Source organism: Ctenopharyngodon idella, chromosome 16 (genome assembly GCF_019924925.1).
Source record: "Ctenopharyngodon idella isolate HZGC_01 chromosome 16, HZGC01, whole genome shotgun sequence".
NCBI classification, from domain to species: domain Eukaryota; kingdom Metazoa; phylum Chordata; class Actinopteri; order Cypriniformes; family Xenocyprididae; genus Ctenopharyngodon; species Ctenopharyngodon idella.
The window spans coordinates 10,633,461-10,777,639 of NC_067235.1; the positions used below are offsets into that span (position 1 = coordinate 10,633,461).

Here is a 144,179-nt window from a genome sequence, read left to right on the forward strand (position 1 = left end):
CACTTCCAATTTCTCCAACCAGGAACAAGTTACAAATCACTTCACACATGCTTGGTTTAGTCCCTATAGAGTACCTCAGGGATGACGTGTTTTTGTAGGCAAAACCCGGAAGCGAGTTAGCATTTTAGGACTTCCGGTTCCATCACCCTAAAGTCTATGGGTTTTTTGCTAAATCGCCTGAAATAAGGTCTGTGGTTAACAAAGCCTCTAAATATTTTCACGTTTTGATCTATGACATAAAACACACCAGTTATAATCCGCTTGAGATTTTTTAAACCTTTATTGTGTCTTAAAATGGCAGTTGCTAACAAATTGCTAAAAGGGACTACTTCCTTTGGTGGGGACTTTAGACGTCATTATGACAAACAGGACATTTGGACAGCATTTCTCATGAAAAAGTGGATAAGTATTCATACACAGCGCAGATCATAATCAGCGAGCATGTTTTTAAATAAAGTTGTTTTTTAAATAAAGTTTGAGGAAGCTTGGTGGTGGCGACGTTGATCCACGACCATGGTGTGCTATAGTCTGTTTATAGCCTACTGTTAGCTTTTTATATCGACTTTATTTAGGCTTCAAAATGTATAAATGTTGTGTTAACTTGTAAAGATTATCTTGATAGACAAAACGTGTAAGTGTCATAACCCTTTGTTAAACACAGAGCTTATTTTTTGCGATTTTCCAAAAGTCTATGGGAAAAATGCATAGGCTTTCGATCGAGGGAACCCGTGCGCCGCTAACTTCCGGGTTGGCCTACAAAAACATGTCATCCCTGAGGTACTCTATTCCACATGCGGGAAAGAGCCCTGTGGCAGACACAGCAGATTTTAAAGGAGAAAAACTAATTTTGATATAAGAAAGTAACTTTTTTTTTCCTTCATTTATTTTTGTTATGGCGATTCCTGCTTTGTAGTTAAACTCATCAAAGTTAAATTATGTTCATTGTGTGTCTGTATAGATATTTTTCATGCAAGTTGTTAGTGCCAATGCTTTGGCTTTTAGCTGTAAGGTGAGCTAGTTCATGGCTACAAGGTTAGACTATGGGGTGAATTGTAACATTTCACATACATTTTCTGTTTGTGCTACAAAGATAACAGCTATGTAATTTAATAGCTGACACTTGTAACTAGTTTTAATCACATTTTGAATGCACTGGCTTAAAAGAACTCCAAGATACAGACAGAAATGTTAAAAATGTTACAACCATCCCCGGTCTCCCCCTATAACAAAGCCTTGAAATTTCGACAGATTTATGCAAAAGATTAAGAGTAAATGTGTGTATTATAGCCTATAACAAATACTTCAAAATGAATTACTTTACAATTCTCCCCAATTAGATCTCTCTCCTTGGTTTGGTTTGACATTACAGCCTTGAAACCCTTGGCGAATTAGCCTTCTGGCAATACAAATTTGATGTCATGAACGGTGGGCAACACACAACACAAAAAAACGGTGAATATCAAAACAAACAAATTTATGAATAATACATGTCAACTTGAAAATGAAGGGCAGGGGCTTGTGCAGCTACGCTCATGCTTATGCATATATTTTCTAGAACAGTTGTGGACAGGTGTTGTGACAACAACTAGTGTGAGGTTCTTTTGGAATAAAACAGCCTTTGTGACAACTTGTGCGTTTAGTACATTTTCCTGTCAGAGCTTTAACATCTAGGGATAAATCCCAGAGCAATCTTCTTCAGAGGTGTTACATTTCCACCACAGCTTGTGTTTGATGGTCCAAAGAGAGCTGAGAGACACTTGGCATGCATATTGATTCATCACGTACATATTCATACACACACATTGAACAGTTGAGGATAATCTCCAAAGAGAGGTGCACAAGGTGAATTCAAGTTGATGCACAAGAAGCGGAATTAAAATACCATGAGAAAATGTTTATTCAGTAGTGTTTTTTATGAAATACAATACTGTTTCTGTAATTCTGTGACATTACCACTCATCACATTCCTCCAGTTCCAGCTTTTAACATCATTCCGATGCACAAATGTCCTCAAATCCCTGTAGAACTGTTTCAGAACAGTAGGCACTTCAAGGGCTTCTAAAACATTTGTGAATATACATTTTCATAGATTTTTTTAACTAACATATTACATATAATATGTAGTATATAAATAATTATATTCTATAAATTATTGTATATTAACATATACAGAGACGTCGTTGACTCTAAATGGTCAGGTCTTTAAAAGAAACATTTGAAATGCACATGAAAAGAAGAGTAAAAATGAGCAGATGTGATTCATGTTATTAATCATCATCACTGTTAACAACACTGTTTGAGTCTTTGGAAGGTCAGAGACATTCAGCAGAATATGCTCGAGTCAGAAACTAAAGAGAAATCATTTTAAAAGCTGCTTCCACATGAGGGATAATATTATGAAATAAAGAAAAATGGCCTTCATTAGGGTTTCAGTCAACAGTGAACGTTGAAAAAGTGTCGATTGAGAAGAGTGTGGGCGTAAAAATCAGTAAAAATGCAGACTTTTACTGGGTAAATGACATTAACCTGTCATGGAAGATTCATTCTTGGACTCACTACATTTGTTCATAATCCATATCTTATTCAAATGAACTTTTTTTCCTTCTAAGTGTTGGGTAACTAGATATCAAAATGTTTTTTTTGGTCGGGGGGTGACCTTGATAAGCTTGTGTCCAATGTAGACTTATATCATGGTTAAAGTAATTTTAATAATTTAAGTCATTTACTGCGGTATTCAAGGATGCTATGAATGGAGGCATGGCAGACTTTGATGAAACAGTCTACTGATTTTCCTAAGAGACAGAAAAAGAGAGAATGAAGGAGCACAAGTATTGAGGAATGTGTTCTTGGGTTTAGACAATGTAGAATTTGAACTTTCAGGGACTTAACACTGTACCAACTACATTAGAATCATGAAAAATAACAAAAGACATTTAAACATTCTGTAGTATGCTGTGATGTTTGAATGATTTCATATTGGCCAGACGAAAATACACACATTCAGTTTGACTGAAGAACATAAGGGCACAAGGCAAAGGAGAAAAAAACGTTTACAAACATGATGAGATGATGAAAATGAAATTATTGATAAAGTCCACACTGAGATAAGTTACTGAAATGTAATCAGTGAAAAAAATTAAAGGTCTCAGATATAACCCAGGATTTCCACCCTGGAATTGTCTTGTTCTTTAATAAAACATACCTCTACTGTTATAAAGTAGTCAATGACTAAAACCTGTGAGAAATGATTTACTTTCATACACTGACAACAACTGTTTTCAAAAACCATAGAGAAACAATCTTTGACATTTTTTGATCCCAAAAAAGAAAATACAAGCCCCGTTTGTGAAGCAAAATTACGTTTTTGTTACATTTTTAAATAAGTAAAGGTTCCCCGTAAAAAATCCCCTCGATGTGCTACCGATCCACCATTACTCTCGGAGAGGAGTTGGTTGTCATAATGATGTTACTGTTGGCAATGATTGGTCATTCAGGCGTAGAACTCTTTACTCGGAGCCTTCTGATAGGCTGAGCTGGGTGGCTTGCGCTCTCCAAGGTCATAGCTGCCCTCATCCTTCTTTCTCATACGGTACACCAGAAGGAGGATCAGGAAAATGGCAAACAGGAAGCCAATCACTCCACCCGCTATAACCGCTGCACCAAGAAGAAAGACACCATGTCAAACAAAAATAATATTGTTTACGTTTATAATATCTAACACATAAATCATATTCAAGTACTTCAACAAAGGCTCACAGCTACAAATGAAATGAATCAAAATATCAGTGAAAATGAACACAGAGATGTCTGAAATGGTTTGTCAATTTTTTAATTTACAGAAAATAGATTGGGTGATTCTTCAATTATGGGCACTTTCGATTACTTCAAAATAAAAAATAAAAATCTTCAAAAAACTATATTTAATCTAAAAACATTTATGTCGTGGAATAAAGCTCACATCAAATATTGCCCAATTAGGTCATCTAAAATTTTTTCAATGAATTACGTTTCTATTTGTTGTGTTGCTCTGGCAGAGATATGCTTCCCCATCACTTCAAAATTAGATTTCTATCATGACAACCCTCAGAAGATTTTTAGCATGGTAATGTATATGACAATGTTAATGTATTTGGTCTTGTTGGAATAGATCTGCTACGCTTCTGCTGTTGCTGTTGATTATTGCTGCTGCTGCAGAACAAATACAGGAATTTGCTACTGCTAATACATATGCTGTGCTATGCTGCTGCACAAAGAGCATATATATTAGTGCTGTCAATCAATTAAAATTAATTAATTTTTTTTTTTTTTCCTGTAATCATGATTAAAAACATTGGAGTTTTTAATCATTTTATATTGTAATGATTTCACAGTTATTCTCCAAATTAATGTAGAAACAACTTAAAGACAGTAGATTTTAAATATTTGTTTAATGGCATCTTTTTATGAATGAAGGCCACTGATGTCTCTATGAAATGTATTTTTTTCTAAACATTAATTATGGACATTCAACATTACAGTATAACTAAAAGCTATCAATTTCAGCATTTATTAGGCTTTAAAAAATTACTACTTTTAATTTAAGTGAACTTATAATAAATGTCATATTTACCTGTGGCCTTCCTACCCATCTAACAGAAAATATACAGAAATTGAATAAAGTTACCAAACACACAGTCTTCACTGCATACATTATAAATTTTAAATTAAATATAGATTAATCCTTATTAAAGATACAATTTTGTCTGTTACCTTTGATCTTTGATTAACATTAATGACAGACATCACAGCAACTGGTTTATTAGGCTGCTGTGACTTTAAGACCTGCCGCTTGCATTAAATATTTTTAACGCGTTAAAAAGAAAAAATTAATTGCATGCGTTAACGCGTTAATTTTGACAGCACTAATTATATATATAAATTACAGATCTACTGTATACAGGTGGAGCTGGGGAAGGTGGAGGGTTTCAGAGGAACTCTGAAAGCGCACTGCAAACTGCTATAGTGATTGCTAATCAGCCATTTAAGTATGAGCTGAGCTTCATCAGAAACAAGAAAGTCATACACCTAGGATGGCTTGAGGGTGAGTAAAGCTTGGGCTAATTTTCATTTGAAAGTGAACTAATCCTTTAACGCTGAGAATATCATCAGTTTGCATTAAGGGCCCATCAGCTGTGTCATCTAGAGTTTCATGACCGAACTAGGCATGAAATCAAAACTAAAACTTTTTTGTTTGTTTTTTTTTTTTTAGAAAATTTCTCTAAAATTCTATGATTATTTGGAAAAAAAAAATTACACATAACAAAAATAAACTGAAATAAATGTGCAAAGTAGAATTTTTCTGATTTTATGACCTTTAAAAAGTCCAGATGAGGACAAAATAGAGGTACTGTAGCAAATATAACATTTAAACAATATTGAAATTTGAGCAAACAGTCATTTAAGAGGCAAATTAAAATTAGAATAATTGCATTTTTAAAACATTTTGTCTTTCAAGTCTTAATATGGGACTGAAATGTTGCCCTTACTGAAGAATCACCCTTCTGAGTGTTTTTCATTTTGAACATACCTGCCAGCACTTCTGTCCTTTGGAAGAGATTTTCTGTTCGAACCTCATGAAGTGGGTCAGCTTCTTGTACAACACTCGGTGAGCTGGTGGCTTCAACAGTGACCTGGGGCTTTTCTGTCGGATAGTTAGAGATCTAAAAAACAGTGAGAGAGAAAGACAGCTTAACATCAAAATTGCTGACACAAAAAACAATTCAGCTTGTAGATAGTGTCGGAAAAAGTGAAGACATTCAATAACGAGATTGAAGGATCCAACATAACAGTGATGTTTAGTAAAACTGCGAGAGACAGCAGGTCAGTGTATGCCTCAAAGAGGGGCAATATCAAAAGTATCACAAGTTGTCACAGTTTTGCAGGCTGTGCAGGTTTTCAGAGCAGTGGGAGTCAGCAAAAGCTTTGATAGTGTCAGAAGCAGTACAACTGAAATGGGCGAGCAATCGCACCTCTGGTTCCGTGTCTGACTCGATGACTGTCTCTTTGCTGAATTGGTCTATCTCTTTGGAAATGGAGGACTCCAAGCTGGGGCTGCTGGTGTAGACAGGCTCCTGAGTAGACCCCGCATTGAATTCTGGGAACCGCACAATTACCGTGGAAGTGTCTTCATCATCATCTGTGTCACTAAAACCTAAAGTGTGAAATAAAGAAATGAGATAAATCAGCCATTAGAATGTTTTCCATATACAAATGAAACACAATTTGTTGCAGTAATCCTTGAATTTGATTGGCTGAGCAGAATTTTTTACTCAGCTTGTTTTTTTTGTGCATTCCAACACGTGACCTACTAGCGTCATTCGCGTCGCTTCACTGTCATTCACAAATCCTCTCCCGTGGTCTCATGGGATAGTAAAATGTCCAAGGTATGCACACAAAAAATGAAAATTATCCAAAGATTTACTTACTCTCAAGCCATCCTTGGTGTATATGACTATCTTCTTTCAGACAAACACAATCAAGAGTTATATTATAAAATATCCTGGCTCTTCCAAGCTTAGGAGGGTGGCTTGAGGGTGAGTAAATCATGGGATAATTTTCATTTTTGGGTGAACTATCCCTTTAAGAATCTTGCCGTAAGTAGTTGCCTACTCTTTTATGAGTACTGTGAACATACTTCTTTTATAGCATACTGTATTTTGCCCATAATATATTAGAGATGTATGCGATTTCGGATGCAGCCACGGATTCATTCAGGAATGAAACAAGTGACTTCATGAGTGAGTCACTGAATTATTCACTCAACTGTTTCATTCAGGAATTAAACTACAACTGTCTATTACCTAAATGCATGCAAAAGTTAATTCTGCTGTGGCTCAGTTTGGAACAATTTTTCATTGACAGAGCCAAAAACAGATAAAGTCACTGTCATTGTAGTGTCTAAAATATAATTTCCTCAATATAATTTTCTTATATTTACCTATGGTCAAATCACAAATTGTGCTGATTTTCAACAACACTTTTGTTCGTACGGTATTGCTTAAAGTCTCCCTGTAGTCAATAAATTTATCCCTTAAAACTCACGTTTGAACACCAAAATTACATATTTAAAAGTTTTTTCCTGTGAAAAAAAATTCTTAATGCCTTAAAATAGCTTGAATGTAACTCTACATCCTCCTTGCCTCATTTAATATACACGGATCTATGAATATGATAATTAGCCCCCGCCTTCACTCACGAGCTCAGACGAGATCCACTCGGTCAACTTACTGAGGTAAACGCTTGCACGTTGGTATTGCTTTTTACATCGGACACATAACGGTAATTAATATGATTAGCGTTTTGCTTGTCTACGTTATCAAACAGCTGCTAATAACGTGTTGCTAATATTACACAAACCATGTTCACATTCACGAGTCAGACAGCTGCCTTCTAACAATCAGTATCCTTACAAACGCTTTGAACAACTCAGAACGTCAGTGGAGAAAGGCATATAGTTCATCATAACATCGTAATATGCATCATACACCCGCCATATTGCTAAATCTACCCGTTCTGTTTGAATGGCCCCTATAAGAAATACAAGGCTCTTGAGACTGATTATGCAACTAGTCATTTGTAAGACGATTTTGAAAATATGAGGTTTTGCACATGTTGACCTTTGACGTTATAGAGTGATGGGACAATAATGACATCCCAATGGACTGAGCTTTACTTTGAATATTCCAAACTTCTCTCTTTCTTGGAGTCTCAGTTCTGTATAAATATAACGATACAGAATGGGGATGCAAGATCAGCACTTTTGCTTAAAGTGTTTCCAAGAGAGACAGATGAAATACATAAAATTTATAAATATTTTAACTGTTCTCTCCATTTTGCACTGTAATTGTGCCAGGTACAAGGCACTGTGGTACAGCAGTAAGAGGTAGAGAAATGACTTATTAATAATGCAGAGATTCTGTATGGAGCAGACATCTGCTGAGTGACTATGGTGGTCTTGGCTGACCGCGTTTGACTGCAGGTGAAACATCTGTCCGCTCGAAGGGTGGGCAGCATTGTCTAGCAACCACCTAGCAGCCCTTCTATTAACAACGCATTAGACAACCTTTAGCCACAACAACACTGGCTCTGTAGGTTGTAAATACTTCAAATACTTCATTAAATAGTTTTTTCTAGTACATCTACTATACATGCTACACTACTAAGTAAAAAAGCAGCTTTTAATGATTATAATAACATTATTTCATTTTTTTTTGTAGTTGAGTGATTATAGGATAAACATTACAAGACTCTAACTAGACTAGACTTTTCCATTTTTTAAGGAAATGTCAGTTTTACTTGATGCAAAACCCGCAAGGGTGTTTTTGGTTGATTGCTGGGGCATTGCTATGCAGTTGTTAAGATTTTTGCCCTGTCCCAAATGGCACCCTAAACACTCGCGGTCTTCCTACGAGTCTTCCTGCTGAGCCCCCACAAAAGTGCACATCGAGGGCACATATCAACCACAAAGGGGGCGCTCACGAGCACCCTTCTGAAACCTAAAATGACAAATGGGACACCCTACGGTCTCATGGACTTAAGGGACACGATCACTTAGTCCACAAGTATAAAAGTGCATATGAAGTGTGCTATTTGGGACAGTGCCAAGGAAATCAACTTTTTGATATATAAGAGGTCATTGTACTGTAAGAATATCCTGTAAGTTTCGGAACTGAAAACTTCCTTGTTAGTCCAGTAAAAGCTTTTATTGACACCAGGCACAGCGGACAACTGATCCTGGAATGAATCTATAGGTGAAACGCCGCCTCTGCAGAAGAAATCAACGCCTACTTCATCATTGCAACGTTAGTCCCGCCCACTGGTGTCTTAGTGAGATGAGGAGAAGAGAAGAGCGATACAGGACAAAAATAACATTACCTTTCAAAGGATCCTAATGCTAGGAATATGGTTATATATTTTCAACAATGTGAATGTCTCAGTTGAGCTTTATTTATTTGTATTCGGTACATTTCACTGTGGATTCTTTGGTAAATCAATTGCATTTTGGTGCAGGCTTTGCAAAAAGACTTTTATGATATGGACTCGACAGTAATGCAACAACATGTAAGTAACTATGTTAATTCTAATGCCTGATCTGATATGTAATGATTCATGTACAGTCAGATGTTCTTTGTCTATGTGTCAGTAAATCAAACCAGTAACTAAACGGTCAACTAAACATTGTTTCTCTTAGTAGGATGAAAATAATCTGTTATTTAAATGGTGATTAAATTATATATAGAAAACGATCAAAGTACGCTCCCTTTACAATCGCTGGAGCTGTCAATCAAACAGCATTTGTTCATGATCCCTTTAAGTACATTGTCTACAGCTACTTGGACCAAGTCGAAAGAGACTTCCCACAGGTTTCTACGGTCCTATTCCAAATGGCACACGTTGTCAGTCATGTGCTAGTGTCTGTGGTGTCCACAAGACCAGAGGGTGCCCCATTTGTCATTGTAGGTTTCAGAAAAGTCCAAAGCAGACTACTACACAACAACAGTGACATTACGTCACCAAAGTGTGGACTTGGAGGATAAACACAAGGGCCACATTAGCAAAATTTCAGCAAAGTTTTGAGGGCAAAAAAAATGTCCATTGCCAATAGTGTAGTCTTGTATAAAGTACAGCTCACACAGAAGTCACTTTCAAACCAAGCAGCTTTCTGTTGGTCAACTCGTGAATTTATGTGATCGAACATGAGCGAAATATGCATGGGAACTTTTTCGCCCTCACACGAAACCTCTGATCATGTGGTTTTCTATTGGAATGACTGAATTTTCACTGAGCAGTGGTAAACGTGACCTCACCTTTAGACTTACATTTGGTACAGCACCTTTGATATTTTGCCACCAATGATCTCTAGGATCAACCAGTGCTTTTGGGAAACATAGCCCTGATCACTTAGGGCCAAAAGTAGCAACAAACATCTCCTCAAAAATGAGTTATGTGCCAAAATGGAACACTTGGTGTTAGGGGTTTGTTGAGTAATAGTCATAATATCATAATCATGGTCTCTTGAGAATGAAGATGCCTCAGAATAGCAACAGTAATAAAATGGGATATTTTAGAATCAGTAACAGTGGTATAAACAATCCTTACCAGATCCTGAACCAGAAGTGAAGTCATCATCATCTAGAGGGTAGTCACCAGACTGCTGGTCATCCAAATAGATGTCATCAGCTGAGTCAGGGGACTGACCGGAGACCAGTACCTGCACAGGTGAACACAAGCAGAACTTTCATTTGAAATGTATATTTGAATATCTAGTAAACTTTCTTTAAAGGAAAAGGTTTAGTCATTCCCTTAGTAAATATGAAATTATCTCAAAGAATTCTTCAGTTACTGAAAAAAGAAATGTGCACCACTTAAGTACCATTAACATATCAAACAAAACCTTTTTTCCATTTCTAAACAACACAGAAGAAAATCTTGGCTGATTTTGTTTTATGCTGAAGACATAAACAACAAAAACGCCTGCCCAAGGTTCCTCCCACTTCTGTTTCCCTGGAAACTACCTCAAAGGAAAGTAATATTTGATTCTCTTCCTCTGGAGAAAACTCTCTGAAAGCTCTCTGACCCACTAAAACGGCGCTAAAAACCAATCTAAAAGTCAGCATCTGTCATTTCTTTGCACATTGTGGAAGTAACAAAAGGTTTATCGCTCTAAAGTAATACTTCAAGGTTGAGGGCTGGCGCAAACGGACAGACACGGTCTAGCAAACAAACGCAAGCTATCATTGTTGTCAAGAGAGGGGCAGATGGACCTATGTCTATTTCCAAAACCTATGACCCTTTCTTTTTCACCATGATGGTATCACATCCTTCAGCGACTTCGTCGTCTCCCACAGACTTTTCCATTCACGCTTGCTCGAGCTCAGCTGTCTCTGATCTTCTCCATCCATGTTAACCCTTCAGCAAATCACAAAGCAGCATTCAGCAGCCATGCTTTGTGCACCTATGTGTGATTGTATTTCTTATAACGCGGAGGGCAAACAATGAAATAGTGCATGAAAGCACTGATATTGTCTGTATGTGTGTGTGTGTGTGTGTGTGTGTGTGTTTGATTAAAGTCTACAAGAGCGGCAATTGATCTGACAATGAGATTGGATAATACTCCAAGCACCTTTGTGGGTAATCTGAATCCTCCTATTCACCCGGATGATAAATAATGGCATTCAGGTGATAAGGTTCAATTTTATAGCGGTCACTCATGCGGGATAAAAACCCAGGAAGAGTGAAGGGGTTGGATTCAAAGCCTGTACAATAACAGGAGGCTGGAGCAGGCACTGTTTTCAGAGGCACTGAGGGGGAGATTAAACGGGACTTGAAAGCCAATGGAAGACTAAATAAAGCCACAGAAGAGCCAGAGCCTGTGATCAGCCGTGGGTCCCGCTCAGGACACCTCAAACATACATCAGCCTCTGTTTGACTCTTCACATTTTTCACAGTCTCCTCACAAAGCAAAGGCTTTCATTAGCCGTCATTGCTCATCGTGACAGAGAACACACAGGAAGACGGGATACAAAAACCCTGTTTAACCTAGACAGCTTACAATAACTGAACTTGAGTGACATAAGGGCTGTGTATGAAACCTAAGGCAGCTGCCCAGACAGTCAATGACTAAACAGCAAGTGTTTTTGTATGAAGGTTCCTAAGCAAATTGGTTTCAGACAGACTTCAAAGGCACCATTAATGTCATCTCAAATGATCTAGAACAGTGTTTCCCAACCTTTTTTCAGTCATGGCACCCTTTGAAAATTTTCAAAAATTTGTGGCACCCTACAATAATGTCACAATACTGGAATTTCTCACTGAAAAATATAGCTATTCGACACCATGGGGAAGAACCGCCATATATACTGTCATATAGATCAATTTAATATTATCTAATTTTTTGTCCATCCATTGAAAGAACTGATTTTTTTTATCTGAAAAGATCACTTTATATGATGACATGATTTTAATTTAGTATTAATATAAACATTGCTCAATTACAATTACAACTATCTCATCTAAATGTTTGCTCACTCAATGCATTTGTTTTTTACAATGGGGTAATTTTGTTGCACAAGATGGATTGATTTTAAACTTTGAATTGAATTTGAAGACAAGTAAACAGTCATAGTAAAACAGTAAAACATTTATTCAAATATATTAAGGTAGGTTTAACAGTAGTAGGGCTATTCAGGTAAGAAATACTAGAGAAACTGACATAATTAAATGTAAAAAAAAAAAAAAAAAAAGCAAGCCTAGGATAGTCTTCATTGTAAAAATGAATCAAATGCAGATAAACTCAGAAGTTACAAAAGTTATTCAGTCAAGAGGAGTGAGTGATTTTCTCTTTGTCTTTTGCAGTTTGATTAACATTAAAAACATGGACAGCAGCATGTTTATTAGGCTGCTGTCACTTTAAGACCTGATACATGGATCCAGTATACTGTTGTGCATGTGTTTTCTTTCCGAACTGTTGGCCACCCAAAAATAAAAATTCTGTCATCATTTACCCTCCCTTATGTCAACCTGTATGCATTTCTTTCTTCTGCAGAACACAAAAGAAGTTATTTTAAAGAACGTTGGAAACCAAACAACATTGAACCCCATTAACATCCATTGTGGAAAAGAGAAAAGCATTTCTCAAAATATCTTTTTTTATGCTCCTCAGAAGAAAGTATGTCAGGTCTGGAACAACATTAGGGTGAGTAAAAGATTATAGAAATGTCATTTTTGGGTGAACTATCACTTTAAGGAGCTATTTTTTCAACCTGATCTGATCTTTAAAGACTACTTTTGTTGGTGTAACTTAATGTAGTCAGGTTGATTCAATGGTATGTTCCATATGAATCATGTTTCAAGATGTTACTACTTGCACATTTTACCTTACAAAACATTTTTTAACTGCATCTCTTTCTACCTTTCATCATATTTTTTTCCTTTTCACCCTCTCTCTCTCTCTCTTTCTACCAAATAAAGAACATAATATAAAAATGGTAAATGGTGTTTGATCGTGTGAAGGTTGCTGACATGATGCTAGATGCAATGCTATTCATTTGCAAAGGTGTTCTGAATGTTTTTAGTGTATTGCTTTGTGGTTGCTAGAGTATTGATAAGTGGTTTCTAGTGTGTTCTGGGCTGCTTTTCCCAAAATCATAGTGAGCGAAGTTGATCTTAGAGACTTTTGGCAGCAATGGTTTTACGATCTACTTAGGTTTACAATGCTTTTGGGAAATGCAGCCCTGGTTGGTTGCAAGATGCTTACTGGCCAAAAAGTCAAAAGACACAACAACAACCAAGTCAAGTATGATATTCTGATCCCTAGATATGGCTCCAATCCCTCTATTAATGCAAGTCTATGATAATTTGTATACTACACCTCTCCACAACAACCTGCATGGTGCATTAAGGTATCGTTCATGTTTGTACCATAAAGTTGAAGGCGAGTTGTGCACCAAAATATTTGTTCAAATCCCTAATTTGAAATGCCTGGAAACACTTCATTTTCCGCACTCTGTTCCATCCGGCACACAGTTGAGTGTGCATGCTGTTCAAAGTTTACTGCATTAAGTGCGGATAGACGCACAGGGGAATGTGCACACTATGTGGACCGTTCCTGAGCGCTCAAATCATGCGCATATGCTTATATTCAGAGCTTTACAAATCTTTTGTTTTGAATTAGTGATTCGGATCTCCTATCAAACGGCTAAACGGCTGAAATCACGTGACTTTGGCACACCGAACCACTGATTCGGCCATCACGAGATATTGTTGAAAAGTCGTTATTTTGTTTTTTTGGTGCACAAAAAGTATTCTCGTCGCTTTATAATATTAAGGTTGAACCACTGTACTCACATGAACTGTTTTAAATATGTTTTTAGTACCTTTATGGATCTTGAGAGGTTCAGTGGTTTTGCTCTCAATAGAGGCCTCACTAAGCCATCGGATTTCATAAAAAATATCTTAATTTGTGCTCCGAAGATGAACGAAGGTCTAGCGTTTAATTGAATGGGAATGCTCGGAAGAGCTTCAGTGAAATTGCTAATGGGATGAAGGGACTAAAAAGTCACGAACCGAAAGAAACTACTGCAGGTGGAGGAGTCAGATCTCAGATTTCAGACTGAAGTCACTTTATTTTCTTTACTTTGAGGACGGCCATGAAAGAGAGAGAGACATAAGTGAGGAAAAGAGAAAGAGTGAGAGAGTGAGGAAAGAGTGTGTTGGATAATATCTCTCATTCCAAAACAAACTCCTGTCAGCCATATGAAGGTGAGAGCCGCATTCCTGAGTTCCCGGACTGCAACACAAGTGCTGTATTGTGCGAGGGTCTGAGTCCCTCTCTTTCAGCCCGTGCCAATGATACAGCTGGACAGGAAACTCTGAAACTTACAACCAGCTCACTCTTCTCACTCAAACAGCCTTGCCAAGTGGCCCAGCACTCTCTCTCTCTCTTTCCATAACACCCTCTCTCTCTCTCTCTCTCTCTCTCTCTCTCTCAGCACACCGTCACCAACTCGTATGTTACACACAGTGTCCAGCCAGCTGTACACAGCTGCCAAGTCGCAGAGTTGAAAGCAGAGAGAAAGTACTGACACATATGCTGGATTTGGCAAACAGAGGTCTAAAGTACATAAAAGGAAAACATTTACTGCTGACCGAAAATGAGGTGAATAATTCAAAGACAGGAAGCAACAAGGGCAAGAAATTAGAAAGCTGTCTGTGCCAACATTAAAACATCTACATCTATATTGAAATTTAATGTGATTTTAATATGATTTCACTTGGCCTTCACATAGAGAATGACAGTGGCAGAAGCTAAACGCTAGTGGCAGTTCTCCAGGTGGCTCTGTCTGTTTCCACACCCTGTGAAAACCTGATTAATTAAGTCTACTCAGGCTTCCCTCACACCCTTACCACAGGATACACAGTACAAAATACACAAATACGGTAAATTGAGCTAGCAAATGTAAATGCAGCCATTTTCCATAAGCCATTTCTCTCAAGTCAACAACTTCTTGTAGAGTGGACGGCATATCCATAGAAAGACTCCCGTCTGAAATGAAAAGCAGTTCTTTCTTTTTGTCTAAATCGCTAATGTTAGTCTTAACAGTAAGAATGTAAATCTGCTGTGAAGTCAGAAAAAAATTGTCCACCTACAATAGTCTGTAGGTAATGACTGCTTTCCCTTACAAACTGTACTGTGGTGCTTCCATGATTTAGTAACAGTATCAGATGGTATAATAATAACAAATTATCTTTACTTTTTGAACACATCAAGTCAAATCAGATAACGAACTGGTGTGACATAATTTCGAACAAAATAAGGCCAAAACGATGTTCATTTGGAGTTGTGTGAAGTATTGGCAATTCACCTTGTTGTTTTGCAATAGAGGGTATGCACGTAACGTCAAAGGAAAAGAGAAAGACTGCTGTACAAATAATGACAGAATTTTCCTTTTTGGGTGAACTAACCCAAACTAACTGTCGACGAGTTTATAGCTGGCTACCTAAATAAAAACAACCTGTTTAAAGTTGCGATGAAACAGAAGTAGTGACAGATCTTTTCTTCCATATTGTGACATACTGTATATCCGAGTGTAACAGATTATCGAAATCTAGGTGGCAATTTGGTTCTATCTATCAGATTAAATTTTGATTAAACATTACAAGGTCAAAAAATGTTTAAAAATTAAATGTACATGGATGATTCGTTCACAATAATATCTATATCATGCATTTACAAAACATATAGGGCCCTATCATACACCCGGCACAATGCGACGCCAGGCACGACGCAAGTGTTTTTTGCTAGTTTCAACCCGAAGCAGTTATCATTTTCACATCCTGCGCCACGTTGTTTAAATAGCAAATGCACTCGTGCCCATCTGTTCGCCCATGGGCGGGCTGGTCTGAAAACAGGGTGTGTTCAGGCGCATTGTTGTCGCATTGTTTTGTCTGACCAACAAAAACCTGGTCTAAAGTCAATGGCGCAGTATTTTTTTATTGCACAACTCACGTACATTCTGTTTTTACACACACAGGGACGCCTAGCAGCACACAAGCATTTTTAAATATTAAAAATAAAAGGATTCCTCTCTGGAGTTGTGTTCAGTCTTTCTGTTTGCAACTTCCGCCATGTAAATAGCGAATCCGCCATGGTGCAAGCGCTTTTAAAGGGAATGGGAGATGACACTTTGATTGGTTTATTGTGCTTTACAACCAAAACACACCAATGACTCATTGAGACACTAGGTACAACCCTTTTGGACCATGCGCCTGGCGTGCCGACCATTTTTCGGTCGTTGAGCTAGCAAAAGACGATTCAGACACATTTGAGTACTGAGGTTTGTTACTGGCGCAGTAACACAAGAACACATGTTCAATGAATGTTCAAAGGAACCATTTGCTTACAATGCGTCTGCGTTTGTGTATGTACATCTTTCTGGCCTCATGAAGACTAGAAGATGCTTTATCCTTAGAGGTTAGCCAACTATTTACCAAACACATAAGTCAATCATTTCCATCCAAACTGACTTATACAGTACAGTATATTTGTCATAAGGACAGTCCTCCGGGAGTAACCAGGGGTTAAATTAGTTTATTTAAGTGCTGTATATCACTGTGGTGGTCCTATTTACATACAAATAAAAGAAATCTGTGAGTTAGGAATGCAAATACACTGACTAACATAAAAGAGCACAGACTACAGAGCCTAACAGGCTTATGAAAAGGAGAAAAATACAGCAAAGAAGAGAGTAAACTACCAGTTTAGAGACTGAATTGAAGACACTGAATGCACAAGACAAAGCAGGGTTTTTTTTTAGCTGCTGGGTGAAGCTGAAGCTCACACTGCCAGACTAATATGATTATTACACTCCGAACGGCCCCTTTACACATTCCAGACTGCATTCGGTTCCCTTAATGTAATCTCAATATGAAGCAGACTGCTGTGTTTCCTTTGAAATTCCTCTCTATGCCCCTGAGGCCTGGCTGTGTAATTTCACATAGTCTGCTGCTCCGCTCCAGCCGCAGGAAAACGTGGTGTGTTTTCCTAGTTCAGACTGACACCTATTACACAATGATGCCATAAAGCCACCATCTTTCCTGGTAGAAAACACAGGCAGAGCCAGCATCTGCTCTGGTTCTCTCTGATCAGAGGTACAGAACAAATTACCATTGGACACAGCTAAATCCAGTATGACCTCAGTTGTCTACATCACTTTAATTAGCAGACATACAGTACTTCAAGATTTACATGTGAAGTTCCATTTAAATTATATGTTGCTTATTGCAGACTGTAATAGCTTGTTAGTTGAAAGTACACTTATAGGCTTTTCCCACTGCAAATAACTGTGAGTTAACATCGTTTTTAACCTCCAGGCTACTATTAACCTTGGGTTAAGCAATGTTTCACACTTTAAATTTTGAATGGGGCTTAGCAATGATTTTTTGCTATGGGTAATGAAGCCCTGTTTAATGTCAACAGATTGCCTACAGTCTGTTTATAAACTGCCTGATGCATATAGCACACAAAAATGTCAATAAATAAATAAATAAAAATAATCTCATCTCACTCATGCCAGTTTTTCCAGGTGGCATCAAGTCTTTGAACAATATACTTTGAAAGAAGTTTTGTTTGAGGTAAGAAAAAAAAAAAAAAAAAAACTATCCAAGAGCACAATAAAGTGCTAGAACCTGGAAATAAGCATTTTTGCACTTATGGCACAACACATAACACATTTGGGTTAGTTCACCCAAAAATGAAAATAATGTCATTTATTACTCACCCTCATGTTGTTCTACACCCTTAAGACCTTTGTTTATCTTCAGAACACAAATTAAGATATTTTTGATGAAATCTGATGACTCAGTGAGGCCTCTATTGCCAGCAAGTTAATTTACACTTTCATTGCCCAGAAAGCTACTAAAAACATTCACGTGACTACAGTGGTTCAACCTTAACATTATAAAGCGGCGAGAATACTTTTTATGCACCAAAAAAAAAACAAATAATGACTTTTCAACAATATCTAGTGATGGCCGATTTCAAAACAAATCTTTGAATCTTTTGTTTCGAATCAATGATTCGGAGCGCCAAAGTCACGTGATTCCAGCAGTTTGGCAGTTTGACACGCGATCCGAATCGCTGATTCATGAAGCGGTGTTTTGAAATCGGCCATCACTAGATATTGTTGAAAAGTCGTTATTATGTTTTTTTGGCGCACAAAAAGTATTCTCATCGCTTTATAATATTAAGGTAGAACCACTGTAGAGTGTAGAACGACATGAGGGTGAGTAATAAATGACATTTTTTCATTTTTGGGTGAACTAACCCTTTAAGGTCTGTTGTTTTGTTTTATGACATTACATCAGCAATATCATGATATTTTAACATTTTTACATGTCTCGCTAACAAGTGGCCAACCTGTTCATTATTCTGAACACAGAAACTCATTTACTCACTAGTCCGCTTTTACAGCCTTGAAAAAAAACATGTAAGAATCGTCAACTTTTGTTGGTCAAAGAGCTTATGTTCAGCAATAATAATCAAAAAATGCAGTTGGCTTTTTGTCGAGGGGACCAGTGTTTCATAAAACAGCAGACAAAAAAAAAAAAAGTTTACTGCTTGCACCAAAACTCTGAAATGTGCACCATGTAAGAGAATTTTTCATGTTCATATATGTAGGGAACATCGACGTGAATGACATGAAAACGTTCTGCATCAAATGCGGTACATGACAGTACATAATTTTGGATAGTAGTTTTGGAAGTAATATGCAAGTCAAACAATTCTAAACTAATGCTTAGCTCCCTCAGATGCCTTTTTACAGCATCTGGGAAAAACAATTAAGGCAAATACTTCCATTGTAATAACAAAAAAGCATTTCCGCAGATGGAGAAGCAGTTAGTTCCTGATATTAACCTCATAAATATGCAAATAAGAATACTAATGCAGTGTTTAGAAATGTACAGTCAGTGTGAAATCTCGAAACTACCCAGGATAAAAAACAGAAATAACCCAGGATTACAGTAAAGCAGGGTTAGCAATTTAAATATGTAGTCTTACGTTAAAGAACATGTGAATACATGCTTTTTATACGCTTATTACACATTGATGAGGTGGTAATGTCATTCATATCATTGTCAACTTTTTCTTTCCACACATTTCACTTTTCAAGCCATTTCTTCATTGAGCGTTATGTACATTCAAGACATTGCAAGACGACACTAAAGCACAAGAAATTCAATAGAAACATCTGAGTCATTCACTTGTGCATTGAATTTAGAAATGAATATGAATCAATTTTACAGCACAAGAAAAAGAATGAAACAAGAGAAGAATAAAAAACAAGAGCAAACAGTAGGACACTGTGTAATGACTATTGGCTAATGAGCTGAATGTGTTGAAAGCTACAGATGTTCTTCTGTCAGCTCATGTGTGCAGAGACAAAAACTTTAACAGCACACAAACAAAAGAAACCAAATTAAGTGAGAAAACCACCTTCAAATGGAAAGTAAAATTGGCTTTTTAATGTTTCTATGTTTGAGCTTTAGCTAATAGATGATAACTGAGTCTAATGAACCATGAAAGACAAAAAAAAAAAGCAGTCATATTACTACGTTTAGATCTTGTCCTATATATATATATACATATATACATATACACACAGTATATATTACAAGTGCACATTCAAAACCGTTAAGGGTACAACTTGCTATTTGTATTTGTGACATTTGGTCTAAAGACCATTTTAAACTAAACCACACACAGCTACTGTGTTTGTGAACTAAAACCTTAAGGTTTACAATACTGTAGCTGTCAACTCTGAAGACTGACTGGAAGATTTGCGACCAGCGTGCATGTGTCAGGCCTCCAGGGCTCCGGTAATGATCAGGTCTACCGGACAGTGTGAGAACGCAGCTGTGACCGTGATATTAACCCCAACCGGCTGAGCTCTCGACGCACAGATGATATAACGCCTGACCAGCTGCGGAGATTCAAACACACAGTGCACACACAGACTAAAACACTTACACTTCACTGCACATATACACAACATCCATCAGGCTGCCATAACTGTCCAGAATATGCTGGATGGAAACTTGGAACCAGGATGAATACTGTCCATTCAGACCACAGGCATGTCTGGTATTCCTAAAATGCCTTCTCAAATACAGGTGCTGTCGGGAGTGGATAGAGAAAAAGAAGCAAACAGAATGAGAGAAATGAAGGGTACAGAGAAGGTTTGCAGGAGAAAGAGAGATGGAGAGGAGATGAAAAAAGGCAGAGAAGACCAAAAAGAGGCTATACAAAACAGGGTGGAATCTGTGCCATTTTTGCAACCCTGTTACCAATATTTGAGACTAAATACATTTTAAAACCTAGATTTTTCTGTGTTTTTTCTAGTAATAAGCATTAAAGTGCCCCTATATGCTTTTTGAATATTACTTTTCATGCAGTGTGTACTATAACTCTTTGTGAATGTAAAAGGTCTGCAAAGTTTTAAAGATCAAAGTGCACAACTGTCTCCTGAAAGAACCGATTCTGAGCTTCAGAAATGAGTTGTCAGTAATTCCAGTCTCATTTCCTGTTACAAACCTACATAGGATTATAACACATTTGCATAATGCCAGCCTATGGTCTTCATTGGCTGCTTGCGAACAACGTCTACTACTACCCTCAAATACTGCAGTTGTAGCTGGGGCCTGGAAGAGTTTGGTTCATGTTGTCATCATGTCAAGAAGTTTTGCTGTTTTGATACGGTAAAACCGACACCATCATTACTGTTCGTGTATCAAGTGTTAAGGAAGCCTCTGGAACTGAAATTCAGATATGGTAATGAATGTTTCATTTCCAGCACATGCCGTAAATGGACCAGTTACAGACCAGACTGGGCCATCTGACCAATCAGAGCAGAGGAAGCTCTCAGAAAGGAGGGGTTTAAAAAGACTGGATCCTTTGTCGAGCCGTTTTAAGACACTGTGAGAAAAGAGATGATGCTGCAATGTGTATTATGAGAAAATTAAAGTGTTTTTTGACTTTGGATGCATGTAAACCTATTGTAGGAGACCTCCAAAACTAAATTAGGAACCTTTAAAAGAGCACAATCGGAGCACATTCAATAAATATCAAAATTAAATATTAATCAGATAGAAAAAACAAGGGTTGAATAATTTATCCTAAATTATTATACACAGTAAAAACATTTTCTGTGTATCAGTAGGGGCTAATTATTTGATCCAAATATTTTTAGGGGCAAATTAGTAAACACTACAGTTTGTGTAAAAAGTAACAAATAAAATTGATTTTGTAATGGTGGAAAATTATGTGAAAACAGGGTCGCATGCAAAATGTGCAGCATAGATGAATATGAATTGGATAGCAATTTTGCAATTTTAGCAATTTTCTCGTTATCATAGACACAGTACTTTAAAACCTCAATTTTTGTGATATCAACTCCAAATTTCGAACACAACTTGGTTAGACATATGGATTTGAGTTTCTAGCAACTTTAGAGTCCAAATTATTTTGTAATATATATATATATATATATATAGTATAAAATATAAAATGTTTAGTTCCGTACATTTTCTTTACAGTAAACATAAACATCTATCACTATTTTTACACTTTTATTTTTTGAAAGTGCTTTCACTTCTGCTGAGTGTCTTCTGTAAAAAGAGACCTTAGGTATGAATTCCAAAGCATTCATTAATTACATCCATTTAAAATCAGATCTATACGCTCAAAAAGGGGGATGAACAGGTTAATACTACTTTTTGGTAACACTTTAGTATGGGGAACACATATAAACTATTAATTATGACTTTTCCCTCAATAAACTCCTAATTTACTGCTTATTAATAGTTAGTAAGGTAGTTTAGTAAGGTAGTTAGTAAGTTTAGGTATTGGGTAGGATTAAGAATGTAGAATAAGGCCATGCAGAATAAGGCATTAATATGTGCTTAATAAGCACTAATAAATAGCTAATATTCTAGTAATATGCATGCTAATAAGCAACTAATTAAAAGACCCTAAAATAAAGTGTTACCTACCTGCTTTTGAACTTTCCATTTGAGCAGCAAATCAGCATATTAGAATGATTTCTAAAGGATCATGTGACACTGAAGACTAGAGTAATGATGCTGAAAATTCAGCTTTGCCAACACAGCGTCACGTAGGTAGTGGTTTTAATAAGATACACGACGAAAGGGATAACAAACACGGAAAATTTTAATAAACGCTAGAAGAATGCACCAATAGTATAATCACCACACTACATATAGATGTGAACAGACAAGGGGCTGAACAGAACAGGGAGAATATATACACAAGGAAACACAGGTGAACATATTCAGACTAACTAGGGCACGATGAAGACTAAACCAAAAGGGTAAACATGAAATCAAGATACGTAAACAAAAACACAACTAAACAAGACAAAACCCTGACACACAGGAATAAATTACATTTTAAAATATATTCAAATAGAAAACAGTTATTTTAAAATTGTAATTATATTTCACAATATTACTTTATTTCTGACCAAATAAATACATTAAAACCTTTTAACAATAGTGTATCTAATAGAGATCACAATGAAAAGCATTTGTGCCTCTAATGCTTTAAAAATGTAATGGAATATCAGACTTTACTCTATTAGTGGAAAGTAGCACAAGGCTTTATACATTTATATTGCTATAGACTGCTGAGTTATAATGAAGGAAGGGAAAAAATGACGGTTAAACAGCATGTGAGGTCTACTGCATCTGGAGAACAGGTGAAAACACACACACACATACTGCATATACTGTACAGATATGAAAATATTCCAGGGTCTTTCCAATAGACTGAGAGTTTATGACCTGGTCCGTGTACAGTTTTAAAGTGACGTTACAGTTCACCTTTTCACAGCGCATAAATACACAGTAAAATTTTAAAGGCGTTCTCTTGTGATTTTATTAAACATTGGACTAACCACTAATCAGTCTATTTAACTTGAAATTTATTTACATTTTTAAGCTAAAACGTCATATAAGTCATGTGAAGCACCATGAAGGTGTTGCCAGCTGGTATTTTTTAACGATCTTTAGAAACTCATGGCATACTGTCTTTCAGAAACTTAAAACCTCCTACCTCATTTTCCAATTTCTACGCACAGTATGTACCATTGTGTCGGTGCACACCTGGGGCTCATGTGGGCTCTTATTTGAGAGTCCTCTGGAGAGCTCAGGTAACCCATTGGGTCATGAAGTGCACACCTGGTTATTCAGACCACTGATTTACAGCACATAGTACACCTGAGCTCTCACATACAGTAAATCTGTTCACATGAGTGGACAATGAAATCCAAGACTTATACAGAATTTAATAAACTTATATATAAACACACTCCAGACCAAGTCAAAAATGGCAAAATATTTAGTGGTCTTTTAATGGTCTTAACCATTTTAATCACAAATCACTGGTCAGGAAATTACTTAGCATGGAATAGCCTTTTAGTCTTTGTTTTCTTTAAATGTTTAAGCCGTGTGGGTAAACTTGCTGACAGCTTCTTACAGGAAGAAGAGTCAGTGTTGTTCTACTCAATGTTAATGGCTTCAAACAGTTCATGAGTAGTTGAAAAATGTCTGGACTCTGACCAGGCCAAAACATGAGCCTGATGGACTTGTTCTCAAGCCACTTCTTGGTTGTCTTTGCAATTTTGGCAGGAGAATTGTCTTGTTGAAAAATAACATCTGATCATTCCTCTTTAGATAACAACTTTTCACTTGTGGGAAGCAAGGCATTCTGCATTATTCTCCTCTTCTCCAAAGCAGTAAATGACTTTTCACAGTGAAGTAGCTCAACAATATCAGCAGCTAAAAAGGCTCCCCGTGCTTCACTGTGGTAGAGATTAATTTATTATTATATTTCTCACCAGATTTTCGAAGACACCACTCTGGAGCATCACCATGCAACTTGAGTTTCATTGTGATTCATCACTTCACACACAACTTCCCATAATCTGCCAAAAACTTTAACGTCTTTGATGTTTTTCTGAGACAGCAATGTTTTTTTTAAGTACATTTGCTTAATTTTTGCTAATTTGACCAATAATTTGTGGTTAAGACAATTAAAGTGTTTAGCCATGTTGGGCTTGGCCCTTTTTTTTGCCCAGGAGTGTTTGTGTATACTAAAAGAATAGGCAAAACTACGTTGCAAAGTATTCTATTTAAGTACTTTTAATTACCGGGGACCTATTACGCCTCTTTTTACAAGATGTAATATAAGTCTCAGATGTCCGCAGAATGTGTCTGTGAAGTTTCAGCTCAAAATACCCCACATATCATTTATCATACCATGTTGTAAATGTCCATCTTTAAGTGGAAGGAAAAACATGCTGTTTTCGTGCATGTATCTTTAAATGCAAATGAGCTGCTGCTCGCCGCCTTCTTTTAAAGAAGAGGGCAGAGCCTGTACAGCTCGTGCCTCAAATACTCTGCCAAAAACTAACAAAATATCTGTCAATTATTCATCTCTATCGCAGCCACGCAGTTCTTCATGTATCATGGAGTTCTTGCAGTTCTTCGTCATCATGAAAGTTAATTATTTGCGTGCGTTTTAAAGCCATAACAGTCTAAACTTCTGATATATGGTTTTCTGAGCGCACACATCCGAAGCACGCGCACAGAAAGCTGACCTACTGTGAAGTATTAAAGGATTAGTTCACTTTCAAATGAAAATTTCCTGATAATTTACTCACCCCCATGTCATCCAAGATGTCCATGTCCTTCTTTCTTCAGTCGAAAAGAAATTAAGCATTCCAGGATTATTCTCCTTATAGTGGACTTCAATAGACCCCAAATGGTTGAAGGTCAAAATTACAGTTTCAGTGCAGCTTCAAAGAGCTTTAAACGATACCAGACGAGGAATAAGGGTCTTATCTAGGAAAACGATTGGTCATTTTCTAAAAAAAAAATAAAAATGTATATGCTTTATAAACACAAATGATCACCTCGCAAGTGTTTCCGCCTTCCGTATTCTTCAAAAAGCTTACGCTGTATGTCCTACACCTTCCCTATTCAACTTACGGAAAAAACATTTGGGGTATACTGAAGTCCACTATAAGGAGAATAATCCTGTAATGTTTTCATCAAAAACCTTAATTTCTTTTCGACTGAAGAAAGAAGGACATAGACATCTTGGATGACACGGGGGTGAGTAAATTATCAGGAAATTTTAATTTGAAAGTGAAGTTCTCTTTTACAATAACATGTGAAAGAGAACTTTTAAAAGGATTAGTTCACTTTCAAATTAAAATTTCCTGATAATTTACTCACCCCTATGTCATATGCTGCTGTCACTTTAATACACAGATCTAATATAGGCCTAGGTGTATATTAGATCTGTGTATTAAAGTGACAGCAGCGTAATATACAGTACCTACTGCTATATATGCTGTTAATATGAATCAAACAACAAAAGAAAAACAGAAAATCACTCACTGCTCGACTTTGACACATACAATCACACCTTACTTTCATGTATTTTGGGAGAAGTAAATACATTTACGTGTTGTAAATCCAACAGATATGATTCTTTGAATTGTGGTGTGAACTAACATTGCGCCACCCATCGCGCCTTATAGATCAGCTAACATGATCAATATAAAGGTTTTTAAACAACAAAACACATTCACTTACACTATTTGAGAATCAGAATGTCAGGTAGTTGATGACATATGTAGCTCGCAAGTTTGTGAATATTATGAATAAAAAAAGAAAAACTAAATAAAAGCGATACATCTGTCATACAGCGCTATTGTGGCTGCGGTGTGTCACGTGACAAGCATGACACGTCGCCATGGAAATAATAAGGTGATTCGTTCTAAAATAACGGTCGCCTTAAAAAACTCACGCTGGGGGCTCAGCTAGATTATTTTAAACTTACATGTGAAAGGGTTACATAACTTTAGTAGCTTTATAAGTGTACATTTCTTACATGAATGCTGCTGTTAAATGCTCTGGTGAGGAGATAAACATGGCGGACTTTGTACAGCTCATTCAGGAGGGGCTAAGCTAATAGGGCAGATTCCGTCAGCAGTCATGGGCAGGGCTTCCCCCTGAAAATCTGAAACAGCTCATTTGGAAAGGCTGCTTATGATTCATGGGATTACAAAAAAAGGAGTAGGAGGATTTTTACCATTATATGCTGGTTGTTTACCCACACTGTGCATATACATCTTTGTTCAGACACCTTATAAAAGTGAATTCTGCATAATAGGTAAAAGGTAAAGTATTGTGTTCTTTTAATTAAGCTATTTTTAAACTTAAATGCCACAAAAAAATTCTAAAATAATTTAAATTCAGAAAGTATGTTCATCATACAAGAAGTGTCACTGTATGTATGAATTGGATTTTTATGTATTTTTGAACAGATTATTAAATCTGGACAAAAAAATGAGTGTCATGTCATTTACTGTGGAATAATGAGAAAATGGAATAAAACAATATAATATTGCACACAAAAAAATGAATTTAGTCATAATTTAGTCAACACATTCAATTAAAAACATTCCAATAACTGCCGTGATGCATCTACTGTAAGTTTAAATATGTGCAAGAAACTCAACAGCACCAGTCCTCCATTATATTCATTGCACTTCTTCTTTTGTGTACTCAAAGGACAGAGTAAATTAAGATTTTTTTGAGATCCTTTAACAAGGTGTAACATTTTAAAGAAAAAATTAACTTGGTGCAACAACACAGCTTGACATCATGCAGTTGATCAGCACCTTCAAAAAAGACAAATCTGAGGCATGAGCCTCCGTCATTCTAAGCAGCGTTCCTCCGTCTGTGCTGATGGAGGCCAGCCAAACCAGCTCTCTCTGGAAGGATAACCAGGCTCAAATTTACTGCTTACTTCTAAAAACCGAGCAGACTTTGGTGGAGTCTTTCGTGGACTTTTCTCTGCACTATTCCAAAATAGCACAGTCTCACAGTCGGTATCAGACAAACTTTCATGAAACGTGCAGACTGTAAACTGTTTTCCTGTATTCCAACATTACTAAAAGAGAAAAGTATTATCTCCAAAAAACATAGGAAACTGGGGTAGAAGATTCTGGAAATTTGCAGGAAATTATAAAGATGTTTTCTGTAAAATTCAAAGAAAAAAAGGGGACAGACATTTTACTCTAGTCCCAAGTGTACACTCGATCGGCTAAAGGTATTAATGTTTCAAATACTTTTATAACTAATGCCTTCTGTAAGACACAGTCTGCTGTTTCTTTGGAAAATATGCTATGAAAAATCTCAAATAAATATCAGAAAAGTAAAACTGTAGAGAAAACAACTTACAAATTCTTCACTTCAAATAAAAATCCACCTTAAAATATAAAACGTCAAATGCTTGGCCCAGCAAAGAAGCTTGTTTCTAAAAATATGCTTCAAATTCCAAACAGGCTTTGCTTTGGTAGATAAAAGTGGAGTGAGGAGGGAAAGAGAGGGTGAGGAGTGAGAGAAAGGTGGATGAAAAAATAAATAAAATCAGATCAAGCATTACGATATGATATGTCAGCTTAAACTCTGATAAAATGTATCGACCACATGAAAGCCTCACTATCTAGGGGCATCTTTCTTGGTCATGCCCTCCATCTGCAGGGTGCTATCTGGCTAAATAAGGTTCAGCAAAACAAACCTAAAGGCAAAAAAGAGATTGCGAAACTTTACAGAACCCAGAGGGCTTATTCCCCCACCAAGTTTAGACTTTCTCTGTGGTTGTACCATATGTTAAATGTTTCCCGAAGTCCCTTCAGAAGCTAAAGATTATGAGTGATCAGATTCTCATGATGTGGATTTGACATGTTAAAGGTGCTGTATGAATTTTTTTTGACTGTACTAAAGCACAAAAATACCATTATATTTTTACAGAGATTTAGGAAACATGCTAAGTTAACATACTGTTTTTCCAGAAAACAATGCTACAGCCAGTACTTTGAAATGTGTGCTCCGAGTCGGAATGTCTGTTTTTGTTTTGGCTTGTGTGATTCTGCCCGCTGCCAATTTACCCAATAGTATTTCGACACCCCAGGTTGCCATTTAGTGGAAAACAGATCGTATTGCAGACACGGAAGCCAGCAAACAAACTAGGTCTGAGATCGCAGATTCTACCCGACCTAAAAAGCCTCAACTTCCATCTAAAACGCTTGTTCAGAGGCATATTAAAATGCAGAGAAATCAACTCATCAACTTATAGTGTAAGGCTCGTCGCTTTCCATTGTCAGTTTGCGCTCGTTCCTGTTGCGGGTCCTCAATCTGGCAACCCGCGTGCGTTGAGTCTGAGGAGGAGGGGGCGAGAGAAACAACCCTCTCCAATATTTTGAATTTGGACTGCAGTACCCATTTCAACCACTAGCTGTCAGTTTTACATACTGCACCTTTAAAATGCCTCCAGATGAATGATGCTCAAAAAGGCTAAAACACAATGAAACCAAAACTGACCATATTTACTTTCATAATACATGTTTCTAGGCTTACTGTGAATGATTAATTTAAAAACAAATATACTTATTATCTTTTATCAAAATGTAACAACTTGCTTCACCTCTAAAACAACTTTCCTTTACCGATGATATCACCTAGGCCGCATACTTGATAATGTTAACCACTAGACAAATAGCTATTTAGGCATTGTTTGAGCAAATGCACTAATGCTCATTTCTGGTAAGCAACACCTATTTTTCAGAATCCAATCAAATCTACAAACCCTACATTTTTTTTTTTTTTTTTTGTATTTGCAGTTTCACTCAGAAAAAAACATTACATAACAGAAGTGAAATGGGCTGCAAATGTTTCATGTATTTTCACAGCAATGCTCATTAAGGATGTTGCTGGCAATCTAGAGGAGGCAGATTTTAATGAATCCTCTGTGTAGATTTCCAAATATAGCTTGATATATATGATAATATGCACATGAGCAGTCCTTAACAGCTGTTTTACATTGATGATGCATCTTTTGCTATGCAGTGTGTATCTGATTGGACTTTCTATTAAAAAAAGTTGTTATTTATAGGCATATATCAAATATAAATATAAGTAATATATCACTGTAAGTAGTAGATATAGATTAATCATATATATATACATATATATATATATATATATGTATGTATATAATTATATATATATAATACATATGTATATATAATATATATATATACATATATAGATATATATAATTTTCACAAAAACAAATAGTACTAGCTTAAGAAAATATAAAAAAATTTAAAAAACTCAAGCGTACTGAAGACAATTGAACAGTGATAAAACATACTAATTAGGAAAACAAATACAAAGTACATAAATTGTATAAAGTAATTGAATATATAAAAATACTGCATAGTCTTTACTGTACAAATTAAATGTACATTTATTCTTATTAAAGTTACAAAAGTTACTCAGGCAAGAGCTCTGAGAGATTTTTGTTGTTGTTTGATTAACATTAATGATACAGACGACAGCAGGTATATTTGGATGCTGTCACTTTAAAGGGTTAGTTCACCCAAAAATAAAAATTCTGTCATTAACTACTCACCCTGATGTTGTTCCACACCCGTAAGACCTTCGTTCATCTTCGGAACACAAATTAAGATATTTTTCATTAAATCCGATGGCTCAGCGAGGCCTGCATAGACAGCAATAGTACTTCCTCTCTTAAGATCCATAAAGGTACTAAAAACATATTTAAAACAGTCCATGTGAGTACACTGGCTCTACGTTAATATTATAAAGCGATGAGAATATTTTTTGTGCGCCAAAAAAAACAAAATAATGACTTTTTAACAATATCTAATGATGGCCGATTTCAAAACACTGCTTCATGAAGTTTTGGAGCTTTATGAATCGAATCAGTGGTTCGGAGCGCCAAAGTCACGTGATTTCAGCAGTTTGGTGGTTTGACTCTGAATCACTAATTCAACTCAAAAGATTCATAATGCTCCGGAGCAGTGTTTTGAAATTGGCCATCATTAGATATTGTTAAAAAGTCGTTATTTTGTTTTTTTGGTGCACAAAAATATTCTCGTCGCTTTATAATATTAAGGTTTAACCACTGAACTCACATGAACTGATTTAATTATGTTTTAAGTACCTTTATGGATCTTAAGAAAGGAAGTACCATTGCTGTCTATACAGGCCTCGCTGAGCCATCGGATTTAATCAAAAATATCTTAATGAACGAAGGTCTTACGGGTGTAAAACGACATGAAGGTGAGTAATAAATAACATTATTTTCATTTTTGGGTGAACTAACCCTTTAAGACCTACTGCACAGATCCAATATACTCATGCATTTTCTTTCTCAACTGTTTACGTTCACTTAATGATTGTGTTTACTTGCAAAGACATGGTCACTTTGACACATAAGTATGTATGTGTATTAAACTGTTCAAGCCCAATTAGCCGGCAAAAAGCACTCAGTTCAGTACTCGAGTGCGCGTCTCTCAGACAGCGCTCAGAAACAATCTCTCTGACAGCGCGCATATAGCAAAATGAGTTGTCTTTCACTGCTTACTGCGCTTTAACTTGTTTTTAAACCACAATGCTTAAAACGCTGCAAATGATATGTTTTCATGACAGCGTAGCACAGTCCAAAATCTCTACCTGCTGACAATTTTCTACCAGTTAATCGTGTCTACCGATATCGCCCACCCCTATTGACAAATTATAATTATGCATACATTTTGATTACATAATAGAATTTAGCACAAAAAGTACTCAGAGGGATTCACAAGCAAATAGCTAAATGCCCCATAACCCAGCTGTTCTCGCACTTCCTCTGTTTACGGCTTTCGCCGCTAGTAATCCATAACACAAGCTACTCCCACAGAGAGAGCATAGGAACATCTGCATCTTGTACATAAAACATCTGGCATAGATGTTTCTGCATTCTGGACAATAAAAGCACATCCATCTATGGGATTTACGCAAGGCTGGGGACTCTCACGTTGACGCATTCCTCCAAAGTCCTGCAGACAGCAGCCTAATCTGTCTGCGGTATGCAGGATCTGCTATGTCAACACACTGGCATGCCATGGAGAGAAACACCTATGGAACCATTTATCACTTCAAGACAATATCCTCCCTGGTTTTATCAGATGTGCTATGACAAATACAGGCACAACAACATTCACCTTCATCTGGACAGACCTTAATGAACCAATACTTTTTTAAATTGCAAACTAAACACACCTACACAACACTGATTGACAATGCTCCAGATTTAGAACTGCTTTTAATGTCAGTGGAACCCACTTAAAACTGTGGACAGACATGGACAGGGAACAAATTTACCCAGTGTTACGTATCTCTTTCGCTAAAAAGTCTGTACGCTGTAAATACAGATGTGTTTCCTAAAGCACACTCACAACAGATGAGAATACCACATGCCTCTGGCAGACACACTGCTCTTTTCAGATGCTAAATTGGTCTTTAGTATGGATAAACAACACTTGGACTGTTGGCACATTTTTTTAAGCTTGTACATTAATATATCATTGTGACATTGTGATAGAATAATGTTCCAAAAAGTACAATTATCATCTATTACAGCTTCTGTAAACACTCATTGCAGATATATTCAACTTAAAAGTGAAGTAAATTCACTATAATTAAACTTAGCCTAAATCAAAGAGGCCAGAATGCTGGTTACTTCACCCAAAAAATGAAATTTCTGTCATTAATTATTCACCCTCATGTCGTTCTAAACCTGTAAGACCTTCGTTCATCTTTGGAACACAAATGAAGATATTTTTGATGAAATCCAAGGTTTTTTTTTTTTTACCCCATAGAAAGCAACGTAATTACCATCATTCAAGGTCCAGAAAGGTATTAAAGACATCGTTAAAATTGTCAACGTGACTACAGTGGTTCAACCTTAATGTTATGAAGCGACAAGAATACTTTTTGTGCGCAAAAACAAAACAAAAGTAACAACTTTATTCAACAATTTCTTCTCTACCCCATCAGACTCGTACGCAGTTGACGCAGTAAACGCAGTTCAGCGCTTCCGTGTTTATGTTCGAATGCCGTCTCAGTATTGGCCCGGCTCCTGCGTCAGCATCACACGCAAGTGTCGTGCTGCTCACGTGAACGGCATCGGCCAATACTGAGTCGCGTTCTGACGTAGAACCTGGAAGCGCTGCAACGCACAAAAAAAAGTATTCTCATCGCTTCATAACATTACTGTTGAACCACTTAATTTGTGTTCCAAAATGAACAAAGGTCTTAAGGTGATGATACACGGGGCAACTTTTTGAGCAATGTCGCCGGGCAATGTCTCATTCCCATTGAGAATGAGCAACAAATTTCTATGTGGATATTTTAGATCGGTCGTGGGCAATTTTTTGAGATCCTCCAATCAGAATGCTAGCAGCCGATCGCGTGACCGGCTTGGATATTTAAAAAGAAAATTCAAACAAGATGGTGGCCTCTCAGCAGCAGTGGAGCGAAGAAAAGGAGCGTGAACTTATATCTTTTTACGTTGGTAAGCTGTCATGTGTCAACCCAAAACAGGGAATTTACCTCATTTAATGCTTAAAATACCAACAGGTCTCCAATTTAATGTGCATAGGCTGTAATTTAGCCATTGAATGTTTTCAGTTAAATACTAAAAAGACGTATTCTGGTCAACATCTGTAGTGGCGTAGGATGTAGGGCCTATTGCTCGTGAAAATAGCTTTTAATGCGATTGGCACGGGTTCGAATCCGCCTTTTGCCAAACTCGCTCTTCTCCCTTTTCCTATCACAAATCAGATTGGAAAGGCATTTATATTTAATAAAAACGAAGAAAATATTTGAAATAAAGTGCCTAACAAGTATTTATAATAAAGTATTTATTGGGTTGGCAATAGATTTGCTCCTCTCTGATTAGTTGCTGCCAACATGCCCTAATTAGCTGCCCTATGTCTCAACAGGTTGCCTATTGACGGCAACATTTCCCGGCAACATTTCTCAAAAAGTTGCCCCGTGTATCATCAGCCTTACAGGTTTGGAATGACATGAGGATGAGTAATTAATGACAGAATTTTTTTTTTATTTTTGGGTGAACTAACTCACTAAGTTCTTGTGGTTTGCACTGTAGGGATTTACTGCTACGTGTTATTCACACTTTCACTCCACTCAGCCCACCACCTCTGCACAAAGTTTCCCCTATCTCTATCTCTCTGTTTTTCTCATGTGTTAATGATTGCCTGATTCATCATAGATAGATAGATAGATAGATAGATAGATCAAAAATGTTCCATTTGCTAAGCTAATTGAGGGGATCAGAAATACACACACACACACACACACACACACACACACACAGACAAACTGTCTGACAACATCCCTGTTCCATGACTTCCTCTGCCGGGGGTTGTATATGCAGTCATTACACAAATATTGTTCAGATACACAGGTGTTCTGAGTGGGAGTCTGTTTACGCCCATGAATTAGGTGTCAGCACAGTCATACGTCTGTCATAGCATGTTGTCTTGGCAATAGGAACAGTTTATGTTTGGTTACATCATATTACGACGACATTATTTTGTGGAACAGCACAATAAGAAAGGTCATAATAATCAACACTTAGTCCCTAACAGTAAAATGTTACATTGTGCTATTTGTCCAAGAGGCAGCTGGGTAACTGGTTTAATTCAGCAGTTTTGCTGTTACATTTTGTCTGTTTCCAAGTTAGACCAGACAGTTGTGGCTTTGGATCAGGCTATGAGGACTCAAGGCTTCACATTATGAGAATCCTCACTGTTGAGGAACTGAAACCTCAAATACATTCAAAATGGAATGAAAAAAAGAATCATGAAATAACCTATTAACCTTTTAACTTCTGATTTTAATGAAAACATGTTAGTGTTATAAGTAAAGCATTAATATTCCATTCCTTCTATAGATATAATGTTAAAATAAGATGTCACCTTTTGAAACAGACTGGCTAATACTTAAATAAGGTTGAACAGACTATTTATTCACTATGAATGATTAGCACTGATAAAACTGTAGATGTGGTGCAACCTGAACTCAGGGTCAAACTGAAGAGTTTTTAAAAATCATTGCCAAGGTTAAAAAAAGGATAGAGAAAGACCTTATTTCAGAACGTACTGAAAACATTAGGGCAGTTGCTTCACTCACACAACAAATCAATAAACAGGGTATTAGCACGACTGCGCAAAAGCTTTTAACAACTTCCAAACATCTTCCTGTAAAATTACACTGCAGTGGCTTTATTTTATTGCTTCTTTGTAATGGGCTTCATCACAGTTGAGAGCTAAAGGTAATTAACACATACAGATCTGCGTCCTGAAGCAACCTGCAAATTGCTTGACAGCACTTTGAAAGCAGTGTTGCTATTGGGAATCGATGTGCTGCGTTGCTTTGCAGGCTAGTTCGCACACAGAATAGTGAGACCTGTGGATATAGGAACAATCTCTGATAAGCAGGAACTGAACCATGTCTATTTACTTAATAATTTTATTTGCAGCACCACAGTGGTTTTCAGTTTCAGAACTGAAAAAGTCAACTCATCTGAGTGTAAAACTGGCTGAGAAATCTTCAAGTTCTCTCAGGAGGAGATCAGGTTTCCTCAGCTGGTTGACTAAAAGTTGTCTCAGTGGGACACTAAACATGAGCTCCGGAAGACTAATACATTTATTAAGTGACATTGAACTTTTTGAAGAATTTTTTTTTTTTTTTTTTTTCAGAAGTTTAGATATCCCTGTAAAGTGATGAGCATTATCACTTCACATCACATCACTGATGTTGTTATACAACAATATCATAATATGATCACGATGGGCTTTACAGGTTTTCCCAAGACCAAGTTGACACTTTTGCTGAAGCAAAATATGCATGTTAAGAGTGATTAAACAGTATAAAATAAGCATATATGCATTATGTCTGTCATAACAACACTACACAATATGTGTATCACTATATAGGGTACCGCATATAGGAAGTATGTACCATCAACAAAAGTAGATCGGCGCAAAAAAAACATGAACTCTGCTCAAACTCACCTTATCGCTGGACAAGCAGACAGCTGCTGAAAGTGTCAGGAATATCCAAATGTTCCTCATTATTCCTCTTAAGAAGTCTTTTGGAAAGAAATCGTGGATGGCACTCGTCTGCGCTCCTTAAACCAGCTGCTCTCTTCGTTCTCTTTTACAGCTTCACCTAAAACACACACGCAAGATCCTTTTCAAGAGATGGTTGGCGTTTTGATCCACCTGATCAAACTTCTCTTTTGCCTTTCCAAACGAGAACTACTGAGAGAGTCTTGATGCGATGTTGATGTCTCGTGTCCATGTGAGGCAGCGCGGCTCTGCTCGGATAGAGGATGAGAGAGAGAGAGAGAGAGAGAGAGAGAGAGAGAGAGAGAGAGAGAGAGAGAGAGAGAGAGAGAGGAGCAGACGGGGGAGGATTTTTGCGTCACAGTTGACGAATAGCTACTTGGACCAGACTTGTCTCAAAACCTGCTAAACTAACAAAATGAACATCATTTTGTCGCAATTTCCGGTCAAAAAGTGTCTGTGTAAAACGTCAGAAACGTCAACATTTCAATTACAACCCCATTACAGGCAGTGCTAATAGTTTAATAAAATGTACAGTTTATCATAGTTATTGTTCTGTTTATTTGCTTGTGACAACTGTTGCTATAATCACCCATAACCGTGGCAACCAGCCACCACTGTCATCAACAAACAGAATGGCAAAGATTATGAAATGATATGATTTTATTCATGTTTTACAGTAGTAAAGCAGTCCTAACTATGGTATTTTAGCTCATTAATCACTGTAATTTAATAACTTTTCCCTTTAAGTAAAAAGTAAGAGATTGTTCGTAATTTTCTGTAATTTAATTAGTTACTTCTGATGTAATTGCATTAAATACAATTCTATATAAAACAAAAGTGCATTCAACATCAAAATTGAATGTCTATTGTTAAAATATATGTTTTTGATGTAACCTTTGGTCAGTTCAAGAATAATTTATACAATTTTATATCATTTATTTGAAAGAATTTAGTTTCATGTCTATCCTTGTACTGTTTAACTGGTCGAGACTGATATGGGATTTAAAAATTTATTAATAATGCAATACTTTTTAGAAAGAGTAATTAGTAATCTATTACACTGCTGACGATGTAATTATTAGTAGCAAGTAGCTAATTCGTTACTTTTTTAGAGTAACTTACCCAGCACTGGTTATTTCTATAAAAATACAATCCCTTTAAAACACATTTCACCTTTTACTGTAGATTGTATTATTTTCATTAGTAAGATAATGCTCGTAATGTTACCTTCTGGGATATACAACCTGTGTGAATCAGTTCTGAGTGGGGGTTTGTCTCCCCCTGCTGTTCTGACCTGATGTAAGCACACAAAATCCAAGTAAAAGCACACTTTACATAATGCATTACACACTCCATTTATTGAGCACTATTATGCAAATAGAGGTTCAGAGAATTTTAATAAGAAATCAAAATTTGAATAATGTATACACATGTGCTTTAGTGCTGCAAAAACATCAAATGTTTTATTCTAAATCCCTAAAATGAAGCACCCACAACAAATACATGTTTTTAATGTTTTATTAAAGTTATCTCTTCATAAACATCTGGGGGTTTTTTTTGTTTTGTTTTTTTTAAGGGTAGAGTTAGTGGCAGATCATTTTGCTCTTTGAAAGATTGTCACACACTTTACAGTCAATAAAAGGTATCTGATCATTGTGTCATTATAATATTCGCAACAATAAATACAGAGATTATTCCAAAACATACTGCAAGACAAATGTCACATAGCAAGATAAAACTGTCTAAATTATACCACATAGGACCTGAATAGTTAAATGTGACTTTAAATTAGACCGAGGTAAGCAAGTCATGAAACTGAAAAATACAGAATGCATAAAATTCGTAGATACAGAGAAGGAAGGGGAAAAGATGTTCAAAGTGCAGCAGTCACACTATCATCTAATTCCAGGTTTAATGTCTGTTCCTTTTAAGGTGCCGATATGGTTTTTCCTCCAAACAGGGGGAATCTGTGAAAAGAAAAAAGATACAATCATCACTGTAAAGTTGTAGAGAAGCTGTTGTAAAGTAAACATGGAGTGTTATGAGTGTTACGCACAGGAGGTGGAGAGCTGGGTTCTAAATGTCGGCCCAGAAAAGAGAGAAGTCTTCTCCAGATTAGTCCACTGCCCAGGAACATGAACCCTGTCACTAACCAAAACACACGTGGGTCCTACACACATACACACACACGCACACGCACGCACACACACACACACGCACACAAATCAATGTGGGTCAATAAACAACATGTTCTCAGTCAGACTGATAGCCTTAGCCTCAGATATAAAAGCACACAAAACTGAAAAGTCATAATCTGATTGGTTGAATTCTACAGGATTTCCAGGAAACGGTTGTTACATTGTTTAACAGTCCTCGCGGAAACTAAGCCATCGTGACGCCAAACTAAGAAGCTGTCATGTTTACAACTGTGACAATGAGCGCTTATAAGGGTCAACTAAACAGTGGATTTTCTAAAGTATGTTAAATATGTGAAGTTTGTGACAGACTCTTTAAAATGCGTACAAGAGTTTTACAAGTCGGTCTGTTACTGTAGGGACATCGACTTTACATTTTCACGTGATTGGTTGCTTTACATGTTCGTCAGAGAGCTGCTATGGAGTCCAGACCTTTTGCCATTAGTCTGAAGGCCTGGCAATGTGAGACTATCAGATTGATAACACTATACACAATGCTGGCTATAACACTAAAGTAAAATGATACACAGTAACAAAACGGTAAACTGTAGAAAAACGGTACCAACCTCCTCAAAGGAAGATTCTAAATTCATTCCAAAAGCCACACCCATCAGACCAAATAAGGAGAGGGAGAAGGTTCCCATGGTGAGCTGGAGGTTCAGGCGCATCATGACATTCCGATGGCTAAAGACAATTTTAGGCAAGACACCACAGGTGAATAGGGTAAAAAACGAATCGATATCACCATACTCCCTCAGTTGATTAATCAGAGACACAGCACATTAAAATCCCCCTGTTGTCAATAATTTTATCCCTTAAAACTCATCTTTGATCACCAAAATGACATATTTAAATGTTTTTTCCAGTGAAAAAAAATTCTTCATGCCTTAAAATAGCTTGAATGTAACTCTACACCACTGCTCCATTTAGTATACACAGATCTATGAATATGCTAATTAGCCCCGCCTCCACTCACTCGCACAAGCTCAGAGATCCACTCGGTCAACTTACTGAGGTAAACGCTGCACAATGGTATCGCTTTTTACAACGCCAGACACAGAACGGTAATTAATATGATTAGCCTTTTGCTTGATTTTGTTATCAAACAGTTAATAATGTGTTACTAATGTTACTCAAGCCATATTCCCGTTCTTCATCTCAGAATCATACATCTGCCTTCTAAAAATCAGTATCCTTAGAAACGCTTTGAACAACTCAGAACGTCAGTGGAGAAAGGCATATAGTTCATCATAACATTGTAATAAACATCATACACTCGCTATATTTCCAAATCTACCCGATATTTCATACCAATAGAAAAATATACCGGGATACCTCTTGAGACTCCCCTGCTTCAGAGCGGTCATAGTTAATGATATGCTAAAGCCCGCCGGCACGTTGACGTGATTGGTTACAAGGTAGTTTGTGAAGTCACAAACACCAGCGATTTCAAGCTGCATTTTTGAAACTATCTTTAGATCACTGCAGTTTTTAAAGAGAAAATACTCAGCAATGGTTTTGACTTATGAATTTGCACATTGTTTGTCGTAAAGCATATTAAAAACACCACATAGACATATAAACAACATTAAAAACATGATTTTCACCACAGGGGGACTTTAAGACAAATGTTTTGTATTACAAATTTTCAAAGTGTTATGATTAAATATGCAAAGGAGGCATTATCTAATTAAGTATGCAATAATTTCCACGCTTCTTCAGAACAGAAATCTGAATATTGGATAAAGCCAGGTTCAAAATTGTTTCATTTTGTTGACATATTAGAGTCTCTTTTTATCACTTCATTAATTAAACAATACTGTGATCAGCAAGAAAAAAAAGTCTCCATGTTTTTAGGAATAAAATTTTACACAAATCAGGTGAATGGTATATGGACAAACTTCTCGATAAAAATCTTCAGAATATAGCTAGGAATAAAACTGGAAGGTTTGGTATATGTAAGTGGTGATTTCTGGAAGAAAATGGCCTTTAAAAGACAAATTGTAATGATCTACAGGCAAAAATAGATAAAGTGTAATAAAATAAACATTAAAAAGTGTATTTTGGATGTTTTCTTTCCACTAGTCTGAAAGAAAACAAGTTCTAGAAGAAAAATAGCCCAAAATTGAGCAGTGCCTGAAAAAAAACAAGGGTTTTACCTTAAAAACAGAGAGTAAATAACAGATTAAATTAAATTAAATTATAAGTGACACCCATAACTTCTCAATTAAGTAACACTCTTTTGTGGAGAATTTTCATTTCCTTCATGATCCAATTGCGATATTGTGATGTATTGTGACATCTCTACAGTATCTTGATGTGTATTGCATCATGAGGTACAGCCCTAGTGCAGTTAAAAGGCATCATAGAAAAGATGTTGTTGCCGCTGGTACCTATCCAGGTTAATGAAGATGACGCTTTCAGAGTCATCGATGAGGTCTTTCAGCTCTCTGGCTTTGTTGCCAAGCTCCTCTGCTTGCATGAAGTAATTCTCCAGCAGTAGCTCCATCTCTTCAGCGTGATCTATACCCAGACTGCTCTCCTCACTGGCTCCATGTGAACACGTACACACAAATACCCACATACAAACACAGGCAAGATAAAACAGATAAAAGACCCACACAACAATTATCAGATATTTACACTGACATCAAGAATATTTGTGTACATGTAAGTGTGGTGCTATAAAGTGATGTGACACCTACAACACTTGCGGGTCGCTCCACTTGGTGACACAGAGTTCATCTATCAGTTCATCCTCATCCAGGATTTTCAGCAGACTGTCTTTAAACATTCTAATGTCCGTCTCTAGCTCTGAAAGGCTGCAGGGAGATAAAAAGGCTTTTTTTTTCCCTCTCAAAGAAAATTATAGACCATGCTACTTCAAAGCTTCCACTCTAAAAGAAACACTGCAATGACTTTAAAATCATTTTCTACCAGACAGAGAACATTTGCCTAATAATAATGAGATGTGGGCTAGATATGTACCTTTATGAAGTTCACTTTATGATATATCTTGTTGTGTCAGATATTGTTTGACAATAAACCATGATACAAATTTCCGGTGATTAGTATTACGATTTCATATTTTTTAATTATCATTAAAACTGTATTTAATAATAATGATTTGAAAAACTCGCAGTAAATATCGTTCAGTATTAAGCATAGTTAGTAACAGTCTCACGCAGGCGCAGTTCTGTGTAAAAACCTGGCGGAAGGCAGAGTGCTGAGAAAAATTATATGAAAGACTGTATGAATGAATGAATTATATGAATGTATCTCTAAGTGGTTGCCGACTGTCTTCAGAAAAGTTGATGGCATTTGCTTTTCATGTTCCCTCCGTGTAAAGCCTAATAAAGTAGTGTTTATCAGCACAGCGCTGCTTTGTTTACAGAGGTAACCAGGGAAACAGCTCTATTTCTGCTGTTCCATAAGTGCCACCTACTGTCAGAGAATGGATTTACATTTTCATTTAGCCTGTCTGCCATTTTTCTTCAGATCAATGCGAAAATCTGACCAAATTTCAACCGGTAGATGGAAAATAAGATAATGTGCATTCTACTTAAGATAAAAAGGTAGTTTATGTAGAATTGTTTACGGAGCAGATAAAATATCTATTCTTATTTTGACTTAATTAAATTTTATTTGTACATGAATACAATGTAGGCAATAATACTGATAACCAAGAACATTTGTGTCACTATAATCGTGATATGAAATTTTCATACAATCTCATCTTTAAGGGCTCCCTGTGGTTTTCCAATGGTTTGATGCTCGATGGTTTAGCGTTCGAAAATTAAGAAATAAAATTATTATTTTTATTTACAATAGTATTTTTTTTTTTAGTTCAATATTAATACATAATCACAATAAAAATCACTATAATTATTATCTTATAGTCATACCGAATGGGTCAAAAACATGGGATTTTGTGGTTACTTAAAAAAGTCTGAGTTGGTTTTTATAAAGAGTACACCCAACTGTCAATATCCACTTTTTCCCAAGTTGCTCAGTGCTATAAGGCTGTATTATTATTTCTATGCAGATGTACTCCCCTACAAAATAACCACAACAATTCTAGCATAAATTATTCTATTCAATTAGAAAATTCAGGTATTTTTCATGTATTATTCGTATTACAATATCATCAGAGAAAAACTAAATATCACAATGTCATTTTTTTCTAACATCGTGCAGCCCTAATTAGAAACTATCAGAGATATCAGGCACTTTTTATTAACACTAGTGATGAGCAAAACTACATATTTTTAAAATTGACAAGTCGACTTGGAAGCTCTCTATAAATGGACCCTTTTCATGGACTATGATGACGCGTTTTAACGGTCATCAGCATCGTAAATCGTGCAAAGATTTTTATATTTTCATTTTTTTTTTTTTTTAAATGTATGTACATTTATAACACTATACTTAGTATTGCATTACCTTTTCATCAAACTACAAAAAACTAGTTAACGCTGCTGTGAGGGTGTTTCTAATACAGCGGCTATGGGAGTGACGGTAAAGTTGACCTTTTTCTCTCTTCTGACTGCCATTATCAATCTCTCTCTATTTTTTCCCTCTTTCTGAAGGTTGTGAAAACACTGTTGTTGAGTTTTTCTTTTGCTATTTGAGAAAATGGGGACACAAAAAATATATTTAATGTATTCTCTCATTCACCGCCATAGAATTTTACCCAACTATGACGACTTCTGCTTCGAGAAACCCGGACATGTGAAAAGGGTCTATTATGCTTTAATACCACAAAACTATCAAAGACTTAAGAGCAAACACGGCAAACATTTTCCTTTAAATCACCACCAAAAACAAAAAACAAAAAAAAAATTAGATACAAAGACAAGAAAAAAAATCAAGATAAACTCACTAGGGGACATTACTAACAACCTAATCAGCTGTTAGACGGTCGAGTCGACTATCCTGACTTATCCCTAATTAACACAAGAAAAACATGACAAAACAATCATTTTATAACTCTGGATAAGCTTCATGGCAATTACCCTAGCAATTATGTTATAGCGATCTTTCATTAAGATTAGCTAATAAGAAAGTTAGGTTTTTAATGGTGTAGTTAAATGCCTCTTGCATTTGGGAACATAATGTTCTAAAAACAACAACATGGCTAGGCAAAGGCTTTTAGTGCAGCTTTTTAATGAAGTCAATGAATTCACCTCTTGCTATTAAGCAGGAGCATATGGAGTTTGCTGCGGTCGGCAGAGAGGAGCTTTGGGTCGACCAACGACTCCAGACAATCCAGAACCTGAGGCTGAACTTCATTCAGCCGCATCTGCAGTAAATTCACCTGTGCCAAAACACATGCTTACCCATATAAACATACAACAACACATGATTACACAAACAAACATGGAAAAATAATTAAGTAGACACAGAGACCAAGAACAAAAACATAGACAAAAATCAGACTGTGGTATGAAATGATTCCACACTAGCCAATGATAATCAACAGATAGCAATAACAAACTTAACTAACAACTTTTTGCAGTTGGAACTACAGTTTAAAAGTTTTGGTTCGTTAATATTTTTTAAATGTTTTTTAAGTCAATTATACTCACCAAGGCTGCATTTTTTAAACAAAAATACTGTAGAAACTTTAATATTGTGAAATATTATAATAACTTATAACTGTTTTTAATATATTTTAAAATCTAATTTAAAAAAAGCTGTATTTTCTGCAGCCATTACTCCAGTCTTCAGTGTCACACAACATTTATTATTATTAACAATATTGAAAACAGATTTTTTTTTGTGCAAACCATGATACATTTTGTACAGGATTCTTAGATGAACAGAAAGTTCAAAAGAACAGCATTTATTTGAAATAAAAACCTTACCAAGTCATACAGTGTATGTACTAGAGGTGTAACAGTACATGTATTCGTCCCGAAATGTCATGGTACGGACATCACGGTTCGGTGCATGCAGTCAGACGACAAATACTTTCAGTCACAAGTGATCCACACCCCAATCCAGAAGGGGGCGTGTGCGGTAATGCAATGGTGTTTGCTAACCGCCACAAGAGGAAATGCGAAGAAGAAGAAAAGACAATATATGCATAGATATGTTTGTGTAATCTTGAAACCAGTGTTTCAACCGCAGAAAGACATCAATAAAACAGCTTGAGAATAATATCTCACGTAGCATTACATTTACCTCAGGCAAGTCATTTAGTGTTCACAGCATGTTAGTTCACTAGAGAAATGAACTCTAAAGGGGAGCATTTCACTAAATGTATGCATTATATTAGCTTATATATTCATTATATTTATCTGTTAGCAATGTCTTAATGCATGTCTAAATAAATTTGTCATGAAAACAAGTTATGACAGTAACTGTGTAAATGATTATATTTAAAAAATGAATTGGAGTAGAAAAATAATTGAAAAATAATTGTATAATTAGATTTAGACTTTGTGCGCAAATTACATGCTTTTTTATTTATTTTTTTATTTGAGTGTTGATTATTATATCTAAAAATAAAAAGCAACTGAATTTAATAGTTTGGGCTCTGTTGTTAATTGTAACCTTTAATATTATAGTAATGTGCAAGAAAGGGCTCCCTGTATACAGTTTACAGCATTAGCTGAGATAGATTTTTTCTGTCCTTAAGAAAATGTTAACTATAATTTAATTTATTTAAAGAGAGAGAGAGACACAATTTGTTCAATAAATCATCGTTTAATTAAAAAAACAAAAAGGTAGAAATTTTGTTTAGTTTTCTCCCCCCTGCTGTACCTAACCGTACCGAACCGTGACTTCAAAACTGAGGTACGTACTGAACCGTCATGTTTGTGTACCATTACACCCCTAGTATGTACAGTTATTGTTATTTATTAATACTAAAAATAACTTTAAATGCTCACCCTGTGTTGCAGAATGGCTTCCAGAGCTCTGAACTCAAAGGGCAGGGAGTAAGTAGCCAAATTTCCATCTCCTGCTAACTGTGGCCCAAGTTCTAACACCAGCCATTTCTCCAGGCCGAGACCACGGAAATCCAGCACCAGTAAACACTCAGGGGTAACCACTGCCTTCAGGGACTTCACATACAAAAAAGGTAAAAAAAAAAAAAATGTAAGATGTATTCAATTTCCAAATACAAACGAGTTTTTAACTTTAGAATATTTCTTGTATTTGGTATTAATTACAAAATAAGGATAATCTTGTGTTTATGAAACAATCTTCAGAAGCTCTGAGTGTAATGACGCGTGTCCATACCTCCATGCGTATGATGATGGCATTGTTCCGTGCTGTTATACTTGTTAAGTGCTGGAATCTCAGATCTCTCGCCTGCAAACTAAGCTCCTGATACAATTCAGTCTTCTTCCTTTCTAGAGAACAGAATAAGAACCAGATCCATCAATAAAATCTAACATGGCAAATTTTGGCCATAAAACACTTTTTCCTAAAAAACAGAATTAAAGACTGTAAGGATGTTTCTCTCTCTCTCTCTCTCTCTCTCTCTCTCTCTCTCTCTCAATTCAATTCAGTTCAATTAAAAGTGTACTTTATTGGCATGACAATTGTTACAATGTATTGCCAAAGCATTTCTGATTTTTACAGTGAATCAACATACATGTACATAATATACACACATAAAAAAGTAGAACAATCAATAAACATTTTAGAATTCTATGAATTATAAAGAATTTCTTTATAAAATTTAATATTTCCATTTTTATTTGATAATAAGCATTTTAATAAGCAATGACTTTTTAAATGATTCTCTTTATTATTACATAAGTTAAATTTAAGATAGATTTTGCATATTTTTATTTGTGAAGATAGGATTTTCCATGAAAAATATAGATAGTTCACAACATACTCCCTCATTTTGCTTTCGTGTATAAGAGCATGTTTTTTTTAAATATAACTTATAGTTAACATTTCTAGCATTGCAATGTAACAAATTTCTCCACAAAATTAATATATTTCCTTTTTTTTCTATAATAATAAGCATTAAAAGGAACAGTTCACCCAAAAATGAAAATCATCCCATGATTTACTCACCCTCAAGCCATTCTAGGTGTATATGACTTTGTTCTTTCAGCCGAACACATTCAGAGATATATGAAATAATATCCCAGCTTTGTAATGCCATTAAATAGTGCCTGAGTTTTGCTCCGATATTGTTTGGCTGAAATAAGAAAGTCATATACACCTAGGATGGTCATTTTGGGGTGAACTATTCCTTTAAAGACTTTTTAAGATTCACTTTATGGTAAAAATAAATTAGTTTTGCACATTTTTTGTTTGTAAAGACAGTATTTTCCATTAAAAATATAGAAGTTCACAACATAGTCCCACATTTTGCTTGTGTGTGTGTGTATGAGCATGTATTATTAAAAATTAAAACGTATAGTTAAATTTTCTTGGGTCAAATGAAAAGGAATTTACATCATACCAAAATCTGCATCATACAGTAGTTGTGAAAAGCATCTCACAAAACTCACCAAATGATGTCACATTCCCATCACGTTCAAATTTCATCTGTTGAATGAGAACGAGAATTAGTAAAGGTGAGTGATTGACCTAATCCTTCTAATCATAGACAGTGTGCGATTAAGACTAAAAGATGCACAAATGCTCGTCTTACCACAACAAACACTGGAGCAACACTAGACAAGGCTGCCTGGGATGCATCTGTGCCTCTTTGTCGACAGGAGAGGTCTGGCAACAGAAACAAAAAGTGTTACTTGTTTGAGCAGACGTGCGAGCATTAAAACAACACTGGCGTGCAGCACCTACGGGGTCCCTGAGCTCTCAGCAGCAGCGTGCTGTGTTGATGTGCTCGTCCACATGTTGATGAAAGAGGGCGTTTGAAAGGTGATCTTGAGCACTTCACAGATCTCCATGTCCAGCATTTCATCGACACTTTCCTGAGACTCTCTCGACACACAAACCTCAAGCATGGCTCCATATTTTAAAACACTTCAGTTAAAAGTCCATTTTACCCCGACACCCAGGTGAGGTTACTGTGCGAGCTCAAACTCCATCAGTACAAGTTGTCAATATGACACACTCACTTTGGTCTTACTACAACTCCATTGGAACCCGGTTATGTTGCTATTTTGTATTAGTTGCTAAAGTAAAGAACATCTCCGAAATCCGGATAAAAAAGTGAGAAAGAAACGTCCGGGTTTGATGTCTTTAGCTGTCCTGCTAACTCACATCCGCAGGTATCTCCGCTTAACTATGAGCTCGTAATGTATATGGTATACGAACACATAAGTGCAGTAATAACGTCTCCCATCGTACAGTTTATCGGGTTGATGACTTTAACAACAGCGGCTGAACGGCATGTTTCGGAAACTGTTGATGACGTGAAGCACGCATAGAGCACGTGCTCGTTGTCTGTCCAATGGTCTGCAGTCATGGGCAGTGACGTCAATGAGCTGCAAGACGGCGTTTTTTTTATTTATTTTTTTATTTTTTTATTATTGAAACAACAATGGGGGAATACAAAGACATTTGAATCTATGAAACAATTAAATCAAAATTCTGTATCTTATATCACAAATCAATCATGTTTCTAATACATCAAGTATCCAGCTTAGATGTCTTGACAGCTTTTCGATTGTTCTGTATTGAAGTTAGAGAGTCGTAAAAAATCTTCAAATCAGTGGAAAATAGTCTACCATTTGGTAGTCGATATACATTTTGCTTTATGTATATGATATTTCACTAATAGAATAAGAAGTTTAATTATATTATCCATTTCCAATAAACCAATATCACAATCCATAAACATGACCATTACATCAGTTATAGTGACAAACTTGTAAAACAAGTCAAAAATAAACAAAGAAACTTGGGACCAAAATATTTTGGTATAATTACAACTGAAAAATAAGTGTATAATTGTTTCTGTTTTTTCTTTACAAAAACTTCTTTAAATTTACTAATAAAATTGTTGTGGATAGTATCTGTTTATTATTTTAAAATGAGTTTCTTTGACTTTATTAGGAAATTTATTTATATCTGACCACAAGTTCTGAATAACAAGGGAGTGATAATCCTGTTTCCACTTCACCATTGCCTTAGGTGAAGCACTTTTTTCTTTGGTTAATATTCTTCTGATATACATATTATTACATTTTTTATCCCTAATTGAAAGGCCCCCAACAGACAAGAGAACCAGTTACAGGATTATTCTTTTCGTTTTTTATAAGATAGAATAGTTTCGGGGAGATACAATGAATGAGTTTTAAATATTCTTTAGAAGATACGTTTGTCCCAAGATAATTAACAAAGTCATTATAATTATATAAGTCACCTGACTTATTTATCAAGTCTGTAACAAAAATTAACCCTTTGTTAAACCATCATTCCAAAAAAAATGGTTTTGTTTTTGAATAATATATATTAATTATTACAAATAACACAGGAATGGGGAGAGAAATTGTGTTTGTAGACTAGCCTAATTTTCACGCATTCAAAGCTTGTTTGTGAAAATTAGACAACTTAATTGGGAGTTTAATGCATTTAAAATCACAAGCAAGTAGAAAATTAAGACCACCGCATTTTTTGAAGAATTCGAATCTATAATAATTCCAACGATAATGTTTTGTTTTGACATGTTTTTGAACATAAAAAATCACAAGCGCATATTCTCCTTGCGACCGCAGGGTGGCGCTCTCCGCATTCATCCCACTCAAACCTGCCCACAAATACAATATTCAAAGATGCTATTCATACATGAGATCGTGGGGTTGCATATTCGGGAAATTTGATGTAAATGAATATCTCCGCTCCAGTCTTTGTGCTCTGATGGTTTTATGCCTTCTGTCATTCACTGAAACTCGCTGCAGCACTGATGCTTTCACAGCGCCTGGAATAAGACTCTGCATCATTTCCCCTCCGCGAGCGCACAATGAATGAATGAACGAGGCAAGTGATGCTGTGCTTTGCCAGCTAAGGGAAAACGCTAAAAGCTTTTGTTCTGTATTCGTCCCCTTTACAACAACGACTTGGCGTGGCGTTACGATGTTCCCGTCGTGCTATTCTAAACCTAAAAATGGCTCGCAGTTCAAGATGTCTTACACTAAAGTGATTTTTGGGGTGTTGGTGGTGTATGTCCTCCATACCTGCTGGGCCATATACGGCTTCATTCACACCAAACCCTGTGATAGCGCCAAAGGGGACAGCTGCGTTTCATCTTATCTCACTGTCAAGCCTCGACTTCAGGTGAGAGTATCTCATTTAACTGTCTTTGTCAAATGTATTGTAAGTCGCCCATTGCTTTAAAAGGTTACAGTTATTGCATGTAATCTCTCAACAGCTTAGTATCTATTCCGCTGTGGACCCCGAGTGATGAAGCTGGACACAACCTGCTTTTCAAAGTGGACAGATTTGATATAAACACCAAGTTTGAAAGGTAAGCTGACCTTTTTGTGGTTTGTTACCCGTGTGGAAAAGATAAGTTTTAAGTTTAAGCATAATTTTAAGAAGAGTACTTATTACAATATTATAATAGGCTCTACATTAAAATAATATAAGCTACTTAATAGCAAAGTTAATGTAATGTTTTTGAACATATTAGTTGCAGTTCAAGGAAAATGTATTGTATTAAATGCAACTAGTTGAACTTTAGAGTGCTTTTTGTATCACTTTAATAATCTTTATAATATAATTTTATTATGTTGTCTTTGAAATATGGTTTAAAGAGTAGGCTACTGCTGAATGTACTGGCAAGGATTTATGTCATGTATTTAAATATCTTATTTGTAATAACACATCTGTAATGATGAAGTTGCAATTTAGTAGTTGCAAAGTGTACTTCTTTAAAGCATGACAAAAGATTTTTAAACCATAATGATTTAAAACAAACTTTTAATTTGACATTACAAAGTGCACTTTTTAAAAATGTACTTAAAGGGATAGTTCACCCAAAAATGAAAATTCTGTCATCATTTACTCACCCTCATGTTGTTCCAAACCTGTATGAGTTTCTTTGTTTTGTTGTACACAAAGGAAGATATTTGCAAGAATGTCAGAAACCAAACAGATCTCGCCCCCCAGTTATTATCAGAGTAGGAAAAATAAATACTATGGTAGTCAATGGGGGGCGAGATCTGTTTGGTTACTGATATTCTTCCAAATATCTTCCTTTGTGTTCAGCAGAACGAAGAAACTACAGGTTTGGAACAACATTAGGGTGAGTAAATGATGACAGAATTTTCATTTTTGGGTGAACTATCCCTTTAAGAGTGTTAAGATAGAAACATACTCCCTTTAATACACTTAAGTGACCTTTTATTCATTAATATTATATTACAACCCCAATTTCAGACTGTTTTGTATCAGGTAAAATTGGGCAAAAATTCCACTGACAAAACTGCAACAATCAGTATCCTCAATTCCCAAATGATTAAAAAGTGTAATTAAAAAGGAAAGGTGATGTGACACAGTGGTAAACATGCCTCTGTCCCAACTTTTTTTGGAGTGTGTTGCAGCCATCAAAATCTAAATTTGTTTATATCTACAAAATACAATTCAGTTGGTTAGGGAAAACATTGAAAATATTTTCTTTGTACATTTGGCAGTTAAAAAAGGTTAAAGAGGTAACTTTTCTGGAAATGGGGTTGTATCTGCAAGTACAGTTTATATTTTGTAAGATTTGAAGTACACTACAAGTGCACATTCCATACAATTAAGCACACTTAAGCTAAAATTTTTTTTAAAAAATTAACTTTTTAAACGATTGTAGCTGTTCTGTTGTTGATGAGAACATGCCTACACAAGGTTTTAAATGATAAAACAATAAAGAAGTATTTGGACATGTTCTGATTATGACCAGTTAGTTAAAAGTAATTAGTTCTGTTAGTTAGTAGAGAAAACATAATTTGTTTGCAAATGTTTATTTTAAGCCTTTTATTCTTTATGTCCCTCACATTCCTTTTTAATGCATTCTTTTATTTCTTTTTAATGATTTTTTTCTTTACTTCTTTCTTGCTTGTGTTTATTTCTTTTCATGATTACTATATTTTCAAATAATTTTATGTGGCACTCTGAATTCTATGTGTTATATAACTAAAACAACTATTTTCCATGCACATGCCACTTAGTTTGATTTTAATAATTTAATGGCATTTGTAATTTTTTTAAATGTGGTTTAAGGGACTAGTATATATCAAAGTATCATGGTATTTACCATGTGATACCATCACAGTACAATAGGATCACCACAATACATTTTTGGTAGGGCTAGATGACAATCTTATTTACCATTTAGTTACAGAAAGTACACTGTGGCTCAGAACTGGTGATCTGGTGAGAAACTGATTCAATTTTAGAAACTTTTACTTTAATGTGGTTTTGACCAGTTTTATTGTATGCGAATACTGAAACTGCATTGTTTGGTTCCTCAGATAGCATACAATGTTTTGTGATTACAGGAAGGTGAGTGTCGCAGTTCCTGAGATGACCCATAACAATGGGACCGTCCATGCCGTGGTGTTTGTGCACAAGAGTGGAGTTTTGCCTTGGAAAGACAGCAGACATGTGCGGCTTGTGGCCCGTCTCACCTCTCAGGTGATCCTTCTTCAGTCTGGAACCGCCACTAACCGTGAGGTATTGTAGCCAATTATTACTGTCTGCACGTTTATCATTGTTGTATCCATACAAGTTCAGAATACTTGAATTCCTCCCAATCTTCAGGAAAAATATTGTGGCAGTTTATTGCTGCCCTAATTAACCTTATAAAAAAGAAGTACACTTTAGCATACTTTTAAAAAGACTACTTTTTTACAGAAATAATAGCCCGGTTCCACAGACAGGGCTTAGCCTAAGCCAAGATTAGGCAATACTTCAATTAGGATATTTAAGTAGCTTTTATAAACGTACCCTAGAAAAAAACATTACTGGTGTGCATCTTGAGACAAAACAATGGCACTGACATATTTTAAGATATGTCAGTACAAGTTGCTTTCAGTTAAAACAGCTGAAACATGCATTTTAGTCTGGGACTAACTTAAGCCTTGTCTGTGAAACCGGGGGAATATGTTTTAAAAGAACATACAGTGCCACTTGAAAGTTTGTGAACCTCTTGCAGAATCTGTGAAAATGTGAAAAATTTTAACAAAATAAAATAGATAATACAAAATGCATGTTATTTTTTATTTAGTACTGTCCAGATTAAGATATTTTACATAAAAGATGTTTACATATAATTCACAAGACAAAAAATAGCTGAATTTATTAAAATAACCCCATTCAAAAGTTTGTGAACCATTGATTCTTAATACCGTGTGTGGTTACCTGAATGATCTACGACAGGGGTGTCAAAGAGTCAGGGGTGAAAACTTTTGAACAGGATGAAGATGTCCAAATTTCTCTTATTTTGATTAAATATCAATTTTCTTCATTTAGTTCTGCCCTTTGAAAGCTACAAAAGATACTTAAATGTTTCCCAGAAGACAAATTAAGTACAATTTACCTTGATCTTCAAATTCAAAAAGTTTTCACCCCCCGACTCTTAATGCATCGTGTTTCCATCTGGAGCATCAGTGAATGTTTGAACCTTTTTTGATAGTTGTGTTTGAGTCCCTGAATTGTCCTCAGTGTGAAAAGATGGATCTCAAAATCATACAGTCACTGCTGGAAAGGGTTAAAATATGCAAAAAAATGCTTGAAATCTGAAGAATCTGCAGGACCTGGAGATTTTTTCTGAAGAACAGAGCTCAGTTTAACTGCTCAGTACAAACAAGAGACTCATGAACAACCATCACAAAACAAAAAAAACAGTCGTAGATCATTCAGGTAACCACACACAGTATTAAGAATCAATGGTTCACAAACTTTTGAACTGGGTTATTTTAATAAATTCAGCTATTTTTTTGTCTTGTGAATTATATGTAAACATCTTTTATGTAAAATATCTTAATCAGGACAGTACTAAATAAAAAATAACATGCATTTTGTATTATCTCTTATTTTGTTAAAATTTTTCACATTTTCACAGATTCTGCAAGGGGTTCACAAACTTTCAAGTGGCACTGTACTTAAAGCTGCGGTCCGTAAATGTTGCCTCTTTGTCGCCATCTCTGTTCGAAACCTGCAATTGCAGTTATTTGCTAAATTATTATCTTTACGTGGGTTGTGCATCAGCACGGCTCCTCAGCCTAGATGAATCTAATGTTTTGAGGAGAATGTGTGGCTGTCAGTCACCACACCGGTGGATACTGTACTTCAGAATAACAGACAGATGGTGTAGTCTTGGAAGTATGACCAAAATAAGAATTTTCACTGGAGAATGTCAATTAAACAAGTAAGCAACAAATCTGCCACTTTTGTTCTGACCAACTGAGGGAAAAAAGCATTACAATAAATCGCAATACCAATGGTGATTAAATCTAACGATCGCTTAGCTCAGATCACATCAAACCATGCAAATTATTATTGTTATGCGTTGTTCTCAAATTGTTAATGTTAACAAAATCAGCATTGCGTGACTATGTGTATTTAGTGTGTATTAGCGTTACTTGTAGAGTTCATTTTCTGTACACTAATCTCTAACGTTAATTTGTCATACCATACAATCCGCTATAAAAATGATTAGTTTAATTATTCCAGCTGCTGTGAGAAAAGGCTATAAATGATCCGCCGCCTGTAGCATCCTCCGCATGCCATATAGCCTACTAGCTGGGGCTCCTTCTTTATGTAAACAGATGTGACGTAATGATGCAAAGACAAAAGACAATGACAAATGCATGCTTGAATTTCCCGCGGAAACCTACCAGTACCACCCAAATTAGAAAACATTATTATAAGCTTGCCGTTGTGAATTGGGCTAAGGTAAGGAGATAGTTTTGAACACTGGCTGGTTATGTACTTGCTCAAAAATTGATTTGGGATCATTTTTAACCAAAAGAAGTTACAGACTGCAGCTTTAAGTGCGAACTGGGTGTGTTTTCAGACAGTTAACTGCATGTTATTTGCAATTAAAGGAAAAGTTATAATAGTTTAAATTTATATTAAATTCACATAGTTTAAATTAAGACTGCTTTTTGATCCACTTAAGTAAGACTTATGTACATATTGTTTATATGCAATTTCTTAATTACTTATGTTGTCTTTGAAATATGGTTAAAGTGCACTGCCCAATGTACTGACAATATACTCCCATATACATATTTTAACATGTATGTTCTGTTTTTGATTAGTTTTCACTCAGCTCTGTTTGTGTTTGCCTGGGTTCCTAGTTAGTTTCTCTGTTTGTTAATTAGTTTCCACAGTTCCTAATTCCACGCACCTGTTCTGTTTCTCTTTTGATTACATTCTCTGTGTATTTTCTGTCTGTTTATTGTTCCATGGCTTCAGTATTAATGTGGTTGTCTGTTTTTTTCTCCTGCGATCTCTTATGTATCCCCTGTTGGATTTATTAAAGACTATTTTGTTCCTTACTCTTTTGTCGTGCGCTCTTTACAGTCACAGCCGTGACACATATGCGCACTTTTTGTATATATTTGTATATATTTGAAATGAAATAAATAGATTGTATTGAATGTCAGCTTGCTTATTTTGCTCAGGATAATGATTAATTATGTCCACATGTCCTTTTAGCAGGAAACTATGCTTCTAACCTCAGCTCTAGAGCTGTAGTTCTAACCACACAAGTTTGCAACACTGTTTGTGAATGTTCATTGGAACTATGGTTTTGGGAATTGCCAAATCGTTTAATTACATTGGTAACAACTGAACTTGTGATCATAGTTGACTAATGATGCTTTTGGGAAACACACATGTGGATAAGAGCATCAACTAAAAGCTTTAAATCAACTTTACTTTGAAGTACAAATAAAGTTGATTTAATGCTTTTAGATGATGCTCTTATCCAGATGTGCATTTCTCAAAAGCATCATTAGTCAACTATGGCCGCAAGTTCTGTATAAAACTGTATAAAAATACAGTAAAGTGAAGTATTATCTTACTTCATCAATATGAAAACATAGCCTATGTACTAAATGAATATGTTCTCTACTCCAAAGCTTATGCTGTAAAAAAAAAAAAAAACTCAACTGATTATATTTTATGTTTTTTTGGCTTTGAGTTTTACTTACTCCCAAAAGTTGAGAGAACTTTTTTTTTTTTATGTGTCAATTTAAATACATTGGACAAATCAATTGGATAAACACAGTAAATTAAGTTTAGTTGACTAAAATCAAAAAAGATTTTTTACAGTGTGCAAATACATCATGATAGATGTGAATTGAGAACTTGAAAGTGGATATTTTCCTGTGTAAAGGCACCAGAAGAGCAGCAGATTGTTTCTTACTGGAGATCACGACTTACCTTGAACATGATGAATGAGGATTTCACCTTCAACAGCGCTGCGGTGCCCAGCGACCTTCGCCGCTATATGAAAATGTGAGTTATTATCTGAAACCTTGATAATGTGTATGTGTGTCTAATATCTTACCTGGACATCCAACCCTGTTTGTTTCACTTTCATTTTATTTCCTCAGAGTTGAAGATGGAAAAAAGGAAAAAAAGAAACTGTATCTGCCACTTTTACTGGTTGATGAACTAAGAAGTCGATTAAAGGACTTAATTGTATGTAAAAAAAAAGAAAAAAAAAAAAAAGAAGGATAGTTCTATATAAAAAGACGATTCTATATAAGATTTTGAAATGAAAAAAAATAAATTTAATGCGTTTAATTTATGAATGCAAGTTTACGTGTTAAATTACACAGGAGATAAACAGCACCACAAAAGCAGTCCCGCTGACAATATCATATGACACCATTACCTTACGCAAATTCAGAATATGGATCCACATACAAGCTGTCATTTACTCACTCAAACATTTTGGTGAGTGACATACAATGCATGACATATATGCATCAAATACAACAATAATAATTTAATAACTAGATTCTCAAGTTTTCTCAGGTTTAATGTTTAATTCTGTATTAATCATAAGCATGTTTTTCTACTTTCTTTCTTTCAGGATTTTCGGAGCAGAATCTTGATGAAATTAAAGCCATGTTTGTTGAGAGTGGGCTACACATCTTGGCTTTGTCCATTCTAGTGCCTGCATTTCATGTAAACATGCTTTATAAAGATATGCATGTTCCCCCCGGGTTTCACAGACAAGGCTTAAGGCTAGTCCCAGACTAAAATTCATGTTTGAGCTGTTTTAACTGAAAGCAACTTCCACTGACATATCTTAAAATGTCACTGCCATTGTTTTGTTTTAAGATGCACACCAGTAATGTTTTTTTTTCTAAGGCACATTTATAAAGCCACATAAATGCCCTAATTGAACTAAGGCCTAATCCTGGCTTGATCTAAACCCTGTCTGTGAAACCGGCCTGAATGTACTCAAACTGTTTATTATTATATATTATTATTATCTTACGAATAATGGAATATTCTGTTTTGCAGCTCTCATTTGAGGTTTTTGCCTTCAAGAATGACATAAGGTTCTGGCGAGAAAAGAAGAGTTTAGCTGGTATTTCTAGAAGATCAGGTACTGAATAAATAGCTGCTGTATGTTGGTGCAACAAGAAAAGCCACAAATAATTTGTCGCAATTGGGAAAAATGGCTATAAAATCTTGTTTGTCTCTGCAGTTGTGTGGAGATGTTTCAGCACCATCGTAATATTCCTCCATCTACTAGAAGAGCAATCCAGCTGGCTGATTCTGCTTCCCACTGGGATCTCAGCTCTAATTGAGGTATAAAAATAGATGAAATGTGCTCATTTTGGACTGCTGGCATTTATTTCGGTTTAAACCAAACATGACTTTTCCTCCACTATCACTTGTTCTTGAATTTGTAGTTATGGAAAGTGAATAAGGTCTTAGCACTTTCACCCACATTCCATGTAAGTGTTTATTACTTATACTAAGTAAGCACAGTATGGTCTTTTTGAGGAATGTGCGACTCATCTTACTCATTGTAATTTGTTTTCTTGAAGGATGAAAGAATGGATGATTTTGAGCGCGCAACGGAAGACTATGATTCTAAGGTGTGAGCAATTTGTTCATTGAAACATTTAGATCATTATTATTCCTGTTTTCTGAGGTCCTGTAGAATTAGCATTCTTTGACACAGATTTTTTTTTTTTTTTTTTTTTGGCCTGGAAATATGTTTTTTTAGTTTTAGTAGTTTCACAAGGACATTCTCTTTACTTGTACAGGCCATGAAGTTCTTGTCATATCTGATGTATCCATTGTGTATCAGTGGGGCCATATACTCATACTTGTATCTCCAAAATAAAAGGTAACATTTTTACTTTAATAAAGTATTATCTCTGTCTCTCTCTATACTGGAAAGTTTGTGAACCCGTAAGAATCTTCTATAAATTCGACCTACTTTGAAACTGAGTCTACCTGTAAGTCCTCTAACTAGATAAAGAGAAATCCAGTAAAACAAATAACGCTGCATATTTTAACTTAATTATTAAGCGAAATAATCCAGCAGTGAATCTTTGCTGTTATCTGGTGTGATGCCCTTGAACAGCAACTGCATGTTTCCATGTAACTGTGAATCACTTCTATATGTCAGCTTGAAAATATGTTGGCCCATTTCTATTAACAACTCAACTCATAAATCAGAAGGTTCTATTTCGAATTCATCTGTCTATATAGGTCATATTTATATGGAAAATTCACAAAAAAAGGTTCACAAACTTTTTTTTGTAATTTTATATATTAATATATGTATTTATGTTTTCATTATGTTGTGTACTCTCAATAGTTGTTACTCTTGGATAACCAATGGCCTTATTAGTGGTAAGAGCTTTATTAATAAAAAGTGTTAAGTCACACTTTATTACTTACTGCACAAAGGAGGTCAAAATGAAAGTTCCTCTTCTTTTTAAACATTAAGGTGTTTATGCATTTGGATTTCTGTCAATGGTTCCTCAGCTGTTCATCAATTACAAGGTTTGTTTATAGGCCAGCTCTAAAATACAGTTCTACTGAAGTTGTCTTTTTCCTTTACGGTTTCCTCTGAATGTTCCTTAAGTGTGTCTTTTGCTTTTCTCCACAGTTAAAATCAGTGGCTCACCTCCAAATGTCCATCTTGATGTATAAGGTATGATACAGTTAATTGAATGAAAATTGATTTTCTGTGATCTTTTTCAAAATATACTGAAACTCACAACTTCCTCCCTAGTCCAAAAAGACCATTAAAACTAAGAGGCTGTTCACATAGGCTGCATTTACACTGCAGGTCTTGATGCCCTGTTTTGATTTCTTGACTATATCTGATATTTTTTTGATGACCAGCTTACATCTTCTTTTAAAAGTGACCTATATCCGATATCTGCATTTACACTACACACTTGGCGAAACAACGCAATGACCCGGAAAAGCTTAGGCCAAAAAAGGAAGTAAAAATGGCTCAATATGCTATGGACGCATATGAAATGATAATACAAGCTTTTGCATTCCGCACCATCTTTAAAGATCAGCAAAACCTTGGGTTGAGCCTTCGTCCTCCATGTACAATGTACGAATCACATCGACAGGGGAAGATACGATCTGTCCGCTTGCATGGAAGATGCAAATGCAAGTATCCAATTCATATCAGATTTATTTCCACTTATAAATGAGGCCTGAAACCGATAGATGGTACTACAATCATAGATATTAAAATTTAATTACAGAATTTAATCATTTTTAAATATGAGTATCACACACCTATATGAACAAACAAACAAACAAAAAACACTACAACCCAGGCAAAACCTTCTGATGCATATTCTGGATCAGTCTAATGACTGGTTTAACCACCATCCCACACCTAGTTTAACAGTTAATGATCCACCCTGACCAGAAGGAGCTCTGGAACACTGCTGCAAATGGACATTGGCTGAAGTATCAGCATGTACACCTGCATCAGCCTGATCAATGTTCCTGTCAACATCAGGCTCACATGTCAAAGATCTGCATTCTGTCTCAAAGGTCTGTCCATTGAGGCCTGTAGCATGTGGTACAGTAAGGCTACTAGGCCGTTCATCTACACTTAATTGGACAGAATCAGATTTAGAAAGGCCAACTTCTGGGGGTTCAGACACCCATGCCGCCATTCTCTCATCTGGTTCATTGACAGGCAATCTCAGCTCCACATTTCTCTCACAGACAGACTTGACCTACTCGAGGCAACATTCTTGCAAGAATCATCTTCAGAAACCTTGTTCTGAAAAGGCAGGAAGTTCACTGGCATAATGAGATTTCTATGAACAACTTTCTCAGTTCCAGTTAAATAATTTCTGATTTGGAAAGTATGAACCTCATCATTTATTCCTGTCACTATGTAGATGTGACTCTCCCATCTATCAGCAGTTTTCCTCTTGCCACGCTCACCCTTATTGGCCAGCAGCACTCTATCACCAATGTTCACTGGAGCACCTTTCTGCTTTTTGTTGTAGAGATTTGCATGCCTCTGTTGTTGTTTCGAGGCAGAATATTGGGCCACTTTCATAGCTTGTGCAAGATCATCTCTGAAAGACTGCACATACTGGTTATAGTTGACCACCTGGTCATCAAGCAACACAGAGTCAAACATCATGTCAATGGGCAACCTGGGAGTTGTACCAAACATCAACTGGAATGAAGAAAAACCAGTTGTCTCGTGAATTGTGGCATTATAGAAAAAAAATGAGAAACTTCATCATTTGAGGCCATTTGTGCTTTGCTTTAAGTGGTAAGGCATGAATCATGTTGCCAAATGTATGGTTGAATCTCTCAATGGTCCTGTTACCCATCTGGGTGGTAAGGAGCCGTATGTGATTTTTGAACACCATCAAGCTGAAGCATTTCAGAAATCACGCTGCTTTTAAAACTTGATCCCTGATCTGAATGTACTCGCTCTTTACTCTCTCAGGAAAGCCGTAGATGCAGAAAAAGTTCCCATAACTGCTTCGCAACTGCCTTTGTGGATTGATTAGGACAAAGGTAAGTCTGAGCCAGCTTAGTAAAATGGTCTGCCACAACTAATACATCCAGAGACTTATTGGACGAGTCTTCAGCAGACCAAAAATCCATATAAACCAGCTCAAGTGGTCTTGATGTTTTAACACTTTCAAGCAGAGTTCTCTCCTCAGGCTCTGGCGACTTGCTGACAACGCATCTTCTGCAGCATCTTACATACTCTTTTACATCCCTTTTCATCCCTTGCCAGTAGAACCGATGTCTGGGTAGGTATAGTGTTCTGTGTTGCCCCTGGTGTCCAGCTTCATCATGCACTCCCTTGAGCAATATATCTCGAAGAGTAGCAGGGACAATAAACTGAGAAGTCTTCTTCCTTGTGATGACATCTTTGGAGACTCAATATAATAAACCCATTCTTGCTGATAGTTTGTTCCAGTGTCTCAGAAACCGGAGCACACGAGGTGATTCTTTGTTCCACTCTCTCCTAGACAGCCTACGTCCGTGCTCCACAAAGAAAAGCACTCTGCTCAGGTCAGGATCAGCATCTTGTAAGTCTGTCAGCTCCTGTCTTGACAGTACTGGATCGTCTGACAAACGAGATGGAATAATCGACCCAAGTAGCTGTGGAAGCAGGTAAGCATATGGCTGAGCATGATTTTCCTGTTTTCATCTACTGTCCAGAATGGCAGAAATGTCCTCCTGAGAAATAACAGACTGCCTAGATAAAGCAGCATTATTTACCTCAATATCTGAAAAAGGCTTGTCTTGTGTTTGTTTCTCAAAAGGATGACACGACCAGCAGAACACATCTTGGACGTTCTCTGGATTCAATACCTAAGACTCCTCCAGGAAAGCACCATAGGGCACTCTGGCAAGACAGTGGATCACACTGGTTCGCACAAACGGTTGACGACTGAGGGCATCTGTGACTAAATTCTTAGGCCCAGGAATGTATTTGATGTCAAAATTATATGAAGCGAGCTTTGTGACCCATCTTTGCTCGCAAGCATCCAACTTTGTTTTGTAAGAATGTAGGTCAGTGGGTTGTTGTCTGTCCGTACTGAGAACTGCTGACCTTTGAGCCAGTGACTAAATTTGTCACAGACTGCCTGTTTAAGAGCAAAAAACTCTAACCTGTGTGCTGGATATTTTGAATGGGCATAATTAAGTGACTTGCTAGCAAAGGCTATGGGGCGAGCGACCACTCCACCCGCCACTACCTGAGAAAGCACCGCACTAAGCCCATTACTGGAAGCATCAACAGACAGCAAGAAGGATTTACTAAAATCTGGGGGTGCCAGAATTACTCTTTCGAGTAAAGCCTGTTTCAGCGCACTAAAGGCATCTCTACATTCCTGGGTCCAGTCAGATGAGGTAAGTTTTCTGCCTTCCATCACACATTTCTGTCCTTTGGTATGTCATGCCTGATGTTAATGCAAAAAGGGGTCTACCAATGCAAGAACAGTCTTCGATATACTGCTGGTAGAAAACCACCATCCACAAAAACGACTTTATTTTTGTCTGAGATGGAAGTGCCATCTTTCATAAGATGCTGTTCTGTGATGTCAACAATAGCTCTAACTTTTTCAGGATCTGTAGTTATGCCTTCACTACTCACAATGTGTCCACGAAACTTAAAGGAAGTTTTCATGAAATGGGAAAAATGAGACATCTTTTGAGAACGTTTCAGATTGTGAGCCTCTGGAATACCATCTCTAGTCATTCCAAAGCAAGCTGTTCATCAGGAGCGAAAACGAGGATGTCATCGAGATAGCGCAGCGTGCTCATGAAGTTCTGATCACCAAATACATTCATGTACATCCTCGTGAATGTCGCAGGATTATTGCACAGACCCTGCAGAAGCCTATTATATTCATAAAGACCAAATGCTGTAGTAAAAGCTGTGAATTTTCTGTCATCCTCATGTACTTCCACATTATAATAACCTGATGTTAAGTCCATTGTGGAAAAGAATGTGTTACCAGCTAGAGCCGCAAATGCATCCACTTGATGCAGAAGAGGATGTGCATCTTTGACGGTGCACGCATTCAGCCAGCGGAAGTCTGTGCATAGCCTATGCATACCAGAGGCAATGCATAATCACATATTGACTTTCTGAATATGTCACACTCCTCCATATCATCTCATAGGCCTCTCATAGAGCTTCGGTGATAACCTTCTGTAAGGAAGTCTGAGCAGTTTAGTATCATTGTGATGGCATGTTTTACTTTTACAGTTCCTACTTTTTTAGGAGGATCTGTTCCTTTCCATGTCTCAACATTGCACAAGAGTTGAATCAAAGCTCTTGTATCAGAATCTTTTCCTTGCAAGTCAGATACTCTCCCACAGAAATCACTTGATATCTTCATGTCATAAATGAGATGTTTTATGACATTACTTCCCAAAATTAGTTCAGCATTTTGCCCATCAACAATTAAGGCGGGTACAGAGAAGGAGCAGTCGAACACTTTAATCTGCACCTCACACAGTCCCAGTGGACTTGTTTTCTGACCACCACAGCCAATCAGTGTGAGCAGATACATCATCTGAGGTAAGTACTTTTGCTTCAATGAGTTTGGACAGGACTTGTGTACTCATAGTACAGGCCATAGACCCACTGTCAAGCATGCCTCGAAGCGAAACAACATCGTGTATCAAAACATCAGTAAAGAACAGATCATCATTTGTGTTAAGTCTCTGCACGTTTTGTAAAATCACTTTTGTCTTGTCATCAACACTACTGCAAAACTCAATAAAAAGATGCCAAATCAATATCGTCACTACCAGGGGACATTACGCATGGCCCTCCACTAGTCCCTTCATGTGGGCCGTGTAGTTTCCCAGCTGACAGAGTCAGGACTGCTCTGTTAAACTTGTGGTTTGTAGGCAGTCCTGGCAGAGCAAGCTGATGCTCTATGGCCAGAGGCATGACAGTTAAAGCACAGATGGTTTATTCGACAGTGTGAAAAAGTACTTGAAAAAGTACATGACTTGCATCGCCACATACTTCACATGCTCCATTTTGTTTGGTTACACCACTTCTTACTTTATGTTGAGGTCTGAAGACTTTTTTTGCCTGCTGACTATAACCCTGGTCCAAAACTCGTTCCAAAAGACTGATTATGCGACTCAAAGACTGATCTTGAGTACACCTTAAGTACACTGCTCAGCATCCTGAGGTGGTGCTACTGCTGTATTTTTCTCTATACCAAGGCCATGAGTACACAAAATGTCCATTTACTGAGCATGACACGCGATGCCACTCACATGGACATTAGACTTGCATTGTAGGAGCTTACTCTCCCTGTGATACTCATCCAGTCTAACCTGCACATCAGCTGCGGTTTATTCATCCAGTGGCTTACACTTGAATATTAGAGCCAGCTCTGGATCAAGGCAGTTCCGAATGAACATCACAGTGACTTCACGCAAGAGTTTTGAGTCCAATGGTTTCTCATTTTTCAAGGGCAAGGTGGCATAAAAATCTGCATGCACGAATACACAGTGTCACTGCAGTGTTGTTTGAGCAGTTTAAAAATTGGCTTTGGACCATCACTGAGGTCAATCAGTGGATTATTTCTCAGTCCAACCTTTACTAAATCGCAGGTTTTGCCCTTCAACTTTGTCAGTACTTCATCAGCTTGGTCTTTCAAGGGCACTTCACGCTTCCTCAAGCGCATTTTATTGTCTCCACCCACTCATCAACACAAATTTTCTCTTCCCGATCACCTCTGAAGTACGGGGGCTCATTAACATCTTGCTTAACAATTAAGCTAATTTTTGACAGTTCACTCATATTAATAGTTGCTAATACTTTGCTTATTTTGGCCAAAAACCCCAGACTCAAGACAGGTTGCAATGTTCTGGCCAATGCTGCTGTTTCACTATGTCAATAATCAGATTCACTGGTACAGCATTTAAAGGGTTAGTTCTCCCAAAAATGAAAATAATGTCATTTATTACTCACCCTCATGGCGTTCCACACCCGTAAGACCTTCGTTAATCTTCGGAACACAAATTAAGATATTTTTGAATAAATCCGATGGCTCAGTGAGGCCTCCATAGCCAGCAATGACATTTCCTCTCTCAAGATCCATTAATGTACTAAAAACATATTTAAATCTGTTCATGTGAGTGTTACGGACAGGAGGTGCTGGTAAAGGCTTCTCGCAAGGTGTTGAATGCTTCGCTGGCCGATGGTGTCCAGGACAGAGACTTGGGCTTGTTGCAGAGGAGATTGATAAGTGGATGGGCTGTGGAGCTGTAGTTCTGAATAAACCTTCTGTAGAAGTTGAAGAATCCGAGAAACCTTTGGAGTTCCTTGATGGTGGATGGAATGGGCCAGTTCTTGATGGCCTCCACCTTCCCCTCGTCCATCTGGATGCCACTGCTACTGCCGAGGAACTGCATAGATGGTTGGTGGAACGAACACTTTTCAGCTTTGAGGTACAACTGGAATTCTCTCAGGCGTTGGAGGACCTCCGCAACGTGGTGGCGATGTTCGGCCATGCTCAGGGAATAGATCAAGATGTCATCTATGTAGACTAGGACGGACTTGTGGAGGAATTCCCGGAGCATCTCATGGATGAAGTCCTGGAATACGGAGGGGGCGTTGACCAGGCCATACGACATAACGAGGTACTCGTAATGTCCAGTAGGGGTCACAAAGGCCGTCTTCCACTCGTCCCCCTCACATATCCGGATGAGGTTGTACGCGCTGCAGAGGTCCAGCTTGGTGAACACAGTGGCACTGCGGAGATGTTCCAGAGCCGCTGGGACAAGGGGAAGAGGATATCGGAACTTCACTGTGATTTTATTGAGAGCCCGGTAATCAATACAAGGCTGCAAGCCTCCGTCCTTCTTGGCCACGAAGAAGAAGCTCGAAGCAGCAGGGGGAAGTGGACGGACGAATGTAGCCTTGGTTTAAAGCCTCTTCTATGTACTCCTCCATGGCCTTCTGCTCTGGGATGGAAAGTGGATAGATCTTCCCTCGGGGCACTAACTCACCCGGAAGCAGATCGATGGCACAGTCCCATGGCCGGTGTGGAGGCAGCTTGGAGGCTCTCTTCGGGCAGAAAACATCACTGGAGGGGGCGTAACACGGAGGAATATCAACTGACCTCTTTTCTACTGGACTCTCGATGGAGGTGGAACACACAGGAAGAGACTCAGGAGGAGGAACAGAAGGCTGAAGTCGTTGTGGAAAACAGTCAGGAAAACAGGTGTCGCCCCACTTCAGGATCTCTCTGGTGGTCCATGAGATGATAGGGTTGTGCTGCTCCAACCATGGGCGCCCTAAGATCACATCAGCGGTGGAATCCTCCAGAACCAGTAGATGAAGTTCTTCCATGTGAAGTATCCCCACGTGAAGTTTCACTGGTCCAGCACACTTATAAACGGGTTTCCGACCGAGTGGTTTGCCAGTTACTGAACGGATCTGGTAGACTGACGGCGTTGAGGTTGTCTTGAGCTTGAGCTGACAGCAGAGCGCAACCAGAGATAAAGTTGCCGGCTGACCCGGAGTCGAGGAGAGCATAGACTGGAATGGAGACATTGACAGCAGTAAGTGTTACGATTGTGGTGAGTGGCTTTATTTTCTTAATGGAAGGTATAATGGCACACAACATGGGACGAGCTGGACGAGTGGGACATGCAGAAATCACTTGTCCAGATGCACCACAATATAAGCACAATCCTCGGGTCAGATGTCTCTGCCGTTCAGCGGAAATTAGACGATTGTTCTCCAGTTGCATGGGTTCTGTTACTGGTTCTGGAGGGCTGATGGACTTTGGCTGATGGAGGGATGATGTGCGTAGCAGCTGGCCCTGGTGTTCTTCAAGACACGACTGCATACGAGTGGCGAATCAGACCCTGATGATAGGTGGTGAGCAAAGCTTGTTCGTTCCATCCACTGGCAGCGGCAAGAGTCCTAAACTTGAGGGCATAATCGCTAACAGACATAGATCCTTGTTTTAATTGATAGAGTTGCTCACCCACCGCTGAATCACCAGCAGGTCTTCCGAAAACCTCTTTGAAATGGGTGAGGAAATTCGCCAGAGACTGGGTTACTGGTCCATTCTGCGACCAGATGGTTTCTGCCCACTGTAACGTACGTCCGTTTAACTGGGAGATGATGAACGCTACCTTGGAGCGATCGTCAGGGTATAATTGCGGCTGCATCTCCAGGACCAGCGAGCACTGCAAGATGAAGCCGTTGCAGTCCTCCGCAGAGCCAGAGAAGGGCGCTGGTTTGGCCATGGGACTGGCGTATACCGGTGGCGAAGGAATGACGGCGGTGTTTGCGGAAGTGAGAGCAGGTGCAGAAGTGGCTGGGTTTGAGGTGAGTGTTCGACAGAGGACGTCCACAAGTTCCTGAAATGGATCTGGTGAGCTCATGCTGTTTGCTGTACAGTGTGGTCCGGTCTTCTGTCACAGACAGAAGAGTAGGAGACAACTGGTTGGTAAAGGTGAGAGAGTTTATTAACAAACAGCGTTGCAATGACAGATGATCAGGTGAGTAACGGAGATGTAGATTAATGTGAAGGTAAACTGAATTGATAATACTGTCCTTTTCTTGCAGGTGGATGACTCGTGGATGATGGCGGGTGCAGAGATGACTTTAACATACAGGAACGGTAGGGATACGCAGACGGTAGGGATCACGCAGACACTTGGCACGAAGACGAGGAAGATCGCTGGAGTGGAGTAGGTAAGTATTCTCACGATTCAGGAGCATTGGAGTACGAGTCCTTGTTTCAAACAAGACCGGACAGTGAACTGAGGTGACTGCTGTGATTGCGTGATGATGGGGATCAGGTGTGTGTGTTTAGAACTCTGGTGAGGGAGTGCGCTGTGATTGGCTGATGGAAGAGCCTGGTGGGTCTGTGACAGTGAGTACAGTGGTTCAATATTAATATTATAAAGTTACGAGAATATTTTTGGTGAATTTAGAACCAAGCAAATTTATTTCTCAAAAAAGTTTGACACACACACACAAATACCGTCTCACTTTACTTAACATACACATAAATTGTAAGAATATCACTAACACGGATGAATAAACAAATAAAGTTAGTAAGTTGGTATGAGCCACCAGTCATCAAAATAACACAAAATGGGAAAAAAATTGGTATTTTGGGTTAAGGTTACAGAAACTACATTTACCATGGTAAATACACAACACTTACATGAACTGTTAATAAAACATGGACACTGATCCTGATGAATAAACATCATACCTACATGCAAATCCTTCCCAGTTAACACAAGACATACCATTTATGTAATTTATTGTTACTTTTTGGTAATTTTATGATTTAGTAACTGATAGTAATACGACGTTGCAGGCTCGTATTTTCTTTCGCTCTTTATATATACAGTGCAGAAAATAATTATTTGATCCCCTGCTGATTTTGTAAGTTTGCCCACTTAAAAAGAAACAAGAAGTCTATAATTTTTATGGTAGGTTTATTTTAATGGATAGAGACAGAATATCAACCAAAAAATCCAGAAAAAATACATTATATAAAGGTTATAAATTGATTAACATTTAATCAAATGAAATAAGTATTTGATCCCCTACCAACCAGCAAGAATTGACCCTTTGCAAAGACCCGCCCCCCTTAGTTACTGTTGCTTTGTCCAACAAGCCATGACCACACGCAGTGAAAAATACATCGTGGAGCAAAGAGGACACTGACAACACATCGACAGACAAGACAGAGCAGGTTACTTATGATATTAAACAAAGTCCCAGCTTTCAAATTGTGTAATTTTTTAAGAAATTCGAACAATAAAAAACGTTTTGTGGCTCTTTAATGTGTTGTGACAGATTGCTGTAGTGCCTCAGCTCAAGCAGCTCATGAACTAATCATCTCTTCCTATTAGTTCATTTATAGCATCAAATAAACATGAATGAACATGAGAAGGAATGTTGTTTATGTTGTTTATTTAAATGCGGGAAAACGTAAATACACACCATTTTTCAAGTTCAAGTCCACCAAAGTTAATCTTCTAACTCCTGACTGCTTTGTCGGACAAAATGGCAGATTCAGCATTATGATTGGTTAGATCACTTGTCAATCAAACTCCTGACGAAGGGTCAATTCTGCCTCCTACAGATTGTTTATGTGCCCATGTCCAACACAGATTAGTCCCGTCACTTTAAGAAAGTACTCCTAACGTCAGCTCGTTATGTGTATAAAAGACACCTGTCCAAAGAATCTATATCTTCCTTTCAAACCTCTCCACCACCATGGGCAAGACCAAAGAGCTGTCAAAGGATGTCAGGGACAAGACTGTAGACCTGCACAAGGCTGGAATGGGCTACAAGACCATCAGTAAGAAGCTTGGTGAGAAGGAGACAACTGTTGGTGTGGTTATTCTGAAATGGAATAAATAAAAAATAACCATCAATCACCCTTTGTCTGGAGCTCCATGCAAGATCTTGACTCATGGTAAAGATGATGATGAGAAAGGTGAGGGATCAGCCCAGAAATACACGGGAGGAGCTTGTAAATGATCTCAAGGCAGTTGAGACCATATTCACCAAGAAAACCATTGGTAGCACACTATGCCGCAATGGATTGAAATCCTGCAGTTCCCGCAAGGTACCCCTGCTCAAAAAGGCACATGTACAGGCCCGTCTGAAGTTTGCCAATGAACATCTAAATGATTCAGAGAAGGCTTGGGAAAAGTGCTGTGGTCAGATGAGACCAAAATTGAGCTCTTTGGCATCAACAAAGAAATGCTGACTATGACCCCAAGAACACCATCCCTACAGTCAAGCATGGAGGTGGAAACATTATGCTTTGGGGCTGTTTCTCTGCTAAGGGTATAGGACGAGTTCACCGCATTGAGGGCCGATGAACAGGGTCATGTACCATAAAATCTTGGACGAGAACCTCCTTCCTTTAGCCAGAACACTGAATATGGGTCGTGGATGGGTCTTCCAGCATGACAATGACCCAAAACATTCCGCCAAGGCAACAAAGGAGTGGCTCAAGAAGAAGCACATTAAGGTCATGGAATGGCCTAGCCAGTCTCCAGACCTTAATCCTATAGAAAATCTGTGGAGAGCTGAAACTTCGAGTTGCCAAGCGACAGCCAAGAAACTTTAAGGATTTAGAGAGGATCTGTAAAGAGGAGTGGAACAAAATCCCTCCTGAGATGTGTGCAAACCTGGTGACCAACTACAAGAAATGACTTACCTCTGTGCTTGCCAACAAGGGTTTCTCCAGTCATGTTTTGCTTGGGGATCAAACACTTATTTCAACAACAGAAATGCAAATCAATTTATAACCTTTATATAATGTGTTTTTTCTGGATTTTTTGTTTGATACTCTGTCTCTATCCATTAAAATAAACCCACCATAAAAATGATAGACTCCTCATTTATTTGTAAGTGGGCAAACTAACAAAATCAGCAGGGGATCTAATAATTATTTTCCCCACTGTATATAGTGAAGGAGTACAGTGCTCACAACATTTGACAGTGCAGGAAATTTTGTTTTTCTGAGGTGAGAGACTTTATTTCATAACAGGTTAAAGGTGTTGTAAGTAGTATTTGAACTACACTGTTGGACATTGTTGATATTTGAAATCAACCCAAACAAACCCACCCCTCTCTTCATTGCTCCGCCTCCAAAACTCACACTCCACCCTGCTCTGAGTCGGTCTCGAACCCCGGCCTGATCGCTGCTGGCACGTGAGGTGAACGCACTATCAATGACGCTAAGCACCTCATTCTCTAGCGATTGTCAGTGTGCAGTGGTTTACCTGCTCAACTCTCACTATCTGGCCACTGTTACACACGCAATGCGAGTTGGACGTCTGTTTATCACAGCTGACACGCAACAAAATGCTTCACGAAAAATAAAGTGCAGTTGATGAAAGAACAACAAGGAAGCACAAAAAATGAATGTACAGTACACAAGAGTAAATACAAAGTGTTCGTTGTTAGTCACACAGCACAGCAGCTCCAGACAATCAAAACCCAGTGTTACTCACATGAGCGAGATCAAAGCAGCCTCCGCGTCTGTTTTCAGGCCTTCCCTCTTAGCTCTCTCCAGCGATGGAAAGCTTTTCTAATATAAACATGGGTCCTAAAGCGCTTGCCCAGACATTAACCTTCATTCCAGTGATATTCTTTTGAGCTCTTTTGTATTATATCCCCATCTCTCATTCTGCAGGGTTTTTTTTTCTTATTTTCAAATCTCGCTCTTGCTCGTTCTCTCTCCTCGACCGTCATACGCCCCTAATGCTGATTGGTTAGACGTTTGTTGTTGGTATCGGCCTGACTAACTTCCAAACAGTGTATTTGAAATATTACTGAGTCCCCCTTTAAGGAACTGCGTCTGACAGATGAATCAACAGTGTTCATGCACGTCTTTCAAAATAAAAGTATTTCTAGAAGTATGTTTTTTGTTTTTGTTGTTTTTTCTTTGACTACGCACTCTGTGACCCAACCCACCAGTTGAGAAACACTGACATGGTGAAAGGTCATCAGACATGTTCCTGGCTGTATGTAGCACCTACCGCTCTGCATATCCTTCAGAAGGATCTTAACGTTAGGGCTGAAGCTTATTTTTAATAAGGTAACTGATCATTTAGTTCAATGGCCATAAACTAAATGATGACTTTTGAGTGCAAAAAACATCCAGGAGAAAAAAAATTATATAAAATGACATTTTGATATATATATATATATATTTATTTTTTTTATTTATTTATTTATTTTTTTTTAAATATGGGGAACACCAATCTTTCATTTTTTTAAGTTGTTTGTGCTTAATAGGAAGTTTTAAGATTTCAATATAAAGAGACCCTTTCCAAAATATATCACTACTATTGCTTTTCCTTTTCAGGGTTTGAACACGTTCATCAGTGATGTGTTTAGTGGAATAATAACAACCCCTGGACCCCATCAGTTGGCGTGCTTCAGAGATGATGTGGTCTTCCTCATCTACCTCTATCAGCGCAGGTGGGAAAACATACGGTTGGTGCATGTGGAATAGGATGAAGGAGTGAATAAGTCAATCAGTAGGAGTAACTTCTGTACAGCAATTCTAAATAACAGTCTTAGTAATGTAGCTACATTTTCATTAACATGACATTAGTTCAGTTCTTTTAACAGTAGTTCAGTTCCTAACAGTATCCACTTTTCCACTAACAAGCTATTTTTTTCCAGTAGGTTTCTGTAGCATTAATCAAATTCTCCAAACTGTCCTCTATCTCTGGAGAATTGGGAAGATTCCTTTTAGTTTTAGTTTGGATGGTTTAAATCAAATGATTTATTACGTGTAGCCTATAAGGTTTAATGCTGTGGCCCTAATTGAAATCCTTGTTTTATTGCATCAGATGAATATTTATATACAGTACACTACCATTCAAAAGTTTCGCATCAGTAATTTTTTCAAAGAAATTAGCAATACTTAAGAAAACTAATGTTACAAATAAATTTTATTTTAGAAAATCCTGTTCTTTTGAACTACCTATTCATCAAAAAATACTGAAAAAAGTATCACTGTTTACACAACTGTTTTCAAGATTGATAATAATGAGAAATGTTCCCTATCTGTCAGTCACTTCGACGTGGTGTTGAAGACTGACACTAGGGGTTGTACTTGGGAGCTCCAGTCACCTCTGATAGTTCAAAAAAAGGTCAATGAGAATGGGCGAGTGGAATTTGCATGCGTCACTCCCCTCTCCCCACTCCCCCATTTCACCTCAAAAGAGGAAGCAGCCTTTATTCCCAGAAGTACATGAGGAGCTCACAAATGAAAATATTCTGACAGTGAGACTTAGTAACCACAGGTAAAACCATACATGGCTATTCACTACCACTGTCAAATGATATATTATGATATGTTATAAAACACCTAAACACAGGTAAAAACTATACATACCTTCACAAAGAAATGAATTATGTATTCCCTTACCCACCTAATAAATATATTGCAATATAAATGGCTATAACATAGTATTCCACATTTCCACAAACCATGGTACATTACTACAGTTCATTCATAGTAAATGTTTGTAAGGGTGGTGATTTTGGGATTTAAAAGTCTTCAAAGTAAACTAGTAAAATACCTGAAAACAGCGCTATTTGTTCTGTATTTGTTGTTACTGACCGAGCAACAACTTCAGATGATTCAGTGACAGAGTGGTCCGAACGAATCCAAATAGTTTCAGATCGTTATGCAAGCGCGTTTGGCCAATTCATGGAAAAGAAAGAATCGAGCCAAAAGAATGATTAATTCACAAATTATTGGTATCGCTGGTTCAGTCGACAGAAATACGGGACACACATAATAACTGCTGAAATATTCGCACAGAAAACGTTTCTCAGGTCAGTCGGAGGAGCGTGCATGGTACAAACAGTGCATATGTAGCCGTACAGCTGCCGATAAATACCGAACCGTCCTGTACCACTTTTCTGGGACCCTTCCGTTGGGGTACCTAGGATAATAGTACCACCTCCTCCCTGCATGCCATGGCCATCCTGCAGGTCCATCAGGCTAAAGCTCTAAAAGAGCTGCACAAGGGTAGCTCTGAGCAGGGATTAACTGCGCTCGGTGACTGACTAAAGTCACGGTGAGGGCTCTCAGCCAGCCGATGTCCACATTAGTTGTTCATGCCATCTCTGGCTGAACCTTGCTGAGATGAGGGAAGTCGACAAAGCGCGCTTTCTCAATGCCCCCATCTCGCAAGGCCTCTTCTGCAACACTGTCGAGGATTTTTCGCAGCAGTTTTCAGCAGTAGAGAAGCAGACCAAAGTGATTAAACACAGGTCACACTCGTCTTCTGCTCATTGCCGAGGGTGTCCACCTGCAGCTGCCACCAAAGCTCCGCTGCCTCCTTTTATACCCATATGTCTAGGGGAGTGGCGCGTGCAAATTCCACTCGTCAATTCTCAAGTATCTAACCTGGTCTCATTAGAAAAACGTACCTGTGGGAATGTTTTCGCAAGTCGCAAAATGCGTACCAATACATACATATCACTGCAGTTTCTGAGTGGCGCTAAAAGCGTGTTCACACAGATAAACGTGAAAATGGTACGTTTTTATGACGCTGGTTTTTATACGAATCACCACAGTTCTGATTTGAAATTTGTCCGGTGAGTGGTGCTAAAAGTGTAATGCTCCATTACATTTTAAAATAACGTACCACCAACACTACACCTAAGCCTACCCGATAGTGTTAACAAAAGTAAATGTGACCTAAACGCATCCGTAATCGTGCCGTTCTAGCTTGTTTTGATCTCTTATCTTTGAGCTCTTTTACCGTGACTCGTTTTTCCCCGGATTCGTACCCAAGGCTTCCTCGGCCTGAGCTACCAAGCAAGATTGTTATGTCAGAAAAGCAAAATATATGGAGCTGGTTAAGCAATGCAAAGTCCAAAATATATTCGTTTACAAATCGAGCACCTTGGTAAAATGCGTTTTGAAGTCATAACATAATATTGTGCAAGGAGACATGAAAACATGTCTTTATTAATCCATAATCTGACCCTGTAATCGTAACTGTGTATAAAAACGATTTAGCTGCGCTTGCTGTTTTACTGCCTCTAGTGTTCATTTCTGTTGGAAACTGCAGTGATATGTACGCATTGGTACGTATTTTTGCGAAAACGTTCCCACAGGTACGTCTTTCCATGAGACCAGGTTGGAAGTATCAGAAGTGACTGGGGCTCCCAAGTACACCCCCTAGTGTCAGTCTTCGACACCACATCTCATTCCCTCCATCAGGGAACAGAGGTTACAACAGTAACCAAGATATATCTTGAACACCAAATCAGCATATTAGATTGATTTCTAAAGGATCATGTGACATTGAAGACTGGAGTAATGGCTGCTGAAAATTCAGCTTTGGAATAAATTACATTTTGAAATATATTAAAATAGAGATTTTTGGTTATAGTTTAAATTATCAGTAGCTTTTAGCTTGATAAACCACAGTTATGAAGTAGTTTCTCAGTCTTTATTGAGGGTACAATTATTAACCATTGGAATGTAACAGGAATGTAATGGAAACGTTAATTTCACTGTCCTCAGGATTTACCCAGTGAGCAAGTCCAGGTCACGTGATTACGGGGCACCAAACAGGAAGAAACCCAAAGGAAAGCCACATGAAGACTAAGTGTCCGCAACGTTCTCTGACAGCTTGCGCTCTCCATGCATGCAATACAGGAGAAATGCTAAGAACACTAAAGAAGGGCATTACAGTCGTCGAAAGTTCTGTGTATTCTTGTAATGTTCCTGCCTCTTGCTGTCTGCTGCAAAATCCCACAGAGCTACACCTACTTGAACAAGCCAGAGTTGATGAGAATAGCAGAGCACACCTGCTTTAGACCAAATCAGTGTGTAATATTCACTCAGGCCGATCCATCCAACAATTAAAAAGTGATGTAAGCTCTAAAAGAAACTACAGCAACAGCCACCTGGGCTTTTACGTCCTTTGAAAGAATGACTGCAGTGGTAAAACCTGTGATTGCTGAATCTACACTACTGTTTTTAAACATCCAAAATAACACCCACTAATTGTTTTGAACAGAAACTTACATTCTTCATATTATGAAACACATTTTGAGTTAGCAGCTTTGCATTTTGTCTTTGTTTTGCATTTGTGTCCACAGACAAGTTCCTTTTTGGATATGCTGTGCACTTAAACAGGAAATGAAACTGTTAAAAAGGTTACAGACTCTTTTTCTAAAATAGCAAGCTTCAGTACAGTATTTATTGCAAATGTTTAAAGAGTATCATTTTGTCATGTGCGTAATTTGGTCTTGTTTATTATGAAAGTATAATTTTACATGAAAAAAGTCAACTACACATCTATTTGACTGTATAGGTTTCATTTGACTTTTAAAGAATGTTTTATTAAAGTTTGGCTACAGAATTATTTTCTTCTGGCTTTTTCGTCTTGCTGCCTTTCAACAAAACCTCCAAACAAACTAGACTTGTGCCGATATTCGGTAATGCGATATATCGCGATAATGAATATGCACGATATTGTTATCGTGGGCACTTAAAACTACCGTAAATAATAATTTATTACCAATTATTAAAAATTTTATAATGCATTTAACAATATTTTCCCATCAACCGTATAAAATGCACAACACCACTGTATCCTGCGTCAAAAGAACTCGCGCTCAGATGTAAACAAGCCCAACGTGCATGAGAAGGACATGGCGGAACGAGTGAAGGAGACGCGCTGAATGAAAGTGCGCGTTCACTCTCTGACAGCAGAGGGCGCTGATGGAACAGCAGAATGCAGCGGTTACCCCGGAAACTCCGCAAACAAAGCAACTGCGCTAGTGAAGTTTTAAAAATGCTTCTAAACAGCCATTCATGTTTTTGTAATCTCAATGTTGTTCATCACAGCATCAAATACTTAATAATTAAAGACTTAATAGGCTTTTTATTTTCAAACTTAAACATTTTTATATTTTAATTTGGACTACAACATGCCCTTATGATTAGAAATGTTCTGATTATTTGTTATTGTTCAGTAAAGTTTGAGACATACGGCTTCATTAGTTAACATGTTAATTAATTATTACCAAACTGACAATGAAAAATACTTATAAAGCATTAATTATTCTTAGTTAATGTTAATTTCTTAGTTACTGTTTAATAACATTACTAAAATCAAAAGAACTTATTTAATGGACCTGAGATAAAACTAACAATGATCAGTTTTATTTCTTAACTAACATTAACAAAAAAATAATACTTTCTGTAACAAATGTAGCTATTGCTCAATCTTAGTTAATGCATTAAATGGATTAAATAATGAGACCTTATGGTAAAGTGTTACCTGTTGTTCTTTATAGCCTAATTCTTTTGCATTTTAATGTTTGAAAATTTTACTTTATGTTACTGTATTGTATTATTGTATTTAAACATTCCAAGTTTTTTTTTTTTTGTTATTACATAAAGAGTTCTTAAACCTGTTATACTATGACGACATTTTTTTTTTAAACTTATGTCAATATCGTGGTAATACCGTATACCGTGATAAAAGCTTCAGCAATTAATCGCAACATGAAAATTTGATACCGTCACATGCCTAAAAAAAAAAAAAAAAAAAGATTTTATCTTTGTTGTGATAGTTTCACCCATTAGTGGAAGCAGTCAGACCTGTTGGACTTTAGGGAGGAGACATAATAGGAATGATGATGACAACCAGTATATACAGACTCAAGCTAGAGTGTAAATGTGTGAAATTTTTACCAAGCCATATATGATTATTAATTCAATGAAATTAATAAAAGTGCCACTGAATTTTTCACTTGAATTTTTCACGTCAGTCGAGATAAGTCTGAATTTTCTTACACTACGTCTCAGGCGTAAAGGCACAAGAAGGATATGACATCATCCACGACAAAGCTACATACAAAATGCTCTGTTTGTAAAATTTGCATCAGTGACTTCTTTCAAAAGGACAAGTGAAAGAATGTCTGGTGGGTGGATCTTTGAGGAGACAGTGAGTTTCAGTCTCCATCAGAAACACCCAGTGACCGTCTCCTACATTTGCAGTCAGTGCTTCAGCAGCATGGGGACTCTTTCTAGCCTGCTCTTTTTACTTCTAACTGTACACTCAGGTATGGCTTCTCTTTTACTTGCTTGAATTGCATTTTGGATTGTCAACATGCTTTAATGGTTAACATTTTGTGGTTGGAAGAAAATTCAGTTGCTATTTCTAAACAGTGCTAAGAATTACTGTATTGTATCCACCTTATTCCTGACTAGCCTACTGCGTTTCGCATTATGGGTCTGGGGAACTTAAATTTAAAAAGACTGAAACGAATTGTTTCAAATCATAAGGTTGCCCTACAAATAAAGCTTATTATTCGTCAGTTTGACTGAATGAGCTATCAATTTTTCTTTCATGTTTTATTTTCAGAAAGAATCGCGCTTTTTCATGGCCCGTTGAAAGTACCTTGTTGATGCTTTTACACTTTTAAAAATCCTTTTAATGTTCGTTGGTTGAAGGGTGAGTAGAATAATGTCATCTCATTGTACCCAAAACGTATTATTGCGTTCATAGAGCGAGTCTTTCACTGACTGGCTGACAGCTTAATGGAAGTTACACCCATAATTCGCGCAAAGTGTCATGGGGCGTTGGCGTAAGGTGGATAAAAATAATTAAAAAATAATATGCTACTGTTCAAAAGTTTGGAGTCTAGGATTTTGTAAGGACATGTCTTATATGTTCACTAAGGCTGCATTTATTTGACAAAAAAAAAAAAAACAGATAGTCTGTACAGTATTACAATAAAAATAATAATGTTATTACAACTGTAATAATGTTATGACATTGTTCAATAACAGTTGTGTTGCTATTTTTGTGGAAACACTTTTTTCAGGATTTTTTGATTAATAGAATGTTCAAAAGAACAGTATATTTGAAATAAAAATCTTTTGTAGCATTATAAATGTCTTTATTGTCACTTTTGATCAATTTAACACGTCCTTACTGAGTAAAAGTATTAATGTTTTTCAAAAAATATCTTAGTGACCCCAGACTTTTCAACAGTGCTATATCAACATGGGTTACTTTCTGCTTGGGTTCTAACCCTTTCCATGTAAGTGACTGTTAATATTTAGCCAAGCTGTAATGTGTATTGTGTAAACATTATTTTCCAGCACTAACAGTATCAAGGGTGAAATAGTATTAGAATACAGTGTTTTCTATTGTAAATTTCCATAATGTTGAATTAATTGTCTGTTAGACTGCATAATAAAATAAAATGATAATTCAATTGAATATTGATTATATACTGTAAATTCATGTATTTCTTTAAGAGGCAGTCTATTTTGCTCTTTTGCAGTAAATGCGCTTAAGTGTTACGTGTGTGCCTCCGCAACATCAAATCAAGAATGTAACAAAAACCTTCAGGACTGCCAGGCTCCTCTGGACACCTGCATGACCACTGTAGGCACATTAGGTGAGCAAATGCCCTTGACATTAAAGCAGCTCTCAATATGGTGAAATGTAAAAATGCGGAAGCAAAGTGATCTGATGATAATGAGTTTATTAAAAGGAATAGAACTGCCACAGAAAAACAGCTATTTCCAAACATCAGTTATCAGCTGATCATCCTATAGATTTCTTTCTTTAGAGTATTAGCTACAAAACAGAATTCTTACAGAGAATCCAGGTGGCGCTGGAGTAAATATGAAAACAAAAAGGGTTTTTAAACTTGTGTTTTACTTTGATTTGTGCCTCCCTCTACAGAATTAGCCTATAACGAAGCTATAACTTTGTCTTTATTGAAAAAAGTCAAATTAGCCAGCTAATAATAATAATAATAATATCTATTAAACATCCAACAATGAAACTTATCATTAAAATTAATATTTTTAATCAAAATCAGAAATCTGCTCACCTTAGTTTCGTACTAAATGCAGGTTGCTGATATTTATATGGCAAAAACAGTAAGATGAAATTCTGATATCTTGTAATGTAATCAATAAGATCTTTATAACAGTATAGCAGACTATTTGCATAAAATACATTTAAATATCTGTTGTTGTCACTCTATCTACCTTTTCCTGACAAGCCTACCGTGAAAAGAGAAACAACAACAACAAAATAATTCCACCACGTCAAATGGAGGCACTTCTGTTTGGGGGGACTTTCCTTCATGTTTTATTTTCAGAAGTCAGAGACTTAACGTAACGCTTGGTATTTTAATATGTGATATCACAAGAATATCTACGGCAAGAGCTCTTTTCAGTCACTGCATTCTTTTCCTCATTCTTTTCTTTTTCTTTTTCTTTCTTTCTTCTTTTTCTGTTTCTCCCCTTTTTAATTCTTATCCCTTTTAGCTGTTTTTCCTGGAAGGTTTTTAAAGCACGTAAATGTTATCTGTCAAAATGACGGAAAGCACTTTGAAATATTATCACTCAGTGCTAATGTTAATGAACGTATTAGATTAAGTGGCAAAATATAGACAAATATTACTACAGTGATACTTAACACATCCGTAATATTGCTGCGTTTCTAAACAAAGGAGTTATGGATAACCAAGTGAACCTAAGTGATTCAGACCAATACGTCTTGAAATAATATAAATGTAATAAATATATATATATATATATGTATATATATTATTCTCATTTAATTTATAAAAATCAGTAAAGATTTCATAGAAAAAAGACAATCTGAAGTTGGAAAGTTTTAGAATTATACTAAAAGGCCTTTTACTTGCTAAAAAAAAGTATGAACTATTAATCAGATGACAGAATGTAGTAAACTGTGTACAAGAGGTTTTTCAGTAAAGTTTTGATCACGTTAATAATAAGAGGTCATTTGTGTAAAGAGACATTTGTGTACCAAATATGATACAGTAAGCTTTATAGGGTTAATAAAGATTACATTTTACATAATTACATAACCTCGGTTCCCTGAGATACGGAATGAGTACTGTGTATGGGTAAAAACTTTTTTCCTCGATACTGAAGCCTTTTTCAATAACGCAGTGTAACTGCATGGCCATTGGTTCAAACTGGGAAACTTTTTGAACCAATGACGGCGCAGCAGAGCTGCGCGAGCCTATGGCAATGCAACGTGCCAAAGCCCGCCAGAATCGGCGGGGCGTCTGGCTATATAAGCGAGCATTTCGCCATAGGATTTCAGGTCAATCGACTGAAGCGACGACACTGAGTCGTACAGCTCCATGTCACGGCAGCAAACGCAGTACTCATTCCGTATCTCAGGGAACCGAGGTTACGTACGTAACCGAGTAGGTAACGTACATAACCTTTCGATACTTCACTCATACTGCGTATGGGGAATGAATATAATCACGCTGTGCCATGGGAGGGAACGACTGAACCTATCTTGGGCCCCGGAGGGGCCCAGGGGATAAGTAGGGAGGCAAAAGCTGCCGTACCCTCATGGTTACACATGCTAAGAGGGAGCTGGCTCCCATGAGATAACGGCACGACCGACGGGCTACGTAGAGGCCGTCAAATCACGCTGAAAGGACCCGAGCGTGCAACGCCGGAACGTCCAAGTCATAGAACCTGACAAACGTGGACGGCGAGGACCAGCCGGCTGCCTCACAGATGTCTTAAATGAAGACACCACTAGACCAGGCCCACGAGGAGGCCATACCTCTAGTGGAGTGGGCTCGTACTCCTATGGGGCAATCCAGGCCCATAGAGGAGTAACAAAGAGTGATAGCGTCCACAATCCAATGCGAGAGTCTTTGATTTGTGACCGGAAGCCCCTTGATGCGGCTGCCTAAGCACATGAAGAGCTGATCCGACTGCCGAAAAGGTGCGGATCGCTCTATGTAAGCTCACGCTCATCCCCTGAGGGAGGTAGTGCCGAGAGGGTAATTACCTGTGCTCTGAACAGAGCACCTCAGGAAATTAGCCATGCCTGGGTTTCAGGACGACCTTCGAGTCATTAAGCCCAAATTCGAGGCACGCAGGGCTCACGGAAAGGGCCTGCAGATCGCCTGCACACTTTTACCGATGCTAGAGCCAATAGCAGAGCGGACTTAAGTGATAGGAGTCGAAGGTCAGCTGACCGCAGTGGTGGGAAGGCCTTTGAATGCTCTGAGGACCGATGCTGGTTCCTCCAGAGTGGGGCCACCAGGCGAACTTTTGTGTTTGTCTTCCATGATTCGTCTGATGACCTGAGGAATCAGAGTGACCAGGGAAAAAGCATAGAGGAGGAGGCTGGGCCAGTCGTGGGCCAGCACATCCCTGTCCTTTGAAAAGACTGGGCAGTGAGAGTTGTCTTCAGAGGCGAAGAGGTTGACCTCTGCCTTCCCGAAGATCTCCCAGATTCTGAGAACCGTCCGGGGGTGGAGCGTCCACTCGTCTGAGGGAACATTGCTCCGAGACAGTATATCTGCTCCCAGGTTCATTTTGCCTGGTACGTGCGATGCTCTCAGCGATCGCAGGTTGGGCAGCGCCTATTGCAAGAGCTGTTTTGCCAGCGCATAGAGGCATCTGGACAAAAGACCACCAATAGGAAGGTTTAGAGGGCCCGACAAACTGCTAGCATCTCTAAGCAGTTGATGTGCAACTGGCTCTCCTCGCTTGACCATAAGCCAAAGGCTGGTCTGCCCTCGCACAGAGCGCCCCAACCCATGTTGGACGCATCTGTCGAGACCACCATCCTTCTGGATACCACCCCTAGGGAAACCCACGGCTGAACCACTGAGGGTCCTTCCAGGGGTTCAGAGCTGTTAAACAGGCCTGATTCACCCTGACATGGAAGCGGCCGTTCCGCCAAGCGTGAGGTGGGACCCGAAGGTATAGCCAGTGCTGCAGAGGCCGCATTCGTAGGGGACTAAGCTGTAGAACTGGTGAGGCGAAAGCCATCAGCCCTAGCATCCTCTGGAAATGCTTCAGAGGAAACGGGCTCTGGTCCCGATAGAAGCCACGAGCTGCTGAATGGCCAGAGTGCACTCTGGCAAGACTGTCGCCCTCATTTAGGCTGTGTCGAAAACAGCTCCCAGGAACATTATACATTGGCTGGGGAACAGTGAGCTCTTGGTGAAATTTACCCAGAGTCCCAGGCACTCCAAGTGGCTGAGGAGCACGCATCTGTGGTATGCTAGCTTGTCCTGAGACTGGGCCAATATGAGCCAGTCATCGAGGTAATTCAAAACACGGATTCCCATCTGCCTCAGAGAGGAAAGAGCCACGTCCATACACTTCATAAAAGTGTGCGGAGCTAGGGACAGCCCGAGGAGGACTGTATATTGGTAAGCTACTCATGTGAGAGCATCCATCTTCCATGGAGGATGCTTGCGGGGCGGTGCCGGCAAATAGCTCTTTAAGTCGCTCGTCGGACGGTGGCAGGGGAAGCGGCGAAGCGGGCGGCTCGAGAGCGGGCAGCCTGCAAGGGCGCCGGCACTGCAGGCGGTCGGCGAGTCTCAGCTGGTCCGCTGCGTTACCCCATCAACGGCGAGAAGCGAGCTTGATCCGCGGCGAGCAGGCGAGAGCGTTCAGTCTCGTTGTCCAGCGAAGAGAAGCATGTCGTCGCTGAAGGAGATAGATCTGAAATCTTATGCCGAAATGCTCGCTTATATAGCCAGACGCCCCGCCCATTCTGGCGGGCTTTGGCACGCTGCATCGCCATAGGCTCGCGCAGCTCCGCCGCACCGTCATTTCCCATTTTGAACCAATGGCCGTGCAGTTACACTGCGTTATTGAAAAAGGCTTCAGTATCGAGGAAAAAAAAGAGTTTTTCCCCATACACAGTATGAGTGAAGTATCGAAAGGGAACTAGGGAGAAAGTGGGGATGGTTGAAACATGGGGCAGTTGTAACATGGCTTATTTTTCCAATCAGGAACATTTTAAACATTTTATTTTCAAAAAGTTTTTTTTTATGATTAAAATTTTCTGTCATACTGTCTAAACTGTTTGTGTGAAGCATTGTAAAGTCATATAATTTTAATCAGTGTTTTCTTAGCTTCTAAAAGGCATAGCTAGCACGTGTCAAGGCTATTATGTCAAGCTAACATGTTTTATCATGGCTGTCAGTGTATGCTGTTGCAACTGTCCCTTATCACAACATTGATGTAAAACCTTGTCATAGCATAACAAAATTATAATTTTATGTATTAATAAAGAACCCCCTTTAATAGTCAGGTATCTCCCATTTTTAAGTAAACAGTTTTTAAGTAAAAGCTCTGTATCAAATGTATGCCTAGTTTGAACTAGGCATACATTTGATCTTTTCAGTCAGGTTTTACAGAATTTCACATAAGTATTATTAAATTTCAGTGTGTTGATTCTGATTTTATATATATATATATATATATATATATATATATATATATATATTGTAGTTATACAGATGTAATAATTTACCAAAACCTGGTTGTTTAAAAATGTTTTTTCTTTTCTTTTACTAGTCTTTGTCTTTATAGAGCCAATTTAACTTAGATTTAACAATTTAACTTGAAGATCCTGTCTTTGCACAAGTAAAATAAATTTGAAAATGATGTTAAAGAATGATTTTATTACATTTTAATGAATATTGGAACTGCCCCTGTGGACTTTTGCAACCGTCCCCTGTTATGGGGTCATTTGACTTTGTCTATTCAAGTATAAATTGTACATACATTATCATATGTTCACATGTTGCAGCAGTAGGTGGGTAGCTGACAGATGTGGGTATGTTGTATTAAAATGTTGGTTTTCTTTTGTTTTTTAAAAAAAAAAAAAACTCAAGGAAATGCATGTTGCAACTGTCCCCACTCTCCCCCTCAACATGGCAGAGGGAAAACTAGATAAACTTTAAATTTTGTCTTTTTAGGAGGTGTTACTGGCATTACGAAGACATGCTCCCCTTCAAAACTCTGCACAAGTGCTGCTGCAGTTGCCTCTGTGGACAGTAATGGAAATGGATTCCAGGTGACATGCTGTAACAGTTACCTGTGCAACTACAGCGGAGCTGCAAGCGTTACACTACACAGATGGCTGCTGGTCCTCCCGCTGTTCCTTATCATCCTCCTCTTCACACAGCACACCTGAGATGTTCAACACTCAGGATATAGATGGATTAAATCCCATCATGGACTAAAACTGTCTTCATACTGAAAATACAACCTTGTAACTACTGAGCTATCTAAAACTTAATTCCTTCTGCTTCATTACCTGTTTGGTAACAGTCTTTTTGTTGAAAATAAGGATGTACAGTCTATTAAACCTATTATGTATTCCAGACATCTGGTCATATTCAAGTAATTGTTTATATGAAAACTTAAAGATTTTGAAGGAAGCAAGAGTTGCACAAAATTATGGCCTGTGTAAACTAGAGATTGTGTATAATCGAATGTTAACAACTGTTGCACATAAATTCAGGCCCTAGATTTTTATATCTATGGATATAGGCATTTTAAACCCTCTTTTACTTAAATGAAAAACTGCAGTTCTAATAAATAAAATTCTAAAATCTAATACTTGTTTTGAATTAATGCAAAAAACAATGGGTTATAAACAAAACCAACTTTTAAAAATGTTAATGGTACACTATATAAACAAAACTGCATGCATTTTGTGAAGATCATAGTTTTGGCTGGTTATCCTAATGCTCATAAAACTCATTATCTGAGCTGAGCCCAAGAGACAACTTTAGCCCAAGTATGGGTATCTGCACGTCGGAGTAATGGGCATGCCGAAAGGTAGGGGGCGTGGAGAAAGTGGTCACGAAAGCTGTCTGTCAGGGTGTGGGGTAGGGTTAAAGGTTAGTTTCTGTTGTAGCAATTCACCTTTCATTACTCCGACCTGCAGCTTTCCCTGTATCAGTTTAGATAGGAAGGATCTCACGCTGACTGCGTGACAACAAAACAAAATTAACGACTTTATTTAACAATTTCTTCTCTACCCTGTCAGTCTCCTACATAGTTGACGCAGTGCAAGGCTTCCATGTTTACGTCCGAACGCCGGCTCATTATTGGCCGGCTCCTGTGTCAGCATCAGTCGTGGGGCTCATGTGAAAAGCGTCGACCAATACTGAATAGGTGATTGTGCCGAATTTCGACCCCCTGCCAGATTATTACCCCCTTCATTGAAGTCGCTAACTGATTGCCTAATCTTAACCCCACCCCTAATACTAACCCCTCCCCTCTCCACACCTACTCCTAAACCTACCAATACTAGGGGGGTAATAATCTGGCAGGGGGTCGAAATTCGGCACATCACCTGCATTCGGACGTAAATACAGAAGCCTGCACTGCATTCATTGGGTGCTTCTCAATATCCCTCCTCGTTTCCTCGCTCCTCCGTCCTCCATCCTATGACCCGGAAACCTATCGATATCAGCCATCTTGACTTGAAGGACATCTCAATTCCCTAATTGCACCACGAGGAGGCGAGGAACAAGGAGTGAGGAGGCTTCCCGAGGAGTCATGAGTGAGGATACACGGGTGTTTTCTCGTCGAAAAACCCGACGCACGTATAAATTCTCCTTCCCCTTCATTTCTGTCACAATAATTTAAATGTATGCTTTACTTTTGCAGTTTAAATAAACTTTACATCTCATATATTTCAACAGGGCATCTTGCTTTATTCATATTTATTATCATTTTTTTAAATAACCAAACTTTAACAACATATGGATCCCTCGAGTGCTGATGACGCTTTGAAGTGATGCTAAAGGGAGTGAGAATATATTATTTCACTTGATTCAATTCCTCCGTCCTTGAGTCTTTTCCTTGCGTCCTTCCTTTGCATCCTGAAGGGGTGGAGCTAAGACGTGAGGAAAGGAAGTGAGGAAAGGAGGATGGATGCACAAATAAGAATTGAGAAGCACCCATTGCGTTAACTGCATAGGAGACTGACAGGGTAGAGAAGAAATTGTTGAATAAAGTCGTTATTTTTGTTTTGTTTTTGTGCACAAAAAGTATTCTCGTCGCTTCATAACATTAAGGTTGAACCACTGTAGTCACGTTGACTATTTTAATGATGTCTTTTATACCTTTCTGGACCTTAAATGACAGTAATTACGTTGCTTTTTATCGGGGATAAAAAAACCTCTCAGATTTCATCAAAATATCTTAATTTGTGTTCCGAAGATGAATGAAGGTCTCACCCTCATGTCATTCCAAACCCGTGAGTAATTAATGACAGAAATTTCATTTTTGGGTGAACTAACCCTTGAAGACATTACTTCAAAAGTTGTAGCTAATCAACAAACATAATAAAATGACCCTGCACAATAGATAATGCTTTACAATGAACTCTTGTTAGAGAGCTACATATGACAATTTATCTGTTCAATAAAATACTGTACTTACCTGTTGAGTAATACCATCCCTGCATTTCAAATCCCTCAGTTCTCGGCATCTTCGAAAAGCCAAGCCCAATGTTGATTGTCGCGTTCTTTTTTTTGTTAGCAGACACTCTTCTGTTCTGTTTTTTTTTTTTTTTTTTTTTTTTTTTTAAATGTACGATTGCCCAGAGGTTTGAGATTTAGCTGCTCTGTGTCAACCTTTCTTGCTTGTTGTGACAACTAACCTGTCACTCCTACACCATACACGTGTCAAAGTAGCCAGAGCAGCTTTTCTCTATTTATGGATATGACAAGACACGCACGGGCGAGTGACATATACACAATTTTCTGCGAAAAACACCCTGCTAAGTCTAAAATATAAACACTTATAATGGGCTTACCATAGTGATTCAGGGTAAGCCAAGAAGATGTTTTAGAAGAAGCATTGATAATATCAGCTCATTTAAATTTTGAACAAAATGTTAGTGTAGTGTGCCTTTAACTTAACCATAAACAAGCTCAACAACCTTTTCATTATAAGGTATAAGCAAATAACGGCATAAATTATAGTAAAAGTAGGATACACATTAGTGGAAGACAATTCACCAGTAAATAAAATTAATTTTTTTATTTATCAAGAACTGATTTAAAATAAATACCTACGACACGCACACAGACAACAAAAAAAATACATAAAATGGTTTTTGTGCTGTACAGAGCATGTGCAATCTTTAACTAATGGTGATGCAGATCTTTCTTCAAAATATTTGTCCAGCCTCATTATGTGAACACTTCTATCAACAGGTGAGCTCATGTTAACAGTTACACAAAAATAAAACAAATCCTTCCAACAAGGTAGAAAATGGCAGGAAAACTGATTCAGACATTACATCAGTGATACAAAGGTGATAAACTGTGGCAAACACAAAAATAATGACAAGTGTTGAGTTGTGATGCTGGATATATAATATCCATATTGCATGGTGCTTGTATCTAAAAGAATGCAAGTATAATGATGATAGTTGACAACTGTAAAAACAAAGGGTGGGGGAAAAACACAAAGCTTGACATTCTTTTGCAAAGCGTTTAGAAGAAAAAAAAATGTTCAAGTAGGTCTCTTCATTATTAGCTTCGTCTTACAGTGGCCTCTGCTGGCGGTGAGCGGGTATGTTGAGCAGGTCTTTATGGCAAGGCTTCTCCACTGAGCTCTATGGCGAGTTTAGCGTCTGTGTCCGTCTGTACGAGTAGCATGCCGGAAAACTGGCCTGCAGCGGCCGGCACGAACTGCACAGGGAGGTTGATGTAGTGTTGTGATCTAGAAAGGCACATGGAAAAAGATTCAAATGCTTGAAAACATGCACACTGAACTAGCTTGTGATGTTACAGAAAATGGTATTAAGAACGTGACTTTCACATTAATACAAAAACTGCCAAAAATAAAAAAATCTAGCCAACTGATATAGAATGCATAACTTCATAAATATTTAAACAAGTTTTGGAGTTTAAACTTAAGTTAAATGATTTATAACACCACACACATTTAGTACACACACACACACACAAACACACACATGTGCATATAGTGCTACAAACCACAAAACAAAAATAACACCTGGCCAACCTGTGGTTGAGCTCAGACTCAGAGCCTTCACATCAGGCATTGGCAGCAGGAAGTGACATGGAATGCTTCAATAAAATCTCTCTACTTGCTATTATTTCTTAAATTGGCTTGAGCAAACAGTAAGACTTACTACTACTAAAGAACAAGCAAGAGAGAATTTAACTCACCTTAGAGAATAATTTGAATGCTTGATGTGGAAAGGCTCTTTAGGACTTATGAATTTTAGCTGCAAGTTAATTAGAAAAGCTCAAAATAAGTCTCATGCCAGACATTTAGGTGCAGCAGTAATAACACTGCACACATCAACATGCAATATGACTTAAGTTGTTAGACTTGAATGTATTTTATATGTAAATAATGGCTCTGTGAATTCTTAATGTATTTTTCCCATAGAAACAGAACTTTAAACAACTGTGAAATGTCTGTATTGATTAGTTGTTGCTGCTTTACAAATGTCATGTGACTTTGAAGGTCATTAGTGCAGCACTGTGTTCTCACCTCATGTGTGTTGGAGGAGTTGTTTCTGAAGTTAACCTTCAGCGTGCTGGTGAAGCCCACACGTGTGGCAGGAAATGTGTACAGACTTTGGGGTGCATAAACTCCCCTCTTTTGGGTCTCAGTTGAAGATCTGAATGAATTAAAGATAAACAGCAAAATGTCTATGTAATGTTTTAGAGGAGAAAGTTCAATCTTCCTCTATAGATCAGATTTAGATTAGTTGTAGACTGTAGTGCTGAATTCTGCATGTTAATAAGACAGACGATCAGTAGTACTTCAGTGTGAAAAAGACTCTTTTACCCTGTCTTTGAGCCTGCAGACTCCAGTCTCTTCCTGTTCTTCACAGTGGCTTCTGTTTTCACCAAGGAGCAATTTTCTTTAACACTCGATCCTTCTCCTGCTCTTATGCCCTGCACACACAAATTAATACACTCAACTGTGAAGGACTACCATTCCCAGTTAGCATACTGCTCATGCTTTACTCTTTCAGTCTCGCTTTGATTAATGCATGACTGAAACAGCACTTTCAGCTAACAGCCCATGTGGTTAGCAGGCAAATTTAATGGGAGTTGCATTAGTTTCGTCTGGTTATAAAAGACAAAAAAAAAAAAAAAAAAAAAAAAAAAACACAACACTACAGAACACTGCATTCAAGAGACTTACAGTGCCGCACAGCTGAAAGCGAACACGGCTCTTGTGCTGAGGTTTGGCTGCTGGGTGGCATTCCAAATCCCAAAATTGGGCATAATCTCCTCGGTCACGTGGGAGGAAAGTGATTGGAACCTTTTAACAAAGCAAAACAAAAAAAGTCAAACAAACACACCACCAACAAAACCCAAACCAAAAACCACCAATATAACCCAAACCAAAAACCACCAATAAACGGGTTAAATCAGGTTAAAACGCGTTAGATCTGTCAGAGACATGATGATGTTTGGACACACACAGCCATACCTTCATCCTCTCTTGAATCCCTAAAGTCCCAGATACCTTCTCACATCTGAAGGCAGAGTATGTGGCACGATAAACATCTCCACTGCTATCGACACCCTGAACCAAGAGACAACAGCACAGTCAAAATCCAAAAATCCCTCAGGAATGAAAAGGTTCCAAAATTCTTATGTAAGTGCCAACAATCACACACACCTTCACGTATGGAGGTGCAAATGAAGAGAGGTACCACCTCACCTCCTCTCCATGATTCTCCACATCCAGAGAACATTCTGCAGAAAGGAAAAAAAAAAAAAAAAAAAAAAAAAAAAAAAGTTTTCCTTACACAATTTTAATAGGCCAAGATTTCAGAATTATATTGAAAGTTCTAATGTCTCATTACCATAATGATACAGTTCAGATGGCGGGTTCTAAAGTTACCTGATGACTCTCCAGAGGCAGTGGGTGGGAAGACCAAGGTTCGGTTCTTGATCTCAACCTGAGGTTGGGCGCTGCTGCTCTGAGGTTTCTGTCCTGGTACAGTAGGGGTCTCAGCCTGAGGGGGTAGTGGGCATAAAGAGCGGTCCATGGCACAGCTAGTGGCAGAGACATCCATGGCCAGATCCTGCCTGATCTGGACTTTAATGGACTTAAGAGAAAAAGATAAGAACAGACGGTATGGAAAGAGCAACACCAAGCTAAGCTAATTTATAAAAAAAAAAAAAAAAAAAAAGTGAGCACATTTCTGTTATTAAACTTACTGGAATGCTTTGCTCCATTTGCAAGGCTATGTTCATACTGTCAGTTTAAATACGATTATTTGTCTGATTGTAATCTGATCTAAAGGATTGACTGTCCACATTGTGTATCGCAACTATTCAGATCTGATTGGTGTCCCCCGTGGTCTCAATTAGGGTTGTCAAACGTACCAACTTCAGTACCAAGTGGTACTGAAATTAAAAAAAAAAAAAAAAAAAAAAAAAAAGTGACGATACCAGCATTTCCCCCTAGCGGATTCTTAAACAACTCTGATTGACCATTGTGTTCACGCGGTCAACAGATATGTCTGTGACTGGCTACAAAGATCAACGCTTTAAAACATGTTTTAAATAGACGTCTTTGCTCTTCACTGAGCGCTTCGCTCTTCACTGAGCGCTTACACAGATACACACAGGAGCGTTTGAAAGTAGATTTCTATCACGGGATATATTAGGGATCCACTGATAGACGGCTGTTTTCTAGGGATGTGATTGTGAGGAAATTTTCCCACCGGTTAATCGACGTGTAAACACCGGTAATACCTCTGCAAATATACTGTCTGCACCTTGCTTTTAAATTCAAAAGTGAAAGTAAAATGAGCATGGGCATTCATAATAGTGCAGAGCAGAGCGAGAATTTTCAATTAATTCATATGGAAGTTGAGCTTCCATAGGAATGAACTGAAACTGCTCCGCACCAGTAGACATGCAGCTTTATGAATGCCTGTGCAGCCGTGCGCATTTTACTTTCGCTTTCGTATTAGCGCCAATATGGGGCGCCAATGGTGGGTTTATTATTCTTAAACAACAACTAGAAAAACAACCAATCATTTGCAGGTTCCCTATTAGCACTGGGTTTAAATCCAAAATGTTGCCAAATAGGCACTTTTACATTTCGCTTTGAATCCAAATCTTCCGTCATCGTCTTGTCAGTAAGCTCATCACTCTCGTTATAAATTAAATCTGACTGCTGCTGCTGGTCTGTGCTGCGACTCTTGTTCGCAAGCCTACTGCTTTGAAAGGCTCCTGTGTGTATCTGCAAGCGCTCAGTGAAGAGTGTCAAAAATATCTATTTACAACATGTTTTTGAAGCGTGGATCATCACTTTTGACAACCCTAGTCTCAATATTCAAAGAGGTGGGTAGACCAGGCTGACTAGCAGTATACTGAAATTTTCTACTCGATCTGCACTTTGCAACAACCTTGTTTCTGCAACAATTTTTAACATTTCCTACAACATCTAAAATGTTTACGTTTTACATGATGTGACAAAATAACATGCAGAAAACCTACACAAAATCTGATCAGAGCGGTCTTGACAAACAGAATTCCAGAAATGTGATTTGAATAGGATTTCAAACTACATAGGAATGTAGCAGCCTGAACAAGACTTAAGCACATTACTTTAAAATTATTTTTTGTGATAAATCAAAAGCATGTCATGTTGATATATAAACTAGTGACAACCCTTAAACTATAAAAACTAGAGGCAATCCTTGAAAGCATGTAAATTCCCACCATTTTGTTTTGAAGGAAACTAGTACCTTCTGTTGATTATCACATTGCACATAGATCTGCCCACTCCAGGGCAGCATGGAGGATTTGGATGCCAGAGATGGATTGGGACTGATGAGGATTTGCAAATGGCTCCTAAAAAAAACAAAAACAAAATGGCTATAGATTTAAATTTGTTGAAATGCAAAATATTTATATCAGCTGTGTGTTTTAAATGAAATATGAGAACAAAACGTTAAGGTGATTGTGTTTCATTGATTTTCCTGGTGTTTGTTTGTTTATATGCAAGTCTCGTACTGAGGTTCAATGACTCCGTGCTGTGGGGTGATGGTAAGGCAGTGGGCAGGCCAGGACAGCTCAAAGCTCAGCTCTCTGTTTGAGCGGTTCAGTATTTGCACATGCCTGGTGTCAGCCGCACTGTCTGCAAATAAGCCAACAGAAAATAACATTTGGAGGGGGAAGCATTTGATCCCACAATGCTAAGTGCATTTGCTTCAAACAAATACTAATGTTATAACAACACAAACCACTTGAGGTCATTTTCAATATCACATTCTTAAACTCAAATGAGTCTTACTGATAGTGGGTGCAGTGAGAACCAGCTGTTCAGGCTTGATGCTCCAGGCGTTCTTCAGGTTCAGCTCTGTTTGTGTCAGCACAGGTTCTGATGGGCTCAATGGAGGACCTTTGACTGGCAGCACGTCCAGAGAAACATTACTGATGTAACGGCCCGATGACCCCAAACCGCTGCGTGGAGAACTACACATTAACTTCATCAGCAGCGTAAAGTCTGAAAACATTCATTTATGTTCACTATGTTATTCATTGAAGATGATTACCTGTCTGATTCAGAAGCGTGCCGTTGTGAAGGTCTGATGGACTCCATATGGTCACTCTCTCCAGAGTCTGACATTTCCATAGTGCCAAACAGTGACAACATCACTTTGCTCATGTTGCCATAGAAAATTTGAGCTTCATTTGGCCTCTGAGGCAGATCATAGGCTGAAAATTAACCAATCATAAAGACAAAAATCACAACCAGGGTCAGTTAATGAGTAAAAGTAATTAAATTTGAGCCAATCCTTGTCAACTTACCCTCCTGAACCTGCTCCTCTCCAAGGAACATTTCATCAAAGGGGATACTCTTCAATAGGCTGTTCTCAGACAGTACTTTATTCCCTGCTTCTGGTTTGATTTGTAATAACCTTAAAAACAGATTAAAATATAAACATCCTCAGCAGGTAAGCGTGAATCATATACTAGCAATTATATTTAATTTCCAAAAAGATCTCCAGTGCACTATGGATAGCTACATGCAACACTTGAAAAATAAATGTGATATAACAATGTGTTTTGAATCTGAGGCAAACTGCTATGATCAATTCAAAGCCTCTAAGAAAATACACATTATTTGGTTAGTTTTCAATTTTTTTTTTTCCATTGCAGAAGTACATAAATTACACAAGTCATCTTTCATTATTTTATTTTTTAGTAGTTTTCCATAATTGGTATATTGTGATGTGATATTAATATCACATCTTGTGTATATTATATATGATAATATACACTACCGAAAATTTAAAAAATAACAACGGAATAATGACCTTTTTTTCCCCCAAAATGTTTTTGCTCACCAAGGCTGCATTTATTTAATCAAAAATACAGTAAAAACAGTAATATTGTGAATTATTACAACAATTTAAAAGAGCTGTTTTCTATTTAAAAACATTGGTAACACTTAACTAATGTTAGTTAATGAAACCTTGTTAACTACTTTAGTTAACATGAATTAAGAATGAACAATACTTCTACAGCATTTATTCATTTAAGTTAAGTTTTACTGTAATTTTTTTTTTAGCAAATAAATGCAGTCTTGGTGAGCATAAGAAAAAAAAAAAAAAAGTCCAAACTTTTAAACGGTAGTGTATAATTAGTTAATGTTTACTAGTTATATAATAACAACAACTAGTTAATTTTCAAATCAAATAAATTCTGCATATTACATTTTTACAGAGCCCCTAAAGGGACCTTTGCAAAAATAAAAAATATACAGACTTCCGCGTGCGCACGTGAAACGTATCGCATGCACTCGTGTTACAATTTCCGGTTTGTGTATACTATAACCTGTTTCATTAGTGCGTAACTTCCTATGAAGAAAGCTACAGTATGGATGCGCATGAATTAATAAAGCTGTATTTGCTCAAAATTTGGCTTTCTTAGACCAGTTCATCTAGGATGAATCCAGCTAATTATTTGTTTTAATTCTTTTTAAACATGTGACTCCCTTAAAGTCCTTTACATCTATGGCTCTGCTCGCAATGAGTGCTGTTAGAACTGAATGAAGAAAATCTCTTTCTGCAAAATTTTGAGCAAATAGATCTTTATTGATTCATGCACATCCATACTCACATTTTCTTCATAATTTTGAGTAAATAGATCTTTATTGATTCATGTGCATGCATACTCTTGCTTACTCTATAGGCAGTGAAGCACAAATGAAATAGGTTTTCATATACACAAACCGGAAATTGTAACGTATCACGTACGCACGAGAAACTTATGGCGTGCGCACGCAATACGTTTCTTGTGCGCACGTGAAACTCTGTATATATATTTTTTTTTTTGCAAAGGTCCCTTTAGGGGCTCTGTACAATTTCAATAAAAAAACAAACAAAAAAAAAACAACTCTGTTCTAAGACTAAAATTCTTGTTTAAGCTGAGAATTCTGCCAGTCAAATGAGAAAAATCACTGACTTCCTGAACTGTTGTCGAGAGACCTCGTCCCCACAGAACAGGCAGACAGTGGCAAGGAGAGCAGCACCGGACTGACAGAGAGCCTGCTCTCTGCGTGAAGCCTTCATCGCTATTGTGATCACCTGTAAAAGCAGCACTGATAAATCTTCCAAGCAAATACAGGTGTAAACATGGATATCAGTCCAAAAGCAAAATATTAAAGATTTCATCTTTAAATGTTATATGAAAGAAATCTTTGCTAAAATTAACAAAAACTAAAAACCACCACACCACAAAAAAATGTGCACTTGGCTCACCTCCTGCGTTCTCTCTTTCAGGACGAACTGTGAAGGGGACAAGCTAATAATGGTCGAGTCCATGACAGCTCGATTCTGAAGATTGCTGTAGGGTACTGCTTTTACGAAGGCAGCACGTGAGCCCGTGTTCCGCACGCACACGCAGAGTTTACTGACACGGCCAGCCTGAACTCCACCCAGCGTGGCCACATAGCCATCTGAACGTTTCCTCAACTCCTCCAGGATCACGTTACTTGTGCCGCCATATCCCGACAAAGGGATCTGAGAACACCATGATAAAGTGTAACCACCTATTTGTAGCACAATATTACTGTTTATCAGAGGTTATAAATAAACTCACAGTGAATTTGACCCCAGGCTGGGAGGCACGTGCAGCAGACTGCTTAATCTCCAGTTTGGCCAGCATGGAGGCAACGCGAGTGGGAGCAAAGAGCAGATGAACAGTCACATCCTCTTTAGGTTTGATTGACAGCTCTCTGTTACGTGTCAGTCGCTCATCTGGGCCGAATGAACTCTGCAGCTGGAGGGTTGAGACAGAAAAAGACAAAGGACAGAAAAGATAAATGATAGACGTGAATATACTGCCACCGGTTCTACAAAACCAAGGAGCTGGTTGGCTGCTTATCCTAGGCCAACAGAGCACAACAGTTGGGTTCTGAAAGTAAAAACTCCATTATTTTCTCAATAGGGAAATTAGTTTTTAACAATTACTTATAAACATTTAAAGACAGACCTATTGTGAGTTCAGAAGTGAATCGATGGTAAGTGCTTTTGTTGAAGCCATGTGTTATTTCAACTTCTTTTTAAAATAATTTTCTAACAGCATAATTTGTGGTGAAAAACCTGAAATTACCCATGATGCTGTACAAAAAAAAAAAAAAAAAAAAAAAAAAATTCCACCAATCAGAGTCGTGACAATCGAATCGCACCAAAATAGCTTGCAGGGAACAGCCACTCCCATCAAGCACTGTGAATGATGTAATCGAGATGGTCTCCCTATGCTCTCAAAATACTTAAATATTTGTGCATATAGTCCCATTACATTTACATCTTGGCTTAATTCATTTAGCAAATAGATGTTTCCATGCTAAATTAAAATTCATGCTAAATTATGCCAGTTAAAAAGTACTGTACGAGTTTGTTACTGTTCTGTTCATTCTCTTGCTCTATCGTATTTCATCTACAACGCACATTAAGAGCCGCTTCGGTGAAGCAGCACAGTAATCACATGCCGTTTTCCTGTAATAATGTAGAGAATCACATGATAGAAATCACATAACAGTTCATGTTTTCACTTGGGCTACATGTACAATTTAGTTTTAATCCAGCTGACACGCGTGTGCTTAGTGAGCGATCAGCAATCAAGGGCATGCATCAGAAGTGCTCTCTCTCCTTAACGTCAAGTAATGTTAGTAATGGGTACATCATTTTACTTTCTCTGCTATTGACATGTCCGACCGAACTACAAACTTTTCAGCGATGTCAGTGAAAATGGGATGTGCGCTCGACACGCTCGTCCACATGCTCAATTCATATATGGGAAAAATGTTGCTGTGTGTTGCATTTTTGAATGCACGTTATGAGTGAACCAAACTATCTGCACAGAGGAGATCATGCAGGGGAGTATTTACTGCAAACCAAGCTGCTCCAAGACACTTGTAATTTACATGCAAGCAGCTTATGCAGCTTTACTCTAAAATATGTAGCAGCAAATTATCGACCAGCTGTTTCGTATATCCACCAACGCCCGTGTTTTTACTCACATTTGGCAGCTGAATGAAGAATGAACTAAATTAAATACAACTAAATTTCTCGCTGAGTTAGCTTACCTGGAAACAATCTTGGTCTTGACCCCTGATGAGAAGTCTGAGTTGCTGTGATGTAGTGGGTGAATTGTTCCTTAGCACCAGTTTCTGTTGCCTACAAACACAAAAGCATCATCCACATACATTTCACTTGTATGTTTACATGTTTATAGAAGTTTCTATGACTTTCTATTAGGGGTGTAACGATTCTTGGTGAAAAACCCAAACAGTACTGTTCTCCACCCTAGGTTTGGCAGGCATTTGCGGCGTGGTTAATCTTAAATCTGAAGACGCATCTATAATATGGTTTGGTGAAGAAGAAAAAAAACAAAAACAAAACAAAACCATGCATAAAACAGAGTTCTGCTAATGTAAGTTTCTGTCAATAAATACAATCCGCATGCATTTCACGTGAGAGTAGCTGTCCAATCAACTGTTGGCATGTAAATCTATTGCTGGCATCACAGTTGCCGAACAATCGAGAAAGACAACATGTGTACACTATCAGTATATTGGATCTGTGCATTAGGCTGTCTTAAAGTGACAGCAACCTAATAACGCCTGCTGCTGTCTGTGTTTAAAACAAACAAACAAAAAAAAAACCCTTCACTGCTCTTGACTGAATTTAATTTGTACAGTGAAGTTATTTTTCATTTGATTACTTTATTCAGTTTCTGTACCTGAAAACTACTGTTAGACCTACCTGAAAAACTTGAAAAGCTGTTTATTTTATTTGTATAAATAATTATTTATAACTATTTCTAAACAATATTGTTTGCTCTATTGTATTTATTTGTGTTGTTGCTTGTAGTTTCATTATTTGTTGTTATTTTCTTTTTTTTTTTTATTTGACAGTAGTCCTTGTCACATACAAACCATACCGAAACCGTGACTCTAAAACAGTGACGCAAACCAAACCTTGAGTAATTTGAAGTATTTTCTATGGCTATGTGTACTCACACTGCTCTGCCCAAAGTAACTCCTCCCCATGCCATGAACTGTTTGTTGGAGAGGATGGGTGGGACTTCAGCCTGTGATAATACAGCAGGTAGGGATGCCACTTTCCCAGAAACTCCCTGGACCATCTCTCCTTTCAACATCACCTCATACTGAGGTCCACTGGGTAGAACCAGAATCGACAACATGCTGAGAAAAAAAATAATAAATTACTTGAATATGAAGTAGCAAATATATTTTAAAACTACATTTCGCCCCCAAGTGTCAAACTATATTTTTGACAAATTGAACTGTGTACCATTTAAAATAAGAAATAAAAAATAAAAACCTCAGATGAGGACAAAACGCATTAACATACAAAAACTAAATTTATATGAATGAACATGCCTTTCCTTGCGCTTTTGTGTGTCCTGGGCAGTGAAAGAGACCACTACGCCTTGCTCCTCTCCAGCTTTCAGAGCCAGTTCCTCTGGCCTCACAGTGAAACAGCCGTCACCATTAGCACTCTGAAAAACAGCCAGAAAGTCAAGGAAACTAGAATGAAAAACAAAGCTTTTGAGACACATTCTAGGGTATTTATTCTAGAGTATGTTGTCAATATATGAGAAACTTCTAAGTGTATTATAAAGTAAAGCTCATATCAGGTACCTTTAGTCTGAGCAGAACATCAATGTTGCCCGCATTCTTTAATGGAAGAGTCTGCTTTGCAGTCTGCCCCAAAGGAGCCTGAAGACACACCGTCTGTACAGATATTTATGTAGTGAATAAGTGATAGCAAGCAAGCAAGCAAACTGAACCCATTTCATAACACAAAAAAAGCCAGGCATGTCTTGTAGCTTGTAGAGACATAATGTTTCCTCCGTTACCTGTAGGTCTTTGGGAGCATGCACTCTGGGAGTGCCTGACCTTGCCCTCAGGGCTACACTCTGGATCACATGACTGGGGCCTGGACTGTCCACCTCAATATCCACCCGTGCACTGTATTCATCGGCTGGCCCCAACTCACCTGAATCCAAAAAAAAAAAAAAAAAAAAAAAAAAAAAAAAAGAGAGGCAGCAGCTCACGTTCAGTGTGTGCTCTATTTTACTGGATATAGGGCAGGGTTATTATAGACCATTCAAAAAAAAAAAAAAAAAAAAAAAAAAAATTATTTACTAGTTACTTGAAATATAATATTAAACAAAACCTTAAACTTGTTTTATTCCAGCTAGTTGCCAAGGCATAATGAAAAAAAAAAAAAAAAACCTACAGTAGCATCTCAGTGTTACTAAAATAACACTAATACAGCATAAACATTTCTCAACGTTTACATACAGACATACCTGAACTTGAATTGTACTTCTGAGGGGCACTGAAATGAATCCACACCAAGAAGCTTTCTTGATTCTGGAAAAAGACATGCATTTAAACACTCAAATCTGCCATCAGTTCAGAACACAACTATTTAGAGAGATATTCACCTCTGAATAACTGGCATGCAGCACATGGTTTATGACTGATGAAGTAGAAAGTGAAGTCAGGGTTGAGCCAGAATGAAGGGAACCGTCTGTGCTCATGGCAACCGGGCTCTTAGAGAAGCCGAAACAATGCCAAGCTGATGCATTCTACGAGACAAAACCTTGAAACTGTTTAACATGCCACTGAATGAAGTCTGAGCTTTATCAGTCAAAAGTCTCATTAGGATTACATCATACACAACCAATGTATAATACATTTTTCAAAACCAAATGCTGACAGATCTCACTGACCGCGCTGATAACCAGTCGAATAGGCACAGTGGCATGAGTCCTGTTGACCAGTTTGAGTGGCAGGGCCTTAGTACTCCCCCCTGCCAGATCCCCGAAGTCCAGACAGCCTGTCTTTCCAACGTCCACCTATTTATTAAAATAAAAGAAAAACTAAATCTTTATTTTTGCACATTTTAAATGGCCAATTCACACTGCACCAATTCACATCGCTTCTCAGACATTCAAATTCTGATTCAGCATGTTCAATCAGCGAAAACAAGGTCCAACATATGGCAACAGGCTCCGACAGGGGTAACACACTGATTAGACAAAACCCAACAAAGTGTCTGTTGCTGTCTGTTGGTGCGTGTGAATTGGCCTTACAACTGCCACATTAATCCTAATACAAAAAAAAAAAAAAAAAAAAAACAACAACAACACTTTAAATTATATGCAGTTTTAGTGTTTTGGAACTTGCAACAAGGGCAAAGGAAACTCTTTTAACCTCTATTGAAGGGTTCTCAGCCACAGCGATCAGCACCACTTTCTTGGCAAAGACTTCGGCGTGAGCCACCACCTCTGTTTCTGCAGATGCAGGCCAGGATGCCACACTGAGAGTACACTGATACAGTCCAGCCCTTGGAGCTATGAACAAAACCTTCTGTTCTTCTGTACATTTGGGTCCAATTATTGTCTTATTCTTTACTATGAGCCACTGGAATGGGAGAGACTCCACCTGTGATGCAATGAAACAATTTTAATACTGCATACAAATACTGACAATGAATAAGATAAATAGATAAACACTTTTTGACCAGTAAGTTGGCCAGATTTTACTAAATCTAGACCACTGGTTCTCAACTTTTCTAAATGCAAGACCACCATTATCCACACCAAATATCTGAAGGCCCAACACTGTTTTACAGTTCTAGTTTTTATAAATTAAATAGCAGGACTTCAGAAGTTTTAGGAGACGGATGTTCTTCAATGTCCCCATTTATTTAAATTAATAAATTTACAAGACTTTTCCAGTCATTCATGATTTACTGGATAGAGTTAAGGATAAAAGTAAACATTAAACATTGAGCTTAGCCTCTATCTAGAACATACACTTGTATAAAATGTCAACTGAATAGGAAGAAAAACGTATATTCATTATAAAAATGACCATTCAGTTAATATTTTTCTCATTTTCATAGGTTTTCAAACAAAATGAGAAATGTCTTATTTTTTTGTTTTAAGCTTATAATGCTTGCTTTGTCCTACCTTGAATAATTTTACATAGTGACGCACCAAAGTGAATTTCTTGCAGAACCCGAAATTAAAGTTACATATATAAAAATGTATATTGAACATAAGGCAACTATTTAAATTATATAATAATTTGTTGCTGAAACAAACATTTAAATGGTGGCTGTAATAAAAAATATTTTCAGTTGCATCACTATCTTCACATCATCTTAATGCCCCACTGGGGCCCCGAAGTGGGCCCTGGCCTCTTTGTTGAGAACCACTGATCTAGACTACATTTGACAGATTTTCTTACCTTCTCTCCATCAATGGATAAGCTTGTGATGGAGATGGAAACTTGCTGCCAGCGCTCAGAAGGGTTGAAGATGTTGAGGGACGTCTGAGAGGCAATTCCCACACAGCAAGAACTGGGAAACTTCAGCTCATTTGGAACCATCACTTGAGCTAAAGCGCAAGTGAAAAGAAAAAAAAAAAAAAAGTTTCTTTTTAGGAACCTCCTTCATAACACTGATGTCTTTCAAATACATGAACATTTCCACTCACTTCTAAGGTCTCCCATATCTCGTGCGGCCCATGACCCAACACTTGGCTGTCCATAGGTCTTGCTGACTGGATAATGAGGAGGATGTTGTTGACCAGAGTTAAGGTAACCAGACTGAAGACTTGTAGATCCAGGGACATGCATATGTCCGATAGATGGGTTTGCAGCAGACATTGCAGCTGATACTCCATACAAACCAGATGGCCCTCCAATCTGATAGGAAGGAGCATGTAGAGGACCCTCTGAGCTCAGATACTGCTGTGCCATTTGGGAACTGAAGAGGGAACATCCTGTAAGGTGGCTGGGAAGGTTTGACAGGGCACCCTGAGAGCTGTAGCTCGGAACTGGCCCATATGTCAAGTCATCCGCAACACCAAAACAAGACCCAGACCCCAAGACATGAGGCAACAATTGGTGCGCTGGTTCTGTGGCTGTTCCAGGTGGATGCTGAATGTTTAGTTTGCTTGAGTACCCAGAATCCCCTTGAGTGTACAACCTCGGCCTAGGCTCAGACTGGCGGTTGCCCTTAGGGTGTCCATTTTTTTCTTTATGGAAGTCACTCTCACTTTGGCTACGTGAGCCCAGTTCTGAGGTCTTTTGATTGAGGCCTGGAACTTCAGAGTGGCAAAGAGGTTCAGGACTCTTTGAAGAACTCAAAACATTTCCATTATCAAATGGCTCCACTGGAGGAGTTGGGCTGGCTCTGATTATAGTGGTGCTTAAAGCCATTGAGGTGTTTTTCTGAAGAAGCAAAGAAAGAGATTCTTCTATACATTTAAACCATAAAGCAAATCAGTGGCATCATGATCAATGTCAAATAATGGTCAACCAATATGGGCTTCCAAAGGCCAATGCCAATATCTAGAGAGCAAGGTAGCATACTTGAATTTTCCTCAAAAATTACTCTGTGAACCTAACCAGTAACAGCAGATTTTGGGGAGGAGACGACGACGACGACGACGACGACGACAACAACAACAACAACAACAACAACAACAACAACAACTCACCTTGTGGTGATCAGGGGTGGGCATGCAAGTGTTCTCATTAATGGAAAGGTAAGTCAGCCTGCTGAGAGTTGGGCTTGAACAAGGAGACTGTGGGGAACTAGGATCTCCAGCAGCCTTCCCACTACCGGGTGAACATGGAGACATCTCCCTATTCCCAAAACACATGGAAGTGTCAAATCATGTAATTATTTATCCATTTGTTTTAACAATATTTGTGGTTCAGCACATTATAGAATAACTATTATGGCTGATTACTAAACAACCATAAAAATAATACACTGAGAAATCTGAATGTGGTTTACACCACAAATGTACCCACAGATATGAAGCAAGTATTCAGATTTTTTTTTTTTTTTTTTTTTACCCATATCCACTTGGAATGGAGGCCTGGCTTGGACTGGAGTGGGTAAGAGGGGAGGTGGACGGTCTGAAATTACAATGGGTGACCTCCACAACACCAGGGGCGCCGCTCTCGGGTGAGCCTTTAATAAAAAAAAAAATAAAAAAAAAAGTAAATAAAGTTGATGTCCTTAATTTTCTGAAGCTTGTATGATATTCATGCAAATATTAGCAGAGACAAGAGATTAAATTAATGCAGTAAACAACAGGAGGAAAAAAATAAATAAAAATATTGTAACTACGACTGTCAACAAAACTATCAAATTATGATATGCCATTAATCACATTTAGCAATCAGCATCTCAAACTCATTTTTGGTCTTTACTCTGCAAATGTTAATTCAAAGACAAGACATTATTGTGGCAGATAACTTTGCAAAGATATTACAAAACTGTCTGAAGTGAGACCTATGGGCAATTCAACAATTAAATTGTTTATTAAAAAAAAAAAATAATAAAATAAATTACAGCTCTATATTAAAAGTCACAATGAAATGCAAGTAGCAACAGATCTTTTCTTCCAGATCATGATTCGAATGTAAGAAAAAAAAAAAAAAGATTTAATAAATAAATTGTAGGTTGGTAACTTCTATTCATTATATGTTATTCTGATGAGTTCTATTCATCAGTTGCTGATTGGATAGAGGCAGACCTGAATGCAAGCTTGCAGTCAACTAAGAAATGGGTGGGATTAATGTGACCTAAAATGATTGGAGAAGTCTGGCAGTTGTCACCAGAGAGAAGTCTGCTGTTTCACCAGAAGATGAAAGGATGAATTGTTTACAATATGATCAATAGCATGCATTTAGAAAATAGATAGGGTTAATTTTCACTTCATGCCAACTATAAAACCAGCACTATGACAGGTTTAACATGTTAAAAATAAAATAAAAGAAATACCAAATTTTTCCTGTGTTGTTGGCAGTGAATCCTGACGATCAACAGCTGCAATTTTCTCTTTTGAAACAGACTGAGCGGCTTTAGGGCTTCTGGGTGATCGTGCCTGGTTAATAACAGGTTTGTCTGTCCGGCCTCCTGTTGCCTTGGGTTTGTGTGGGGAGGTCTTCAATGACGATAGCTCTGAGCGGCCACCACTTCGAAGGCCAGGTGAGGTCTTTGGGCCAAAAGCAGGAGTTGACATGGACCCATCACCTTTCAGAGATTGGCGGTTACTTGTGGTGGAACTGCTTGCTACTTGTGGTCGAGCTGTTCCCATTTTGATCCTGGTTTCAGAGAGACTTTTATTGGTGGATGGTGTTGCACGATAGTCATTTTTGTTTTTCTCAAGGCCAGATTTTAAATCGGCAGGTTTTGATTTAAAGGATGTGGAAGATGTTGACTGGCCAGAGCCTAAAGATCTTTTGGCAGGATGCGCAGTGGCAGTGGCAGTTGGTAAACTGCTTGACTTAGGTCGAGGAATTGCACTTCGTTTGGCATCTGACCTTGGATTTAGTGATGCAACATAAGTATCCCCCGTTTGTTTGGATGCTTTACCTGCCAGAACCTGACATGTTTTGTTTTCAGCTTGCTCTTTCATAACTGAATGCTCTTCATTTCTTTGAGTGGTTCCATTTTCCAGAGGCACCAACTGCTGTTGAGTCTGCTTGTTAGAACTGGCTGAACTATCAGCCAAAGTGAGGATGTCCAAGCAGGACTGTGAAGTAGATCCATCACTGTCGCTACTTGAGACCTCAGCCCTTTTCAGGTATTTCTCCATGTCGGGAGTACTAAGGTCTCCCACTGATGTGGTCTTCTGCAGTTCCTCCAATAGACCATTCTGATTTAAGGCTGCTAAAGGACTGATATTCGACTCTTCTGCTACTTGCTGGCGGCTTTTAGAGCGGCTCCGTTTGGATAGCTCCATGATCATGGCAGCAAGCTGGGCTGGATCTGAGCTGATGGAGGCATCAGCAATTGCAGAAGCAATTGTACTGATGCTGAGCATAAGGTTGCTGCTGGAGTTGGGAGATTCTGAACTATGGCCAGATGCCTCCTTATCTTCATATTGTGCAGATATCTAATCCAAAAATCAAACAGAAGGGGAAAAAAAAAAAAAAGTTAACATTTTTGCCTATTTTTAAAAGACTAGACATGTCTGGCAGTAGTCCAAGGCTAAATGGTTATGAATACCTGGGAAACATGCCCCTCATTTGTTTGTGGTTGCACATTATTCTCATGTGCAGCTTCAGCTGTGTTGGGCTCAAGAGTCTTATCTAGATCCTCTGTAGTTCACATAAAAGATATCAAATTACTTAGAATCAAAAATAAATAAAATATTAAACAACTAATGTGAGCAAAGTATGTTGTATGCACCTGGATTAAGAGTCTCATCAGCATCACTTTGCTGAACTGTCTCAGTGTGGATGGAGCTTCCTCTGGAGAACAAATCTGAGGGCCGGAGTAATGCAAAAGGTTCCCTCTTCTCAGGAGAAGTAATGAAGTATCCAAAAGATGGCTGAAAAAAAAAAAAAAAAAAAAAAAAAAAAATTATCATCAAATGGTTGAATAACTGTCAGGTAAGCTTGGTTCTGAAGACTCTACGGCAGGGGCATCCAATCCTGATCCTAGAGGGCCGCCTTCCAGCAGAGTTTTGCTCTGGCCCCAATTAAACACCTGAATTAGCCAATCAGTGTCTTATTAGAAACTTCTAGGCTGCATCTGAAATCACATACTCTGAGTAAGTATTTCTTTTGAATATGTAATTATTTTGTGACTGCTAAAAAAAAAAAAAAAAAAAAAAAAAAAAAGTATGTTATATATAGTATGAAAAGTATGAATGCATTTAGTATAAATGTAATAGACATACATTAGGGCTGCACAATTAATCGAAATCGAAAATTGCGATTAAACCATTTGGCTTAGTGTGATTATGAAATCGCAAAGGCTGCATTTTTTTTTTTTTTTATGCGCAGCTTGTCAGTTAAGCACAGCTCTGTGATCAGTAGTAAATGCTGCTCCATCTGAAAGCACTGGGAGTTTGAGTCACTTATAACGTGCATTTGAAAAAAATCAACATGCATCAAACAGCTTTCCAAACATGAGCATTTATGAAACTCATGTCCAACAAAAGACAACATTTAATGTTTTTACTCGAAACACATTTCATGAGGCTTCTTACACAGAATAAGGCCCACAATATTATTTCACAGTATTCTATACAGTGATAAAGGCTATGTAGATTAGCACTGCATTATAAATATATTTTATTATCATGAAAACAACCGAGAAGGCTTGAAGAACTCAGATAAACCATATATTGTCGTAGCATGTGTTTATTAGTCACGTTTAGTCATGTTTATTCAGCTACAGCAATAGTGTGATGCCCACAGGGATTTCCTGGAATGACGTGCGTTATATCGTACTTTTGCAGGAGTGCCCTCTGACTTTCAGAAGGAGCAGCATTTCCTACTGTTCACAGAGCTGTGCTTCACTGACAAGCTGTGCATAAAATAATAATAATAATAATAATAATAATAATAATAATTTGCAGCCTTTGCCAAATCGCGATTTCAGTTTATTTTCAATCAGTCTTGCAGCCCTATACAACATTCATCACGGTGCTTCATTGCCATTCACAAATCCTCTCCCATGGCCTCATGAGATGTCCATTGTAAAATGTCCATTTGTATGTACACTTCAGTCTCTTGCCAGAAGTTGCCAGTACTTTCTGCCTATTGTTTTATGAATACTATGAATTCTGACTATTTTCAAATACTATATAGTAGGGGACTATGCAATTTCAGACACAAGAAGGTGGGAGCTAAACTCTTCAGGAACATAGGCCTTCCAGTAGCAGGATTGGTCAACTCTGCTCTACAGCATCTCAAGCAAACTCCTGACACAAAGATTGTTAGCAAAATATCTGGCCAAATTCTAAATTCGCAACCGACTTACACTGCATTAAAGATATACATTATCGAGTTCATGCATACCCTGAGAAGCGAGCCCAGGATTTTTGCATTGCTGGCTCCATACTGTGTAATCTACAGAAAGGGTTTTGCAATTGTGATCGAATTGATAGCACACTTTGCATGGCATACAGAGTATTCCCAAATGACTTAACTTTGAGGTTACATTTCAGTTAGAATGTTGTCTTAGAAGACACCTGCCCAAGTAGGTGTTTGGGAGAGAGATGGAGTCCTCACCCTCTTAACATTGTCCTCTTCACTACTGCCAAGACACCCCAGAGCTTCAGAGCGCCTCTGAAAAAACTCTCCCAGTGAAATGCGCAGATAACTTTGGTTCCCAGCTTCGAGTTCAGAGGAGACCTGGGAGGCCCTCATAAGGATGTTGCTACTTGTTTGAGCTTTCCAAGAGGTGTCTCCCAGCACTTCACTCATATTTACAGCTTGAATCTGCTCTTCCTACCAGAACACAAAAAAAACAAACACATTTTTTGGTTCCTTAATCACATCTATAGGACCGTTGTGTAAAATGGACTTTAGTTCCAGTTTGGCTGAACTCAAAAACCTAAAGAGAACCATTCATACCTGCATAAACCGGTGCTCCTTTTCAAACTCCTCCTGATCCTCAATTATCTTGTCCATGGCCTGGCCTTTGGGAGGACAACATTTTATGCCGTGAAATCAATGACAATTCATTTAAATTATTAACTCACCCAAAAATTATAAAAATGTCTCAATTTACAAATTATGTTGTTCCAAAAATGTATGACTATCTTTCACAAGTGGAACATAACAGGAGAAACTGAATAACTGCCAGGTGGTTAAAATGACTTGCCAGCCAATTAAAATTCAAAAAGCATCATTTAGTTGTTTTTGCAGATAGGCTTGAACAGTGACAATTTTTACAATATTGTCATCTGTTTTTAGTACATCGCTGTCGTGTAAATATACCCTTAGACCTTCAAAGATTAAACAGGTCATGAACACGTCAAAGCGAACGGGTCATTGCAATGCACCACAATGGACACTTCAATAGTCTCATCCTTAAAGGACAGATATCATACACTACATATCATGCACCCGTTCAGAAAGACGTATGTATCAGTTTATAATGTTTACTTTGATGTGTAGACAGCCTAAAACAGCTGTGGCGTGTCATGTCAAAAAGTGCGACCATAGGATGGGTTTATTATAACTGAGACGCTTGCATTCACTCTAGACAGTGTTAGCCTACTCAATTGTTCACTCATGGCACATAGCAACACGGCTAAAAGTAATAATCCTAATCGTAATATGTTGCACCTTTTATTGTAAGTAGCCTACTTTTACTTGAGACATTCCTTCACATGCACCTGTAAGAGCTGTGTTTGTGAGTTAGGGGAGGCGTGACATGCGAAAGGCGCATTTGCAAGTTTGTTTGAAAATATGCTTTATTTTTGCAATTACATACTTCACCTTTAAGGATGAGAACATCACTGCATTTCACTTACTTCCAGCAAGAAAATCTTCAGACTGGAACTGCACAGCAACTTCCTCAGGCATATTGGCCTCCATTTCCTTCTCAAAGGAAGAGTAATAGGCCAAATCAGTGACCCACTTTCCCTCTTCATTCTGGTAGACCACGCTATGAGTGGCATTTGCGCCTGAGAAATATTGAACATTTAATTTCTAGATCATGAATGTGGTTTCTTAAAGAAAAAAAAAATATTTTGAATACTTTATATAATCCAAATGTCAGAGAAACCACTAACATCATTGTATTAGAAATGGAAGAAAAAGCAAAATACCTTGCTGTAACTCATGCTCCACATTATCTGGTTTGTGACTCCAAATATCATTATGTTCCTCATGATTCTCATTAAAGCTCTGGGAAAGGTACCTAGCATCCAGAGACTCTCCAGGTTGATCATCTTTACTGTTGGAGCTCTGCTCCTTGTTGAGACCTTGAGAATCCCCACAAGGGCCACCACGTAGGCCCAGGGTACCGAGATCCACAGTGTGGCCCATGTCGACCCCTTGCTCTGTTTTATTATGCGATTCCTGAAGAATCTGAGAGAGGTGGAAACTGCTCTGGGTGCCCTGAAGGATGGGGCTGACTGAGGCAGAAATGTCCTGAGGGTTGTGACCAGCACCTGCCCTCAAGTATATAGAGTCCAGGTGAACTTCTGCTGGGTTATCCATTGCATCCTGTTAAGAAGAAAAGTGTTAAGGATATCATCAACCATTTTTGATCCAGCAAACGGAAAAGGACAAAGACTTACAAGAGCCTCCTTTCGGTCCAGACTCATGCTCCAATTGACTGGGCATCGACTGGCAGGTCCAGATGCCACAGCAGTATGACCAGCCTCCCCTGTGCCAACTGGACCAACACGGTCACCCATCTGAAAAGATCCATATAAAACTAAAATACAATCTGTAATTGTGCTATGATTCGTATAATTACGCTAGGATATACAAAAAAATAAATAAATAAAACAATTTTTCCTGCATTGAAAATATTTTGGCGGCCACCAAAATTTAATCATTAAATTATCAATTTATTTGATAATTTAGTGTGATGATATCTGTCGTTCTGTAGTACTGGTACCCACTGATAGCCGGCTGCTTTAAAATGGTTTTAAATCGCTTCCGTGAGCGTTTGTGTAAGAGCTCTGTGAACGGCATCAAAGGTTTCTATTTACAACGTGTTTTTGCGGAATTGTGCTTAGTAGCCAATAACAGAAATATCTGTTGAGCATGTAAACGCAACAGCCAATCAGAATCCGCTCAACACTGCTCAAAACGGCAGAGTTTTTGTTCAGTGTGAGTTCTGCATGCTTGCAGAACGAATCCTTTCATTATAACCAACAAAGAATAAACACAATGTCAATAAGAGATTCACTACACAGCGTAGACAGCTTTATTGATTATAACGTACGTTTTCACAAGAGTGCAGCTTTATGTACCTCGCGTTGAACTGAATTGACAGCTTTAGTGTTAATAATGGCAATGATCTTGGATCGCTTTCTGTATATATATAACATATTTTTCATGCTGCCAACTGCACATTGCAAAGTTTCTGGATTGACAACCACATTTAAATGCAAGACTGAATCCGACTGACAGTGATAACCACAGCTATGGACAAAACAAAATCTGATACTGCATGTCAAACAATATGTGCATTAAGTGTTGGAGTGTATTTTTTATTTCATGAATAAATAGTTTAAGTTAATATTACAAACTGTTACTTTGAATTTATTTTGGATTTATTTTCAGTATTGGGCTCGGAGTTCACACGGGTAGGGTACTTTGTACTGTGTGTAGATGGCCATGTTCGTCTGCCACTACCGAAGACCAATTTTGATCCAGGAAAAACCCTGGCAATAATAAAAACAAATGAAAACAAAAACAAAAAAACAATTCATTGTGTTTTCTTTAAAACTTTTTAAGGGACGCAGATATGTATGGTTTTAATGTAGTTAGCCATGTTTTGTTAGCTTAGTGCAACTTAAAAATGGGAAGCTTAGAAAGACACAGTTCCAAAGTAACTTCCTGAAAATGAAGTGGCATTTTCCTGTTGTTTACAAACATACAATTTTACATTGATCATTATTATTGCTTACACGCCACTAACTTTACCTGGCCATGCATAATCATGCCCGATCTGCTTAGCAAAGACTGAAGCTGATCATCATCTCCGGTCTCTCCGCTCCCACCCACGATGCCCAGGCCACGCAGCACATCATAGGTACTTTGGACGGTGGTGGGAGGCAAAGGATTGGTAGATACACCTCCATCATTTCCCTCCTCATCACTCCCACTACTCCCATCTCCTCCTCCTCCATCACCTGACCCCACAGAGAAACACAGAGATGAACTTTCTGCAATATTATTTGATAAACTTAGCATTTTTAATTTAATAAATAGCCCTTTACCAGTAATAGGCGAGTTGATGACCTGTCCTTCTGCTGAGCAGCGGTGCTCAATGCCTGTCCTGGTGTCAGTGTTCCTCCCTGCAGTCTGTAATTCATCATCAGAGCTCCCTCCTTCCAACCCTGGTCGAAAATGAGGTCGATGGCTCTCCCCAACCTAATCATATAGAAATATTTTATACTGAATTACTGCATTACAAATTTAATTTTGAAATGTCTGAATCTGGCCAAAATAAAAAGCATAGATATTGCGAGCAGAAAGGAGTCTAAGACAAACCGGTTGTCTGGAGGTACTGGGTAGGAGGAATCTTGCTCTGCTCCGGTTCTGTAAAGCCTCTAGCTCATCCTCTGTATCTTCTTCATCACTTGCAGGACAAGAATCCATACCTGTTGCTGCCAGACGTACATCAGGCATGTGAAATTCCCTCTGTGGTGTGACACAGCAAGAGCAAACATTAGCTGAACAGTTTCAAAAGACAGAGAAATTGAATACATATTGATAAAAGAAAGACTAACATTTTTTTTCTTTGGAATATGCATATGTCAAACATTGGCAACCATACCAGAAGCATGTATCAAGGAAGTAAATGAAGTCAATTTTGATTTAATTTTAAGACCATTAGCCCATACTTGGTCATAGTCATCATTGAAGCTGTGTCTGTTCCTTTCTGGTTCAGTAGAGGTGGGTTGAGATGAACTGGACGGCAACTCCTACAACAGGAACAGATTGTGTGATTAAGAAGAAAAAAACAAACAAACAAAAAAAAAAAACGGTAAGCTTTTGTAAACAACCAGTAAAAGAGAACTCACAACAGGGATTTCTTGTCCTTCCACATGGCCTCTCTGCATTGCAGGTGGCATCAACTTGTTGAAGTACAGCTCCAGTTCCTCATCATGGAGTTGGTTCACATCAATATCATCATCTAGAGGACAAAAAAAAAAAAAAAAAGTAACTAATCAATTCTTGCCTTGTTTATATTGGTCCTTTAGAGCTCTTTAAAACATAACTTAATTTCTTAACCAACCAGTGATATCACTGTCCATGCTGTCCAGAGACATCAGTTTCTCATTGGCCAGGAAGCTGGCGATGCTGCCACTGCACCTTTCACTGTCTGCCCCTTCACTGGCAGAGCCCTCCTCTTCCTCCATCACTGGAAGCACTGTGGTCTAAGAAGAACAGAAGAGAGCTTAACCCTACTGCATCATATTGATACGCAAATGCCTCTAAATTAACAACATAATCAAAACTCTGCTGAAAAATCTGTTGTGCACAATCTACTACATGCCTTCTGTCGCCTGATAGATAGTTCATAATTTTTAGCATAATTGCTATTAGTATAATTCTAAAAACTTTCCCCTTCAGGTTGTAGTACGTGTCTTTATGCTGTGAAATCTTTACTGATTTTTATAAAGTAAACAAGTAAAAATTTTATATTGTTAAATGTATGTTTCAAGATAAACACTTGCTAGACTGAAGCAACTTAGGTTTACTTGATTATCCATCACTTAGTAAAATCATGTTAAAATGAGTATCAAATATGATGCATCAGGCTTCTAAGGAAACGTTTATTTGTACATCTGTCAATCATCATTATATTGCGTTGCATTATATGTTTTGGGCCCACAATAAAAAAAAAAAAAAAGCTTTGATCGAAAAACTAAGCATTTAAATATCATGTTACGAAGACATATTGTTAGAGTATAGAGTGACAACTGATATTTACACAGGATGATACAGGATACAGCTGCCAAAATTAATTTGTGTCCCGATAAAAAAAGAAAGAAAGATTTGGTTATTTAATGTGACAATACCTGTTGTTCTGCAGTACCGGTACCCACTGATGGACAGCTGCTTTAAAACACTTTAAATCACTCCTGTGAGTGTTTGCGTAAGCGCTACTTGAAGGGTCTCAAAGGTTTCTATTTACAACATGTTTTTGCAGCGTTGAGCTTTGTAGCCAATCACAGACATATCTGCTGAGCTCATGAATGCAATGGCCAATCTGATGCATTGAAGTAAGTCAGAATCTGTTCAACACCGCTCAATTGAATCCGATGATAACCATAGCAAACGGAATAAAATCTAATACCACGTCAAATGATCTGTGAATTAAGTCTTGGAGTGTAAATGCAAAATAACAGACCTGCCACTTTTTCTATGTAATGTGTTACTTTGTAGTTCATTTTATTACTAACTTTTCAAATCAGTCACTCAGTGACTTTTTACATATAAATTTAAAGATTTTTAAATATAAAATAGTTCTAAGCACTTTGTTTTATGATCTGTCCTGACAGTGATTATTTTTTATTTCATGAATAAATAGGATGTTAATACAAACAGTTTCTTTGCACTTATTTTGGATTTTTTCATCAGTACTTGTCTCGCACTTCACATGGTTAAGGTACTTTATACTCCGTGTGGATGGCTGTGTTCGTCCGCAACCAAAGACCATTTTTGACCCAGGAAAAACACTGTTACATGCATTTTATGCATGTTATTCATAGTTATTATTATTTTATATATCTGGTTTTTGGTAGCAAAAGACTACTCAAAAGGATAAACGGAAGTGTCAATGAAAACAAAAAATAAGGTACCTGAGCTGCCACTGTTTCTTTGTCTCCAATATGAGAGAATGAGAGTAGACCAGTTGAGAGGTCTAATGAAAGAAGAAAAAAAAAATTCAAAATACTTTTCTTAGCTTAAACCCCACTATTTTGCAAATTATTTGTCAATCATGCATCAATTAGATATTATTAGCCCTGCCATTAAATTTAAGACAAGTTATTAACTAAAACTAAAAAGAAAACAGGAGATTACCTGTAGTCCGAAGAGGAACAGAACCTGACACAAGAGTTGGAGCCAACCTTCCTGATGTTTTGGAAACAGAAGCAGATTCTGTTTCATCTAAATTAACATTCACCAGTAGGTCAGAGAACCGACTCACAGCAATAAAGTCATCCATATTGTCTCTATAAAAAAAAAAAAAAAAAAAAAAAAAAAAAAAAAAAAAAAGAGAGAGAGAGAGAGAGAGAGACATTGTCTTCAATGTTTCATAACTGGCTAACAGTGGATACAATATTGATATATACAGTCCTACATAATACAACTTAATGAAGACAAATGAGACCGTTGTAAAATGAAAAAGCATTTTACACAACATTAAAAACATGTATATAAAAAAAAATAAATAAATAAATAAATAAAAAAAAAGAAGTTTATAAGTTGATAAAATTGTTTTTAGACACAGAGGGAAACTAGCAATGCTGTCAATTCTTTAGACACACCATTTCAGTCAATGCCAATAATCTTAAAACTGCCAAATATAAATAACTGATGGTCACACCGATTTGTAAACAAATGAAAAAAAAAAAAAAAAAAAAAAAAAAAAATATAACAATTACTGAACACTTACAAATCTTCTTTGAGGCTCAGAACAAATTTTTCCCTGCCTCCATCTGACCCCTGGGAATGCATGAGTGAAAATTGTCCATCCTCTAAATATGATGCTTGGACATCAGTAACTCTGAAAGGGACAACATAACTCAAATGACAATACTGCTAATAAACACAAAGATGATTTATAAGTTTAGCAGCAATATGAAAAAAGTGTGCCCTAAACCTAAATGAGTCCAGACCATAAAACTAAACAGTATTTTGACCCACCCACTCACCATGGGCGGAAAACTGCACAAAGACCTTTACGTTTCTGTGACAACAGGTTTACAAACATGTCTCAATACAAATCTAATGAAATGCTATAATCATCTGTCCACAAATGTATTTTGGAAATAAACAAATGTGATAAAGCGTAACTGGCACACATTGCATTCCTAAACTCACAGTGCATGCAGAGATTAAGGGCCTGTTCCAATACCCTCACTTGCACTTGTCTACTTGGCATATTTCCTGTATTTGGCCCTAGTGTTCAAGTCAGAGTTTCCAAAAGTACCGACTTCGGTACCTATCAGTACTGAAGTTTTAAAAATGTGACACTTTGAGTGCTGTGGAGCGGATTGGTAAACACCTCTGATTGGCCATTGTGCTGACACGCTCATCGGATATGTCTGTGATTGGCTACAATGACCAACGCACGGGTGCGTTTGAAAGTACACGGAAGTGCTTGAATTTGAAAGTGTTTTGAAAGCAGCAGTCTATCAGCGGACTGGTCCACGATAGACGCCTTCTTTCAAATGCACCCGTGTGTATCTGTGTAAGCGTTTGGTGAAGAGCGTTATTGATGACTATTTACAGCGTTGATCATTAAAGCCAATCACAGACATATCCGACGAGCCGTGAACACAATGGCCAATCAGAGATGTTTACGAATCCACTCAACAGCGCTCAAAGAGTCACATTTTTAAAATTTCAGTACCGACTAGTTACCGAAGTCTGTACTTTTGACAACTCTAGTTCAAGTAGGCATAAAACTTTTAGTTACCCAATGGGACACACTTACAACAGTGTTCTAAAAAATGCACATTTTACAGAGCTTTATTTACACATTTTTTAATTCTTTTGCACTTGCTACTGTTCAGTAGAGCTAATGTAACAGATGACAAATTAATTATGAAGAAGTAGAAGTAGCAAATGTTTTACAAAATATGTATGCATACTTGCACTGTAATGTTTTTCCTCAATATTTTGCAATTTCGGGGCGGAACATGATGAATGATGGGATACACTTGCCATCAAAAACCACCGCGAAGCAGTATTTAGGATGATAAAGATGTAGTTCTAAAAATCGTTCTAAACATAAAAGTATAGCAAAGTTCACACTACAGTTATAACGATAATGGCACAGAGAAACGATATCATTGGAATCACTTTCAGCTGATGAATGATAAAGTTAATCAAAATCCAACCTGCTTTAAAGAGCTCAAGCATTTAAAGCGGCAGATGACAAAACTGCGGCACGCACTTAAAATAAACAGAACCATATTGTGCGTTGGTGTGGACACTGATATAGTTATCGTTCTTGGTGTGAACAGGCCTTTAAAGGATTTAGTGCATGTTAAGGGCACTGAGCTGTAGCATTTATCAGACTTGAAAGCTGGTCTTGCATAGGGATGTGACAAGACCATTAGCTCAAGAGAGGAGATGAGACACATATGGAAACTTGTTTCCGCCACTGAATAAAAAAAAAATTGAAGGGAAAAAAAAAAAAAAAAAAAAAAAGGTAACTGCAACTTTTTCTCTCACAATTGCATGTTTATATCTTGCAACTCTGACTATCTCTCGCAATTGCAAGTTTCTGAGAAAAAAAAAAAAAGTCAGAATTGCGAGATGTAAACTTGCAACTGCGAGAAAAAAAAGACCGAGTTTTAATTCAATTTTTTATTCAGTGGCAGAAACAAGTTTCCATGTGTCTCATATAAACTTTTTTTTCCCAAAATGCGAATTTATAAGTCAGAATTGTGAGAAAGTCAGAACTGCATGCAATAAAGTCAGAATTGCAAAATGTAAACTCACAATTGTGAGAAAAAAAGTCAGAATAGTAAGATAAAGTCACAATTATCTTTTTTTCTTTTTTTTTTTATCCAGTGGCGGAAACAAGCTACCATAGACAAGATTGAGTTCACAAGAACGAGTCAAGATTTTTTTTACACAGTATTTTTAAAAAATCCTCAATGACGAAATACATGACTAAAAAAATAGTCTGCAGGTGATTTTAAAATGTTTTAACTAATGATCTTGTAATGAATGTCATTTCAGTTCTACTTTGAGTATGAATTATATGCAGTAAAAGACAATACTCAAGCAGTGTAAAAAGTTTTGCCACAAACTCAACTGACTGGCTTCTCTCCTGTATGATTTCATACAGCATGTACATGATTTATGAGCTTCTACAACTTTTGACCTCCTAAGTGAACTCCTTTCCACTCTGTGAATAGGGAGCAGCGGTGCTGAGCACGCAATTTACAATACAAGACATTTGTCAGACGCTTAGGCTCTATGTGCAACGAATCCTCTGCCATGGTCTTGTCAGTCATCTTGCCACGTGATCAGTGAACTCCGATTCCTGCTGCACTACGTACGGCTCGTGTTGGTTGCAGTACTTATTATAAACAATTTATCCATGCACATCATAATTAAAAAAAAAAAAAAAAAAAAAATATTCATGTATAATCTTTAATCAGAATAACTTCTCTGATGATGTGTTTACTGGTGCAAGGGCGGGACAACCTGTCACTCACTCGGTGACAGCAATAGCAAACCACAACCATCCAATCAATTCCCGATGGAAAAAGTCAAGACCTGCCCTATTTTATTTTTTTTTATATAGCAATTTTGGATTTGAGTGGATAAACGTCACAATGAGAAAGAAAAGACTATTGCATCTTCTGTTTCATACAGACTTCATTTAAATCGTAGTCTCCTACAATATGATAAGCGCACAAAGACATATTGTGATTTTGATTTCAGTTTGATTGATGGGGGCCATTACACAAAGATGGCTGCTGTGGTTAAACCAAGTAAAATAAAAAAACTGATGGTTTTACATTACCAATGCAAGTAATCACTCAAAAAAAAATTTAAAAAATGATCTAGCAACCAAGTTTACAATTTTTGGACCACTTCAGATGGACCCCTTTTTAACACAAACAGGAAACTAAGGAAGTCAACATTCTCACCAAGTTAGGACAGACACACAGTCACAATATTCATGAGATTACATGCAGTAGTCTCCCACCTGTTGTCTACTGGAGGTCTAATTTTAGCCACAGTAGAGGCTGCCATGGGCATCCCGAGTGTAGAGCCCAGTGTCACGTTGCCGAGAGTGGTGCGGCCACTACTGCCCAGCGAGGCGTTTGAAAGGAAGCTGGGAAATGGCTCATCCTCAATGTTTTGGAAGTTCTCCATGTCTGTGTGACTCATTGACACAGGGCTTCAGCACATGAGGAGTGACTGCAACAAAAAAAAAAAAAAAAAAGTGCATATTTCAGGCATGCAGGGTGAACTTGTGAGTTCCTATAGGGAACCAGTGGTAAATGATAGTCATACTGTGAATGTTTGTTTACTGGATATGTAGACTGCCATCAACTAAAGACAAGGCTGTTATTTCTCTTACACAGTGTCAAATCACGTGTTTAGTAACTCATATTGTTACACAGATAGAGCTGACATCTGCTGATATGGCAGCTAGCTTCTGCTGCATTTAGTTCTTTATCATTACTGGACAATGCCAAAGCACATTTTAACAGATTAAACCAAATAAATATAAATTATATTTAGCAACATCGTAAACTTGACTGTCTCTTTCTATATACTCCAGATTTGCCTTCTTTCATGTGATGTTTGTAGTCATATCAGACTAGCTTTATCAGTTCAATAACCAACAACTTTAACTGCACATCAAACTCTGCTGCAAGTTTCTGAACGCAGAATAACAGTAACTTATTTGCGGGTGGACTGAATAAAAACTACATAAGGATAAAGGTCTGTTTCAAATAAACGCCGTGCAGTGGATACTACGTTAGCTGTAAAGGCCAGGATACAAACACTTCAACCATGTAACTTAAACAGTTAAACAAAGGCAAAAAAGTGACACTTAAAATGTCACTTAAACAGAAACGACGCTTTTTCGGGCTCAGGCTTACTTTCTTCGTTGTTGGCGGAAAACTAAACAACAACAACTATGAAAAAGATTTGCAACAGCTGAGAGGAATCTGTTTCGATGAGAACTTACCATGAGGAGAAAAGCGCCACTTGTGCCTTCTAAATGAAGTTAATTCAACTACTTCATACAAACACAGCACTAATAATCCGTATAATAAGAAGAAACGTTGCCTTTATAGCAGCTTCCCCGCTTTCTGAAAAGAGTTTATCGAAGTATAAAGATGAAGTGAAGCCATTACGGTAGAATCCCGCCTCTAGGTTTCTCTTTGCATGGGCGGGGCTTCGACATAACGGCGATTTTCATTGGAGAATCTTATCTGACTGAATTCAAAGAGTGGCGTAATCTTCTGTCAATCATCCTGTTGGTGTTTTGAATGAAGAAGCTGTTTGTTCCAAACATTTTTAATACATATCGGTTCTAAATAGCGTTGCTAAATGTATACTTTACACTTAGTAATTGATAGTACAGCAGGTAATTTCTGAATGCACGAGGACTTCAATCTTACAATCAAAGAATTAAAATCCTAATTTTTTAAATTAAATATTTCGTAATTAAAAAAGACGTTCCTTATAAGCTAACACGATCGAGATCGTGAAATGGGAAACGAATCTCTAGAGCAGATCCACACAGAACAGCTGAGACTGAGCAGCTGTGTGGGACCCAGGAGCTGAAGCTTTACAACTGACAGTTGCTTACTAAACTCGTTCATTGTAATTCACCAAACGGTATATTTAAATAGCCTGAAAAATTAAGACTGGAAAGAAACACGGTCATATGAAGCCATAAACAAAATTCCAGTACAGAACAAGATATCTGCACATCTTAGTTGTAGAAGATATTTCTTTGAATCACTTAAATATAGAACGTTTTAATGTCAGTAATTTTAAAAACTGAACGTGATCTATTATTAGACTTTGATGCTAAGAACATTTTAGTATTTTAAGGGCCAATCACCTGATCAGTTTTTTTTTTTTTTCTCTGTGTAATCTATTTCACAATTTTTTTTTTCTTCTGTTGAAGTTTAAAACTATGGCATTTAATACAACTTTCCCCTTTTTTAATTTAGATTTTAAAAATAAACATATTAGTGATGCATTAATAAATGTAATTATAAGAAAACCAAGGAACAAATGACTTCCAAAATACATGTTTTTATTAAATTTAATCCTAAATCAATGTTACTTTATCCCTTCATTTATTATTTTCTTTATTCATTTTTAAGTGTATTTTTATCCTAACTCTTATTTACTCTTTTATTTATTTTTATATTCATGTATGCGTCTTGGCCATAAAAAAAAAAAAAAAAAAATCATTGCATGTTCACTACAGATTTATCAGTATAGATTTATCGTAGACACGTATGATTCTAAAAAAAATAAGCTCAACGATTTGTGCATACTTCATACATACCAGCGGCATAAACTATGACCTTTATTATTCTGGTTTAATAACACAGAGTGAAGTCAATTAGACCAAACTTTTGCAGTGTTATAATGGCAGCATATTTTTTTCCTTAATCATGTTGATGTGACAACAGAAATAAAATGTATAGTCCTATATAGAAAGACAGTCCCTTTTGTGAACAAGGCATTTGCATCCATTCAAATATGACTCATTACAACATAATCTTGAAAGCCATTCAGTCTGCTTTCAGAGTAAAACATAATAGTACAGATAGAAAGAAAAGTAAACTTAAAGATCACTCCTTGAAGGCAGTTCAGAATAATGGACCCATGTTAAGTGCTAGTCTTGTTGCATGTCCATCAAGCACAATCAGTTGGTCTCAGTGTGAAGTCCCGTATCATATAAGAGTTCGGCTCCAGATTTCCTCAGGGTGGTCCTGTAGAATGTAATCTATCTTCCAGTGGCCCCGTTTAGAGCACTCTGTGCAGCAGCAGAGCCCAGGACGCCACTCAGAGCACCAGGCTGACCAGATGACCCATATACTGGACTGCCATCTCCCTTTAGAATACCTGTGCATTTCCAATTGTCCATGTAGTTTGCTGGAGAAAAGACAAGTCAAATTACAATAAAATTAAAAGTCACCATGAAATGAAAATAGAAAATTCTTATTTGTTCTGCAATATTGCAGTAATTATAAATGATTTATCTGTGCACACATCTTTTTTCTTTTTTAATTCATGTGCCCCTGTAATCTTCAATCAAATTAACTTCCCCTCCCTCTTGCAGATATCTCTTCTCTGACGGCGCATTTACTGGTGCGAGGGCGGGACAACCTGCCTGCACTCACATGAGATCCACCAATAGCAAACCACAACAATCCAATCAATTCCTGATGGACAAAATCAAGTCCTGCCCTATATTTTTTCTTGTTCAATAAGCCGTTTCACTAGGATATTCGTCACAATTGAGAAGACAAGTTCTGTTTTATGCTGACTTTAATATCACTCTAGTAGTTGTATATATGATGATTGCCATTACAAATTCTTGCAAACATTTACCTTTCCAGAGTCTCACACAGCCATCGTCACCAGAGGAGGCCAGAATTGTACTGGTGATGTTCCAGCTGACGCGCCACACCTGAGAGTTATGACTGTCAAACTGGGCCAGCACCTGCACCTCAAATTTAGTGGGCGCTGATGAGGAGCTGTCCTTTCTGTTATTTAAAAAGAGGCATGCAAATTGTGGTTTATCAATTGCCATCCAATTAGAATACTTTGTAACCAAACAACTCTGAATGGTAAACTTTGGGGGAAAAAAAGAAAAGAAGAAGAAGAAGCAGCTCGCATTAAAGAACCCTAATATCAGGACTGCAATGCTTTAAAAAAAAAAAAAGACGTCTAAAGTCGCCTTTCCACTATCTCCAAGAAACAACAGGCCAAAAGTCATTAATTTTCAGTGAAGAGTAGTACAGGAGCTGTGTGGAGTTCTGACCATATGTGGAAATTTTGGATCCAATTTGGGCTTCAGATGCATTGATATATTTGAACGTTTACTGGTGTGAGGGCGGGACAACCTGTCACTCACATGACATCAGAGCAACAGCAAACCACAAAGATCCCTATAAAACCTACGGTTTCCCTTTCAGATATATTAGGGGCCATTTGTTTAGTTTGGATACATATTTCAAACTAATATATATCCAAAATACATTCAATTTATTCATTCAAATAATTTATTTTACAATGGTGAAAAAGCTGAGGGTAACAGTTGTTTTACGACCACTAGGGGGTGAAATGCGACAATCGTATGCTAATGTTGGAGATGGTGGAAAAAGGCAGTTTTAGAATTATCATACAGATGCTCTGATGTACAGGGCTTACACAATATATATTTCCCATTCTACTGTAATACTCATTTGGCTTCATTTCTCTCACCGAAGTGGAACCAGTTTGAAGATGCGAACATCTTTGGTGGCAATAGCAAGTACATGGAAAGACCGGCCCAGATTTGGAGCAAATGCAATATCATGTACCGCATCTGTAACTGTCATCAGTGTCTCTGCTTTGGCATATTTCCTACAACCATAAAAAGAAAGAAAAGGTTGTCACACCCCAGCTCCAAAAGTATAAAAATCTTTATTTCATGTTCTCACAAATAGGTGACGTTTCGAGCCGTATGGTTCTTCATCAGACAATACAATACAAAATAAAAATAAATAAATATTAAAAATACTTAACCTGTGGACAAATGGATGGATGGGGGGGGTGTGTGTGTGTCTGTGTATATATGTGTGTGTGTGTGTATATTATATGTATTATATATTTTTGTGGTTTGTGTTGGTATTTCTTAAGTCAGCTGTGTTTCCCACCTTTCTAAATCCAACAGCTAAATCGAACTTGTCTTCAAAACATCTGAACTGTTGCTGTTCCTCGGTTTTTGTTGGATAAGTGTGAACTAGCATATAAAAGGATAAAGTGATTTAAAGACAAACCTTGTAACTTCATTATACTCGTATATCTGAACCTTGCCGCCATACGTCACATTGCTGTCATCACTGCCCACTGCAATCATAGGAGCGTGAGCTCGAGAACTGTGAAGACAAAAGAAAAAATATTTTCTTAAGTAATCAAGCATGTGCTTTTATTGATTCAATTTGCCAGGACTCAAAAGTGGCCTGAGATGTCTTTAAAGCCAAAAGAATCTTGGAAATGTTCTCTAACAGTTTCTAAAAGTTTCATATTACTGTTGACAAGCATGTAAAACATCTGTGCTATTTGCAGTCACAGATCTAATGAGGAGACAGAGTTTTCACCCTTTTGTGAAAGTGTATTTCAAAATTTTTATCTAAATTATCTGAGACTTACAGATGCAGGATACATTAAAGGATAAACCCAAAAATGAAAGTCATTTACTCACCCTCAAGCTGTTCCAAACCTGTATGAATTTCTTTCTTCTGCTGAACACAAAAGAAGATATTTTGAAGAATATGGATAACCAAACAGTTGGTGGACCCCATTGACTTCCATAGTATGGTGGGGAAAAAAATACTATGGAAGTCAATGGCTACCGTCAACTGTTTGATTACCGACATTCTTCAAAATATCTTCTTTTGTGTTCAACAGAAGAAAGAAATTCATACAGGTTTGGAACAGCTTGAGGGTGAGTAAATGATGACAGAATTTTCATTTTTGTGTGAACTATACCCTACATCTATAAATAGGGCCCTATGATTTTGATGATGCAGAAAACATGGACATAATCCAGTCATAAAAATGGAACTTACTTACAGAAGGTCTCAGAATTTGAGAATTTGCAATTTGAGAAAAAATTACGGCCCTAATTTTTTTTTTTTTTTGTTAAACTTTTAATAAACTGTTGTTAAATTAATTAGACATGCTTTTTGATTACTAACATTTGTGAAAAAATAAAACTTTTTTTTTTTTTTTTTATAGGGCCCTATACAAAGTAAATTCTGCAACGAAATCCACAACAGTGTATTGTAGGTGTACATCATGCAGCATACGTGTATTCACATATAGCTATGTTTATCTATCATTGGTGCGTTCTCACCTGGAAGGGTTCCACGAGATGCAGGAGCAGGAGAGTTTGGACGAGATCTCGTGCTGCAGGGACCACTGGCTCAGGTTCATCACGTCAGGGGCCTCGTAGATTCGCACTACCCCGTCTGCAGAACATGTGGTCAGCATCAAGCCCATGTGCTTCGGGGCAAACTTCACATCGGTCACAGATGTCCGACTGTCCACAAGTGTGGTTCTCTTTATCTGATGTGAGTACAGGGGAGACACAATTGCTGAGTATTTCAGAGTCCTACAGTTATATTCAGGCTATGTTCGGAATAGAATAACTGATTCTGTGCAATACACCTTATTTTGCAACATGGAAGTAAACTATTTCCTGTGAATGTGTGAGACTTCTGATTCATTAGCCGTTATAGGTTAAAATAACCAGAACAAAATGCAGTAAATGGCAAAACTATTTGCACTACAAACCAGTGTGTTTATGATTATAATAATAAATTAAAATTATATGATACAACCCCAATTCCAGAAAAGTTGGGACATTTTGTAAAATGCAATAAAATTAAGAAACTGTGATTTGTTGATTCTCTTTAAAGGGTTAGTTCACCCAAAAATGAAAATTCTGTCATTCATTACTCGCCCTCATGACGTTCCACACCCGTAAGACCTTCGTTAATCTTTGGAACGCAAATTAAGATATTTTTGTTGAAATCAGATGGCTCAGTGAGGCCTCCATAGCCAGCAATGACATTTCCTCTCTCAAGATCCATTAATGCACTAAAAACATATTTAAATCAGTTCATGTGAGTACAGTGGTTCAATATTAATATTATAAAGCATTGAGAATATTTTTGGTGCGCCAAAAAAACAAAATAACGACTTACATAGTGATGGCTGATTTCAAAACACTGCTTCATGAAGCTTTGGACCGTTATGAATCTTTTGTGTCGAATCATGATTCGGATCGCGTGTCAAACCGCCAAACTGCTGTAATCACGTGACTTTGGCCCTCGAACCGCTGATTCGACACGCTGATTCATAATGCTCCGAAGCAGTATTTTGAAATCGGCCATCACTATATAAGTCGTTATTTTGTTTTTTTTGGCACACCAAAAATATTATTGTCGCTTTATAATATTAATATTGAACCACTGTACTCACATGAACTGATTTAAATATGTTTTTAGTACATTAAAGGATCTTGAGAGAGGAAATGTCATTGCTGGCTATGGAGGCCTCACTGAGCCATTGGATTTCAACAAAAGTATCTTAATTTGTGTTCCGAAGATTAACGAAGGTCTTACGGGTGTGGAACGACATGAGGGTGAGTAATAGATGACATAATTTTTATTTTTTTTGGGTGAACTTACCCTTTAACCTTCATTTAACTGACAAAAGTACAAAGAAAAGATTTTCAATGTTTTTACTGAACAACATTATTGTATTTTGTAAGTGTAAACAAATTTTTGACTTTGATGGCTGCAACACACTTCAAAAAAGTTGGGACAGATTGACACATCACCTTTCCTTTTAATTACAATTTTTAATAGTTTGGGAATTAAGGATTTAAGAATTGTTCCAATTTTGCAAGTGGATTTTTTTTACCCAATCTCACCTGATACAAGACATCTGCGCAACAATCCGAGGTCGTCATTGTCTGATTCTCCTTTTCATGATGGGCCATACATTTTCAATACGAGTCAGATCTGGACTGCAGGCAGGCAGTCAGGCACATCCACTGTACGGTGTAGTGTCGATGAAACCACTCTGATGTAGCAGGTGCTGAATGAGGCCTGGCATTGTCTTGCTTCCCAGGAAAGATGTCATCGTGATGGCAGTTTATGTCTCTTTACAATCCCAATATATGCCTCCATGTCAATGTTACCTTCACACAAATGCAAGTCACTCATGCCATTTGCACTGATGCACCCCCATACCATGACAAATGTTTTCTTTTGCACCTGTCGCTGATTAAAGTGTGGATGGTCCCTTTCGTCTTTGGGACTGAGAACTCGATGTCTGTTTTTCCAAAAACAAGCTTAAACATGGACTCATCTGACCACAGCACACATTTCCACTGTCTTTTAGAACATCTGAGATGTGTACAGGTGTGTAGCTTTTTCCTTGTGTAACAGATTCCAGTTGCATTTCTTGATGCAACGTCAGACTGTGTTATGTGAAAAAGGTTTTCCAAAAGTATTCCTGAGCACATGTAGCTATATTTAACAAAGTAGCATGATGGTTTCTCATCCAGTGCCATCTGAGGACTCAAAGGTCACGCACATTCAACAGAGGTTTCCTGCTTTGCCCTACACAGTCTGAGATTTTTCTGGATTCCCTGAATCTTTTTACAATATTATGTATGGTAGATGGTGAAAGACAAATTCTTTGCAATCTTGCATTGAGAAATGTGATTTTTGAACAATTCCTTCATGACATTTGGCACAAAGTGGTGAGCCATGACCCATCTTTGCATGCAAAGACAGATACTTTTTTACACCCAAATACGATACCCTTACCTATTATCAAGTCATCTGCTAATTGTGGACTGTTTAAAAAAAACAGTTTAACTTGGATATTATATAATCTTATCACTTTTTTTTAGCCTCTGTCCCAACTTTTTTGGAGTGTGTTGCAGCCATCAAAATAATAATTTGTTTATATTTACAAAATACAAATATGTTGCTCAGCGGAAACATCAGAAATATTTTCTTGGTACATTTGTCAGTTAAAAAAAGATTCAAGAGAATTAACAAAATCACAGATTGTGGTTTTTATTGCATTTTACAAAATGCCCCAACTCTTCTGGAATTGGGGTTGTAAATACCACATTGCAATATCGAGAAGTCTAACAGACTGTTTTTTGTACAACTAAAATAACGGACACTGGAAGCCTGGCACATTCAAGTTACAAATGGCTCTTTGTTAAAAATAAGGTGGTGCTTATATTTGGCAGTATACTAAGCATTACAACATAAGAAGTATGTGTCTTAAAGGGATAGTTCACCCAAAAATAAAAATTCTGTCATCATTTACTCACCCTCATGTTGTTCCAAACCTCTATAAATTTCTTTGTTCTGCTGAACACAAAGGAAGATGTTTTGAGGAATGTTTGTAACCAACAGTGTTGGGGAAAGTTACTTTTAAAAGTAATGCGTTACAATATCGCGTTACTCCCTAAAAAAGTAACTAATTGCATTACTTAGTTACTTTTTATGAAAAGTAATGCGTTACATTACTTTTGTGTTACTTTTTCTCACCTGGGCTGGACTTGCTTGTTTGTTTGTTTTTTTAATACCAAACGTGTAGAAGTAAAGAAGAATAGGATACAGGAGAAGGAAGTTTAACCCTTTTATTTCCAAATCTAATCTAAAGTTATTTTTACTTAGTATGGTTGAATTAGATCATTGAAGGTCAGCAGCAAAGACATTGGTTAATAAAGTGAGATTAAATACATAAAGTATATTCGTGTAATTTAATATAGTTAATTATTGTTTTTTCACTGTTTTTATTCATTTTGAGGAATACTACATGTTTTTGTGCAAGTGAGATGAGTAAATGTATGTTCACATTTAATCTATAACTACAATAACCATCATATTTACACACAGTGCACACAACACCTCTGCACTTTATTTCTCTCAACATGGGGACAGGGGAGCTGTCAGTCAATAAATGGGAAAAAGTAACTTGAGTTACTTATTTGAAAAAGTAAACGACAGAATTTCCATTTTTGGGTGAACTATCCCTTTAACCCCTGGCAGTCCAATCAAATGGAGTCAAAAAAAAATGTGATATATATATATATATATATATAAAATAGCTGATATTACTTCTAATTCATTTATATTTTAGACAGAGAAGAGTACAAATAGTATGGTAGTATGCCATGAAAATGGTGCAACTCTTATTTAAGAATTTAAAGCCTTCTTCTACAACTATGTATTAACCCCAATCAAATACAACATATTCTATAAAAACAACTTGAGAGAATCAACTGACTTAAGGCAAATGCCCATACTAGATGGAATTTCATTTACCCAGTGGCTTTGCCCTCGTTGTTTGTCATTGGACTCTCCAACAATCTCCTCCCATACTATGGCAGTACGGTCAAAGGAGCAGGATGCCAACACCTGTCCAAACTCTGGATGGGCCCAGGTCACTCGCCAAACTGAGCCACTGTGAGTCTACAAAACAACAGTTTCTGTCAAATTACAGACCAAAACCCAATGCAACCCTATAACAACCAATACTGTAAGTCTACAATTCCTGATCTAAATATGAGAACACGTGTTTAATAATGATTTGGAATGATCTTATGGCAGTGGCTCTCAACCTTTTTGACCCGAAGGCCCCCCCAGTGTCCAACACTATTTGAAGGACACCCCCATTTTATATATTTTAGTTGTAATTATGCCAAAGCTGCTTGTTTTCCTTAACCTTTTTATTATTAACAGAAACTGTGAGTGCTGATATATTACGGTCACCATTGAATCAAAATGGACAATTCTAATTTTATGGAATACTGCAGTAATTATCATAAATGCTTTATCCATGCACATTTTTTAATTAATGTGCTTTCATAACATTAAAATCAAACTAACTTCCCCTCCCACTCCCATCTCTTCTCTGATGACATGTTAACTGGCGTGAGGGCAAACAGCAAACCACAACCATCCAATCAATTCCCAAATCCCGATGGACAAAATCAAGTCCTCACCCCACGTTTTTCCTTGTTCAAGAAGCCGTTTCACTCGGATATACTTCACAAATCACAGTAGGGAAGAAAAGACTGTCGCAACTTCCGTTTCATGCCATCTTTAAAGAAGACCCATTATGCTTTTTTACATTTTTTAATTTTTCTTTTACAACTTTAGTGTGTAATGTTGCTATTTGAGCATGAAAAAGGTCTGCAAAGTTATATAGCACAAAGTCAAGTTACTTTTTACATCTGTAAGCACACTTTCAGAATTTGCTGAAATGCCTCGATTGTAGTTCCGAGTTTTCTTCCGGAAACAAACACATCACAATATTTCTCATTTAAATAATTCCCGCCCAAAGCATAAGCAACTAGCTGAGTTGCGTTAGTAGTTTGTTGAAACTCGTGGTTATGGAAAAGGGCGCGAGAGTAGAGACCATTGGTGGCAATGGTTCTATGATCTACTAAGGCTTATGATGCTTTTGGGAAATGCAGCCCAGAGCGTTACTGAGACTGGGAAGAGAGGTACTGCAACAATGTAAAATATGTGAAAAAGAATGCGTTTTTTATTTATTTATTTTTTAAATTCAAGCATGAAAACCTAAAAGGGCATAATAGGTCCTCTTTAATTGGGGAACTGTATGAGGAATATGATTCCAATCATAATTTTTAGCTTTTTAATTTTGATTTAGAGTAATTTACAAATTTAAAGGATTAGTTCGCGTTAAAATGAAAATTATCCCAAGCTTTACTCACCCTCAAGCCATCCCAGGTGTATATGACTTTCTTCTTTCTAATGAACACAATTTGAGTCATTAATAAATATTCTGATGCATCCAAGCTTTATAATGGCAGTAAATGGGACCAACGTCACATCAGTTAAGTTTTTTTCAAAAGTTGAATACGTAAGGCGTAGGACGATGCTTAAGTGTTTTGAACTGCGAGAGGCTTCTTCGTAAGTTGAATGCGGCCTGGCGGAAGCTAGATATTTTACATAACTTGTTACATATGGATATTTTTCTTAAACGCATCGCTTCACTTCAGAAAGCCTTTATTAATCGCCCCTCCCAGAGCCGTGTGGAGTATATTTATGATGGATGCACTTTCTTGAGTTTCAAACTCGTTGGTCCTGTTCACTGCCATTAAAAAGCTTGGACACATCAGAATATTAATTAATATAACTCCGATTGTGTTCATCAGAAAGAAGAAAGTCAAATACACCTAGGTTGGCTTGAGGGTGGGTAAATCTTGGGCTAATTTTCATTTTAAAGTGAATTAATTTTTTAATACTTCATCCTCTGTCCCCCTTGGATGTTGGCTGAGGCCCCTAATGCGCCCTGGACCCTTGGTTGAGAACCACTTTCTTGAAGACCTACTTTCCAGCTGGCTGTGCAGTTCCACTCTCCATTATCACCCTTGTCCCACACCTTGGAGAAAAAACAAACAAAACAAAACCCAAAGATGGCACACTTCATGTCACATTCATGTCTTATTTACATTGCATGCTTGTTAACCACATCTGTTACATTGCAAACCAACTTTAGCAGGCCATGGTTTGAGAAATTATTTACCTTAATGCTTTGGTCGCTGGAGCACGTCGCCATTCTCCGCCCGTGAAAATCATATGAAACATCGTGAATCAGATCTTTGTGATCGGCTGCAATGCTGCGCGCGACAAACATGCTTTATATTATCTACTTGATCCTTCCTGGCACGCGGGAAGTAAACATGCATTAGTGCACTTCCCCACTTTTTCAAACGCAAGGTCACAACCGGTCCAATCACGTTTGACATGGGAAGCATGCATTCTAAGATCTTTATACAATAAGATCAGTTGATATATTTAAGAGGATGACGTGAAGATCAGCGCAAATCTGAGCATGCGCAGTAAGGCCGCCCTACAATTTAGTCAAACAGCGCCCACTATTGGACGTGATCATGACCGTACAAAAACACAGGAAACCATGAATGTTTGACGTGTTTATTTAACAGTAAAACAGTGCGTTAAGAATATGCGCATTTTAAATATTTTATTAGTAATCTTTACTCTTTTTGGATGAACAAACAACTAGCTAGAAAAAAGTATCCAACCGTGCTCTGACATGAAGGCAGCCGTTTTAGATCATTCAAAACAGTCAAGTAAACGGTTACAGTACATGAAGAATGTAAACATGAAAGAAAAACCTTCAATCCCTTATGACAATTAGAATTTGGAAGTCCAAAAAGAAAAAAAAAAAAAATCATCAGAAAGCACCCATCATCTGGGCAATGAGAAGTATGGTAAACAAGAGAGGAGTGAGGGACAACTGAACTGCAGGGCAGGAGTTGCAGAAGTCTTCCTCACAACACATGGTCTTCATGGTGTATAAGGTCTTATTGGCAAGAAACTCTACAACTGTGGTCTTGTTGCATGACTCCATGGGAAGACAACCCATCACCTTTATATCCAGGACAGAAGCTGAAAAAACAAAGGGAAAGTTAGCCAGAGTAACAAAGATACTCCAAAAACCAAACATTAGCACCACATTTACCTGCTTTACCAATTCCCACATAACACAACTCATCATCACTGCAATTTGTCTTAGTGGTGTAACACAGATTCCAGAATCCAAGATCACACCGAAAGCACTCAAGTGTTTGTCCTGTAAGCAAAAAGATTTCTTCTTAGTTATAATGGCACAAAAGGTTTGTAGCTTGCACATGTGGTAGCAAATTGTGCTGTTATATTTTCAAGTGCTATCAAACACACTCATATTGCACATACACAAGTACTAATATAGCATTGGCATGATTCTTTTTAAAATGTAGTATGGAAATGGGTGTTGCAATCCTTTGGTTTGAACAAAAGCATATAGCATAGACTAGACAAACTAGGCTGCTTCTTAAATGGAAATGGACTTACCCAAACAAAACAAAGACATCAAAATCACAGAGGCAATTAAAATATTTCCTCTCATGTTTAAGTGAGTTTTAAAAGTAGAAAAACTCATAAAAGTGAATGCAACCCCTTGAGCTGGACACAGTCTCTACAAACAAGCACTACCAAACAGACAGCCAGTCTATCCAATCGTGTATGACTGGGGATTGTGCTGAATTATGCATGATAAGGTGTGAGGGGATAAAGGCTTTATCTTATTAGCCATTTATGAGAAGCAGCTGTTTAGCTCTTGGAGCACATGAAAAGAAACTACGTCCACGTTCACACCTTATTAATGACATTAAAGCCTGCAAACATTTTTGGTTTAAACGTGATTTTGTTGTGTAGCATACATCTACACTAACTGGCAGACTTTTTTGCCCGCGAAATTTCGCTAATGTGAATCAATTGCAGATAAACGTTTTGAAACTACTTTCTCAATATAATTTAATATGTTCTATAAATGTTCTTTACGGGACCAAAATACAACAAAATAGATGATCACTATATATTAAATAAACGTAGAGATCTTTTCATTGATTTTTCCTGGAAGTAGTGTATCATTTGTGAACGAATCGGCATCGCTATTGAACGAATCTTTAAATTGAACAAATGTTCGAATCATTAGTGCTATTCAGAATTCAGCCGTCTCTTTGAGTTTGAAAGAGGCAGGAAAATGTAAATTTAAAAATACGAGAAATGTTACTGAAACAATTTATTTAGTCTATATTGTCTTTTTTTCTGTAGCTTGATAAACCATACTCAAAGTGAATGAGGATGGTGGAAAGAAATGATCTGCTTAGTAGGAATTTGAAGAGAAACCAGAAACGTGATTTGCAGACGAGAAATTTTAGTAAAATATCATGACGCTTGCTTGAGTAAAAACATGCTGAATTCGGAACATCTTACTATTTTTATTATATCTTTCTATGGCAGAATGGTAGTACGCGGTTCCGAATTCAGCACGACTGACTGCAGAAGAGTGAGTGAGTGAATCATTTTAGTCAAGTGATTCAAAAGATTCGAGTCACTGGAACGAATCTCCACTAGACCACTATTATCTTGAAGCAGAGCCGTTGAAGAAATCAAGGTAGCCATGCCGACTCTTGCAGACAGAGGGCGCCGTTTCTCGCTCTCCTCTCTAGTACTGGCACACGGAAGTAGCCGATGGGGGTGCTGAAAGTGCTGGTAATTTTATCCTCTTTGATGAGGGTTAACATCGTACTGCACCGTTCCTCTTGCCGTTTTCAGGGGATCATGACAATTTCTAACAATGGAATAGAGACCCATCGTTCGATCTCAGACGACATTTGATTGAACCATTTTCCGTTTGAATAACCCCGAAAAAATGGACCAGGAGTTTGAGAACATCGATTCATCTGGACAGTGGCAAAACCTCTATAATGTAAGTGATAGTTTTATTTTGATACATTTTATTTAGGTTAAATATGAGTCGTTGTTAAGATGAACGTTTGGGACACCAGCTGTATTTTGCCCTGGTAGATTTGAAATGTTTATCTAATAGTCCTAGACAAGTACTCGGCCCGTGAGAACGACTGGGTAATTCAGCTTTGCGTTACCGCGCATGCGCGTAATACCGAGAAATACGGTCCACATTAACTTGCTGCCTGCTGCTAAATCTGAAATAATCTTCTTCTGTGAATCATTTCAGCTCGGATAACCTGTACGCAAGTGTTTATGGTTTTACTAGAATATTGAATTAAATTGGTTCATATATATTTCATTCTTGTCAAACAAAATGAATTAGCGTATTATTACAGTAAACCATACAGCGATTTGCCATATATCAAAATAACTTGGCTGGCAGCAATGTGAAGTGCATGAGTGGTCATGTCACAGTGCGGTGCATTAGAGCAGCTCACTTGGTGCTTCCTGTGAACACGTGGGCTGTGTCTCAACACCTAGTGAGCTGTTTACCTAGACAGCATTTTAAGACATCACTGATTCGTGAGGTTTTTTAGGAACCATAGGAGTTCCCAGTCCTAGCACCCTAAATGCCATCTAATTTTTTTGCCACATTCTAAACCCCCCGCGTGCGTCTATAATGCCTAAAATGCTGTCAGATTAGGGAGCTCACGAGGTTTTGAAACACAACCATGCACTGATATGTTTCTGAGAACTGACGAGCACTTCCCAAGAACTGAAGAACCGAAGCTGTCAGTTCTCTATAACTCAGCCAGATAGTCATGCCCAACCCCCCTTATTTGACTGGATATATTCTTATCGTTTTATGTTCCTTTTTTTATATTTTAAGTATATTTTTGCCATTTGTTACAATAATTTTAAATATTATTTATATATATATATATATATATATATATATATATAATTTTTTATTTTTTTAGGGATGGCTTTAAGGGTTTTCACACTGATGTTTGTTATTTTGTAATCTCTTTCTAGGAAATCCGTAACCAGTCCCAGGAGTGTGCCTGCAAAGTGGCAAAGTTCCCAGAAAATCACAATAGGAATAGATATAGAGACGTCAGTCCCTGTAAGTGTCTTCCATGTAAACCATTTTAACAATGTTTCACTAATTTTGTAACCTTGCCCTTAAATGGATAGTTCAGCAAAAATTTATATCATTTACTCAGCGTCATGTTACTGTATGTGCACTACAAAAGGGGATGTTAATCAGAATAATTAACTTTAATTGTATGAAAAAAAAAAAAAAAAAAAAATTGCGGTGAAAGTGAATGGTGACCTTTTGTGTATGTTCCATGGAGGAAAGACAGCCATATAGATTTGAATTAAATGAGAGTAGGGCTGCACGATTATGACAAAAATCATTAATTGTCGATTATTCCTGTGAAATTGTAATTGCGATTATTATTTACGATTATCACAATTTACATTGAATGATGTTTTGAATAGCTTTATACCATTGTTTGAAGCAACTGCATGCCATATTTCTATATGAAAATAGACAAGCTGAAAACACTCTTCCTGAAAAACTTTTATTGCTTTTCCACAGCATTAAGCCTCAAATGTCAAGTATACATTGGTTTGGTTTCTTATTTTAAATAAATAAATAAATAAATAAAGTAAAAATATGCATGGTTTTATAATGTTATACTAAAACTAAAATTAAAATAATAAAAAAAAAATCCTTAAGATAACCTGTAAAAAAAAAAAAAAAAAAAAAAACAGATCTTAAAGAATTAGTCCACTTTCAAATTAAAATTTCCTGATAATTTACTCACCCCCATGTCATCCAAGATGTCCATGTCCTTCTTTCTTCAGTTGAGAAGAAATTAAGGTTTTTGATGAAAACAGTCCAGGATTTTTCTCCTTATAGTGGACTTCAATAGACCCCAAATGGTTGAAGGTCAAAATTACAGTTTTAGTGCAGCTTCAAAGGGCTTTAAACAATACCAGACGAGGAATAAGGGTCTTATCTAGGGTCAACTTACGGAAAAAACGGAACTGCCACCGCCTTCTTTCCGTAATTTGAAGGTGTAGGACATACAGCGTAAGCTTTTTGAAGAATACAGAAGGCGGTCTGGTGGAAGAACTTGCAAGGCGAGCATTTGTGTTTATAAAGCATATACATTTTTTTTTTTTAGAAAATGACCAATCGTTTCGTTAGATAAGATCCTTATTCCTCGTCTGGTATCGTTTAAAGCCCTTTGAAGCAGCACTGAAACTGTAATTTTGACCTTCAACCGTTTGGGGTCTATTGAAGTCCACTATAAGGAGAATAATCCTGGAATGTTTTCCTCAAAAACCTTAATTTCTTTTTGACTGAAGAAAGAAGGACGTGGACATCTTGGATGACATGGGGATGAGTAAATTATCAGGAAATTTTAATTTGAAAGTGGACTAATCCTTTAAGCATGCAGAATAATGTAAGTGGACATTTATTTTTGTAATTGCACCTTTGAACGATTACATAATTGTGGCACACGTAATTGTAATCAAGATTAGAAATTCGATTAATTATGCAATCCTACATGAGAGTGAGTAAATTATATCAGAATTATCATTTTTTGGATAATCTCTATTTTTTTATTATTAAAAAAAGTCATTAAAATAAAAGCTTTTTCCTGTAAGCTTACGTTGAATTTCACACAAATGTATGCTAACATGTTTGTTTCGACTCTGTCTTAATAAGCTGCATTTTTGTGTTAAGATGATCACAGTCGGGTGAGATTAGAAAATTCAGAAAATGACTACATAAATGCGAGCCTAATTACCATGGAGGAGGCCCAGAGAAGGTACATATTGACACAGGTATGACAGTAATGGAAAAAGTAAGTCCACTGTTTGCATTTTGTTAACTTACATTGATGTCTCATGTGACCTAAATACACATTTACATGCGGTTGTTTTTAACGAACAAGTCTGATTTACACATTGCCCCTGTTTATATTGAATTTCTAATGTTTAGCATCATGAATCCTACCTTTTTAACAGCTTTTACAGCCTTTTGTAGAACAAAGAATGTCTCATAGATTGTTTACATTTCGTTTGCATTGGCCAGCTTGTTGAATTTGTTTACATATTCAGTAATGTAATTGCAGATACTTTTCTGTTTCTGCAGGGTCCCCTGAGGAACACTTGTGGTCACTTCTGGCTAATGATTTGGGAACAACGTTCCAAAGCAATTATTATGCTTAACAGAGTTATAGAAAAAGGCTCGGTGAGTGAACACATCTGACATTTGTTATTTCCCTTGCTTTGTTATAGACATGTGCTGATAAATGGTAATACGATGTATCACAATAATAAACATGCACAATATTGCACTTCAAAATACCGTGAATAATTCCTTATTATAATTCATTTAGATTTTAAGGATGCATTTTAAGGGGCTGTTTACACGCCGCTGTTTTTAACAAAAAACTGAGAACTTTTTATGTGTTTTGGCTTTTCATTTACACAACAACAGCATTGTGGGGGCCTGAAAATGCAAACTTTTGAAAACGGTTTCAAAGTGCAAGTTTTTGAAAATTATGCCATTGTCACCGTGTAAACTACAAAAACAAGAATTTGTGAAAATGATGATGTCATGCACATGCGTATTACGTGTTTAGTCTATAAGCACATAGTTTTTCTTTACAAAGTGACATCAACTACTGGCTTGGCAGCATAATACATTGTTTTTTCACATTTTCGTGGATCCATGTGAACAGGGATCGTTTTGACAACATTGTCATCTGTATGTGAAAAATGCAAAGGAAAAACTTTTCCATTTTTAGTACATCATTTTCGTGTGAACGTCCCCTAAGAATATTTCTGAAGGATCATGTGACACTGAAGACTGAAGTAATGATGCTGAAAATTCAGCTTAGACATCACAGGAATAAATTACATTTTAAAATATATTAAAATAAAAAGCAGTTCTTTTAAATAGTAATATTTCACAATATTACTGTTTTTATTGTATTTTTGACCAAATAAATGCTGACCCCAAACTTTTGAACAGTTGAGTAAATCTTACCCATTGTTATTTTAAATAATTGTCATGAAATCTGGTAGTATGTTGATAAATAGTAATGGATTCAACACATAAGCATATGTGGCTTAATAAAAAAAAATTAAATAAAAAACTTTCCACCAGTGGTAAATAATTTTGACATGAAAGTTTTTGTTCACGCTGAACAGGAAAAGTGTGCACAGTACTGGCCATCAAAGGAGGAACGAGACATGGATTTCAGTGACACTGGGTTTATGGTGACTCTGGTGTATGAGGATGTCGAACCCAATTACACAATAAGACTATTAGAACTTCAAAATGACAAGGTGTGATGGCAATGTCAAATTATCACATCTTTGAATGCTTCTCTAAACCAGACATGAAAAATAAATGTTGTTTCAATTTTGTCCCATCTGTTTAGACAGGAGAAACCAGAGAGATCTACCATTTTCATTACACAACGTGGCCTGATTTTGGTGTACCAGAGTCTCCAGCATCATTCCTCAACTTCCTTTTCAAGGTTCGAGAGTCTGGCTCTTTGGGGCCAGAGAACGGACCTGCGGTGGTCCACTGCAGTGCAGGAATAGGGCGGTCTGGGACCTTCTCATTGGTTGACACCTGCCTTGTCTTGGTGAGACTGCAGTTACAAAAAGTTAATGATTCTTAAGGTTTCACAGCACATCATTCACTACATTGTAATAATTTCTCAAGCTGTTATCTGGTATAATATATAACATGTACTGTGGAACTGACTTTTCAATGTCCTTTTTTATTTGTAGATGGACACGAGGAAAGACCCTTTGTCTGTGGACATACAGAAGGTTTTGTTAGATATGAGAGAGTATCGAATGGGTCTTATCCAAACCCCAGATCAGCTTCGGTTTTCATATATGGCAGTCATAGAGGGCGCAAAGAGCATCCTGAGAGAGTCTACTCTACAAATATCAAGCATGGTGCGATTTTCATTATTATATTTGATTTAGTGTAGTATAGTAATAATCAGTGTTGCACTTGAAAAATAACACACTCTTTATTTACAGTTCTGCTCATAGGTTTACATACGCCTTGCAGAATATGCATTAAGAGCCGGTGAGTGTAAACTTTTTGAATTGGTTGATTGGGGTAAATTGTACTTATTTTGTCATCGGGGAAGCATGTAAAGCTTCTAAAGCATCTCATGGAGCTTCTAAAGGGCAGTGCTAAATGGGAAAACAAGAAAATTTACAACCCACGGCTCTTAATGCATCGTGTTGCCATCACCTTGACTTAATAGTTGTCAATGAGTCCCTCAGTTATCCTCAGCGTGAAAAGATGGATCTCAAAATCATATAGTCACTGTTGAAAAAGTTTTGAATATGCAGAAGATGCTAGAAAATCAAAGAATTTGAGGAACCTGGAGGATTTTTCTAAAAGACAAGGGACTCATAAACAACTATCACAAAACATAAACACAGTCGTTGATCATCCAGGTAACAATTCACAGTATTAAGATTCAAGGGTGTATGTGAACTTTTGAAATGGTTCATTTGTGTAAATTCAGGTATGATTTTGTCTTGTGGACTATATGTCAAAATCTGTTATGTGAAACAGCTTATTCAGGACAGTACTAAATAAAATAACATGCATATTTTATGATCCCTCTTATTTTGTTAATATTATTAACATCTTGCATATTCTGCAAGGTGTATGTAAACTTAAAGTATGAGCAGAACTGTATCGTTTGCATTATTATATTATATTATATTATATTCCTAAAAAATACACTACCATTCAAAAGTTTGGGGGCAGTAAGTTTTTATTTTTATTTATTTATTTTAATTATATTCATATCTTCATTCAGCAAGGATGCATTAAATTGATCAAAAGTGAGTGGTAATGACATTTATAAGGAAAGATTTCTGTTTCCAATAAATGCTGTTCTTTTGAAATTTGTATCAGTGTTCTCAGAAATATTAATAGCACAACTATTTTCAACATTTACAATAATAGGAAATGTTTCTTGAGCACCAAGTCAGCATAATAGAATGATTTCTGAAGGATCATGTGACACTGAAGACTGGAGTAATGATGCTGAAAATTCAGCTATTTCAACTGTAATAATATTTTGCAGTTTGCAACTGTTTTTACTGTATTGCTATACTTGGTGAGCATAAGAGACTTCTTTCAAAAACATTAAAAACCCCAAACTTCTATACAAGAAGTAACTTTTGCCTTTTTTGCATTACTAGTTCATTTCAAATGGTCTTGCAGTGTGACTTATAATTAGAAAATTGAATATAACGTGTCACACCACAGGACATGTCAGCTTTCCAGAAGTATTTCATGCAATGTGTTTGTATCTCTAACTCTAAACCTGTTTTACTGAAAGCAGAAGCAGCCTAAAGAATGTCAGGAACCAGAAGCTTATTTAGTTTCATCTTCTCAAAGCCCCATCTGGAGTTCAGAGAAACACAACGGACAGTCTGACTCTTGTACAGAACCACAAGATCCAGGAAGAGAACGAGACAGGATAGAGTCACCAAAGGAAGAGCGGCTTACAGAGTCAAAAACATTAGGGTAAGAGAAAGGAGGGGGAAAAAAAGTAACATTTTATCTAGTAAACTGATAGCCGAGATGTTCTAGTCTAGTTCTATCAAACGTGATTGTAACAACAGTGTTAGACTAAATTACAGAGTTGCTTAAGAGCTATATGTACCTATATGTATAACATACAGTCAAACAAAAAATTATTCAGACATTTTTTATATTTTTGGTATATTTTTACTAGTAGGTGCAGGACACTATAGTTCATTTATGTAAGTAAAGATAGCTAAATAAAGTAAACTGTGACATATTATACCCAAAAATTCTTCATACAGTGGACTACCAGTAAGATTGATAAAAATTTGGAACCAAAAATTATTCAGACACTTTGACCTGACCATGTTTTGCTTAAGTGTTATCTGACATTATCAAGATTAATTTTTGCTGACACAGTTTAACTCTGAGATCTTGTCATATTTTATTACCATTTTTTTTAAACTATAGTGAATAAACTGTATTAATGAATGAAATGTTTAAGGTGTCTGAATAAATTTTGGTTTGACTGTACATTACTGCTCAAAAGTTTGGGGTCAGTAAGATTTTTTTTTTAATTAATACTTTTATTCAGCAAGGATGCATTAAATTGATCAAAAGTGACAGTAAAGACTTTCATTGTTTCAAAAGATTTATATTATATATATTATTTTTATATATTAAAATATATATTTGAAAAAAAAGACATGCATTAAATGATATAGTCCAGCTCATACAGTAACATTGCTCTTTTTTTTTTTTTACTTATTAAAAAATATGAAGTAATTAACCATGTGTGTGTGTTGTTTCTTCCAGCCTACGCAAGCGGAACCGTGAGGAGCGAATAGCCAGCACGGCACAGAAGGTGCAGCAAATGAAGCTGAAACTGAGCGATTCGGAGAAAAAGAAAGAGAACTGGCAGTTCTGGAGACCAATTCTCCTAAATGTCGGTGCTGGTGCCGCTGTAGCACTAGGACTGTGCATGTGCTGGGCCTTTCTGTCCCAGTAATGCCATTTTATCCAACAGATTCCTCTTTTATTTTGCCCAGGGACCCAAATTATGGTACTCATATTAGTAGGTGCTTGGATGTTTTTAGATAAGGGACAACATGTAGAATGATCGTGTTTACAAGCATTCAATCCGGGACATTCTACATGATTTATTGAATGTTTGTGTCGTGGTTATTACAGTGTAACGAATGATGTAGTTACATTGTAACTGCTATTGTAATTCCATCATGGTAAGTTCTTGAGGCCTAGCAACTTTCACTGTACAGTATTTTGTCTCAGTTTATCTGCGGAGCAATGTTAAATGGTATGGAAGCTTGTTTCTGCCATGGAATAAAAAAGAAAAAAGGTAATTGTGAGTTTATTGCACAATTCTGACTTTTTTTTTTTTTTTAAATTGCAACTTTAAATCTCGCAATTCTCACTGTATTGTGAGTTTATGTCAAAATTCTAAGAAAAAAGGTCAGTATGTTGGATTTAATCTTTATCAGAATTGCAACTATTTCATAATTTATCGCAGTTCTGGCTTTTTCAGAATTTTCAGTTATAAAGTCAATTGTGAGGAAAAAAGTCTGAATTGTGGCTTTATTTCTCAGAATTGCTACTTTAAATCTCGCAATTCTGACTCTATAACTCACTATTTTTATATCACAATTCTGAGAAAACGGTTAGAATTGTGAGATATGATTTTGCAATTGCAAGGAAAAAAGTCATTTGCCAGACATAAACTTGCAATTGCAAGTTCTAAAGTCAGAATTGCGGGATATACAGTAATCTCACAATTGTGAGAAAAAACTCTGAATTGTGGCTTTATTTCTCAAAATTGCTACTTACTTTATAACTCACTAGTGAGTTTATATTACAACTCTGAGAAAAAAAGTTAAAATTGTGAGATAAAAAGTTGCAGTTACCTTTTTATTTATTTTTTTTATTCCCTGTCGGAAACAAGCTTCCATAAAATAGACCCCCACCGGTCCAACTGAGTCAGTTTATTAAATGCTTCTGTCTTCAAGTTTCCGCATGGATATTCATAGGGTGACTCATTTGTTTCAGTAGGTCAAAGCCCAGTGAGTTTCCGTACATGCACATCTCAGGATCTTCTAGTAATAAACTGACTGTAGATTCAGCCAAATGTAATAAGTGGTCTGGTTTCCACTTTCAAAATGTACATAGTAAACTCTTTACTAAAGAAGAAATATTTCTGTTTATTTGTCTCAGGCATGCTTCTCTGGTCTCAAAAGCTCATTTGCATCCATAAAACGGTATCTCTCATATGATCAATGCATGTGGGGTGGGGTGGGGTGGGGTGGGGTGGGGTGGGGGGACTGATGTATGAGTGCAAATAAATGCAGATTGTGATAGATTTCACATGATGCTGTTTACAGATGGCTACATGAGTGCAGTGTCAGTCAGACCTATTATGTTTAATTTTTAGATGATGGATGTTAAACTAAGCCTGTAGCGATTTATTTTTGTCTCCAAGGATCAAAGTTTGTTTCCAGTTCCCATTACCTCACACTGTTCATTGTGGGTTTAATGCCAATTACTTAGCAGAATCAATGGGAGTCAAATTAGATGTCTCTTCCTGCCATGTTTCCAGGAATTGATCCAATATTTCCAGAAGTGGCTAATGGTGGAGTGGTAATTTCATTCCATCTAGCCAAGTGACCAACCGGGAAAGACCGATCCTTTTTCCTCGCAGCAGACTTTTGTCACAAGTACGGGAACATGTCTTGTTGGAGCCAAGCTCTGCTTAAAGGATGACCTCAAGGAAGCTAATAACAAGGGTTTTTAAGATAGAGGAAATTGTTCCAAATATTGCAGTTCAAAAGTTCTAGTTTGGGTATAATTTGTTGAAATCTTTCTTTTGAAACCTTTAGTTTGTAGTCCTGTAACCTGGGAGAGAATTTTTAAAAATTGTATTTAGTTTAACAGTAATAAGTCAAATGAAAAAGAAAAGCAACTAGATATAAAATAATAATATAAAAATCAGAGTAACTGTACAATTGGGTATAAAAATATCAAATATTTTGTAGAGCTTTTAGAGAGTCCTATAGCTTTCTTATTCAAAGAGTCTCTTGTACAAATAGCCTAGATACACAAGTCAACAAAATCATAAAGTTGTATTTTTATTAGTAAACTTGCATTTATGAATGTGGAATTTTGTCAAAAATATAAGTAAATTAATTTAAAAAGCACTTTTCATCCTCTGTCATCCTACAGTATTCAGTGAAGCCAAAAAGTACACTTTTCCATAAAATGGTCTTGAACAGAGGCCTTGAAAAGAGGTCTTGAAGACTAAATATTTCATGGACAAAGTTCTGTATCACGCCACAATATAACTGAATAAGTACAATGCCAAAATAAATGTAAGGTGGTTTCATGTTAGTTATTAAAGAAAGTATGGTTTATGTTGAGTATTCTTTTCAGAACTACAAGATCCAGGGGCCCAATTCTCATGACGTAATTTCCTAAGTATGAAGGTCCGTCAACGCTGTGCCTGAATTAAACAAAGGAATTTGGTATTTCCTTGCATCTCAGAATTCGTAAAACATTAAAGCTCACGAACGCCATCGTTCGTTAAACGTAATATACTTCGTTTTTTGTTTTACAGCGTTTAGTGTATTTTAAAACCACAACTGCAAATATACACAGGCGCTGTGACGACAGATTCCCGCTTGCTTTTCCGCCAGGATTTAAAATGTCAGTTGCAGGAGGCGTTGACATCACATCCAGCAATAGAGCAACATAAATATAATGCATACAGTATTTTGAATCCCAGTATTTGATGCAGACGTTGATTTCAAATGCTTAGTTATAAACTTGTAGTTTAAACTCTTTTGTCATTTTCACGCTCGAAAACATGTCCCTGCCACCAGAAAAAGCAACTGAGTTAAAACAAATAATTCATGACCATTTAATCAAGGTAAGGTGATGATCTGTTTTGTTGTTACTTGCAAATCATGACGTAAATGATGTTACGTGCCGTATGTGACTGAGCAAATTATTCAAAAACCATTACATTCCTGTTTTACATAATTGTATACGAATAAAGCAATTTTGTAGTTCTACAAGAAATACATTACGGTTTGTTTTCCGCTGCATCGTTTTTTTTTATGTTCGTGTATTTGTGTGGTTGACATGACAACCACACATGCTATATTTCTATATTTTCTACTTTTGTGTAACTACTACGCATACAGTGGAGTTCATTTAAAACAAACGAAATGGCTGTTCTTTTAAAAATTAATTTGTTACGCCGCAAGAGGATAAAATGTGATTACAATGTTGTAAAAAAAAAAAAAAAAGTTTCAAAATTATGCATTTTTTCTTTAAACACACGTTTGTTCCACTATATTAGTGAGGACTAATATAGACTTCCATTGATTTTATATCAGGTTAATGATATTTTTTTATCACCTAACCCAACCCCACCCCTAAACCTAAACCTACACATCACAGAAAACTTGTGCCATTTTTTGAATCTCAGAAAAACACAGTTTAGTATGTTTTTTTTTTGTTTTGTTTGTTTTTTAAAGCCATTTGGTTTACAGGGACACAGGAAGTGTCCTCATAAACCATGTTTACATTGTAATACCCATGTCATTATACATATTTGTGTCCTCATAAACCATACAAACACACGCACACACACGTTTGTTTCAATATATTAGTGAGGACTAATTGCATAGACTTCCATTGCTTTTATATCAGGTTAATGATATTTTCTATCCCAATCCCTACCTCTAAACCTTACCCATCACAGAAACATGTGCAAAACACTAGATTTAAATATAAACATGTTTTGGACAATTAATAAGCCTTTTTAAATAGTGAGGACCAGTGAAACGTCCTCACTAGTCGGTTGTCATAATATTCCATTATATAAGTGAGGACATTTGGCCCTCACTAGTATAGCCAAACCTGTACACACACATATACCTGAAACTTGATTTTAGAAAAAAAAACAAAAAGTAATATTATTTCTCAACTAACCCATTTTCAGATGGATATCCATGGTAAGATCCGTGATGTTTTAGCGGAGACAGTAAGGGGTGATGGGCACCATGGACAGCGCTCGCTCTCTGAGGAAGACTTCATACATGCGCTCCAGCAGAGGGGAATCGTGGATGATGTGATGAAAGACCTCAACTTTACAAATGTGGTATGAATATTCAGATTTTTGAACATGTATTACATACATTGAGATTACAAAAACAATGCATCCTCACCAAAACACATATTTTATACCTCTTTAAATGACTTGTTGGTTTCTCACCAGGATGTTTCTCACGCTGAACCTGATACTGTGAACAAGTCTGCGACCCGTTTTGTGGACAAGAACATCACACAGCTGAAGACAAGTGAGTGATTGTTAAAGGGTCATCATTTACTCACCTTCATGTCATTCCAAACCCATAAGACTTTTGTTCATCTTTAAAACACAAATGTAGTAAAACTGAGAGATTTCCATCCCTCCATTGAAAGTCTATTCCACTAAAACTTTGACACTTCAAAAAGTTCATAAACGTCAAGCAAGCCAAAAATTAAGCCACTACTCTGACTAAGGTCTATTGATATCACTTTTATAATAGGGAAAAGAACAGTGTAAGCCTTGTGTCTACCATCTTTTGTGTCCCACTGAAGAAATAAACGGAGGCTTAAATGATTAAATTGTCATTTTTGAGTGAACTAACCCTTTAAAAACTTTCACCAGCTAACATCAGTCCACTACGGAGATACCTCTACCTACAAGTTCTGGGTGGTAAGGCTTTCCTGGAACATTTGCAGGAGCCAGAGCCTTTACCTGGTCAGGTGTGCTCTACGTTCACCCTTCATCTCCACTTCCGCAACCAGCGCTTCCGCTCTAAACCAGTCCCATGTGCTTGTGAACCAGACCTACAGGAGGGCTTTCTTCTGGAAGTCCACAGAGATGGCCCAGGTTTCTTCTGCAACCCTACTTATACTAGCAGCTTATAATATACTCCTCTTCATTTCAAGAACCTTTCATGTGTAAAGGCCTGTTCACACCAAGGATGATAACAATAATGATAAAGATAAAGATATAGTTTTAAGAATCATTCTAAATGCAAAAGAATACCAGAGTCCACACCACAGCTATAGCAATACAGCACAGAGAAACAATATCGTTGGAGTCACTTTCACAATGATTTTTTTCCAGCTGATGAATGATAAAAACATTGACGGCCAATCAGAATCTGTCCTACTTTAAAGAGTTTGAGCATTTAAAGTGGCAGACGACATAACTGCTGCGTGTGCTTATAATAAACAGAACGATATTGTGCGTTGGTGTGGACGCTGATATAGTTATTGTTATAGTTATCATTCTTGGTGTGAACGGGCCTTAACTCTGTGGTATTGTTGTGGTACAGGAGATGCTAGCAAGATGGCTGATGCAACCACCATGTTGTCCATCTGTGATCCAGTGCATATGGTGCTGATTAAAACAGACACGTCTGGGGACACAGCACTCGTTTCTTCTTATTTTCTTGACTGGCGAACAGTTCTCAGTGCTCCCAATGGAAAAAACAGTGTCTCAGTAGAACTACTAGGAGTGGGTAAGCAAAAGTCATATTATAAAATGATTTCCTTTCAAAAATAAAAATTCTGTCATCGTTTACTCATCCTCATGTCATTCCTGTATGACTTGCTTTCTTCTGTGGAACACAAAAGAAGATATTTTGAAGAATGTTTTGTCCATACTTTGAAAGTCGGTGGGGTCCGAAACAACTTTGGACCCAACTAACTTTTATTGTATGCACAAAAACAGTTAAAACATTCTTCAAAATATCTACTTTTGGAGAATCTTCATTTTTGGGTAAACTATCCCTTTAAGTTGTTAATCCATGAAAATTGTTGATAGGTATGTACGTGTGCTTATATTTTTTTCTTCAGGCACTGAATGTAAAGTACCTGCTGGTGTTCTAAATCTGAAGTTGGAACTGTATCCTCCCCTTACTGAGACCCTGAGCCCTGATGTCATCAAAACCCAGGTGAATCATTTACTATATAAATGCTTCAGTTTATTGATTAGCTCCAGTCATAACCATGCAATAAACAGTCCCTATCTACATTACAGAAAAAAAATTGGAATA

The 144,179-nt window shown here is 37.3% G+C and overlaps 8 protein-coding genes and 1 long non-coding RNA gene across 15 annotated transcripts in view; 4 read left to right on the top strand and 5 right to left on the bottom strand.

Moving 5' to 3' along the window:
- Window positions 1-1,873: 1,873 nt before the first annotated feature.
- LOC127496733 (syndecan-2-A-like) lies at window positions 1,874-35,411 on the bottom strand. Of its 2 annotated transcripts, XM_051864454.1 has the most exons (6): window positions 35,082-35,411; window positions 10,138-10,249; window positions 6,009-6,190; window positions 5,567-5,699; window positions 4,610-4,628; window positions 3,607-3,654 (listed from the first exon to the last, which is right to left on the bottom strand). In XM_051864454.1, the coding sequence occupies exons 1-5, from the start codon at window positions 35,139-35,141 to the stop codon at window positions 4,621-4,623; spliced, it is 495 nt and encodes a 164-aa protein (XP_051720414.1). In that variant the 5' UTR covers window positions 35,142-35,411; the 3' UTR covers window positions 3,607-3,654; window positions 4,610-4,620. The 2 variants fall into 2 exon arrangements, with proteins under 2 accessions (XP_051720413.1, XP_051720414.1); XM_051864453.1 differs by lacking the exon at window positions 4,610-4,628 and having other exon boundaries at window positions 1,874-3,654; window positions 35,082-35,409.
- Window positions 35,412-36,642: 1,231 nt separating this feature from the next.
- Window positions 36,643-46,716, bottom strand: mrs2 (magnesium transporter MRS2). Of its 2 annotated transcripts, none has more exons than XM_051865965.1 (11): window positions 46,112-46,716; window positions 45,960-46,033; window positions 45,817-45,853; window positions 44,582-44,694; window positions 44,230-44,403; window positions 42,520-42,650; window positions 40,039-40,155; window positions 39,727-39,879; window positions 37,900-38,017; window positions 37,195-37,308; window positions 36,643-37,105 (listed from the first exon to the last, which is right to left on the bottom strand). In XM_051865965.1, exons 1-11 carry the CDS (start codon window positions 46,281-46,283, stop codon window positions 37,034-37,036), a joined length of 1,275 nt encoding a protein of 424 aa, XP_051721925.1. In that variant the 5' UTR covers window positions 46,284-46,716; the 3' UTR covers window positions 36,643-37,033. The 2 variants fall into 2 exon arrangements, with proteins under 2 accessions (XP_051721925.1, XP_051721926.1); XM_051865966.1 differs by having other exon boundaries at window positions 46,108-46,715.
- A 1,293-nt stretch (window positions 46,717-48,009) lies between these two features.
- LOC127497723 (lipid scramblase CLPTM1L-like) lies at window positions 48,010-74,149 on the top strand. The gene is made up of 17 exons (XM_051866413.1): window positions 48,010-48,550; window positions 48,645-48,740; window positions 50,761-50,935; window positions 54,609-54,730; window positions 54,829-54,916; window positions 55,057-55,174; window positions 55,314-55,408; window positions 55,751-55,835; window positions 55,938-56,041; window positions 56,146-56,190; window positions 56,284-56,334; window positions 56,506-56,588; window positions 57,066-57,100; window positions 57,198-57,253; window positions 57,360-57,404; window positions 70,111-70,226; window positions 73,303-74,149. The coding sequence occupies exons 1-17, from the start codon at window positions 48,438-48,440 to the stop codon at window positions 73,385-73,387; spliced, it is 1,512 nt and encodes a 503-aa protein (XP_051722373.1). The 5' UTR covers window positions 48,010-48,437; the 3' UTR covers window positions 73,388-74,149.
- Window positions 74,150-75,660: 1,511 nt separating this feature from the next.
- On the top strand, window positions 75,661-83,191 carry LOC127496786 (ly6/PLAUR domain-containing protein 2-like). The gene is made up of 3 exons (XM_051864559.1): window positions 75,661-75,857; window positions 77,088-77,204; window positions 82,548-83,191. Exons 1-3 carry the CDS (start codon window positions 75,710-75,712, stop codon window positions 82,763-82,765), a joined length of 483 nt encoding a protein of 160 aa, XP_051720519.1. The 5' UTR covers window positions 75,661-75,709; the 3' UTR covers window positions 82,766-83,191.
- Window positions 83,192-85,617: 2,426 nt separating this feature from the next.
- cep192 (centrosomal protein 192) lies at window positions 85,618-116,781 on the bottom strand. 2 transcript variants are annotated; one of them, XM_051864557.1, is made up of 48 exons: window positions 116,573-116,781; window positions 115,577-115,791; window positions 112,298-112,408; window positions 111,703-111,854; window positions 111,480-111,541; window positions 109,910-110,051; window positions 109,695-109,807; window positions 109,515-109,595; window positions 109,162-109,311; window positions 108,888-109,041; window positions 108,592-108,800; window positions 107,232-107,351; window positions 106,758-107,157; window positions 106,461-106,613; window positions 105,556-105,620; window positions 105,211-105,429; window positions 103,379-103,520; window positions 103,196-103,287; window positions 101,966-103,082; window positions 101,032-101,149; window positions 100,668-100,815; window positions 99,660-100,398; window positions 99,412-99,560; window positions 98,371-98,601; window positions 97,887-98,012; window positions 97,599-97,742; window positions 97,461-97,524; window positions 97,005-97,144; window positions 96,787-96,879; window positions 96,526-96,644; window positions 96,142-96,327; window positions 95,206-95,296; window positions 93,717-93,896; window positions 93,377-93,637; window positions 93,081-93,202; window positions 91,422-91,531; window positions 91,166-91,328; window positions 90,904-91,073; window positions 90,624-90,747; window positions 90,356-90,461; window positions 88,495-88,702; window positions 88,270-88,346; window positions 88,078-88,173; window positions 87,787-87,906; window positions 87,424-87,533; window positions 87,124-87,253; window positions 86,793-86,851; window positions 85,618-86,319 (listed from the first exon to the last, which is right to left on the bottom strand). In XM_051864557.1, exons 2-48 carry the CDS (start codon window positions 115,759-115,761, stop codon window positions 86,187-86,189), a joined length of 8,184 nt encoding a protein of 2,727 aa, XP_051720517.1. In that variant the 5' UTR covers window positions 115,762-115,791; window positions 116,573-116,781; the 3' UTR covers window positions 85,618-86,186. The 2 variants fall into 2 exon arrangements, with proteins under 2 accessions (XP_051720517.1, XP_051720516.1); XM_051864556.1 differs by having other exon boundaries at window positions 90,904-91,085.
- Window positions 116,782-117,634: 853 nt separating this feature from the next.
- Window positions 117,635-127,929, bottom strand: LOC127496785 (nucleoporin SEH1-like). Its single transcript, XM_051864558.1, has 8 exons — window positions 127,717-127,929; window positions 127,522-127,572; window positions 125,487-125,633; window positions 121,478-121,689; window positions 120,399-120,497; window positions 119,842-119,982; window positions 118,966-119,120; window positions 117,635-118,506 (listed from the first exon to the last, which is right to left on the bottom strand). Exons 1-8 carry the CDS (start codon window positions 127,825-127,827, stop codon window positions 118,358-118,360), a joined length of 1,065 nt encoding a protein of 354 aa, XP_051720518.1. The 5' UTR covers window positions 127,828-127,929; the 3' UTR covers window positions 117,635-118,357.
- Window positions 127,930-128,467: 538 nt separating this feature from the next.
- LOC127496788 (uncharacterized) lies at window positions 128,468-129,257 on the bottom strand. Its single transcript, XR_007925365.1, has 3 exons — window positions 129,048-129,257; window positions 128,677-128,787; window positions 128,468-128,603 (listed from the first exon to the last, which is right to left on the bottom strand). It is a non-coding gene; the product is annotated as an uncharacterized LOC127496788 (long non-coding RNA).
- A 940-nt stretch (window positions 129,258-130,197) lies between these two features.
- On the top strand, window positions 130,198-139,259 carry ptpn2a (protein tyrosine phosphatase non-receptor type 2a). 3 transcript variants are annotated; one of them, XM_051865532.1, is made up of 9 exons: window positions 130,198-130,467; window positions 131,484-131,574; window positions 133,213-133,313; window positions 133,624-133,722; window positions 134,688-134,825; window positions 134,921-135,130; window positions 135,279-135,452; window positions 136,868-137,055; window positions 137,872-139,259. In XM_051865532.1, the coding sequence occupies exons 1-9, from the start codon at window positions 130,411-130,413 to the stop codon at window positions 138,062-138,064; spliced, it is 1,251 nt and encodes a 416-aa protein (XP_051721492.1). In that variant the 5' UTR covers window positions 130,198-130,410; the 3' UTR covers window positions 138,065-139,259. The 3 variants fall into 3 exon arrangements, with proteins under 3 accessions (XP_051721492.1, XP_051721494.1, XP_051721493.1); XM_051865534.1 differs by lacking the exon at window positions 137,872-139,259 and adding an exon at window positions 135,540-135,588 and having other exon boundaries at window positions 136,868-136,915; XM_051865533.1 differs by having other exon boundaries at window positions 130,199-130,467; window positions 136,871-137,055.
- A 1,322-nt stretch (window positions 139,260-140,581) lies between these two features.
- Window positions 140,582-144,179, top strand: part of cep76 (centrosomal protein 76) — a 13,006-nt gene continuing 9,408 nt past the window's right edge. For both annotated transcript variants that reach the window (XM_051865530.1, XM_051865531.1), the window contains exons 1-6: window positions 140,582-140,989; window positions 142,070-142,228; window positions 142,346-142,427; window positions 142,781-143,005; window positions 143,457-143,642; window positions 143,980-144,077. In XM_051865530.1, the coding sequence (XP_051721490.1) occupies window positions 140,927-140,989; window positions 142,070-142,228; window positions 142,346-142,427; window positions 142,781-143,005; window positions 143,457-143,642; window positions 143,980-144,077 (813 nt within the window). In that variant the 5' untranslated portion in view covers window positions 140,582-140,926. The remainder of the gene's footprint in view (window positions 140,990-142,069; window positions 142,229-142,345; window positions 142,428-142,780; window positions 143,006-143,456; window positions 143,643-143,979; window positions 144,078-144,179) is intronic.

Excerpts from the sequence above, each read along its gene's own strand:
- LOC127496733 (XM_051864453.1), bottom strand. The coding sequence starts at position 35,141 with ATGAGGAACATTTGGATATTCCTGACACTTTCAGCAGCTGTCTGCTTG. Across the intron at positions 5,700-6,008 it reads AGTCAGACACGGAACCAGAG|ATCTCTAACTATCCGACAGA; the intron begins GTGCGATTGCTC and ends ACTGTTTTTTAG. Across the intron at positions 3,655-5,566 it reads AAGGACAGAAGTGCTGGCAG|CGGTTATAGCGGGTGGAGTG; the intron begins GTATGTTCAAAA and ends TTCTTGGTGCAG.
- mrs2 (XM_051865965.1), bottom strand. The coding sequence starts at position 46,283 with ATGGAGCCATGCTTGAGGTTTGTGTGTCGAGAGAGTCTCAGGAAAGTG. Across the intron at positions 42,651-44,229 it reads AAGCCATTCTGCAACACAGG|GTGAATTTACTGCAGATGCG; the intron begins GTGAGCATTTAA and ends GTTTTGGCACAG. Across the intron at positions 37,309-37,899 it reads TAGAATCTTCCTTTGAGGAG|GACCCACGTGTGTTTTGGTT; the intron begins GTTGGTACCGTT and ends GTATGTGTGTAG.
- LOC127497723 (XM_051866413.1), top strand. The coding sequence starts at position 48,438 with ATGTCCTCCATACCTGCTGGGCCATATACGGCTTCATTCACACCAAAC. Across the intron at positions 48,741-50,760 it reads ATAAACACCAAGTTTGAAAG|GAAGGTGAGTGTCGCAGTTC; the intron begins GTAAGCTGACCT and ends TTGTGATTACAG. Across the intron at positions 56,191-56,283 it reads CACTTTCACCCACATTCCAT|GATGAAAGAATGGATGATTT; the intron begins GTAAGTGTTTAT and ends GTTTTCTTGAAG.
- LOC127496786 (XM_051864559.1), top strand. The coding sequence starts at position 75,710 with ATGTCTGGTGGGTGGATCTTTGAGGAGACAGTGAGTTTCAGTCTCCAT. Across the intron at positions 75,858-77,087 it reads ACTTCTAACTGTACACTCAG|TAAATGCGCTTAAGTGTTAC; the intron begins GTATGGCTTCTC and ends GCTCTTTTGCAG. Across the intron at positions 77,205-82,547 it reads GACCACTGTAGGCACATTAG|GAGGTGTTACTGGCATTACG; the intron begins GTGAGCAAATGC and ends TTGTCTTTTTAG.
- cep192 (XM_051864556.1), bottom strand. The coding sequence starts at position 115,761 with ATGAGTCACACAGACATGGAGAACTTCCAAAACATTGAGGATGAGCCA. Across the intron at positions 103,521-105,210 it reads AAGAGGACAATGTTAAGAGG|CCATCTTTTGGATACTTCAT; the intron begins GTGAGGACTCCA and ends TTTTTTTTTCAG. Across the intron at positions 87,534-87,786 it reads GCTTTCAGCTGTGCGGCACT|GGCATAAGAGCAGGAGAAGG; the intron begins GTAAGTCTCTTG and ends TTGTGTGTGCAG.
- LOC127496785 (XM_051864558.1), bottom strand. The coding sequence starts at position 127,827 with ATGTTTGTCGCGCGCAGCATTGCAGCCGATCACAAAGATCTGATTCAC. Across the intron at positions 127,573-127,716 it reads CCAGCGACCAAAGCATTAAG|GTGTGGGACAAGGGTGATAA; the intron begins GTAAATAATTTC and ends TTTTTCTCCAAG. Across the intron at positions 119,983-120,398 it reads GAGTATAATGAAGTTACAAG|GAAATATGCCAAAGCAGAGA; the intron begins GTTTGTCTTTAA and ends TTATGGTTGTAG.
- ptpn2a (XM_051865532.1), top strand. The coding sequence starts at position 130,411 with ATGGACCAGGAGTTTGAGAACATCGATTCATCTGGACAGTGGCAAAAC. Across the intron at positions 135,453-136,867 it reads CTCTACAAATATCAAGCATG|CAGAAGCAGCCTAAAGAATG; the intron begins GTGCGATTTTCA and ends TTTTACTGAAAG. Across the intron at positions 137,056-137,871 it reads ACAGAGTCAAAAACATTAGG|CCTACGCAAGCGGAACCGTG; the intron begins GTAAGAGAAAGG and ends TGTTTCTTCCAG.